The sequence below is a fragment of the Aedes albopictus genome, chromosome 2 (genome assembly GCF_035046485.1).
Source record: "Aedes albopictus strain Foshan chromosome 2, AalbF5, whole genome shotgun sequence".
NCBI lineage: Eukaryota > Metazoa > Arthropoda > Insecta > Diptera > Culicidae > Aedes > Aedes albopictus.
Genome location: NC_085137.1, coordinates 196338356 through 196439447, shown reverse-complemented (window position 1 = coordinate 196439447; position 101092 = coordinate 196338356). Strand labels below are relative to the sequence as shown.

The 101092-nt window shown below is 38.8% G+C and overlaps 2 protein-coding genes across 9 annotated transcripts; one reads left to right on the top strand and one right to left on the bottom strand.

Moving 5' to 3' along the window:
• Nucleotides 1-10801: 10801 nt before the first annotated feature.
• On the bottom strand, nt 10802-97288 carry LOC109425124 (BUB3-interacting and GLEBS motif-containing protein ZNF207). 7 transcript variants are annotated; one of them, XR_009997600.1, is made up of 8 exons: nt 96964-97286; nt 96448-96773; nt 75624-75858; nt 75105-75504; nt 48101-48256; nt 47734-47872; nt 44156-44408; nt 10802-21744 (listed from the first exon to the last, which is right to left on the bottom strand). XR_009997600.1 is itself a non-coding variant. In XM_062850922.1 (7 exons), exons 1-7 carry the CDS (start codon nt 97002-97004, stop codon nt 21650-21652), a joined length of 1392 nt encoding a protein of 463 aa, XP_062706906.1. In that variant the 5' UTR covers nt 97005-97286; the 3' UTR covers nt 10802-21649. The 7 variants fall into 7 exon arrangements, 4 of the variants coding, with proteins under 4 accessions (XP_062706906.1, XP_029729523.1, XP_029729525.1 ...); XR_009997598.1 differs by lacking the exon at nt 44156-44408 and having other exon boundaries at nt 10802-16250; nt 16543-21744; XR_009997599.1 differs by lacking the exon at nt 44156-44408 and having other exon boundaries at nt 10802-19807; nt 20365-21744.
• On the top strand, nt 53358-54969 carry LOC109622709 (uncharacterized). 2 transcript variants are annotated; one of them, XM_062850923.1, is made up of 2 exons: nt 53358-54053; nt 54111-54969. In XM_062850923.1, the coding sequence occupies exon 2, from the start codon at nt 54257-54259 to the stop codon at nt 54761-54763; it is 507 nt and encodes a 168-aa protein (XP_062706907.1). In that variant the 5' UTR covers nt 53358-54053; nt 54111-54256; the 3' UTR covers nt 54764-54969. The 2 variants fall into 2 exon arrangements, with proteins under 2 accessions (XP_062706907.1, XP_062706908.1); XM_062850924.1 differs by having other exon boundaries at nt 53358-54188; nt 54242-54969.
• Nucleotides 97289-101092: the final 3804 nt, after the last annotated feature.

Sequence of the window (101092 nt, the reverse complement as noted above, 5' to 3'; positions counted from 1 at the left end):
TTTGATAAACGCACAAATACCCCTGGCCCACGAAATAAAAGAAATTAATAGTGACCGACTATAAATCACCTCCAGCATGGTTTTAATGAATACACTCGCGTTTACACTTCAGCTACATGAATCATTTCTTATTATGTGACATCTATTCGCACTAAGTATTCAAAAACTTTTGTTGGAATTCCGTTGCAAAATCAACCAGATTTTTTCCCACATGAGCATGAGCATGAGCATAGATGACCGCACAATTCGTAGTTGCTACTCCGTGATTGACCAGAGCAATCGAAATTGCACAAGGAACCAATGAATAGGGCTTGGGACTAGCTTACTATTCTCAATGTACACAGTTCGAGAGCTCTTAACTTTAATAAGGTCAATAACGGCGCCGGCCACGTCCTTACGGTCATCGAGGATGGGAGGAAATATTAGTAAGACAAACGTTGTTATAAAGACCGCGAATCGCTGCATCTCCACGTTTGTCTCAGGAAGGAATTTTTTGCTAATAGGGTAAGGTTCATTGTCAGTCCGGGAGTCACCTATGGTTGGTGATATGATTTGACAATGGATCAATATACACAAACCGCCGTTAACAACCGACCACTTTTCGACGCAGAAACTAGCCAAAAAGAAAATTCTATCGCGCGTCTCCACTCCACTAGGGAGCAGAAACCTTTAGTCTATTCCACACAGAAATACACTGAACGCGACTCACTTGTCGGCGCCCGGATTTTTTCTCGACCTGCGAGCCCGAACTAACATTTTTCACTCTTTTGTGTAAATGCAAAAAATGAAAGAAAATATTTATTATCAACTAAGAGTGTATTGGGAACTAGCGCCGAGGGGAGGCGAAAAATTCGGAACCGACTCGAGCCAAGACGCGTCCACCGCACACTGAATTCCGAAAAAGCGGCCTGTACACTTTGCCTCCAAAAACTCACTAAATCGCCCCGTACGAAGATGAGCAGTCAAATAGACGACGACGACGACGACGACGACGCGCACCTACCAGATTTTTTCCCACATGATACTTGAATTCCACAAAGAAGCTCTTAACCATATTTTGCAGTAATGCTGCTAGAAAACTCAAAGATTCTTAAAGATACCCATCAAAGAATTCCTGGAAATTATCATTTAGATTTAATTTCTCAGCGATTTAAAAAAGAAGATGTACAAAGCATTGCTATTTATATAATTCTGGTTGTATTATATTTCCAAACAAAACTTATTAATTACATAGACCATTTTGAACAATGATCATGTAAAGAGTGACAAGTTGAGATGCAGTTACCAATAAATATTATGCCAAATAAATGTCTGTTATAGATCTATGTTTGTACCACGGCAGTGGTTTTCAGATTTTTTTCTAATTTCCATATATAATGTCAAATTTCTGGGGGGGGGGGGGGGGGCTGGCCCCCTAGGCCCCCCTCTAGTTACGCCAATAGTGCCATTGCTTATCATGCACATCAAACATATATGTTTTGCATGTGTGATAACAGCCCACATCACCATATTTCCAAATATGTAAGATGCAAAAATGCTGCACAATTTTTTAACTGACTGAACCAGTGCTACTTTTTTTGTGCATGTATGCATAATGAACACGTGTGACCCACCGAAACCAGTTGATGTTGAGGCATGCAATGTCTGTTATTGTGGGTTATTCCATTCCATCCATCTGGCCAGTCCGATGATGCGACCGACGGTGATCTGAATAATGTACTCTCCCGCGACCAGTATATGATCACATTTTTCCGCTCTGCATATTCTGCAAAGCACCCCAGGCCCAGATGATTCACTTGAGCGCATCGGATGGCTCTGCTGCTCCCGGGTTACAGGTAGGGGAGAACGTTTCAGAACACATCAAAGAATAATGAACTCTTATCGCCTGGAAGTTTTGTTAAATGCTTTGAACTAATTGGGTTCTTTAGGGGTATCAGGATTATTTCATAATCGGATTCTCCGCCCAAAAATTAGTCGAAATCCAAAATTTCATAATTTTTGGAGTCCGGGAACTATTTTTAAAATTCATTTAAAGTTTGTATGGGGAAATTTTTTTGTTCGGGTCGAACTGTCACTTTATCGATTGAACTGTCATTCTATCCACGAAAATTAAAACTGTTTTGTTGATTTAACCATCAAAACAAAGGTATTGGAATCCAATAAAAACACGTTATACTCAGAAAAATGAGCTCTTTCGATTAGGCTATAGAAAATAGCAATATTTTATTCACTAAACAACCCAATTGCAAAACGTATTCCATATAATTATCGAGCAAACGTAGTCTTTTTTGTTTATTTTTTAATTCCGCACAGTTTTGAACTACCTCATCACGGAAGGAACTCATTCTTTACCCGAAATTAGACCGTTACAAATATTTATTTCATTTATTGTCCCACTGCTCTGCTCGTGATCTCAAATCTCATAAAACTAAACCAGCGAACTGCATTTTCATATTTTGAGCATACAACAAGTGAGAAGAAACGAAATAAAAATTACACTATTGTAGTTGTTTAAATCTTGAGATTTGTGCATAGATATTCTAAGACACTTGTCCGTAAAATTTATTAGGCATCAGTCATGTACGTATTGGACGAGCAACCATGCGCTTCCGTCATTGACATATTTTTTTTCAGATTAACCCGCAAAGCTTCATAATATCTTGCAGGTCACGTATGTAAATAGAACGATTTAACCCTCGTCCTGCATTAGGGTCATTATGACTCCAAAACGTCAGCGAGGTAAGCGTCGGCTAATGCACGACTAAGGTTAAAAAGGATGTCATTGAATTATCTCATCAATCCAATAGAGGAAACGAAAACTAGGAAAGATTTGTCATTTAAGGCATGTTGGCCATCGATCCATTATGAATATCCTCCCCTATTCGGCTATGACGCACCCAGCCAAAGAGAGTGAATGGAATACAGCCCCTCCAGGCAAATGGAGAATGCAAGACGTGATTCACTTTCAAGATCATACAGCCGCCCAAGACGCAATGCAGCCCCTGAATGGTGTAATCTTTGTGGTTGGGTTTTCAGAGGGAAGTTGTGTAGGTACATGGCAATCCATTAAATTGTTCTAAGGAACTATTTTTCGGATTATTAGCCAGCTAATGTGGCCAAGGATGAGTCAAACTGTGTGTATAATCAATCAAAATAAGATCATTTGTCCGTGAACCCGCAAAGATTATGCGGCATTTTTTGTGGTTCCAAATATTTAAGCTTAACAAGCTATTCGACAGGTTTGCTCCGCGATACAAAAGCATCGAAAAGTTGATCACCTTCGTTCGTCTATAGATCCCATGTTATGGGACGCGCCAGGCAACAACCAACAACGGCGTGAAGATTGATTGCTGCATCGATGATGTTTTCGTTCGGAAATAGATTTGTTTCATTCTTGCCATAGGGTTTCGCGAAACTAAAAAATAAGTAGGGAGCCGAGTCAATTGGGCAGTGGCTTCTGTTTTTGGGTTCTTTCCGTTATAACTCAGACAACTTTGATCCGATTGACACAATTTTTGGAATGCGGTAGGATTAGTATCTAGCCGTGTATAAAATTTCAAGTCAATTGGCTTGCAGTTGATTGACAGGGTATCTACTCATAAGACAAAATAAAATTTCCTGAGTTTTCAAGTTTTTTCCACCGTCCCCCCTGGTGGTTGTTTTAAATGTTGATACCGTCAAGTCGCCATTCACCGTGGGCCTTCGAATATTTTTTCATTATTTCCATATTACAATGGAATCGTATGACAATTTCACATTGATTTCACCAATACAACACTAATGAATTGTTACCATGTCAAAACGCGGGTTAGAAACTTTTTACAGTACCATTTTGACACTAAAGTCTGTTTACATGAGGGCTGCAAAACGGTGAGTCGATAAGGAGAGCGTTCAACATAGCTCTGGTCCTACCTCATGCTTCCACAGGTCAAGCGATGACAAAGACCGCCAGCTAAGAGTTGTGTGCTTAGCTGGTAGTGCAGCCTGGGCACTGTTGTCCTTCTGACTTCAGCTAGATTGAGGAGGTACGATTCGAGCGTTTGTTCACCAAGGAGGTGCGGCTCAAACAGCGACTGTTCTGGCACCCAGCGGCTGAGTAAGAAACGCTGCACCACGCCCAGCTAGATCCAAGGTGGTAGCCCCAACAGCGTGGTCGTCCTAGTGTTGGTTGGGACGTTAAACAGAACTGGCACGATGGCCCTTCGGCGAGACAGGAGTGTTGGCGTAGGCCCAATAAGCCACCCGTAAAAATCCCCATTGCGAATAAAATTAGGAGAAAATACGACTCGATACAATTGGCAAAGACCCACGCGACGAAATAAGGACTACATTTGGAAACTTGGAACATGGAATTGCAAGTCTCTTGGTTTTGCAGGATGTGACAGGATAATCTACGACGAACTACATCCCCGCAACTTCGACATCGTGGCGTTGCAGGAACTTTGTTGGACTGGACAGAAAGTGTGGAAAAGCGGGCATCGAGCGACTACCTTTTACCAATGAACTGGGAACAGGATTTATAGTGTTGGGCAAGATGCGACAACGTGTGATCGGGTGGCAGCCGATCAAGCCGATCAAGGATGTGCATGTTGAGAGTTAAGGGCCGTTTCTTCAACTACAGCATCATTAACGTCCACTGCCCACACGAAGGGAGACCCGATGACGAGAAAGAAGCGTTCTACGCGCAGCTAGAGCAACCATACGATGGTTGCTCGCCGCGTGACGTGAAAATCGTTGTCGGCGACATGAACGCGCAAGTAGGAAGGGAAGAAATGTACCAACCGATAATCAGGCGAAACAGCCTGCACGCCGTATCAAAATAACGGCCAGCGATGCGTAAACTTTGCAGCCTCCCGTGGTATGGTAGTCCGAAGCACCTTCTTCCCCCGCAAAGATATCGACAAAGCCACCTGGAGATCACCCGATCATCAAACAGAAAACCAAATCGACCACGTTCTAATCGACGGTAAATTCTTCTCGGTTATAACCAATGTCCGAACATACCGCAGTGCGAATATAGATTCGGATCACTACTTAGTCGCTGTATGCATGCGCTCAAAACTTTCGACAGTTATCATCACGCGTCGAAGTCGAACGCCGCGACTCAACATCAAGCAGCTGCGTAACGTAGAAGTGGCTCAAGACTACGCGCAGCAGCTAGCAGTGGCCCTACCAACGGCAGAGCAACTTGGCGCAGCTACACTTGAAGATGGCTGGAGGGACATCCGATCCGCCATAGGTAGTACTTCGGCTACAGCACTAGGCTTCGCGACTCCGAATAACAGAAACGACAGGTACGACGGCGAATGTGAATAGTTGAAAAACGAGAAAAATGCAGCATGAGCGAGAATCCTGCAACACCGTACGAGAGCGAATGAGGCACGTTACAGACAGGCGCGGGACAGACAGAACTCAGTCTTCCGGATGAAGAAGCGCCAGCAGGAAGAACGAGATCGCGAAGCAATGGAAGAGCTGTACCGCGCTAAGGACACACGAAAGTTCTACGAGAAGCTGAACCGCTCGCGCAGAGGCTTTGTGCCACAAGCCGACATGTGTCGAGATAATCACGGGAATGTTCTCACGAGCGAGCTGTTCTTACGATTGCTCACCTCAATGGCGACGTTACAAGTACCGAAGGTGGCGTGGTAACAGATCTAGGAGTATGTGCACAGGACGAAAGGCTTCCGGCCCCTGACCTCCAAGAGATTGAGGAGAAAGTTGGCCGGTTGAAAAACATCATAGCCGCTGGAGCAGATCAACTACCAAGCGTGCTTCTAAAATATGGTAGAGAAGCACTGGTGAGAGCACTACACTGGGTCATTACCAAGATTTGGGAGGAGGAAGTATTACCGGAGGAATGGATGGAAGGTATCGTGTGCCCCATCTACAAAAAGGGCGACTAGTTGGATTGCGGGAACTACCGCGCGATCACACTACTGAGCGCTGCCTGCTAAGATACTCTCTCAAATGTTATGCCGCCGTCTATCACAGATTGCAAGAGACTTCGTGGGGCAATATCAGGCTGGATTTATGGGTGAACGCGCTACAACGGACCAGATGTTCGCCATCCGCCAGATGTTGCAGAAATGCCGCGAATACAACGTGCCCACACATCACTTGTTCATCGATTTCAAATCGGCGTATGATACAATCGATCGAGAACAGCTATGGCAGATTATGCACGAATACGGATTCCCGGATAAACTGATACGATTGATCAAGGCGACGATGGATCGAGTGATGTGCCGTGTTCGAGTATCAGGGACACTCTCGAGTCCCTTCGAATCTCGCAGAGGGTTACGGCAAGGCGATGGTCTTTCGTGCTTGCTGCTTGATGTTGATTGTCATTGCCTGCAGGTGTTACTAAATACCTTCGAATCGAAACTGTTTGACGTTGAGTGTAGAGAAGTGCCACGTTACATAAGTGACCCGATTTTGTCAGCCCCTTTCCGGAACACATTTTTTGCTCTCTTCAAAAACTTCAACAGTTTTCCAAACTTTTTATGCCTCTATGTTCGGCATCTCAGCTGTAGTTTGATGATAAATAATAATAAATTGCTGAAATGAGACCGTAAGATAATGAGAGCAAAAAGTTTGTCGCAAAATGGGGCTGACAAAATCGGGTCCTTACTGATTGTTCAGTAGGAAGCGACATCCAAATCGTTTCCCATATACACTGTGCGGAGCCACACTAGAACGAATGCAATGTGTCCGTGATCTGGGTGTTCTGTTAGACGAAGAGCCGACATTCAACTTGCATTATAACGACATCGTCTCGAGAGCAAACAAGCATCTTGGTTTTGTTCTTAAGATGAGCCAAGGATTCAGAGACCCACTGTGCTTGAAGTCATTGTACTGTGCTCTGGTACGTTCCATTCTGGAATTTGCTGCTGTGGTATGGTGTCCATTTCACATAAGCTGGATAACTCGAATTGAATCCGTGCAGAAGAAATTCGTGCGATATGCCCTGAGAAATCTTCCCTGGCGTGATCCGGAAAACCTGCCTCCATATGCGGAACGCTGTCGTTTATTGGGGATCGATACTCTGGAGGACCGGCGTTATGCGTCGCAAGCCACTTTTGTTGCAAAATTGCACGAAGGTGAAATCGATTTGCATAACATTTTGGCAAACATCGATATCTACGCCCCTGAGCGACCCCTGCGTAACAGGAGTTTCGTTAGTCTCGGTAGCTCAAATACTTTATACGGGCAACATGATCCGACTAGACACATGACAATGAAATTCAGCCAAGTTTTTCCTATCTTCGACTTCAATATACAAACTTCGACGCTGCGTAACCGTTTTATAGAATATTTTAGACGTAATTAACTTTGTGCTGTGTATGTTTTTAAGTTTATATTCATTAAGACAATTTTTATGTCAGATGGATCAAATCAAATATAAATAAATAAATAAATAAACATTGCTTTAGAGGGTGTAATTAAGAGAGCGGGGATAAACTCGAGTGGGACGATTTTTACGAAGTCCGTTCAGCTGCTTGGTTTCGCTGATGATACTGATATCACTAGTTTACAGCATTTTTGAACTCGGTAAGCTGATGATCGTTTTTGGTGTAGAATCATGCCCTGAGTTCGAAAACGCGAAGGAAAAAAAAATACAGTAGAGTGGAAATTTTTTCGACTTTCCATACAAGATTGATGATTTGAAATCGATTTTTGTTCTATTTTTAAGCAAAGTCGCTCACTTCACACATCTCATTCTCCGTAATCAATACTCCGATTGAGCTGATTTTTTTTACTGTAACTCGCCTACATATGATGTGTCAAATATACATTGAGAAAGAATTTTTAAATTGTTTTTTTCTTATTGAAAAAATATATTTCTTCATATATTTTTGGAAAATTTGCTAAAATTTAAGGAGATCGTCCCTAAAACTCGCCAATATCTTGAATCTCATCAATCTGACACAAAACCTGCATTCAGATGATCGAATGGTATTATATTTAGCTTTAAATTTATGGAAAAAGATTTAAAATTGGTTGAACAAAACGCAAGATATTTGAATTTTAGTTAATTTAATATTTTAAAAAGTTGTAAACCTCAATATTGAGCTAAAACTCAAAAACTGTTCTACTTTAAATTTTTGAAGCACGGTTTCGAAATCAGCGCTCAATTATGCTTCAAAAATTTTGGTCGTTGACCGAAGTTCACGACTTCCGTTTTATTTTGTAAACTAGTGTATTATAGCTCGCAAATTTGAGACGATGGCGGAAACGTACATCCGACTAAAGAGTGAAGCCAAGCGGATTGGATTAGTCATCAATGTGTCGAAGACAAAGTACATGATGGCAAAGGGCTCCAGGGAGGAATCACCGCGCCCGCCACCCCGAATTTATATCGACGGTGATGAAATCGAGGCGGTTGAAGAATTCGTGTACTTGGGCTCACTGGTGACCGCCGACAAAGACACCAGCAGAGAAATTCAGAGGCGCATTGTGGCAGGAAATCGTTCTTACTTTGGACTCCGCAGAACTCTACGATCGAATAAAGTTCGCCGTAACACGAAGTTAACCATCTACAAAACGCTGATTAGACCGGTTGTCCTCTATGGGTACGAAACATGGACCCTACGTGCAGAGGACCAACGCGCCCTTGGAGTTTTCGAACGGAAGGTGTTGCGTACCATCTACGGCGGAGTGCAGATGGAAGACGGGACTTGGAGAAGGCGAATGAACCACGAGCTGCATCAGCTGCTGAGAGAACCAACCATCGTCCATACCGCGAAAATCGGGAGGCTACGGTGGGCGAGTCCCGTCATCAGGATGTCGGATAGCAACCCGACTAAAATGGTTCTCGAGAGTCATCCGACCGGTACAAGAAGACGTGGAGCGCAGCGAGCTAGGTGGGTCGACCAAGTGGAGGACGATCTGCGGACCCTATGCAGAGTGCGGAACTGGAAACAAACAGCCATGGACCGAGATGAATGAAGATGGCTACTATGTACTGCAGAGGCCACCCTGACCTTAGCGTGATCGGTAAGTAAGGTATACCACACGGCTTCTCTTACCATGTTCATACTCCTAACATTTCCTAACTATTGATGTTAACCCAAAATGAAAATGTGATTTTCAAAAATATCCTGAAAACGGTACAACATATGTACCGATATTAAGGAGTCAAATAATGCCACGTACCTCTTCAGCTCATTGTTTAGACTCTAAACAATGAGCTGATAGAACAATTGTTCATCATATTTTCTAATAACGAAATTCTTTACAACGTTACTGAAGACATAAACACGTTATCGTCACTGATGAGATTAAAAAAAATGAATTTCACTCACACTTCTGAGAGAATTACTCTGAAATGAGGTTGCCCGTGTTTGCAAACAATAAATTTTATGAAAATATAATTATTATTCAGTTCTCTGTACTAAAAAAAAGACAATTCAAGTGATTTTTGGGGGTGGAAACACACGATGTCAAAATTTCGATTATTATCGAACATTTTTTTTTTCCTCCCCTGTTGGGGAATTTAAGCCACTGCGTCCAATAAGCTGAACTTTTGTGGCATTATCGAACATTCATGTACCTCGGATTTTTCTTCGAAAATGATTAGTATTTGGGCTATATATTCATAATCGGAAAACTAGAAAATATTTCGTCGGCGAAAATTTTCTCATACATTTTGTATGGGACGTTTTTTGGGCTAAAAAAGTAATTGTCGATTTTTAGTATGGAAAATAGCCAAAAACTCAGCTAACTCAAATTTTCCCCGATAGAATATTTTCAAATTCTGCATTCATACATTATAGCCGAAATTATAACATTCTATGAAGAAAAATCCGAGGTACATGAAAGTTCGATAATAATCGAAATTTTGACACCGTGAAACATACGTTGCTCTTAGCGAGGTTATAGGAAATCATTTCTGACCTTTACGTGGATTAATATGGCTATAACACATTCCACCGTGACGTTACAACGTTTTGAGGCTTTTTTGGTCAGATTTTTCACAATAACTCATAAATAGATAGGGGAAATTGTGAATTTTCGACAGTTTTGTTCTCTTCGTCATGGGGGGTTTTTGAAAGTTGTTGAACTCAGAGTTGGCCTCAAATCCATCCCAACCAAGCTGAGTTATACGACTAAGTTTCAAGAAATTTGGCCTACAAAAACCCCCCATGACGAAGAGAACAAACCTGCCGATAATACCCATCGTCACCCTACTGTGTACCTCAAATATTTTTGCATATTCGGATTCCTTGTAAAATTTGGAGTAAATTGGATCTGTTGAACATTCAGTTTTCACTGGAAAATCTTGTTCAAAATGAGAATTAGTAGCGTGACGTTACAACGTTGTGTGGACCATTTTGGACCGTTGAATGGTCCATTTTGAACATACTTTTGCAATAAAAACTAAATATTTAACAGATCCAATTAACTCTAAATTTTACAAGGATTCCGAATATGCAAAAATATTTAAGGTATACAGTATCTATTTATGAATTATAGTGAAAAATCTAACCAAAAAGGCGTCAAAACGTTGTAACGTCACTGTTGAATGTGTCCTATTTATAATCCAAAATGCATCCTCAATATCAAAATTCACAATTGTATCGCTTGTACCTACATAACAAACCATAAAAAAGTGTTAAAACTTTTTGGCCATGAAATGGACCCTGTTACTCCAGTGTGCGGTGTCCAAGTAATTTTTTTTAGTCAAATATGCTAGAAGAGCTCCAGTCATTGAATTTGCTGATTTTTTTCATGGCTGAAAGCGTATGTATTTGTCTGACCCCGCAAGGATGTCATCATCTCATCAAAATAATCAACTGCGTTTCTTACATTAACACCACATTTCACTGTACTCTTGTTTATTTCACTTCAAGGTTTACTACCGCGAAAGCAGCACTCTTTTCTTCTACACAAATAATGACTGTCCGATCCGATTAGTTTTTTTTCTCGTTTTACGTTTAGTATGAAAAGTTCCAAATTTTCCAAAGGAAACCGAAACAAACACGTTGATAATTGCTTTTAGTCGACTTTTCTTCTTTTTTGCACTCGGTATACCAGTAAACCACAACGCAGTTGTTGTTGTTGTTAGATGGAAGTCAAGTGTTGACGCCCGGTTATTCTTTTGCTTTTACGGTTCACGCAACAACGTTATACAAAGAGTAGTTGAACATACACCGTCTACCAGAGTGTGATTGTGATTTTGTGTTAAATGTTTAATATTCTGTATTTTTTTGTTGCTATGTTGCTTAGTAATTACAACGCTATTAAGTTGCATAAAGAAACGCATGTACGAACGCCTATTGAATAAACTAAAGAATACAAAACCCCATTACCGAAATGATAGATGAATGATGCAGGGAAACTAGCGTGAAAAATGGGGAAATTAGTGTTGGGTGAGTCAGGGAAAACTGAAAATTGTGGGGTTTTCTACGACTTAACTACGGAAGGGACGATGCAGTGGGAGAAGAGAAAGGGGATGCAGAAATAGGGAAATGAGAACGAACTAGAGGATCGGGCATTCGTACTTTGTCTGTGGTGAGGTGAAAAATGCTTGATGTGGGTATTATCTAGAAAATCGATATTCAATTAAGACTAACAATAACAATATTTGGACTGAGTCACTCACTATACAACACACCGAGTTATCTTGTATACGAAACAGGAAAAACAAATTACTGAAATCAATCCGAGTACCCACTTCTCTTGCCATACAATACTTAGGAGAATACCAAATCATAAGAAAGGAAAACTTGCTTGCCCACGGAAAAGGTGAATGGTATTAGTTGATGTAGTGGAACGAAAGGGAAAACTAAAGGTAGCTGATGTTTGATCTGTAGTTAACTAAACTTAAAAAGAAACGATGCTTTTTACTAATTTTACGAACCGTTTGAGAAAACTGCACTAGAAGCCCCTTATTTCCAGGCAGGGGATGAAAAGTCCAACAGCCCATTGGTCTCGGAAAACGCATTATTCCTTCAATATATTACTATGTAATCGTTATACTGTGAGAAAAAAAAACAGCTTACATTGAAAACCTCCAATGACGCAAAACATAACCAATATTAAACCTTCTCCACCACATTTATAGAAAAAAAATCTGATAAAAGTCTGGACCGGGCTGTGAAACTCCAGCAAAGGGAAATTTCACCTGTCGCTGGCGAACCACCGACAAGGGACTTCTCACTCAACAAACTTGATGTGACACAAATGAATCCCCGGGGAAAGCTTTGAAGCACTTTGATTATTTGTTTGTTTCCAAAAAAGATGTCAAATCTACATGACAGCGCTTCAACGCTTCCCCCATACGTCACTGTGTCGCCTGCGGGATGGGCATTTGTTAGCTGGTTTGCAATTTCCAAACTCTGGAAACGTCCGTCAACAAACATCCATCCGCGTGCAAGGGATAAGCGAATATCCAACATCAAGTTTGTGATAACGGACACCCGTCTCGAACTATCACCTGCCTGGGTTGGTTGTACACGTGTAATAAGTTTAGTGTCAATGGTCGCATGTTCTGAGTCCGAAGATACTTTGAACATAGTTTCACCGAACAGTACAAATTCTGCACAGTACGTTGTTGTAACTTCTATACGATCCAACGCGATCCCATACAAGTATCCTCAACTTTTGTGCAACATTTGAGTGCTGTCCAGGTAAGTTTCGCGAACTATCGACAGTATTAATAAATAAAAATGAAGAGAGAAATTAAAAGTAAGAATAATGTGAGGTACTTATCGGTTTCGGTTCGAGCACGTGTCCGACACGCACACACACTTTTGCGCTTCGCGTAATCAAGAGAGTCAGGTTTCAAAAGGGGTCTTAAGTACGCGAACTCTGTGTCTCTCTCTCTCTATCTCTCTGTCTTTCACAGAACATCTTGAAGAGGAAGAAATAAAGTAAAAGAAGAAGTAGTTGAAGTGAGATTTGTTCGATTTTTTTAAATGTTTGCTTTCTGATTTCAAAAGGGTTTGGACTAATTTTTACAGAGGTTGAGGATTAAGTATTGCGAATTCACATATCACTACGGATAGAAGCAAATTGCGGGAGGAGGTTGACATTGATATCATGATGTTCAAAATTGTCGAAATTCTACCAGTAATTGTTCTAGGACTTACGTCAGAAACCCTTCTCTTAAATCAGTCAGAGCTTGCATAGAAAAAATCTTTTCCGAAATTCCGAACAAAACACTCAGAATCCAAAAAAAAATCGGTAGGGTTCTTCTATGGATTTCAACCACAGTCTCTTTCTATAAATTTTTTGTAGTTTTTGACAGAATTTTTCATACGATTTCTCTCAGATTTCTTCCCTGAATCTATCAAAGCCTTTTTTTCTTGGAATTTTATTTTATGGACTTTCTTCCAAGATTTTCCATGTAGAGATTTTTCCACATTCACTTCCAGAGTTTTCTTCAGAGTTTTTTCGGGTATTTTACGGGATTTCTTAGCGTCATTCCTGGGATTTCTACTAGAGTTCCTCCTAGGATTACTGCATTAGTTTTTCATGGGGGTTTCGTTTGAGTACTTCCTTGAATTTCTTCCTGAGATTTTCCCGATATGCTTCCAGAGTTTCTCACTGGAGATCTGTCCAAAAATAATCCAAGTTTCATTCAGGAACTTCGCTTGGTAGATTTCGGAGATGGCATGACAGAAGTATTCCCGGGAATTAGATGTTTTCCGGAGTTTCCCAAATATTTCATCCCGGGATCACCCTCAGGGTTTTCAAGATGGCTTAGTACTTCTCAGGATTTCTTCCGAAGTCACTCTTGAGATTTTTCCAATAGGTCTTCCCGAAGATTCTCGTAATATTGCATCTGGATACACCTTACGATACTTCTATGGGAGTTTCTTCCACATAATTTAAAAAGTTAGATCAGAAAAAAATTTCGAGAAAAACTCCTGGTAAAAATCCTGCAAGATCTCTGGGAGCAACTACACTAGTTTACAGCATTTTTGAACTCGGTAAGCTGATGGTCGTTTTTGGTGTAGAATCATGCCCTGAGTTCGAAAACGCGAAGTAAAAAAATTACAGTAGAGCGGAAATTTTTTCAACTTTCCATACCAGGTTGATGATTTGAAATCAATTTTTGTTCCATTTTTAAGCAAAGCCGCTAATTTCACACATCTCATTCTCCGTAATCAATGCTCCGATTGATCTGAATTTTTTACTGTAACTCGTCTACATATGATATGTCAAATAAACGTTGAGAAAGAATTTTAAAATTGATTTTTTCTCATAAAAAAAAATACATTTCTTCATATATTTTTGGAAAATTTGCTAAAATTTAAGGAGATCGTCCCCAAAACTAGCCAATATCTTGAATTTCATCAGTCTGACGCAAAACTTGCATTCAGATGATCGAATGGTATTATATTCAGCTTTTAATTTATGGAAAAAGATTTAAAATTGGTTGAACAAAACGCAAAATATTTTAATTTTATTAAATTTCATATTTTAAAAAGTTGTAAAACTCGATATTGAGCTAAAACTCAAAAACTGTTCTACTTTAATTTTTTTGAAGCACGGTTTCAAAATCAGCGCTAAATTATGCTTCAAAAATTTTGGTCGTTGACAGAAGTTCACAACTTTCGTTTTATTTTGTAAACTAGTGCTATTAGAGAAGTATTAAAAAGAACATCCAGGATCGCAACAGTTTCCGGTTGGAATTAAGGGAAGAGCTCTGAAAACATCTCCAAAAAAATATCCGTGGTGTTCACTGCAAGAAATCTTGAAATCACTATGAAGACAAGCTTGAAAAAAATTCTCCGAATGAAATCGCTGGAACAGCTCCATGAGAAATATCATCAAAACATCCTGCAGAGCTCCCAAAAAGGAAATTCGGAAGAAACTTGTGGACAGTTCCCGGAAAATATTCAGGATAAATGCAGAAACATCTCTGAGAAATCCCGCTAAAACATTCAAGAAATATCCTAGGGAAACTCCTGTAAAAATCTCGGCGATTCTGTATAAGAAGGTTCTCGGAAATGAAGAATTTCAAGAATAACTCCTGAAGATACACTGGAAGAAATCCACGGCAGAACTTTTGCGGAAATAAAAAAGAATCCCAACATCATTAGAGAGACTCCTGTAGAGATCCATGGATAAATTCTGGGAGAAATCATCCAAAAATGTCTTTAAGTAAAAGGAACTCCCACGAGGCATTCAGACAGCAATATCATGAGCTGGAAAAAAAATCTTCAGGATTCCCATAAGAACTCCAGAAGAAATCGGTCGGAGTTCAGAAAGATTCGCGCATGAATTGATCGAATCGTGGAAAAAATGCCAGAAGGACTCCAAAAGAACGTCCGAGAGGAATTCTTAATTCCCGAGCAGGAACGAATAACTGACACATAACTGCAGCATACCAAAGTCAGGTATCATTACCAAGACAAGGTATTGGTCGGTTACCCAGATATTGAAAATAACTTATTTTGGTGTTTTGTAGGTATTGATAGAACACCTCAACGAGTTATTGATTTGGTGTTGAGGACTGCTTGAGGTATTATTCAATTATGGAAAAATCGCAATTTGTATGGAAAAATAGCCGATTATTATTGAGGTAATGCCATACCTGATGTCATTATTCACGTGTTATGCACAGAATACACACCAGTTATTATTTTGGGTGTTTTACCTCTTATGCAGGGCTTCTTAATAGGCTTCTCAGGTTGTAGGTATTCGATTTTCCAAACCTGAATTCGATATTCTTCAGCTACTTTCTGCTGCTCGGGTTACACGGTTCCACCATTCTCAGGTCACTCTGACAGTTCTGCATGCCCTTTTTTCGCTCAAGCGTTATCTGTCAAAGTGATCTGAGATCTACCAAACATTTTCTTCTTGCAATGAAGAATTCAAGAATGAACACTAGGGAAATGTCATGCAAAATACGGTAGGAATCTTATGAGAAATCCAGGACATTCCAATAGACATCTCCTCAAAAATCTGAGAAGAAACTCTGACGGAATTTGGAAAAAAAAACCCTTGTGGAAAAATTTCTGGATGGGTTCTAACTTCAACATGGAATTTACAGCATCTCATCGTGATTGTCGGCTTCCCGAAATTGTTTGACATTTGGGAATACCTTCTGAATATGTAAATACCTTGGTGCCACCCAACCCGGGAGCAACTTGACAGCTGCCGAACAACGTCAGCGTACCTAAAAATTTTGGTCCGGGTGGTACTGTCAGATTCAAAGCGGCAAGCGCTACTTTTGAAAAGGACGAAATCTAATAATAACAAACCGCACAAAACATATTAATACATTAAACAGGAACCTTAATGTAGGGCCCATATAGCCGAGGCGGTAAACGCACGGGTATTCAGCATGACCATGCTGAGGGTGACGGGTTCGATTCCCGGTCGGTCCAGGATCTTTTCGTAAAGGAAATTTCCTTGACTTCCTTGGGCATAGAGTATCTTCGTGCCTGCCACACGATATACGCATGCAAAATGGTCATTGGCAGAGGAAGCTCTCAGTTAATAACTGTGGAAGTGCTCATAGAACACTAAGCTGAGAAGCAGGCTTTGTCCCAATGAGGACGTTACGCCAAGAAGAAGAAGAGGAACCTTAATGTGTTGTTTCCGTTTTTCTGCCGTAGGAAAATGCAAATAAAGTGCGGCATGATGAATTTGTTTACTAGAAGCGAAAATTATATCAATAAAAACGGGTCAAGTCAAATTAGTCGACTTTCATAAAATTAATCAGAAACTCATGTTTTCTTCTGGTGCGGTTAATATGGACCTGCAAGTAATAAATTTGCTACTTATGCCAACATTTTACAGCTGCATATCTGGTGGCAAAGCGAAAAAAGAAGTTAAAAATAATCATTTGCAATTTTTTTTCGAGTTTTATCCTCGGTTTGATTTTGTATGTACAGTAACAAATTAATATGCACGACCGTTTAAACATGTGCTTTTATTTCATTTATTACAGCAACCAAAAGAAAATTCAAAATGATTTGAATTTAATGAACATTAGTTTTTGCGCTTCTGTAGAATACGTCCTTTTGATATGAAACGGTAGCCTCTCTTTGGCTTCCACTCACCACGCAACAAAAAGATGTTTTCGCGAGGACAAAAATTGTTGCGTCAGGGAAGGATGGACCCGTTGTTTACGTACAGTAGCGACATCTGCGATTTGCAAGTAGGTACGCGATACTGAGCTCATCTGTCAAGTTACGGGTGGGGGGGGGGGGGGTTGGGGGGGGGGGGTGCCACCATTAGTTTCAAATCAAGTTACGCGAAACAGCCTACTGCGCCTGCTGCAATCAGTTTCGAACGAATTTCACCATAGGCCTTTTCATTTGACAGGTTCGTGTATGCTATTGTTTACAACTGCAAACACCGGACTGTCATTTTGATAGAACTGTCAAAGGCCCCAAAAATCCACTGATTTTAAACGTCTTGCGATTAGCCCTATGGAGTAATCCACGGTCTTCTTTTTTCCCCGAGTTGATTCTTCTATTTCTCTGCAAATGCGGGCACTGTTTACAAAAACTAACACATTCATGAACATCCAGCGACCGAAAGTTCACTGGATGTTCACCGGATCTCGCCGAATGCAAGTGGACAAGTTCATTGGCTTTGACGGCAGCAAAAATGAACTCATTCCAATAGGCCTTTTTAGTTAGAGGTTCATGTATGCCACTGTTTAGAACTGCCGAACAAAGGCGCAAACGCTGAATTGTCATTTTTCATAGGAGAACTGTCAAAGGTCCCCAAAACTAGCTGATTTTGAATGTTCTCTGATCCCATTTGAATCCGTCGACGTATGCGTGAAGAAGTATAAAAAACGTGTTTTGACACGTTTTTGCTTATGTTTACCAAAAAAAAGCTATAATCTAATCACTGTGCTAACAACAATTTACCGGATGGTGTAGTGCTACCAACCGTTTCACTTTCAGAACTGCTATCAGTAGCATCTGAACACACACGACAGGAAAATCATACTGGGTGGCGTAGCGCTACCAGCAATTTCACGATTCGGCTGGGCAAATACGAGCAACACGAACCCGAGTAAAATATGACAGACGTTTCGGGATTTTACTTGTTTTTCACATATTCATCTGGGAAAATCTTCAACTTATACAAGGAACCACATGGAACATTCAGAATTCAGTATTAGGGGCAGGGACGCCAGATATTTAAAAAAAAAATCAGTATCCCATACAACAACAAAATAGCTCCTCCAGCTCAAAAATCTGTATTTCATATTTCGTTTTACATAAGCACGGATGCGCAAAAATCTGTTTGTTACAGATAAATCTGTATATATGGCATCCCTGATTATGGGAAAGATATTTGTGTTAATAGTTGTGTACTAGAGACACGAAGTTTTGTACTGATTTGTCTTTCACACACTGTTTTGAAGTTCCGTCAATAATGTAGGGATGTCACCAGAAACCGTACGTTGAGAGAAATCCGCTAAAATTCGCATAACGAATCATCTGAACCATGTTGAAAATCTGGCGAATCAACGACAGATGTCAGTAACTATGATTTCCTGCCAAGTAGACCTTATAATACACTGTTAAATCGCTGATATCAATGTCCAACCACTCTGAACCCGATAACATTCGCTTTTTATTACGATTATTTGCATTCCATAATAATTTAGTGATTACTTGCCTGTAGTGATGTTCGGAAGGTTTATGACAGAAGATTGGAAAATAATAAAAGTAAATAATATATGTGTGTGGGGAAAAAAATAAAAGTAGATGTGTACTTACGCGTTCGGAGAGAGTGATAGGTTAGTAAAATTTGAAAAATAATAATAAACAGACAGGATAGTGATGTTTCTAACCTACGCTTTCAATGGTGTCAACTCTATGTGTTCAATGGAAAGGAAATTAAAAATGATGAAAGCAACCGTCTACTTGCAAATGAAAACGGATCCCACAACCTGCTAGTTGGACCATAACCCTAACATATCATTTTATCGAGACTAAACACACTACATCTTTAAGGAAAAAGCCACTTTCTCTATCGATATATGCAATTTTGCCTGTGTAGGAAAGATTCACATTCTTCCAACAATGTCTATAATGTTCGAACACAGCATAGCATATGAAATTGAAAAATAAAACTAAACGAATAAAACAAAAATTCGTTACAAATCATGGTGTAATACGAACAACTAATGAGAAATACGTTCCTTACGGATGGTGTATGATCCAAGAGAAAAAGTATAATTTTCAAAAAACACACACACGCACAATGAAAGCGCCTTAACCAACCAACAGAAAATGAAAAAAAAACAGCTCTGTATTACACTTGAGGATCTCAACTAGATCTTTTTCAACGGGCAAAATTAGAAGAAATTGAAGCGAAAGCAACGTGTCGTGCAAACCGGCAACTCTTATTATTCCCAGAAATTCATAAACTTTTTCCAAGCTTTTGCAATTGGCACCACTGCTCAATTGACAGCAGTGCTGCCATATCTCCCGAACGATTCCCGTCAGAGTTGCCAGCCTCTCCGACGAGGGGTGCCATCGCAGACAGACGCAAAAAGTTTCACGTCGTGTAGATGTGTGTCCCTCCCAGTCCACGTACCGAACCACTTGTAAACCTGAGTGGTATTATTTGAAATGGGGCGCCTTAACTTATGACAAAGGTGTGTAGACCCTGGGTAATCTCTGATTAGGCGTAATATAGTATAGATTGATAAAATGGTGAACCCCTTACCTTGCGCGCGCCGAGTGAGTCTTTTACAGTCGTGTGTGTACCTACTTTTTTTTTCGTTTTCGAATATCTGTTTCACTCTCACGTTGCCGCAAAGCAGAGGGGGGTCTCTTTCGCGCTACTCGGAAATTCTAAGAGGATAACGCAAATTCTGTTCGAACGAAACATACAGAGTAAATATGTTGGTTATTTGTTTGGGTATTTGGAAAGACGCAGAATTCTATTTTGAGAAACGAAAAGTGACTTATGTCTATGCAAAACTGGTTAGTATTGATTTTTTAACTGGGAAAAATCCTATGATCTGTTGTGAAAATTGATCGTTTTTCTAATGCATGCTTCCCTGAACAATGCACAAGGACTGTTATCTATTGTATTTGAACGATTACTAGATACTGGATTTTGATAGAAAACAAGTTAAAAGTATGAAGATCAAATATCAAATGTGTGTTTCTAATTCTGTTCCGTTGAGCAAAGTTTTACCTATTTTTGTTTTGTTTCTGAAAGCTAACATATTTGTCATGAAAATTCCTGTTTCAAAACTGTGACTGTGCTTAAAATTTGATCCTTAATGCTCCCGCACACAACCTAGTAATCTTGACATCGATTCCTTCCTTATATATCCCATATAGTTTTATGGTATTATTTCTTGATGTTGATTAAGTTTGGTATATACTAAGTGTATAGAAACAAATAATAAAAATGACATACCCCTTTTTTGTGACTTACGCAGAGGAAGGCCATCATGTTTTAGCAGTGTTTCTTATTAACCATGTAGGCGCTAGTTGGAAAATAGTAGTCGAAAGCATTGCTTATCTGTTCGCGGGCTCAGTTTTGTTGGGTTTAGATATCTCAGCGATATGCGCGTGGGAGTGAACCTGTCGAATATACACACATACGTACACTACTATTAAGGATTATTGCGACTTGGGGCGTGCTATTTATATCATTGGTATAACAGTGCTACTGGGTGTTGTTGTTTGTCAGAAAGGAAAAAAAAAGATGAGTTTTGCTTGATGAGCTTTCACTGGACAAGAGTACTATGTTGTCGCATGATCTGATCTGATGTAAAATTTGTTGACCGTGAACAATATTTTGTTTCTAAAGTTAACGCTAGTCAGAATCAGTACAATGCTCTTTACATACTAGAATCGATATATTGGTGACTTTTTGGGGTACATTTTGACATAAATTCAAAGAAAATGTCGAGTCAAATTACGATACTCTGAAAACGACCTTACAGTGTGGGTCAAGATACTTATCTGTCAAAGGATGCAAATTTTTAGTGAAACTAAAAGGAACAGTACTTTCGTTTACATTTGCAAATGTGTACTGATTATAACAAGCTAAGCTTTAAGCTTTAGAAGCTTTAGAATCCTGTCAGATCCGCAATACTCTTCCAGATGAAGCCAAAATGCTCAACTAGGGTATTGAATTAGTTTATGAGTTCATATTAATGATACCCTTTCTGACATCGATTACAGCGATTGGTAGCGCGAATGGCACTTCCAACAATCTATCAGCTTCAAGCTGTATTGATTATACGTAAGGAGTATCCTATAACGTCTAAATTACTATAATCCACTAATATCTTGATATCGTAATACACGGTTACACGATAATCTCTACCTGAACTGCAGAAAGGAAAGAGCAAAAGGAGAATCTTCCGAAACTCGTAACAACCCACGCTTTGAATAAAAGAACTGTGTAAGGCCTTACTATCTTAGTCACTACCCACTAGAGGTGATTAGGATTATACAAAACATTATATAGAAGAAAAATTGCCACTTGCTTGCTATGGAGAAGATCGCTGAAGATCCTGCCGAAGCCGGCGTCCATCCGTTTAGGGGAGTGGTTTGTTGCTACCACCACACACAGCCCTTGCTTGGTTCCCTTGCTCCTCCGGTCTCCTGACTCTTCAAGGGAACACAATCGGCAGGCCAAGGTTCAGCAGAGGCCCGGCGGCAGTCTGCAGCACCACTGGTGCCTGAACTGATCACCGGAAACGGGGCGGCAGCATCGGCAACATCGGCGGCCCCGGAAACACCATGCCCATGCCTGGCACTCCTGGAATCTGCGTGATGAGGCCACCTGTTTTTGTTTAGTTTTTTTTTGGTATGTGGGATAACGTACCCGAGACGCACGCGTAACGTAGACAGAAAGACAGAGAGAAGGGAAGAGAAAGCAATTCGAAACGGGGATTAGTAACGCTCGGAAGTGATCGGACGAATCCGTGGGCGACAAAGCATACAAATGGTGTATATTCTTTTTTTTAATCTGTTCTCAATCAAATCAATACTAAGTATATCATTTCACAATATCAAAAAGAAAAAGGAAAATGAATTGCTTGGCAATTTACCCTGGGATATACTTCAATATATACGAGTTACAGCAAGTACAGTAAGAATACTTAGAGCTAGGAGGCTTATCGAACTAATGATGCAAAAATGTTGACACACAAACGATTTAGAGAGGGTGGAAAAAGGAAGAACTAATACGCTAGAATAAAGTGTTAGTGGAGAACAGGAATCAACTTGAAAGTTAGTAAAACGGTGAACAGGTGACAAAGTTAAACAACACTAGTGTAGATTTTTGGAATTATAAAATACACACGCACGCACACGCATTAGTAGAGAGAAAGTCAAACTCGGACTTAAACGGAACACAGTGAGTGAAAAAAACAAGTTATCAGAGTAGTTGGTGCTAACCTTAATTTGAACCCATGCCTAACGGAAAAGGAACCATGGTTTAGGTCATTTCTCACAGATTCGACGTATTACGATGACTTATGTTCTAGCAATTTGCAGAATCAATGAAAATATATTTCCAAAAAGTGATGAAACAGGAAAAATAACGGAATCAGTTAGCTCGCCTACACTTAGCCAAATAAACTTTAGATATTCATAAGGTATAGCTTATGAAACGGCCTTTAAATAAGCAATGTTCAACTGCAGCCAAATCAGCCTCGAGGTATACGTCGAGGTATACGTCGGCCCATATAGCCGAGGCGGTAAACGCACGGGTATTCAGCATGACCATGCTGAGGGTGACGGGTTCGATTCCCGGTCGGTCCAGGATCTTTTCGTAAAGGAAATTTCCTTGACTTCCTGGGGCATAGAGTATCTTCGTGCCTGCCACACGATATACGCATGCAAAATGGTCATTGGCAGAGGAAGCTCTCAGTTAATAACTGTGGAAGTGCTCATAGAACACTAAGCTGAGATGCAGGCTTTGTCCCAATGAGGACGTTACGCCAAGAAGAGAGAAGAGAGAGAGTATACGTAAACGAACGATGAACTCGATTCATGCTAAGGTGAATGCCATGAAAATCAGGCATTTCAAAAGTTCTCAAAACAGGATGTTGGATCGAAAAAGCAAATACGCAGATCTAAAGAGAATTCGACTAGTCATTGGAGAGCTTTTATTACGTTATAGAAGACAATGATCTGCGTCACGGGCATGGACCGAAATGTTATGCGAAGGTTATCAATGGTGCGCGGCACAAAACTGCGCCAGTACACGCCATATGCAGTGTCCTTCAAACGTTTATTGTAACGTAACTTCAAAGGTGTATCAATGAATAGGATTAGCATAGCTAATGATAGCTGAAATAGAGTAAGAGATCCCAATAAAAGACACGGAAACGTGCCCAGTGAGCTATTCACTCTTTGAAGAAAGTAGGACACCAGACAACGGACTAGCATGCAACGCCCAGTGTCAACGCTGTTCAACAAGATATATTCTAGATTGCTGTAACACGGTGACACTTATTTTGCACCCACTGCTATTTCTCAGTTGTCTGTCAATCAATTAAACTAATTTTCAACATGAAGCTTAGTTCTGTGATGGAACTCCTAGATGAATTTCTGTAGAAATTTCTGAAGAATTTCTAGAAGAAATGTCTGGAGCCTGAGAGTATCACTGTAGAAATGCCTAGAGAAATCCTTGAAGGAGTTCCGGCAGTAATCTCTGACGGTATTCCTGGAAAAAATCCTTATAGGAGTTTCTGGAGAAATCCCTGATGAAGTTCCTAAAGGAATCTTTGACGGCGTTTTTGAAGAAATTTTTGCAGCTCCTGAAATTAGAAATCTCAGGAAAAAATCCTGGAGGGTTCCCCGAACAATATCTGAGACAATTCCTGGAGAAAGCTCTGAAGAAGTTTATGCATAAATTCAGAATGAGTTCCTGAAGAAACCTCTGAAATAGTTTCTGGAAAAATCTTCCCAGTTTCCTAAACAATTCCAGGAAAAAAATCCCAAAAGGATTTCCAGAAGAAATTCTTGGAAGAAATCGCTGGATGAGCTCCTGGAAGAATCCTTTTGAGAAATTCCAGAAAAAAAACCCTCAAGGAACTCCACATTAAATCCCTCATAGAATTCCAAGAGAAATTCCTAAAGGAACTCCTGTAAGGACATCTCCAACGTGTTATTGAAGGAATCCCAGAGGAAGTTTCTAAGGAATCCCTGAAGGTGTTTTTTGCAGAAATCCCTAAAGCAATTTGATTACAAATCTATGAAGGAGTTCCTGGAGGAATCCTTGAAGGAGTTCATGAAGGTATTCCTGAATGAGTTCCTCAAGAAACCTCCAGCAATTCCAGGAAAAAAATTGAGGAGTTCTAGAGGAAATTCCTAGAGAAGTCCTTGAATAATCCATGAAAGAATTACTGAAGGAGTTCTGGAAGGAATTCTTGAAGGAATTACTGCAGAAATTCATGCAAAAGTTTCTGCAGAAATCCCTGAAAAAAAATAGCTAAGCACTTCCTGAATACTTCGAAGAAACTCCTAGAAAAAATACTGATTTGAAAAAATACCCGAAAGGAACTCCATGTGAAATCCCTCAAAGAAAGCCAAGAGATATTCCAGAAGGAATTCCTTTAACTTCTTTCAAGGTATTATTGGAGGAATCCTAGAAGCAGTTGCTGAAGGAATCGCTGAAACAGTTCCTATAGAAATCCATGATGAAGTTCTTGGGAAATCTCTGAAGAAGTTCATGAAGAAAGTTCTGAAGGAATTGGAGAACAAATCTCTGGAGGAATTCCTGGAGAAATCCTAAAAGGAGTTTCCGGGGAAATCTCTCCTACAATTCCTAGAGGATTTCAAGAACAAGTTCCTATTCCTATAGAAATCCCCGATCAAAATTTGGGAGGAGAAATCCTTGAAGAAGTTCTTGCCGAAATCTCTGAAGGACTTCCTAAAGGAATTCCTTTACGAGTTCCTGAATTACAGGAGAATTTCTCCAGTAATTCCAGGAGAAATCTCTTTAAGAATTTCAGGAAAAATCCTTGAATGATTTCAACAAGAAATTCCTGGAGAAATCCCAGAAGAAATTTTTGAAGCATTTTCTGGATGGACTCCCAAAAAGAGTTTCTGAAAAAAAAAAAACTTTTCAAGAATTTTCTAAACAAAATCCCTCAAGTAACTCCAGGTTAAATCCCCGATAGAATTCCAAGAGAAATTCCTGGAGGAATTCCTGTAAAAAACCCCTCAAGGTGTTACTGGAGGAATCCCAGAAGAAGTTCCTGAAGGAGTTTCTGGAGAAATCCCTGAAGTAATTTGAAAACAGATTTTGCTAGAGAAATGCCCGAATATTACATGAAAAAAATCCTGGAGAAATCACTAAAGGAGATCTTGAAGGAATCCTTGAAGGAGTTTTTACAGAAGTCCATGAAATGTTTCCGCAGAAATCGATGAAAAAAATACTGAAGCGGACGAATCCGTAAAAAAATCTTGATTACTGAAAGAGTCCTTTCAAGAAATTTCAGAAAAAAAATCCCTTTGGAGATGGCATTTTCACCTTTCTGGATGCAACCTCGCTAGTCTAGAACACGTTTGTGATGGTTGATTTTCTCGGCTGGGCACATACGACCCGTCCGTCCCCAAAGGGTTAAAGAACTCCAGGTGAAGTTTCTAAATTATACATGAAGAAGTTTCTGCAGTAATCTCTGATTAAATTTTGAAACGTCTCTAAAGAAGTTCCTGGGGAATCCCCAGCGATTTCAGGAAAATCATTGAAGAAATTCCTAGAAAAAATCTACAGGAAATTTCTGGAGAAATCCTTGAATAACCCTGGAAAGAATTCCTGGAGAAATCACAGAAGGAGTTCGTGAAGGAATCCTTGCAGGAGTTCCTGCAGAAAAAACAATGAAAAAGTTTCTGAAAAATTACTGAATCACTTCTTGGATGAATCTTTGAAAAGCCTCTTGATGAAATCCATGAAAGAGTTCCTGGAAGAATCCGTTCAAGAAATTTATGTAGAAATCCCCGAATAATCCTTGAAAGAATTCCTGGAGAAATCACTGAAGGAGTTCGTAAAGGAATCCAATCCTTGAAGGAGTTACTGCAGAAATCTCTGAAAAAAATACTAATGCACTTCCTGGATGAATCCTTGAAGAAACTTCTGCGAAAACCCCTGATAGAGTTCCTGGAAGATCCCAGCAAGAAATTTCAGAAAAAAATCCCCCAAGGAACTACCTCAAACAATTCCATGAGGAATTCCTATAAAAATCCTTCGGGGTGTTATTGATGGAATCGTAAAAAGTTCCTTAAGATATTTCGGAAGCAGTTACTGCAGAAATTCATGAAGGAGTTCCTGGAGAAGTTCATGGAGAAATTCCTGAAGTAATTTGAGAACAAATCTCTGAAGATTTTCCCAGAAAAATCCCCAAATAATCTATGAAATGTGTCTGAAGAAATCACTGAAGGAGTTCTAGAAGGAATCCTTGAAGAAGTTCTTACAGAAATCCATGAAAGATATCTTTGGAAAAAATACTGTAGCGCTTTCTGCATGAATCCGTAAAAAATCTTGGAGAGTTACTGGAAGATCCTTTCAAGAAATTTCAGAAAAATCCTTCAAAGAACTCCAGGTGAAATCCCTCAAAAAATTCAAAAAGAATTTCTCGTAAAACCCTTCAAGGTGTTATTGGAGAAATCTCAGAGGTTTCTGAAGAAATCTCGGAAGCAGTTCCTACGGAAATCAATGAAGGAGTGCGTGGAGAAGTTCATGGTGAAATTCCTGGAGGAATTTGAGAAGTAATCCCTGGAGAAGTTCCTGGAGGAATCCTCGAAGGAGTTCCCGGGGAAATATCTCCAGCACTTCCAGGAAAATCCCTGAAGAAATTTCTTGAGAAATCCCCTAAGAATCATTGAAAGAATTCCTGGAGGAATCACTGTAGAACATTTTGGCTGAAGGAATCCATCTAGGAATTTATGAAGAAACTAGCTGTCCCGGCAAACTTTGTCTTGCCAATCTTGTGGTGGTTTGACAGATTTTAAGCTCATTTAAGCACCGCACTCTAGATTGGTTTTATTTCGATCATGTTGATTTTCTTCCCAGCTCATAAACACCAGTACTTTATCAATTTTCCAACTTTTTGAGTTCATTTTCCTAACTTTTTTTACATATAAACACAGCCACCATGAATACGAATCTAACCATACGCGATTCATTCTGATCGGTTCAGCCGTTCGTGACTTTTGTTGCCTCAAAGCGAACTCAAACTCCTTTTTATATATATAGATTCCTCAAGGAATTGCAGAAAAATCTCACACAGTATTCAAGGAGACATACTTGAAGGAATTCCTGGAGGAATGCCTGAAGAGTACCCTGCACAGTGTTCGAAATCAATGATTTTACGATCAAAATTAAATAACTTTTTTTAGGTTGGTTCTAGAGGTTTGGCGTGTTCTAAAAAGTTTTTCTGCATGTTAAAAGGCGTCTTTTGATAAAATGTAATAAATGATTAATCCCCCTAGAAGTGAGATAAAAAATTTATTTTTTTGAAATATTTTTTAGAGGTTTGACGTCTTCGGCAAAGTTGTAGCCCATAATAAGAGAACAAAAATCGTAGAACATGTCAAAGCTCCATCTCTTACGGTTTTCAAGATATGGAACGTTTTGTGCGAAGTACCCCTAAAACTAGTTTTTTCAGTGTAGCTTCAACAGATAAAATCCTACAGTTTTGTGACCTTATACAAACTTGTTCAGGACGTCAAATTACACAATTCTTCCGAAGATGTCAAGTCATTATATCTTAAAACAAAAAAGTTATAGGTAAATTTATCATATTTTAAGGAGTACTTTCACCTTAAGTAACTATTTCCGGCGCAAAATGGCGCAGATGGCTCAGTCGGTAGTTGAAAGATTAGACTTTTTACTATCACTTGGGGGTGGAAACCCTCGTGGGCAATAGTGGGAAAAATGGTTTAAATACATGACAAAAACTAATTATTTTGCCTGTAATACAAGAAAAATTAATAAAAATTAATCATTTAGGAGCCCACAGTAATTTTTACTGCATTGCGTTATTTCCAGCAATATTTTACAACACTTTTGAGCATGATTTATTTATTTATTTACTTAAATTAGCGACACTTTACACCAAAGTTGCATTCGTGTCGTTTTTGAGCATTGTTTTTACCAAACAGAATATTTTATTCATGATTTTGAATTCATATTGTTTACTATCAGATGGTCAGACAATTTCTGATGAAGTTACTTTAAAATTACCTGTTTGAAGTTTTTTTGGCAATACAAGTTAAGTAGCGCTAGAAATAGGAAGAAGGAAATATTAAACAGTTCAAGATGTGCATCAAAACACATAGCAGATTATGTTGTTATTTTTTCATGTATTTATATTTATATTTGTTGTTTGACTTTTCAACTACGGAATCAGTATCGGAAAACATCAGGAGAATTTTTGATTCGTCCGATAGCAGATTAACAGCTTTTTCGGTAATCCACGAGTTTGACTTACAACTGGGAAGCAATAGAAATATATCAGATGTAAATCAATAAAATACAGGGGGTGCCGAGAAATAACGCGATAGTTTTTTTTTTAATTTCAAACATTATTTTTAATCTCTTGACGTTAACCAATTACATGTTACGTCCCATCGTCTGCATCATGAGTTAATTGAAGTACTTTTCATATTTTTAACAGTACTTTTCACAAAAATCGGGTTGAAAATAAAATTTTATATCAAATTGATCATTTGATATAAAAGATTAACTTTATTTTCACCAGGAAATCTTCAAAATATGTATTGAAGAATGTAAAATTACAACTACCTTTATAAGAACTGCGAAGGTATTTATCAAAACGCATTTGATATTCTAACCACCGTAGCCATTCAGTTTTATGACTATCGAGTAGGTTGTCATTCATTTGGGCACAGATATGTTGTCATTATTTTGAAGAAATTCAATACTTTTATTTTGAACTAGCATTAGTTATAACTCTCGGGAACAATATTTTGTTCTGATGTTTTAATTTTGAGTGATAAAAACTCACTGGTTTTTGCAAAAACGTTGTAAAATATTGCCGGAAGAAACAGTGCACAGTGCAGTAAAAATTACTGTGGGCTTCTTAATTATTTTTTTTTTTATTTATTTTGCTTGTATTACAGGCAAAATAATTAGTTTTTGTCATGTATTTAAACCACCTTTCCCACTATTGCCCACGAGGGTTTCCACCCCCAAGTGATAGTAAAAAGTCTAATCTTTCAACTACCGACTGAGCCATCTGCGCCATTTTGCGCCGGAAATAGTTACTTAAGGTGAAAGTACACCTTAAAATATGATAAATTTACCTATAACTTTTTTGTTTTAAGATATAATGACTTGGCATCTTCGGAAGAAATGTGTAATTCGACGTCCTGAACAAGTTTGTAGAAGGTCACAAAACTGTAGGATTTTATCTGTTGAAGCTACACTGAAAAAACTAGTTTTAGGGGTACTTCGCACAAAACGCTCCATATCTTGAAAACCGTAAGAGATGGAGCTTTGACATGTTCTACGATTTTTGTTCTCTTATTATGGGCTACAACTTTGCCGAAGGCGTCAAACCTCTAAAAAAATATTTCGAAACAATATTTTTTTTATCTCACTTCTAGGGGGATTAATCATTTATTACATTTTATCAAAAGACGCCTTTTAACATGCAGAAAAACTTTGTAGAACACGCCAAACCTCTAGAACCAACCTAAAAAAAGTTATTTAATTTTGATCGTAAAATCATCGATTTCGAACACTGTGCCCTGAGGAAATATTTGGATAAATTCCTGAAGAAAAAAACCAGAAGGAGTTCCTGGATAATTCCTTGGTGGAACACCTGGAGAAATTCTTCAAGGAATTTGAGAAGATATTCCTGATTTTTTTATTATCTTTATTAAAGAGACTTTCCGATTCCTGAAGAAGTACCAAGAGGAATCCTTAAAGGATTTTCTGAAGGGTTTTTTGAAGAAATTCCTAGATTAATCTAATGCTTGAAAGGATTCATGGACGAATTCAAAACGAAGGTGATGGCTACAATTTTGTGGGGTTGCCAAATATATCCAAATAAATATCCAATATCCAAATAAATCCATTGTTCACCAGAAATTAGGTTGTCATTTCCAAACCTATATGGCAACGATTGGTGGGGTTCTAACGTTGTAATGGTAGTTGCCAATTTGGGTTTATTCACGCATTGGGGGATATCGTCTGTGATAATCACATTTGGAACATATATTTTCATTGATCATCGACAGTTTACATAAGTCATAAATCGATATAACCCTGAACCAACACTTAGCTTTGTATGAAATGATAATTACAATCAAAAAAGTGAACAGATAAAACTAACTAAATACGTGGAAACTGAAAACTAAACTAGAAATAATCAAATACGGCACCGACAGAATGATACAAGAAGAAAGAACTAAAACCCCGGAACACAAAAGATAGAATACTAGAGCGTAGTATAATAGTAGTGTAATAATAAAGTGTAAAAGCAACTTACGTTGGACATCGCAAAAATAAGAATAGAAATGATAACTCGAACTAACCTTGATCTGGGCAAATGTGATTCGTGTTGGGGTTTCTGGCATTTTGGCTTTTTTTTTGTTTTGTTGGTTTCAATCAACTTTATCTTAATGAACTTGCAATCGAACTCCAATCGGTAAATGGTTGTTTGTGTGAGAGATAGAAGTGAATTCCGGATGGCACGGAGGGTTATTAGGGAATGTCTTGGATAGGTACACGATCAGGATGGGTGGTGGTCTAACTTCAGGGTCGGCGTAGGTCATGGAGGATCATGAGACAATAAAAGTGAAATCTATATTTAGCTGGTTTTATTGCTTACAGTAAGTACAATGATATCTGAGTTGCAACCAATTGGATAAAGTTAATGCTTTACAGCAGATAATGGGAGGCGTAAGGTTAACTAGCTTCGCTGAAATTATTAATGATTATGATGAAAAACTGCTGCACGGTTCTTACAATAGTGATTAAACAACAACGTTTTTACTTTTTTGTTAAACGGTTAGTAGATCAAGCAGTAGCGATGAGTTCAAACAAAGTGCATATAGTCGTCCAGAAATACGTGGCCTCGAGAGAAGTGGTATGATCAGATCCGTGATCCGTATGATTTTCTTTAGAATCGTACACATTTGAAGACTACGACTACGGAAGTGAAGTAGGCCTAAAAGTCAAAAACTTGAACCACGTAGTACAAGGACGACGGCTACATTATTTACTGCACGATAAAAAAGTTCTCGTGAAATAGTATGCAAACATACAATGTACATAAAAAACACTCACATTTGAACACAAAAAGCGATCATCAAACAAGCTCTACTATAACAGCCCTACTGCTGATTACCCTATTAACATCTCATTAACACTAACGGTTATAAAATGGTAAAACTGTTACAAAAGTAACCTTGTTTATATCACAGTTCTCTTTCAATCAGTCATCGCAATACATGTGATCAAGTAGCAAACACTACAGCACAGCATCGCACGGGGGACAAAGAAAGATAGGAATTAGGTATCAGATGAAAATGCGAACACTAACAAGAACGTTGTTAGACCACTGACCGCCCGCGCCCGACGCTTCGCTGGTTGGATCATTGGATTTGAACGTTCATCGGTTGGTACACGTGAGCCAATTGTTTTTCTGACCTAATGTTTGCGTAGGTACTTCCGTTCGGGTTGTTCGGCGAGAGAGAAAGAGAAAGACATATTGCACAACGGAAATGTTGAACGTAATAAAGCGGAAAAAAAAACAAAATTACAGGGTTTAGAACATGTGCCAAGCAATGATAAAATTCTTTTTTTTATGATACATACAATCAGTAGGTGCAGTCTTATATGCATTAGTAACAAAGCCTACGTGTGTTAGTGGTTGAAATCTAGAGATAAAGCAAGTGAGAACACTGAACATTGACCGTTAAAATAATGTCCAATTACCCGCTGGGTTGCAATGATTAATTTGTTATCCGTATAGTATTGAAAGTGTACTCACCGGATACAACTAAATAAACAATAGTGATAAAAACAATATAAAACGTAAATACATCGTAATGTTTACACTTAAATGAACATCTAGAGATTTTCTTGTAAGTTTATGTCCCCTAGGGCTTAAATCGCCTCTCATTGTGTCAATTTTCAGTTCTATGCCATCAGGCGACGGATGGCTTGGAGGAATAGAAGCGTCCATCTTTCGAATTGGGATTCGTGGGTTCGATACCCAGCGGAGGATGTAGATTTTTTTTCGCTATTTTACTATTTTAATTTGAATTCGTTCGTCGTCCATATGTTTCAGTTCTGTACAAAGATATCAAAGTGGTTGAACATCATAATTGTCACTTGGCTTGGTTAGCCTGAGTAAAAATCAAGAATTTGACATTTGTTGGGTGGTACGAAATTGTGGAAAGATGCAAACCACGTGCTATCGTGGAATCGAGTTCAGTTCTAAGACACCAGGCGAAGGAAATTATCAAGAAGCTCCGTATCTTGGAGAGAAAGAAGCGCCCATCTTGCCATTGGGAGTCATGGGTTTGATTCCCACCAGAGCTGATTTAGCCGAGAACAGCTTATTTTTGTTTACTATTTTCCACTAGTAACTCAGTAGTTCTCTTGAAATGCGACCATAGTGGTTTCGCAGCGCGGTGTCACGAACACTAATGCAAATCTACTGGTTGAAAATATGCCCATTTAATTTTGCTGGGAACAGCTGATCTTTGTTTACTATTTTCAACCAGTAACTCAAGTGGTGTTCGTGTAATGCAGTGTGTACGTACACGCAACACTACTAAAAGCAGAAACCACTATACGTACACGCAAGCAGAATCCACTATAAATCAGTGCACGGACAGAAATGTTGTCTGGTTGATATAACTTTTCCCATAGTTCTACCAAGCTTTAAAGATATTCTTGGTTTAATAGTTTTGAATAGTTGCTTCACAATAATTTGATGTTTGCACAAGGTATATGTATATTAGCGTGGGTCATCGGAATTGTTTTCTCAGATCAAAGCTTTTTTGGTTCCGTTTCGGGTCCTGAGTATCTGTGCAAAATTTGAGCACAATCGGTTGCGTCTACACTTTGCGCATTGCAATTGAAATTTGTATGGGATTTTGTATGGGAAAACATACTTTTTTGCTTTTTTGTCATAAGTTGAAAAAGTTTGTCTGAAACTTTTTAACCGATAATGTAAAATGATAGCCTAGGATGTTCTGAAAAACTTTGTTGAAGACCGCAAAGCGATCCGATGCTTGTGAAAATGGTTATAACCAATGAACCGCATGCATGTGTTTATGTTTTAACATGTAAAGGAATAACAATAGCAACAAAATCATGCTGTTTCGCCAAGCAATGCCGACGCTATAACTTTTTTCATAAGCATCAGATCACTTCGCGATCTTCGACAAAGTTTTTCAGGACACCTTAGGCGATGTTTTCCTTTTATCGGTTACATGTTTTTAGAAAAATTCTAGCTTGTCATGAGAGAAATGCAAAAAAGTGTGTTTTCCCATGTAAAACTCCATACAAACTTCAAACGCGATGCGCAAAACGTAGACATAACCGAACCTGCCCAAATTTTGCACACTTATTTGGGCCCTGAAATGGGATCAAAAAAGCTTTGATCTGATGGGATACCATTGAATTTTTCATTTTTCCATATAAACGATGACCCACTCTAATGTATATTTAGTTTGAATCAACCTCTCTAAAGATCAACCGTCAAGTGCTTAACCAAGAATATATGTATGTCATTACTTGAACACTCTTGGCTGCTGTCTACTCAGTCACAAAGAAGCTCATAAATTTGTTCATCATGGCGGCGGCAGTTGTAAGATGTGACTACAAGGCCAATACGATACAAGTCCAATTCTATCGAATTCTTTCGAAATTTGTGGATATGATTTTATATGTTATACTTCTATGAGCATATTTCAATGAATTTCGTTTTCAGCCAATCGGAATGATAATTCATGACTACAAATTTAGCGTGAAGAACTGCCTTGTCTGCATCACGTCTAGTATACAAAGGCATTGCCATGAATAACGAATTGCCTCGGACTTTGATGAGTATCACATGCAAATAAAGATCTAATATCCGTAATAGGTACTATATAAACGATGTTATCCTCGTTTGAATCTTAAATATAAGGCTTTTAATGATTTAAAAAAAAACAGAATTTGAACGATGCTCAGTGTATGATTAAACCAACCCAAAGGGCCAGACACGTATAATTCTTGACTTAGTACATTATAGTATACTGAAATAAATTAGTGCATCATAGCAAACTCAGCGGCCGATTTTTTCGATAAACAATGTTTGTTTTTTAGTTCATCTGTCAAAGCCTTGATTTCAGCCAGTACGATTACTTTGATGGTAATACATTAATATACAATAATATACATTAATATATTAATATACCGCAAATATACTAATATACTTCGAATACACTCAATATGCTAATACGTGTCTAGCCCCTTGAACCAACCATCCGATATAGTTAGTTCAACCCTCAAGTTAAGGGTCAGTATAACCATAAACATGCTTGAATTCTCCATGAGAATAATTGAGCTGTCAAACCATCAATCATAATTATTGTTGATGTAAGCATAATATGGTTGAATGAATCATATTTCTTGCTCTCATCAATGCTTCAATTCTGGTTAGTTCAAGCTTCCATTATTGTTCGACCTATTATATTATGCGTGATACAATCTCAAAATAGGATTATATAAAAGTCAATGCACAAATATGCTTGTTTGGGACTGTAATGTCAATCATGGCTTTATATTTTTTTTTCCGTGTGCTTGTATTTCGCGTTATATTTTGCAATATTCTTCACATGACTTTTGAAAAGGCCATATGATGAACAACTTTCTTCTTTTAAAATTATAACTCAAAAACGGTTTGTTGGTTTGAAATAATGCCTTCGAAGATATTTCAGGATATTCTAAGGAGTTATTGAAAAAAAAACACTGGAAGATTTATTCATCATGCATTTATGTTAAATGTCATAAAAATCCAATTTTTCAAAAATCTTACGCTTAGTTATTTTTCTATAGAAAATTGGCTTTCAGCCTGAAAATTTGGGCTAGCTTAGAATAGTCAAATGCTGCTAAACATTTATCTTGAATTTTTAGTTTTAAATAATATATTTTAAACAATATATACACATTCATGATGTCTGTGATACCAATTTCATATCAATTCCACGTGATATGTTCTTTGAAAAATTTCTTGATAATTACCAAAAAAAAAAGAATCAGGTACACTGTGGTGCATAATTGACCGGACAAACGCCGATGTTCATACAAAATGGCCAAGTTTAAGATGCTGTAACTATGGTTTGCTTTGGTGGATTGAGCTCAATTTTTGACACGGAACTACAAATCTGGAGCTCGATTTAAATAGGTCGTATGTACTTTCATCGATATAAAATTCGATCATTTGGATTCGCTTCTTATAGCGGAAACTGTTGAAGTTTAACAAAATTAATACATTTAAGCGATTCCTTACAAAACCGGCTTTCGGTTTTCTCATTTAAAGCCATCGAAATATCATCCATATTGGTAACTATTGCTAAAATAAACTGATCGAATTTTATATCGACGAAAGCACATACGACCTATTCAAATCGTTCTCCAGAAATATGCTGAATTTTGTGTATACAAAGTATAAAATGTTTTCGTTAACAGGTCTGGGCGTGGCAAGGCGTTGAAAATATTGCAAAAGTGATCGGACAGCGGTACCCCTTTGATTTACACGCGTGCCGCTGTCCGATCACTTTTGCAATTTTTTCAACGCCTTGCCACGCCCAGACCTGTGAACGAAAACATTTTATACTTTGTATATATAAAATTCAGCATATTTGTAGTTCCGTGTCAAAAATTGAGCTCAATCCATCAAAGCAAACCATAGTTACAGCATCACAAACTTGGCCATTTTGTATGAAAATCGACGTTTGTCCGATCAATTATGCACCACAGTGTAGATAATTACCTAACAACTGAGTTACTTGAAGCAGTTAACCATTCATCGCTCGGAATATCGTAAAGAAAGCAACAAATATTTTAAAGTTTTTTTTTTTAAGTGGAGCGGACTTGGTATGATGGTTAAGCACGTGACTATCACACCGAAGACCTGGGATCGAATCCGACCCCCGAAAAACTTTTCCTTCGAAAGGGAAGTAAAGCGTGTGTCCCGAGTTCAGCCCAGGGCTGAAAATCTCGTTAATACAGATAAAAAAGTTTTTTTAAAGGATTCTTTTCAGAGCTATTTACAATTTTTCTTTAAAAAGATTCATCTGGAATACTACCATGCATTATTTCAAGAACACTTTCAGAGTATTCTCAAAAAAGAAAACAAAATAGAAATGTTGACAGAAATCTACAGAATTTGTTTAAGGAACTCCCCGGCTAGCTCCCCGGAGATCCAATAATTGAAGAAAAATTTTAGTGAATCTCTTTGAGCTGTTTTAAGGCTTTGTAAGGCATCATCAGCATCGGCAGCCATATTTGATATGTGGCTCGAGATTTCAAAGTGGAGTGTTTGCTATGATACTTTTTCAGCTGCTTTGGTTCAGAATATTAAACTTTTTATCACTTCAAAAACGCGAGACAAATATTCATTGAGAATCAAAAAGCCAATTATTCCTTTGAAAGCTCAGTGATGCATCAGGTCACTTTAGGGACAACTAAGAATTTTTGAGAACTCCCTGAGAGTTCCAGGATTTTTTCCAGGTCGATTGAAATTCCATGTTAATTCCAAGTTTTCCAGGTTTTATTACCCTGTGAGAGAAGTCCCGGGAGAAATAACGTGAAAAGTCACTTCGAAACAAATCCCGCAAGGCTTTTGAAAATATCCCAGTCGAAACTCCAGTGGAAATCCAGGGAGAAACACTGGAGAGGAATTCCACGGAGTCATGTCAGTCGATCCTGAGCGACCATTTCAAAAATATCTGAAACTTTGCACAGTTTTTCAATTTCATATAAATCGCCATTTTTTGATATTAAACCTTCATATTCACTCACGACTAACTTTTCAAAAGGGTGTATGCGAAAATAGTTCTAAAATATTCTAAAAGCTGTACAGCAAAAAGGGATTGTTCGATTGTTATAAATTTTTCAGCAAAGTTAGATAACTAAATGATGATTCCTTAGAAAATATGCACTGTAAAAAATTTCTTTTTCTACTTTGAAAAAATATGATATTTGTCACAAAAACTCAAATATCTCAAAACCCTATCTTTTTACCAACTTCAATTTTTTAGGGGAAATAGCCCATTATATCAGCTATCTACCATAAAATTTTGGTGATGGTAAACTGATAAACAAAAAAGTTATGACATTTCAAACATTTCACAATTTTTACATTTAGTAACAAAAAAAAATTTTTTTCTGTGTAAATTATTTCGAGAATTATATTTTGATGCTGATTTTATTGTAAAGGCTACCGCCTGAATTAAACAAGTTGTTTTCATGATACTTTAGTTTGATTATTCGTAATTACTATAGTATCTATTTGAAACTTAGACGCGATCCAGTGTTGTGATCAAAAATATTGAGATTGTCATACTTTTTATTGTACGTGACTGGTGAAAAAATCCCTTGATAGTGTTGAAAAGCTGTTGATTATAAGAAAAATGGAATTGAATTTATTTTTAAGACAAAAGCTGTATAATAAAAGTTTTTTTATACGCGTATACGTCTAGTTTATCCGCAAAAAAAATCCCTCTTACACACTTATCTCTGAATTGCCTGTTCGGTACTTTTTTGACGAGATTATAACAGCAGTACGATCTCGGTAGTTTCGGTAATCGATTTTACTGAGGCTCAGTAAAACAACTGTCAAAATCGTATGGAAAAGGTAAACAATGCATTTTTGCTGAACGAGTTCGGTGCTCAGCAGTTTTAATCTCGTCAAAAAAATTACCGAACTCGGTACACGGCGTGTGTATGGGAAAGGTTTATAACAAAAAATTGGGCATCGCCAAATTTTTCGCTATTCAAAAATAGAGACTTCCAGCTTTCATTTGCACGGTCCCTCAAAAAAATCCACCGAGGGATCTCGAACAACTTTTTCAGAATACTGTTTTTCCCCATACAAAATGAACGGTTCCAAATTAATCCCTATTTCTACTTAACAAACATACCCAATTTTTGTATGAAAAAGTTCCCCCGATGGAATATTTCGATGTTGGGCTTGAATGAAAGCTAGTAGCGTCAACTTTCACGTAACGTAAAAATTAGCGATGCCTATTTTTTTGTAATAAATTTCTTATACCAGACACATTGTGCGGTAATCAAAATTAAGTGTGTAGAGAACAGACTTTATGATCGGAAGAATGCGAGTAACTTCAACAACAACAACAAATGCATAAGAGGTACATACCACAGACAAACAGACGAAACGCCTAGAACAATTTTAGTGAAAATTCATCGCCCAGTTCACACTATCACCACCTGGTGGAAATGTTTCACGAAACACTGCGTTGTGCAATATCGTCATCAGAAGGCGCTAGTGTGAAACGTCAAACGCAAAGAAAAACGATGGGCGCTCTTCTTGTTATGAAAGCCACAACCAAGATTCAAAATGATCGTTGAAGGCGTGGTCAATGAAAATTTCGCCAGTGTTACGTTTGTTTGTCTGTATACATACCTGACAATGCTCACGAAAAAAACAAAAAAATACTACCGCTATGAATATTAAAAATTGTATAGTATTTTTTTTCTTCAGCCACCAACACCAAACAAGTAAGTTAAAATTAATAAGTGATTTTGTTTATTATAATCTAACGAACAAGATGAACAGTCGCTTTCTCAAAGGTCTTCAACTCAACGCTCTCTTGTAGACCGTTTGATGAAAAAAAAATGTTCAAAAGAGTTACGAAATCTCACCGAAAGCACCATAGATAAACTGAAAGAGACTGGTTATGCCCAAATGTCCACATTGTGTACAAAATTACGCATTTGCACGTCCTGCCGTCTAGAATTTGACAAACGAGCCATCTGTATATCATCGGTAAAGCAGGGCGCAGGAAGTTCGAAAACGACAACAACTGAGAAATTGCCATCAGCGACATCTGTTTAAACAATTTAATTACGCCCCTTTTCAAAAATGCCCTGTAATATTCTTCAACATCTATACCCATTTCAATATTTTTAACGTTGCAAAACACGCTTTCAACATTCATCTTGAAGAAGAGGGAAAACACTTGTCCTCAAATGTAACAGCAAATTAATGAATAAACGACTAATGCGCGGAGGGCGTGATAAAATCGGAACATTACGGTACATAGTATATTATATTATATGTATATATAATATATAATAAAAACAACTTGTTTTACTCACGCAAGGCCATTAACAATAAAATCAGCATCAAACTTCAATTTCCGGCCGAAATAATTTACACTAAAAAAAATTATTACTAAATGTGAAAATTGTGAAATGTTTGAATTGTCATAACTTTTTTGTTTATTTTCATGGTAGATTGCTAATACAATGGACCGTTTTCTCTAAAAAATTACGTTGGTAAAAAGATAGGGTTTTGAGATATTTGAGTTTTTGTGACAAAAATGATATTTTTTAATGTTAAAAAAGATTTTTTTCACAGTGTATATTTTCTTAGGAATCGCCATTTAGTTATCTAACTTTGCTGAACAATAAAATCAGCATCAAATCACGATTCCCGGCCGAAATAATTTACACAGAAAAATTGTTTTTACTAAATGTAAAAATTGTGAAATTTTTGAAATGTTATAACTTTTTTGTTTATTAGTTTACCATCACCAAATTTTTATGGTAGATTGCTAATACAATGGACCGTTTTCCCTAAAAAATTCAAGTTGGTAAGAAGATAGGGTTTTGAGATATTTGAGTTTTTGTGACAAAAATGATGTTTTTCAATGATAAAATAGATTTTTTTTCACAGTGTATATTTTCTTAGAAATCACCATTTAGCTATCTAACTTTGCTGAAAAATTCATAACAATCGAACAATCCGTTTTTGCTGTGCATATTTTTGAATATTTTTGAACCATTTTCACATACACCCTTTTGAAAAGTTAGTCGTGGCTCTAAATAAAAATTTGATATCGAAAAATGGCGATTTAGATGGAACTGAAAAACTGTGCAAAGTTTCAGTTCAATAGAAAATCATGAATTAAAATTTTTCCTTAATTTTGATGCTGTTGCTTGGAATCGCTCTGGAAGAAAACTCACGGAAATTTCTTGAAAAAAAAAATACAGGAGAAACATTGGAAGAAATCCCAAGAGGAACTCCTGCAGAAAATTCGTGAAAAACTTCTTAAGAAATCTTTGGAAGAGCAGCTCTACTAGAAATCTTAGGATTAGGGATCTTGTAATAACTCTTCTGCGGGAGCCCCAAGCACACCGGAAGGAATTTCGGAAACTCTTCAAAAGTAATCTCGAGAGAAACTCCAGCAGAAACTCCGCGAAAACATTCGCGATATATGCTTAGAGAAACTTTTGTTTGTTTGTTTTGGAGGAACTCTGGGAGCGATACCGGTAAAACATCTAGAATAAATTCTGGAAAGAAATTACGTAGGATCCCCTTGAATCCTTGAAGAAATTTTCGAAGGAATAGGGTTTCACTAATTCCCGGCACCTCACAGCAAAACAAATCAGTATATCACTTGCCGCATATAATTTTCTTAGGTAATCACTTCCTTAGGTAATCATCTCATGCAACATTTCCGCAACGGGATGCACAGCTACAAGTTCACTCAGAAGCCGCTCAAGTGCTCAAAACAACGAGTGCACTTCGTCAGCACAAAGATGGGTGCCGAAGTGATTTCCCATTTGATTTTGCTGGAAGTTCGGCACTAGTGCCGGGAATTGGGTTCTTTAGGGGTATCCAGATTATTGCATAATCGGAATCTCCGTCCAAAAATTAGTCGAAATCCAAAATTTCATCATTTTTGGTGCCCGGGAACTATTTTTAAAATGCTTTTAAGGTTTATATGGGGAAATTTTTTTGTTCGGGTCGAACTGTCACTTTATCGATTGAACTGTCATTCTATCCACGGAAATTAAAATTGCTTTGTTTATTTAACTATCAAAACAAAGGAATTGAAACGCAATAAAATCACATCATACCCAGAAAAATGAGATCTATCGATTAAGCTCAAGAAAATGGCACTTTTCTTAATTCACTAAACAACCCAATTGGCGCTGGACTAGGTGCAGTAAACTCGTTCAAAATAAACTTTCCGGCAGAAAATCTTCACAACAATCACTGAATGTTAACAACAAGTTCACGCAATAAGGTATCTGATTCAGATGGAAGAAGTGAACGAAAACAATCATTTAGTTGTGAATTTAGATAATGCACAATTTTGATTACCTGTAGTGAAGGGAATGGGGTCAGAAACCCTACCCTGATGGAATTCCCAAAGGAGTGCTTGAAGAATCTTCATAAAGACTTCCTGGAGTTCGTCCAAAAAGAATTTTTCTGGATGAGTTACAAAAAATAATCATGCATGGTAAGTCCTGGAAACAATCTCGACATAATTTCCGGAGAAAAGCCTGGATTTCTGAAAGAACTCCTGCAGGAGTCCTGATTGAATCACTGAATCACTGAATTCTAGAAATAGTCATTGGAGGAATTTGGCAAGCAATCAATGAAAGCAAATCGCTGGTATCGCTGAAAGATTTAGCGATGGAATCACTGGATGAATTTCCGGAGAAATCCTTAGAAGAATCCCAACATTCGCAAAGCAATCGCTGTAGCATAAAATTCAGAAGAAATACTTAGAGCCCGGAGGAATTCTCTGCAGGAATACAGCAATGTTCTGTATTACGAAACGACGCGTTTCCAAATATTTCATAGGGGCAGCTTTATAGAAAAAATGAAACTGAAAAAAACTAACGGTCAGAAAACCGGTTTTTCTAGCACCACCCTAAGCTAATTCAGAAAAATATCTCTAGATCGACCAATTTTAAGGCTACATAAAAACTATCTTCAGCAAACTTGTTCGAAATTAATAGATTCGAACTTCTCTTGGAGCATCTAAGAATTATAAATAATGGCCTTGTTACAATATGGATCACCCTAATTTTTATGTACTGCACTGCCCATAACTGCATAATTGTAACATTTGCATTTTTTGCCAATATTGAGTTAATACCGGGGAACATCTCCCAATGATCAGTACTTTCATCCACCCAAATGAACTTTATAAGTTTGTTCTGCAAAATGTGAAACAAATACCAAGTCGTTTTGTCTCATTAGCTAAAATTAATTAATGTAACCGCATAACAATCACACTGGAAATACACACTGGTGTCAAAGCTTAATATCAATCATATTTTGGTCTGATTATTTTTTTAACTATTCGTCCAGCATACAAGAAGAGCTGTAGAAAATTTCATTGCAAAAGGATGAATTTTATATTATTGACAAATTTTTGAAATTTCGTATCGTATCCATACTAGCGCATGTTGCAAACTTTAAACTCCATTTTCTCCAATGCCTACTTTTGTCGAATGTGACTGTTATGCAGTTATGGGCAGTGCAATCCTGGGGCAAATTGATCATTTCAAAATAAATTTTGCAGATAATATTAGTAGCACCTCAAAAACTGTCGAACGAAGTTTTGCAAAATCGATACTGGGCGGATCTCCATAAAACCACACTGCAGACTGTTGTTCGACTAATTTAAACTTTAGGTTAAATAACTCCAAAAATCAAAAAAATGTCTATGTTTCTTTGGGGTGAAATTGATCATCATACAAATGAACATCAGTAAGAACAGAAAGTTGCCTTCTGCATGTCGAGCTTTTGAAGACGAATAACGCATCAAAACTTCAACAAGTTTGAATTGAAACCTAAACGCCTGAGGTAGGCGAGTTCGACAATGGTCGATAAGTGACCATTTTATTGAACAAATTGAACATCCTAAACAGATTAATATTGAGAATAGCTTCAATACTTCACAATTAACGTTCCACAAAAAAGTACGCACAGAAAACTTATAGGAACTCCAGTGCCAATCGATTGTTTAGTACCAACGATTTCAGCTAAGTAAGAAGCACATTGAAATATGTGCTGGAAATGTTGTTGAATGATACAAAAATCGCAGTGGAATGTATCATAGGCGCTTTTATATGAATTCCAAATATTTAGAATGGGAGAAAAAGCAGCCCGGAGCAGGCCAGAGTTGAATAGAACCAACCCATAAGGGTGAATAAGTACTGAAACATTTAACACATTGGAGATTTAATCATACAAATGATGAATGCTAAAATTACTGGAAATCTATACAACAATATACTACATGCTTCTGTAGATAGTTATTTTTCAAACTTACGTGCATAAGTTCTTACTCAACATCATTAGTAAAAAAAAACAAGCAAGGAACACATCAAAATCCAATTCGACAAATGAAATCTTGATAACAACAAAAAAGCATGAAAATGAATCACATAAAATATCACAAATAGTATTTTCTAAGTCGATTGCAGCGCCTGCAACGAGTAATGCTTACGGATGACGAAAAATAATCATACCTCGGATTTATAATATGAGCAACCTGAGTCAACCAACACGCTCGATTCTTTTGTGTTTCTGTCTTGTAGCGATAAAGTTCTTTTCATAATCTTCATTTACAGTAGGAATATACTTAAGTACGAAACGCCAATGAACGGGAGACAAATGCGGCGAACACCCTTTCAATACATGCAACGAATGCTACGAGAAAATGCATAAAATCGGTACCTTGATTTCACCGAACGTGAGAATATGCCACAGTGATGAAAGGATCTGGCTTTGGTTCGATTTGGCCAGAGGTTACATACTTAACTTACAAAAGTCGCATGTTTCTGTGCTGAACCGGCGACGACGTGTTCTTATCAATTTCCAATGAGTTTAACGCGAATCCATCAAATCGCAGTATGTATCAATTCAAGTGCCCGTATACTTGTACGTGTAGTATCCGTGTTGAGTGAAACTTCTAAAACACTGAAATTCTGACCATCAAACTAATACAACTACGATTTAAAACTAGGCACAATGTTTGACGGTAGGTTCTTTTCCAAAAAAATAACATACGTGTAAAGTAAATAGTTAAAACACTAAGTGATCAAAAAACACACACGCGCACAAACTTAGAAACGATCCAAAAAACGGGTGTTAGGAAAGTGAATTCGATTCAAGCCAAATGTAAAGTTAACAATGGGAAAGGAAAACTTCACTCACATGGCGGTTGTGGCGGCAAATGGAGTGACGAATTGTGAATTTCACGTATACTTTTCTCGGTTGGTTCGGTTGCACGTGTACATAGTTTGCGGTAGAAGTGGGATGATCTCTTGCATTTGTTTTTTGATGTTTTGTATCAAGTTTAGTAATTACTTTTTTTTTCAGTGTGTGCGTTACGGATATGGAAGTGGTGACAATCTTTATCATCGGTTATAGAGGTGTGGAAAATGGGGAACATTTACTCAAATAATTCCTAAAGAATGAAGGCAGTAGGCAAGAAACAAAGAGAAGACAATCATCAGACAAATTGGAAATTCACAATTACATTTGTAATAGAGTAACATCATGACGTAGGAATTTCGATGAGTATAAATATTTAAGCCGAACGCTTTTCATATGTAGGTTTCAAAATCCGATGCATTTTTGTATGTGACGTATGTACATTTTATTTTATGTGACACGTTTCTCAATACAATAATTGACTGCTTTTCGCAACTATTCATTATGCAACTGTGTCGTGAGAACTGAGAAGTTACATAGCCCACTAAACAGGGAATCCTTAATTGATGGTGTGATGCGGCTATATGCTTGCCGTGTCTAGCCACTGCTTCCAATAAGTTGAAATTTTGTGGCAATTAATGATTAGGTGGTCTAATAAAATCCTAACCGCTAAACGAGTGTGCTGCAGCTCAAACATTAACTTGAGAGGTTCCAGTTTGATGGAATACTTAAGAAGTACAGATCTGGGATCACTTAACGCCCAGCCTTCATGATATCAGCCAGAGAGGAAGTATTAGACATAAAGCTTTGCTCTAGCAGAATTAGTCACGAGATGATCAATTGGCTTGTGTCAGATGAGGAAGCTTTATCTGACCATCGCTACGTCTGCTTTTTATCACCTGAATGTTATTCATTAATCTTTACGTTTCAGGAATTCCCGGTCAACCAACTAGGATCTCTTTAGCCTTTACTGATTTGGTTGCGGACGAATTTCATGAATATTTATCTTCTATTGACACTCCAAGTGATTAAGATGATGCCGTTGATACTTCAACGGCATTCATGATGGAAGCTTTTGAAGAAGCTTGCCCTCTGCGGCCGATTCAGACCATAAAAGGAATTTTGTGAACCGCTCAGGATACAATGTAGAAAGAGTTGGTACAGATAACGCTCGGCTGGATCGGAACCTTTCAGGTCGATTCGCAAGGCTTACCAGAAAGCTCTTTGGTCTGCTGAACGATCCGGCTGAAAAAAAAAACTTTGTTCGAATGTTTCCAGTTTGAGTCAATCGATTGAACAAAATAAATGGGAAATTTAGGGTGTTCCGAGTGAACGAACTTCGTTTGCCAAATGGCGCAATCAGTTCCTCTGATGAGGATGTGCTGAAACGTTTATTCGGTACACACTTCCTTGGATATGTAAATACTACATCTTCGGATGAATCTGATGCTTTTTCTTGTAGTTACGATTCTCTGGCTTCGGATTGGAGTATGACAACTTTAGATTGAATTGAGTGGACACTAAATACCTTTGCTCCTTTCAGGCTATATCCTATTTTGTCTGGGAAGGAATTTGATTATTTCAAACATGTTTTGAAAAAAAAAAAAACTACTTGTTTGCAGCTTTGCTACAGGGTGTATTCCAAATCTTAGCGGGATATTATTGTAAAGTTTATTCCGAAAGTGGGTCGTGCGTCGCAATGCGTTTCAGGCCAATCAGTTTAACTTCTTATCTTCCGAAATGCTTAGAATCAGTGATGTTCATTTAGCTAACGTGCCTCTTCATGTGAACCAACCAATCTGGTAAGAACACTGTAACTCTTTTACATAAAGTTGTTTACGAAATCGATAAAGCATTCGCTTGCAATCTTGTTTGTGTGTTACCATAGATATCGAGGATGTGTTTGATAACGTTGCATATTGGAAGCTGCATGGTGTTATGGTATATTTCCAATGATTTCCAATTGGAATCATCAAATGTTCAAAAACCGATATCTTTTTCGACATTGCGTCATGCAGCGATTGGGAAATTAAATGTTTGTGGGTGCTCCCAAGGGGGCGTCTTGTCACCACTTTTGTGGAATCTTGTAGCAAAAACGCCTATGTCCTAACGCCTAATATGGCCTTTCAGTAAATCTGAGTAAACATCTATTGTTCATTTCCCAAAAAGGAGAAATCGCAATGGGGGTCGATATGACAGAACAGGTAAAGTAGGTACGTTGACGTCATTATCGATTACATGCTTTCCTGGATACCTCACATTGAGTTCAGAATCAAGAAAGCTTGTATGGTCTTCAATATGATTTACACAACTGTTGTTCGACCAATATTGGTCTATACATAGGTAGGCATGGAGACCTCGAAATATAGATTTTTTTTGAGTCGTTTTAATATCGAACGTCCATACTAATGTCAGGTTGAGTTCATTGAAACGTAATCGAAACTATCTCTACCAGAATAAAGCGAATGGAGTAAACATGTCTAACTGTCTGATAGAACCTTCGATTGATATAGAAATAGAATGTGATAGATAATCAGCTCCCGTGAGCGCAGGATACAGACGGCCGGATTTCTGGATGCGGGTCATTCGAATGTGTACAAAAGGAAAGAAAAGTCAGCAGATTTGTTCGCTTCAGAGCTATAAACCACCATTCTGTATTCGGTTTATTTTGAGTGATACATTTTTTCAGTTGTTTTTTTTATCATGAATATTAATCGGTACAGATAGAGGCTCGGGATGCTACTTGTTATGCGGGGATTATACTTATATGAGCGTAAAACTATGGTAGAAACGGAAACATCGAAAGGAATCAAGCTAAAAACAAACAAACGCGCTAGGGTGAACTGTTCAAGCAGAGAATCAGAGCGACACTTTTGTTACAAAACAGCTGTCCTAACATCACTATGGCATAATGCAGTTTACACATTGAGTCGGAAGGAGATTTTATCCTTTAGGAAAGAGAGAAATCAAGCGTATCTGTATATGAGGGTTATACTTGGCAGAAATACTGAACTTTGTATGCTAAATGGTGAAAAATTCGAATATGTGCAAGAACGAGTATGATAGGTTGCGTATGAGAGATATTCGTGTGAGAAATCTAGCGGCAATGCGTGTTGTGGAAAATGCGTTTTCTGGGTCAGCTAGCAAACAAACACGGGAGTAAACTCTATCACAAGCGCACGAACAGCTGTTTGTGCTTATTTTCAAACGTAACAAAAAAGAAAACTGAGTGAATTGTTTTAATAGTGCCTACTGATTGAACTTGCTTGTCTGGCGCGTTTATTGGTCTATATTACAAATCCTACTTGTATATGATTATCTTTTCATATCATATGTTTTGTAACGTTACACTTTCGGAGGAAAAAATGCAAAAATAAAAAATAGATGTAAAATTTTTGAAACGGTCTTATACAATCTAAAGAATGTGTAGATTTTCTGTAGATTTAAGGTCGAGCTCCATTCGCGCGTGGGTTTTCTTGTTTCAATGCATATGTATTATCTTTTTTTTTTTGTTTTGTTTTGTTGACGTTTAGGCGGGAAAGTGAGACTTTATCTTCGATAATATTGGTTGTACCTACCTGGACCAAGCCCCATCTGCGGAGGGCCAGGGCGGAGCATATTTCCGCCAATCAAGGCCGCCCCAGGATGACCTATTGCCAGCCCCTGTCGCATCATTGGATTCACCAGCTGCATGGGACCGTTCAACGACATCGGTACCTGGAAAAGAAAATAATTTTATGCATAAGGGTACGAATAAATTCTGATTACTTGTTAGACTAAACTTAAATTTTACATAGTTACAATTCACTTCCGATAGGAAACTCCTTTACTCCCGATTAGTTGCAATTTACTTCAAACCACAGTTAACTACAATCCCACTCGAACATGCACAAACATACAAACACGCACACACCGCAAACACACAAACATATAGGCTAAACTGACCATTCCGATTGGCATTCCGGGTCGAGCTGCGGCAGCCGAAGCGGCCGCTGCATTCGCTGCCTGTAACCGTTGGATCATGGCGGCTCGATTTAGGTCGTCAATATGCTTTTGATGGTTGGCCGCTGCAGCCTGGGCGTGCGCTATCACGGCTGCTTGCTGTTCAAAACAAGGAGAAAGAAAAGTTCCAATTTTGGATAGGTTCTGATACTATTGCTTGGTGGTTGTTGGTTTGGAATAAGTACTGTGTTTATTGTTTGTGAGAAATGATGAAAAAAAACTGAAGTGTAATGTAGTGGTTTAACTGAGGAGAAATTGCATGAAATACAAAGAAAAATCTGTTTGGATAACGAATATATTTTAATGCAACAATTTCGAATACCATTAATGCAAACGGTACCTATAAATAAAACAACTGTTTGGAAAAAGTAAAAAAAAAACATCGAGTTAAATTCCATTTAATGACGGTTTTTCGACGTATTTCGTTCTCAACTGTGAGGTCGCCGGTGCCGTGGCGTAGTGGCTACACGTTTTCTTTATAAGTGGATTGACATGGGTTCGATCCCAGCCCCGGCACTTGCAGTTTTTCGTCAGTTGCATAGAAATGTGCTGGTAGATGGCCGACACTTCTCAGACGTCGTTGATGTTAGAACTTTTAGGGGTCCGCACATCGACTCAGTTCACTACCACGTACTAGTAAGATTCGAGCTCGGTTATCAACCGTGTCGGACTCTAGGAACCGGTGATCGATGCGTTTCAACATCCAGCGGCTTTCAGCAGACGGTAGCTACGGTAGCTGACTATGGCCAGAAGCTGGACGAGTGGGTAAGTGAGATCAACAAGAGCGCTAATTAAGGGTATGCGGTATACCGAAAAATTTCGCCAAACGCACCTCGAAACGAAATTCCGCGGAATTCCATGGAATTCACCCAGGCGAAATTTATGATTTTGAATTTCGTTTCGTTTCGCCAAATTCTAAAAATTTCGTCTCCAAAGAATATATTTTGACGAAATCAAACGAAATTCCGCGGAATGTCAAATAAATTTCGAAAACAAATAAATAGTGTAAATGTCCACATCATCTATCAAACATCTCGAATAGCGAGTGACAAACCACTCCCAGGTTCTATAAAGACAAACAAATTTCGAACCTACTTCTTATTTTGGACCTACCATCAAGATCTTGCACAATAGTTTATTTTTTATTTTTTTATTTCTGTGTATTTTAACTTATGCTAATTCTACACTTTGCTTAGCCTGGTACACGGTTTATATGGGAAAATACAAAAAAAAAATGGAGAAACTCAAGCTCCTGTATACTTTTTGAGTTCCACTTTGGTCCCATATCAACAGTGCAAAATTTCAGATCGATCGGAAAAACTATATTTTAGCGCTCGCCTTTCTTAGTTTTTCATAAGATTTACTATGGGGAAACTTTAATCCTGCAAAGAAAAATCGCTAGGAGTCACCTCTAGAGCCCTAAAAATAAGTCGATGAATGATTTCTGTAGAAAACTTCACTAGGAATCAGACCTCCGAAGACAGCAAACCGATGCGACGTTCGTGAAAAAAAGTTATTAGGCCTCATCCGACCGATAAAATAACGAGATTTTATTATTTATTGTTATTTTTTTACATGTTAAACAGCGTTTGCATGCCATTCGGTTTCCAGTCAATAACTTTTTTCACATGCCTTAGATCGCTTTGCGGCCTTCGGAGGATTGGTTCCACGTAAAATTTCCAACAGAAATCATTCATCGATTTTTTAGGGGTTAAAGGGCAACCTGTGGCGATTTTTCTTTGAAAAGGTGATTTTCCTCATACTAAATCGTATGAAAACCTAAAATGGCTGGCGCTAAAATATAGTTTCTCCAATCGAGCTGAAATTTTGTACAGTTGATATGGGGCCAAAATGGAACTCAAAAATCGGTTTAGATTTCCAACAGGAATTTTTAGCAAAGTAGGGAGAATATTAGGATAGGATGACAGGCCCGTGCACAGAAATAGCATCAAGGGAGGGGCTTTCCTGATTTCAAAAAAAGGCAGAGGGGTGTCTAGTGTATGGAACATCGCTGAAGGGGGGAAGGTTTAACACTCAAAACCCACCTCTTGTGCACGGGCTTGAAGGATGATTTGTGTTGCGACGGAAACTGGCAACTGTTCTATCTAATAGGAATGGGTACTGGAATTGTAAGGAGGTTTAGTGTTAAGTTGTGCGTTGAGTCGAAGAGTTCGTTAGAGATTAAAAAAAATATCATGTAAGTAATTTTAAGTTAAAAACATTGTAAAACTATTAAAATGAATTTCTTTTAATATATCATTGAAGCTGCCGTGAAATACGCTGCTTTCAGTATGTGTTTCCCTAATCCCGAAGAAACTCGCGCCAACAATTTATATAGGGTGTGAGATACACTAGCAAAAGTTCCAAGAAAATGGAAGCTTCTATTTTCGTCTGTTTTCCGCTATAACTCAGTCAAATTTGAACCAATTAACACAATTTTTGGAATGCGGTGAGATAGGTATAGTATCTACCCGTGTACAACATTTCAAGTCAATTGGTACAAAATTGACTGACTTATAGTGGAAAACAGACGAATATAGAAGCCACCGCCCAAGTGGCGCGATACCCTTTGTCTCTAGAAAAAATAGTTAAAATCCCGGCGAAATCGATTACGACAAATTTGGTAGAAAGTTTGGTACATGGAAAAGCGTCTGAAAACCCCTTTTTCCAGGAAATTTCCAGTGGAACTCTTGAAAGAGTTCTACATCAAATCTATATGACAAAGCGTTATACACGGATAAACTCTTATTTCTTTTGCTTATAAGAAATTCCTTAAAATTTCATGTTCGTCTATTTGTTTTTCATTGAACTCTACTAAAATACAAAGTTGGCGATATTTGGATGAATTTAAGAAAATGCTGTAAAACAATATTATGGGAATCCCCAATCATGTTTTTTTCTTAATTGTTAAATTTCTAAAATATGTTCAGATGAAGACATCGATGTAGGAGTGTAGCGGAATTCTTGAAGTATTTCAAGTGGCAAGTATGTGATCGTAGGGATTCATACCGATATTTTTGACGAATTTCTTCAAATACTTTCAGGAGTGAATTGAAAATGTCAAAAGGTTAAATGAGCACGACAAACTCTAACAACGCTCTATGCGCAGCCAACTTTTATACTAAAGTTCGGTAAAAAGGCGTTTGATTTATGTTTCGGGTGACTTTCTCAGTCTTTAAGTCGAGAATAAATTGTTTTCTACTCTCCCAACGATTCGGCCGAAGGGTTTTGGCCTTTCTCAAGGATCATAATGTCTATCATTTCCCGTGAGAAAGATTAAAATCCTTCGGCCAAAACGTCAGAAGAGCAGAAAACAATTCGTTCTCGCCTTAAAGACTGAGAAAGCCACCCGAAGCATCGATAATAGGTGAGATGATGTTTCAGGTTTCTGATAAACAATCGGCATTAGAGCATTTTATAGCATAGTCGCAATGATGTAACGCATTATTGGTGTATTCTTATTAAGTCATTGGAGCAATCTTATTAGATTATTGATGTAATTAAATATTCAAATTTTCAACAGAGGTCGCGAAAAATTTAAACATATATAAATGGAACTGTAGAAAATAAAGCGTCTTTATGAAAGTCTTTATGGAAATGCAATTCACGCCACCTCAAACACGCAGTTTAAATTCGCACAAAATTGATGTAGGGGTGATCGGGGCAATATGGGCCACCTAAGGAAATCGTTCTGAAATGCACAGAAAAACTCAATAAATAATTATTTTAATGTAATTAAACCATTCTTAGGAGTGTTTCCCTTCATATTGCGTCGATAAATTATGAAAAAAAAACTTTTTGTTAATTGTTGGGAAATACTTTTGAAAACCATCTATTTTCATGTGTTTGCCAGCTATACGGGGCAATATGAACCAGGCGGGGCAATATGAGCCATCATTTAAACCTATTTTGTTTTTTGGACAATGTTTCGTAAGGAATGAGAAATAGATAAATATGATTGTTTCACAACAATTCAGTGTATTTTATACAAATTCGATTGTTTTCGTTTCAAAATAATAAAAAAAACAAGTCGTTTTTTCGCATTTTACTATTAAACGCAATTCAACATAGGCACATGTTTCCATCACAGCCATGAACTCAAGAATGGCAACGATGGCATTGGTTCCATCTCTCACCCTCTGAAGATGAACGGGCGAAGGGCGAAGGGAGGCACAGCAAGGGAGCACTTACAAATTACGTAGCATTTTTGGTCAATTTTCTATACTCCCTTTTACCATTTTTTCGTTCCGGTCGTCGCTTGTAACCTCACACCAGTATTGAACCATGGTTCTGCAGATAATGTTCATGTTTTGACAGCAAAATTTTGAGGTTAGGTTACAAAATAAAACCGATCATATTGGTTCGAGCAGGTATGGCCATATTGCCCCGTAGAGACTAGTTTCGGAAAATTCTTGTTTTATTGTAATTTCAGTTTCGAAAAAATGCAGACGTGTTCACAAACTGCTCAGTAATAGTAGGAGTATCAACTGTAATGGAATATTTACCTGGCAGTAGGGAGTTATCTGTTTAAAGCTTATTTTGGAGTTTTAAATCTTATAACATTTTGGCGTTCGAAGCAAAAATTTGCAATTTCCATAATATTTGCATTTCAGAATCGATTTTAGGTACGGTTTTTGCAGTGAGACATGATTGAAGCATCCTATAAAAGATCCTAGGGCTTTGAACAGAACAAAACTTGATAATAAGGCCAAATTCAGGGTGGCTCATATTGCCCCGTATGGTCATATTGCCCCTACTACCCCTACCTAACTGCAAAATTCCGCGGAACTTTTTCAAAAAATTCGTTTCATTTCGAAAAATACCGAGTGAATTCGGATTTCGTATCGATCTCACGAAACATTTTAGAATTTCGTTTCGTTTCGTACCGCATAGTATCAGAAATTTTATATTTCGTTTCGTTTCGTTTCGCCTTGAAAAAATCCCATACCGCATACCCTTAGCGCTAATATCAACACTCTGTGGGAGTCTATCCTCGGAGCGATGAGTGCGACAGGGACGGGAGACGATAGGCAATGCTCAAATACGACTTAGGTGCGGGTGGTTTGACGAGGAGTGTCAGAGAGGAACGGACGAGAAGAATGTTGCCAGAAGCCGGATACTGGTGTCTGGGACCCGGCAGCCGATAAACGAACCCACCGCAGAAAGTAAAAAGACCACGAGGAAAATGTGATTGCTCAGACGCAAGAAAATATGGAGCAGAATGATATGCGGAGGATTTACGAAACTGTCAATGGCGGGCGAAAAAAAAAAACAGCGCCTTCTTCCGTCATGTGCAACGACCGTATGGAAACTTGCTGACAGATAAAACAATGGTGGCTGCCAGATGCAGAGAGCACTTCGTGGGATTGTTGAACGGTGGGAATGTAATGTAACGTTCGCTTGTATTATGTTGAGTTGCACCTTAAGCTTCAGCACCATTCACACCCCACCGCATATTTGTACACACGCCCTTTGCTGAAACGAGTGACGTTTGTCACGACCAGTAGAACCAACTTAAGCAGCGCACCGTTTTCCGCTCTGGAGGTCGAACAAAAAGTGAACCATCGGCAGAAAAAGTTCAATCGTTCGCGGGTGCTGTCGCGTCTTCAGGCCAGGCCAGGTCTCGCGATTGAGGAATCGGCCACGAGTGATCGGAGTGGACAGCGAATCGTCGGTTGCGCGGCCGTTCAAGAGCTAGGCTCGTGAAATCGGATCCCGTCCGCCAAAGGCAATCTCTTCCGAGAAGGAGCGCCGGCATATGCTCCGAGGCCACACGGAACGTGGCTGACTGGAGGATCAATAAATCCAGAAATAAGGAAACGGGGCAGCACGGACGTAGAGGCTGGAGCTGGCCAAAGAAAACCAAAATCCATGTGGAACCAAAAAACGAATTAAGGTAAATAGTGCCGAAAATCAATATTCACATCGAGATTTGACACGTTTCGTTCCTCAGACAACTGAACGACAGTGTCCGCCCAGAGGTGGGGCGTAATTTGGGGATCACACCGAGAAAGAGCGTTCCCAAACCAGGGTGAGTTACAGTAGCTCGGAATTTGTGGGCGTGACACTAATTTGAGCCTTCAGGGCGCTTTTTCTTTTATGCCTTTTGTTTTGCGTATCACTGACCACTGGAACCGGAGTGCCTGCCAGGTCCGAGGAGCCCGCAAGCGAAGCGACAGCATCCAGCACGCCATTCAGCCGATCATTGGCTCGGCGCAGAGGAACTGGCAATCACAGCCGTGCCAGGGAAGGAAGACCGGAAGAGCCCGGGGCCACCGGGACGAAGAAGCATTCCAACCTCGTGCGACGACTGGAGGACCGTTGGCATCCACGCGAGTCTCCACCGTCCATCCCTTCGAGGGCACGAGAAAGGCTCGAAGTCAGGCGTGGCAAGAAACTTTCCGTCATCACGAGGAAAAGCAGCGCGGTCGGTCCGTGCACCGATTCAGCAACAGCACCAGACGGCGGCGAGCCCCAACAAAGGCGGGATCGCGGGGCAAGACGCTCCTCGTGGTAAAACCCAGCGACTGGTGCACGCCAGTCGGCGACAACGGTTCCGGCAGCGAAGATCCCTGTGAGTACGTTCTGAGCATGCGCATGCAATAAAGAGAAGATCGTGATCGTGAGGTAATAGTCAGGAGAAGTTAGAAGGGTTTGGCCAACCAATTAGGTAGATAGGAAGAAAAGTAGAGGAGCCCCAGGGGCGTGTGATGTGGAAGGGGGAAGAAATACAAAATGCTTTCTAGTTGAATTTTGGCTCTTTTCTTTATTTGGTTTGAGGAAACCCAATAGTAAGAGCGACAGACATATTCGAAACGACGACGACGGTATGTGCAGACAGTGGAACCTCCAACGCTAAACGAAGTGAGAACAGCTATTCTGCCCCCATTCGCATAACAGTCCCATGTGAATAAGAAACCCAGCAAACATGGGACTGTTATGCGAATAGGGGCAGTATTAGAGGACTGAAGAACAACAAGACTGCTGGGAAGGACATACTTCCGGCCGAGCTTCTCAAGCACCGGTGTGAGCAGCTATATCAACTTCAACACCGTAGTGTATTGCATATATGAGAAGATAAAGAGCTGCCGGCTAGTTGGTTGGATGGTCTCATTTGCCCTCTATTCAGAAAAGCGCATCGACTGGAGTGCGCGAACAACAAAGGAATAACACTTTTCAATGCAGCGTACACAATTTTGTCCAGAATTTTGTTCTACAGGCTGTTGCCGATTGAAGACTTCTTCGTCGGAGAATGCCAGGCGGGTGTTCGTGAGGGCCGATCAACGACGGATCAGATGTTTTCTTTGCAGCAGATTCTCGATAAATTTCGGTCGTACAACATGCAGACCCTTCATCTCCTGGGCTGAAAGTCTCAACGATCAACGATCAATTCTGACTATACATTAGGTTGTCCCAAAATTGCACATGGTCGAAAAGCTTGGAGGCTCACCCTGCAAATGATAGCTAAGGGTGTTAGAAACAAACTTTTGTATGACGGCAACTTTCAGAAATGACGTTTAGAGGTCGCCCCAGCGAGATTTTTGAAAAATGACCATTTTTCTTAATAAATTTTGTACAAATATTTTTTATTGTACAAAAAATGGCAATACCCACTATTTTTATATTTTTTACAGCTTGATATGAACCCAAACTACTTGGAAAAAATAATTAACGACATGTTTTGCAGGTAACTTTTTGATACTGAATTTTTGAATATACTAAAATTTGTCACTTTTTGATAAACTTTGCATTTTACCCATAATAAAAAGTATTTGAACTTAATGCTAATTTGAAACAATCTCCATAAAAAGATCGGAAATTTTATGAGGAAAAACTTTGCCGAAGACAGCATTGCGTTTTTTCTATCCGTTTTAGAGTTATTCACGATTTACTATTTGGTGAAATTAGGTATTTTAAAAAAAATCACAAAAGAACTGCCCAAAAACACATACAAAGTAAAAAATCACGTATGCTCAACAAGTTTTTGTATTGATTGTGTTTAGGAATTATGGTGGCATCATCCATTGAATTTTTGTTTCCGTTGACGAATCCATTTTCTTTGATACAGAAAGGTACCTACTAGCGAGATACTTTATCATTAGGTACCATTTTGAGATGCCTTAGTAGGCCATAGCATTTTTAACGGTAATGTACTGACAATGGTTTATACGAACGTAATACACAATCAAACGCACGGCACATTTTCCATACCATTTAGAAGGTGATACATTCTAAAATATGCTGATTTTATTGTTCAATGATGTTGTTCTAATCGTTCAAAGACATGAATAAAGCGTTCTAGTAGTCCCTATCATTTTGATCAACATATAGGAAGATAAAAATGACGTCACTTGTTTATGTCCAAAACTGTTGTTTACCAATAATAGCCTACCTTGTCTTATTGTATGCCGTGTATGTGTTATGGTAATCAGATTGTTCTAACCTTGGATAACATTACGTTAACTCACTGGTTCATCTCATCCCACCCGTTTCAATTTGCCTCGGTGTATCTTATTTTCGGTGTTGATAAGATAAGTAGTTCAAATCAGTAGATGTAAAAAAAGACATGCCCTGCTTTTCAGAATGTATAGAATTGGAACTTAGGGGTAGGCGGGGCATAATGAGCAGCTTAAGCATTTTGCCACCAAATGCAGTAAATTAAGTGCAACCAATGTGTAATTTTAACGTTCAATCCTCATTTGAACCTTAACTGACAAAAGCTAATCGTTGAAATTCCGAATAAAGTTATAAATGTTGTAGAATTTTATGTTTAAAAAAACGTATAAAATCGCGAGTTGCGTTTTGGGGGTGGGGCATAATGAGCACCCTAGGTGGGGCAGGATGATCAATATCAGTTTTGTACACAATCAAATGCTAATTGACTATTCTTGTCAATGATAAAGCATACCGGCAACAATCAATGAGAACTTGAAGGGATTACGGGGTTTAATTTGTAGAGAACTGTGGGGTTCCAATGAGTCTTCTATTGAGGAATTTCTAAACGGTGACAATATACAGATACCGAGATTTTAAGGCTTATAAATTGAAAGTTACAGACAAAACCTTACTATATGCATCAAAACAGAGAAAACCAAAATTAAAATTTGTTATGTTGAAGATGTTTACCATTTTCATTATTTTTTCACTAGTTGCTCATTCTGCCCCACCCTACTACCAACTCTTTGAAGCACATTTTTTCAACAAAATAATTATACAAATAGTTAAAAAAATGTTACAAATACATTTCATTGGCCTAGGGAATATCAAGAAAATCGATAGATGCCCACCAAGTTGTGATTTCGATACCCAAAACCTTATTTTAGGTCACCTGATTCTTATAATATTTTCCCAGTACATGACCACTTTACGCATTTTGATTAATTTTTCAAGGTAAACGGATTTTTTGACTAACGTTTTGTCATCAACTCATTGGATTTTAGATAATAAGGCTACAATCAAGCAATTTGTTTTGTTAATTTGAAGATTTACAGTGAAAATACAAGGTGCTCATTATGCCCCACCTGCTCATTATGCCCCGCCTACCCCTAGTGTCTAAAAATTGGTATTCTTCCGTAAGATGTTCGTAATCGCGATTTGAATTTAACATGGATTAATGTATTCGCCTTTATGCACTTTGCCACTGTTTCCTGGGCTGTTTCACTGGTCCAGGACTCATACGTCTTCATGTAGAAAAATAATTGAGAATATCGACAGGAAAGTAAGATAAACGCGAAAATGTGGCTCAACATTTTTTTTTTTTTTTTTTTTTTTTTTGAAAGGTTCCTCGCGGCACGCCGACGGACGTAGAAACCTCTCCCATCACTGTGCACACAAGCGTCTCGCGTTTGCGCGGACAACGACAGTTCACTAGGCCTTTGGATAGGATAGAGAACGTAATCCTTCAGAAGCAGTTCACCAGCCGTGCACGGAACATGTCGTCCAGTAAGACACTGTTGCGTACTGACTCCGAAGGTTACGGTAGAAGGTGTGAAAGTTTCGGTTTTGTCATATCGTCGATTTTGTATTTGTTTTTTTTTTTATCATGTCAAGGTTCAAAGAATGATATTGTTCATATTTATGCTATGCCCTATTATTCAGTAATCTTTGGTGTGCCTATGATCTGTTAGATAGTCGATGTGTTTGTTATGTCCATTTTCGTTGATCCTCATTCTAGTATTGTTTTTATTATCTTTGAAAGTTGCCTTTGGTCCACATCCCTAGCACTATCAGCATCGGTCCAAATAAGTCCATATTAAAGAAAACCTTTCATACACTCAGTCGAAAAATGTAAAACATATCTAATTTGTCATAAATAGTCTACGTTAGTCAAAGTCGAAGTAGTCAGTTTTTGTCGATTTCGTCTTGATCACACGTTAGCTTCGAATCTATAAGCAAGCACCGTTAAATGCTGCACTTCCCACTATTAGTTTCTTAGTTATTTTAAATTGATATTGAAAATTATAGAGAAAATTAAATCACGAAAGCACATCAAATGATGAGAACTATGTATTAGTAAATTGAATACGCGAGATACTACTAATTATTTCATATTTGAATTAAATTTGTATTTGTATAGTGTATTTGTTAAAATTAACCGAATAGTGGGAAGCCCAGGAAACAGTTCAAAGCCTGCTGACTCAAAGAAGATTCCGAGACTCGTCACAAAACACAAAAGTTTGCATTATGATTCACAACGACTCTCGAAACCTTCCCAGACTCAATCGACCGGAACTGTTTTCTGGGTATAGAAACTACTAGGCCCCAGCAGGTCCCTCCTGTTTATCGAGCATTTCTGATAAATCAGCCATACTCCATCTGTAGCAGCCGGTTCGCAATGAACCGTTGGAGGCGCATTAAAGTGTTAAAGGTGATATTTTCATTACAAGAATTACAATTAACATCCTTCACTTTAATACCGTCGAACCCTGTGATCTTGGCCAGGGAAAATGTGGCTCAACATTTTATGGAGAATATCTTTAAAAAATCAATAGGCTGTACGAAGCTTGTCAAGAGAGCTAGCTTTTTAAGAAATCTTTGCTGGTTAATTTCTATATGAAGGGATTGAATAACAAAAAATATAAATTAAATAATGATGTCACCATAATTCCATAACACAATCAGGACAAAAACTTGTTGAGCATACGTGATTTTTTACTTTGTATGTGTTTTTGTTAAGTTCTTATGTGACATTTTTAGAAAAATACCTAAAAATTCAAATTTCACCAAATAGCAAATCGTGAATAACTCTAAAACGGATAGAAAAAACGCCATGCTGTCTTCGGCAAAGTTTTTCCTCATAAAATGTCCAATCTTTTTATGGAGATTGTTTCAAATTAGCATAAGGTTCAGATACGTTTTATGATGGGTAAAAGGCACAGTATATCAAAAAATGACAAATTTGAGAAAATTCAAAAATTCAGTATCAAAAAGTTACCTGCAAAACATATCGTTAATTATTTTTCCCAAGTATTTTGGGTCCATATCAAGCTGCAAAAAATATAAAAATAGTGGGTATTGCCAATTTTTGTACGGTAAAAAATATTTGTATGAAATTTATTATGAAAAATGGCCATTTTTCAAAAATCTCGCCGGGGCGACCTCTAAACGTCATTTCTGAAAGTTGCCGTCATACAAAAGTTTGTTTCTAACACCCTTAGCTATCATTTGCAGGGTGAGCCCCCAAGCTTTTTGACCATGTGCAATTTTTGGGACAACCTACTATACATGTCAATGGTTGCTCCTCCGTGATTGATCTGAACTGGTACCAGTTGCACTGTGATCCAACTGAATAAGGGGCTGGGACATTCCACTTATTCTCAAAGTGCAATTTTAGCAGCTCATGCATATTTGATCAATAACGGCGCCGCCCGGATAAAAACTAACCATAGGGTATTTGGTGAAAACCATTCCTGTACCATACAGTGTACCAGCTACAATATAGTGTATTGTAATGGAATGGTTCGCTAAAAGCTTTGCACATTGGTAGCTATTATACATTTACATCCGATCTTTATGTAACAATATATTATACTGTTTTTCTTACGTTTGAACCATTCACTATTCCGAAACAATCTTTTTCCGTGCATTTTTAATTTTTTATTCAGTTTATGATTTTTTCCCTGCTTTATTTTGTTGATGACCGTGACATTTTTGTTGCAAAGGAAATGAAAGAGAAACAAGTGAATAAGTTGAAACATCTATTTAAAGTCAATAAAATGCTTAAATGAAGTGGTAAACCAGGTGTCCTAAGGACTGTATATCCAAGAGATATGGTGGGCTAGGTATGTAGAGTGCGATGAGAGGAATACGAATGTAGGTCAACCCGGAAAGACGCAGGCCAGATTACCGTAAATCAGTGGATGAGTTCAACACTATTCTTTCTCTTCTTCTCTCATGTGAAATTGCCTTGTACAACATCCGAATTAAATGCGATTTATCTTTGACATTTTTAACATAAGGACTGGACTGGACACTGAAACGACTTCTGAAATAAGTTCGTCTTCGCTTTTTAACCTTATAGTTGAATCGAACTTGACAGTTTTCTCATGAGTTGTTATGTACACATTTCATAGTTCAGTCAAATTGGAGCCTTAATATTGCAATAATGGTTAAGCACGCTGTAATGATACTTATGTACCTCGTCACCCACTTCATGCAACTACATTAGTGGTCTAATAACACTTAGCGCGCTAGGCATAGTTCCATCATGTCGCTCAAAGTGTTGCCACAAATAATGCTTAGTTTGCAAAACCCGGTTATCTGGCTGGTGGGACATGGGAGCTTAAGCTGCAACTGTTAATGCAATCAGAGGCTATTCAGACTTAGACGAGTTTAGGTTAGTTTGGCTAGAACTGCCATTATCGAAGGAACATGACGAGATATTATAACATTATATGGTTTATCTAATGTAAAACAATACAACATAACAAAAGAGAACCATTCCAAAACCATGATTAAATTTATAACCAGTAGTGAAATTACAATTAAAAACAATATATTTACGGTACATTTTATTGTTTGAAACCATACGTGTACCATACAATGTACGGTATATTAAAGCCCACGTATCAGTATTTCGAACAATTCATTTACAATAAAATGTATGGTTTTGTAAAAAAATATATACGGAGAAAAATATTTTTTTATATTGTTACGATACTTAACAACCCGTATAGTATATTGTAAAAATCTCATTTACAATTCACTGTATGGTGTCTAACATTACATCTTATTGTTTTTGTATTTTTTATTTTTACAGTGGTGCTTATTGTAACAATATGGTTCTAAATAGTACTGTTACAATACAACATTCGGTTTTTCTACTGTATTTTTTATTCGGGCGGCCAAGTCCTTATAGTCAGCTGGGAAGGGGAAGGAATGTTAGAGTGTACTGGTTGTTGCTACTAGAGACCGAGAGCACTCTGCGTCCCACAACCCGCACGGACTGGGGTATTTGTTAGACGGAAAGGATGGGAGATCTGGGAGTCACCGTTGGGTCGGTGATGCGATCCATGGATAGGGTTATTTATAGAGTTCGTGATAGATTGTGTGGTGAATAAAGTGAAAAATGGTCAAGCGGCACAGCACGCACTGAAAGCAGCCTTGTCGTGGAAATTACTACAACAGGGGTTACAATTAACAGACTCGCACCAACGTTTTTCAACCGAAGTGACTTTGTGTTTATCATGAGAAGACATATAGTATTTATTACTATTATTCTGAATTGCTGCTAAGGTTGTTGTCTTCACTATTGAGTAAACTATTCGTCAGTTAAATATACAACACAAGGTTGTTACTTTGACTGTTTCCGATTTACTGCACTGTGGTAGTGGTTTTGTAGTATTTCAGCGTAGTTTTAAATCACAATGTTATTTCTTTGAAGCTATTTAATTTTATTACACTAGATTAAAACATTCAAAAATATAATCTTATCGCCACCATGATTGACCGATACCGGCATCTGCTTGAAACCTGAGGGAAGTTTGGAGCAGTCCAGTTTGCAGCTCGGTTTGCAGCAGTCTCCGTTTACTTTCTCCAGGTTGTAAGCAATGGAATCCCCCCGTATGTATCCACCGAGAATTTCTAGGAACTATTTAGTTTCACCATTTAACAAGCCTGAAAATAACACGACCCCTAATGAGAAACTGGAGCCAACTTGTTTTATAGATTAATATAAACTTACCGTAAGAAATTTTTAATCTTCTAAATCAGATCGGACGATCATCAAACGGAAAAATGACTTTTGGCACCGTCGTAGTTCTGGATCTTTCCACATCTGCATCGAAAATGCACAGCAGCAAGCGAGTATAACATAATAATGATATTTATCTGAAATTTTGGCTTACCTTTAATAACCTTTTGATTTCACTTGAACATGTTGATCATTTAATCGACTCCACTGCAATTAATCTCGGTTTTAACATACTGAACAACTAATTGAAAAAAATAGATCCGAAAAATGTTTTGTATTCTTTTTGCAGAGCTCACTGCGTAAACAAAGCAACAATTTGCATGTAAACGTAAATTTGACTACACGATCAGTATAATCAACTATAAAATAACTTCTGTTACAATACATTTAACTCTACTGTAAACATGGTAGAATTGAAAGTGTTGCTTCACTATTTTTGTTACTTTTACGACCAAGATAGTAATATTTACAATCAAATGTGCTCGTGCTAAGTGAGGATTTTAAAAACACTGAGTTGTTAATTTTGCTGTCAAATCACTATGGAAAACGCGATCAACCCAACTATTTTTTAGTGAATTTCACGGATTTCTTGGTATATTTAACAAAACGTTATGCTTTTAAATTCAACAACGCGTTTGTCGTTCAGAATACTATGAAATTGATTTCAGTGCGCTTTGGTTGCATAACTTATAGGCGTTATATATACACTGTGCTGTGAGTGGAAGTTGGAAGGGAGGGAAACGACTTTTTACCCTTCTTACACCCATAAGAAGGGTATAAATACCGCTCGAAAAACCGACTTTCGATCCGAGGCCCGGAGGGCCGAGTCTCATATACCAATGAACTCAGCTCGACGAACTGAGCAAATGTCTGTATGTGTGTGTGTGTGTGTGTGTGTGTGTGTGTGTGTGTGTATGTGCGTTACAAAAAAAAGTCACGCACGTTTCTCAGCCGTCTGTCAACCGATTTGAGTTCTCTTGGAAGCAAATGAAAGCTACTACATCCTAGTAGAACGAATTTTTTTCGATTGGACGTTTGGTTACCGAGATATCTCTCGAAGAGTACTTATGAGTCATACTTCTAAACTTTTTAAGATTTTTGACCAAGTGTATCATAATAAATATTTCGGCTGTTTGTCAATCGATTTAAGTTCTCTTGGCACCAAATGAAAGCTACAGCATCCTAGTAGATTGCCCAAAAATTTTATTTTGATTGGACATTTGGTAACAGAGATATCTTTCGAAGAGTACTTAGGATTTATACAACTAAACTTTTTGAGATTTTTGACCAATTGTATAATAATAAATATCTTAGCCGTCTGTCAACCGATTTCGGTTACCCTGGCACCCAATGAAAGCTACAACATTCTAGTAGAACCCTATACAATTTCATTAGGATTGAACATTTGATTACCGAGATATCTTTCAAAGAGTACTTGGGAGTAATACAGGTTAACTTTTTGAAAGATTTTGGACCAAGGGTACCATAATAAATATCTCAGCCATCTGTCAACCGATTTGGGTTCTCTAAGCACCAAATGAAAGCTACAATAGCCTTGTATAAGGCCCTGAAATTTTATTTCGATTCGACATTTGATTACTGAGATATCTTACGAAGAGTATTTCAATAAATTCTTTCAATAAATTCTTTTTTTTTATTATATTCACTTGTTATCTTGCATTAGTTTTTCACCAGTCTATGGGAAATTATTTTTCAATAAATAATGCTGATCTCATACAAAGTGTATTCTAGCAGGTTATTGTTTTCAACAAAATTATAATTAACAAATTACAAATACACAGGAATTTTATGAAAACTAACAATATGTTTGTGGAGCGGACCTGGTGTGGTGGTTAGAACACTTGACTATCACGCCGAGGACCTGGGATCGAATCCCACTCCCGACATACTCACAAAAAGTGGGTTCTTCCTTCGGAAGGGAAGTAAAACGTGGGTCCCGAGAAGAACTAGCCTAGGATTAAAAATCTCGTTAATACAGACAAAAAAAAAACAATATGTTTAATGAAAGCTTTGAATTTATATATTGTGGGAAAAATGCAAGAACCGGACAGCCAAAATAACTAGTTAATGCCAAAACTGATTAACTTAGTAGATATGTCATTTTTGTCCTTTTTACACTATAACCATGAATACCAAGTACTTCGAAGCTAATTTATTCGACTGATTCAAGAGATATTAGACAAAGTGCATCTCGCTGATTTTCTTATCCATTTGTTAATCAATTCAAGATTATTTGGCAGTTAACAAAAGATACAATATTCCAGAATATGAAAGCTATTTTTTTTAACATTCCATATAAGATTCTAGGAGGTGTCTGGCATTTCTGGTAAGTCCATGGTCTGATGCTATTTTGGGAACCAATTCACTAGATGTCAAATCCACAATATTTTCTAGAACTTTTGGTCAATCACACAAAATAAATGTGCTTAAAACGCATAATAGGGTATGTGTGCCATCATTAATCTCACGTTCCCATATTCATCCTATTTGAAAACAAGCGATTACGGCACCGATTGATTCCGTTCTTTTTGTTTTCATGGGTGCTCACTTCTAACAAAAAATACAAAAATAAGAAACAAAACAAACAATGCTTCAATCCTTTGTTTTTCGTAGGATAAAAATGGGAGCCACACGCTTAATAAGGGAACCAATACCCTACAACAATATTTTTAATAAGTGTAAGAAGGGTTCTGTTCACCATAGGTGGATTAAATCGGGTTTTTCAATTCGTTTCTGGTTCTAGCGATGGCTATGAACATATGAATATACATGAGTTGTATATGTAAACAAGAGAGAGCGAGAGAAAGTGGATAGAAAGATACAAAGTAGGATGAAAAGGACGGGCCAGGGATTGAACCCATGACCTTCTGCATACGAATCAGAAGCGGAAGCCACTAGACCACCAAGCCCGTCTATCATCTCCTGGGCTGAAAGTCTCTTCAATAAAGACAAATCAATCAACCCTTAATCTGTTTCAGGGTTCCAGATTTCCACTTTTTATCTTCTTCCCCATTCGAAGACAGTCAGCAGCGAACGGTTGTCGCTTTAGTTTGTGTGTTTGCTTCTCAGCGACGACAGCAAACTCCAGCGAATGGTGGGAAGCCAGATTTGGAAAATACTCATTCATCCACATTCGCATCGCAAGCGATCGAGCGGTTATGCGATTCGTGAGTGATACGAGCGATAAATATTGTGCATGTACGATTTTTTGATGTTTTCAAAAAATATTTAATATTTTGTTTGCTAATCTAGCATTTTAACAGCAATGCACTAAAAATGTATGCATTACATGCATAATACCCGCTTCGATCGCTCACCAGCATTCTTCACCATTCGCTTGCGTGTTTGATCACGACAATCCGTTTGCTGCATCTTTCTCGATTTGCTTCAGCAAAGAGGAGTGAATATAGAGGTGATCGGGGCAATATGGGCCACCTAAGGAAATCGTTCCGAAATGCACAGAAAAACTCAATAAATAATTATTTTAATGTAATTGAACCATGCTTTGGAGTGTTTCCCTTCATATTGCGTCGATAAGTTATGAAAACAACTTTTTGTTAATTGTTGGGAAATACTTTTGAAAACCATTGATTTTGATGTGTTTTCCAGCTATGGGGCTGTCCATAAACCACGTGGTCATGAGGGAGGGGGGGAGGCTTGAAAAGTCCCTAATAAATGACCACGTGGTTTATGGACAGCCCCTATACGGGGCAATATGAGCCATCAGACGGGGCAATATGAGCCACCATTTAAAACTTGTTTGTTTTTTTGGACAATGTTTCGTAAGGAGTGAGAAATAGAAAAATATGATTACAGGTATTCTTCGATATAACGTACCCTCGATATAGCGTACCCTCGATATAGCGAATTCGATATAACGTACATTATGCTTCGATATAACGTACAACATTGAAAATTTTAATTTTTCCCAGGAATAACCCTCAGGTAAGCTACGAAACCACTCAAATCAATGTTTTCTTGCAGTATTAACCTTGTTACCTAGAACTAGCGCAAATTTGGGAAAAATTTAGTGTACCTTATATCGAAGCAAAATGTACGTTATATCGAAGCACAAAAAAACGAAATTACTTTTTCGAGAAAACTCATGTTTTTCATTATTGATTTTGTGAATTTCACCGAAATCATTATTTGGGGTTAATTTCACGTCGAATTCATCAATATCAGCATAAAAAATATTAAATTTTTCTCTGCTTCGATATAACGTACAAAGAGAAAACTTTTTTGTACGTTATATCGAAAGTACCTGTATTTAATAACAATTCAGTGTATTTTATACAAATTCGATTGTTTTCGTTCAAAAAAAACCATAGGCAGATTTCATCGCATTTTACTATTAAACGCAATATTTCATTCAACATAGGCACATGTTTCCATCACAGCCATGAATCCAAGAATGGCAACGATGGTATTCATAGGCGCCAACTTAGGGGGGGGGCAAGCATGGTTTTGACCCCCCCCCCCCCAATATTTGAAGATTTTTCGATTTTCCCATACAAAAAATCAGAAAAACCAGGCTTTGTCCCCCCCCCCCAATAATTTGATCAAGTTGGCGCGTCTGATGGTATTGGTTCCATCTCTCACACTCTGAGGATTAACGGACGAGGGGAGACACAGTAAGGGAGCACTTACAAATTACGTAGCATTTTTGGCCAATTTTCTATACTCCCTCCCTTGCTCCCTCCCCATCCGTAATTTGTTTTCCCATACCTAATACATGGCTCGTAGTAATATCAAGAACTCCCCCCTTCTCCTCCAATGCTACGTCATTTATGTACGATTCCTAAAACAACCTTCCTTGGCCGTTGCCAAAGAGGATATCGTTCCAAGCGAAGACCGCAAATATCCGCTTTCATAGAACTTTTCAGATTGGGATGTAGGCGCCTGTGTCTTGGCGGTGTTTAGGCTGCTATGTGATCATTTTTTTCGTTCCGATCGCCGCTTGTAACCTCACACCAGTAATGAACCATGTTTTTTTTTTGCTAGGTTTCTAGCTGCACTCTGAATAGAGTTGAAACCTCTACACTAGACCCGAAGATAGAAAAGAATACGTAATCTTTCAGAAGCAGTTTGCCAGCCGTACGCGGAAAATGATATCCATTAAAACACTGTTGCCTACTGACTCAGAAAGTTACGGTAGAAGGTTGGAAATTTTTCAATTGCTCAGTCAGTCAGGATTTGCCTATGTAGTGTTATGTTCACTCGGTTTGTGTTTGCCTTCTTGTTTGGTTTTGTGGTATGGCTCCGTTCAATATGTATTACTCCTCGTTAAGTCAGTTGTCGTATGTTTGTTTTTTTTTTATCGAATCAATCAAACGTATGTTAAAATATAGTCAATCCTGGGTCAAATTGTTTTCTTGATTTCGCTAATCGTTTTCTCTGTGTTCATCTCTTGTGTCCTTAAATTATCATCGGTCCAAAACCCACAGAAACATGTAACTGAACTTCTGATATTTTTCTGTTTGTGTCATAATACCATTTAAGAGATAAACAAAAATACGCCAAGTTGGTCAGTTGATTGCAATAAAATTTTGAAATAATAAAGATTGCTTGTCTATTATGTATGCATCTCACTACAAATATTCAGTTTGCGATCAGTCTTCGTATCGGTTGGACGTTTTTTCAATTGCGTGGAGCTTCTCCGTCAGTGTGGTGTGATGGCTCTCAATTCGCGAGAGAGCACGTTCAAAGTCGATCTAACGAATTTTTCACGAAGGCCAAGTTATGAACAAATCCACGGATTTGTTAATCAAACACTTGGTCTACAACCCAATCAAGTGAAGCGGTTGCAGATCAACCATGCTTCGAAATGCGTGCATGTAAAATGTGTGAACCAAGCGATTGCTGATAGAGTAGTGGTAGATCACAACGGGCGACACGAGTTGGAAGTGGAAGGCCGTAAACTTCGTATACGGTTGGCGATCGACAGTGGCTGTACTGAGGTCAAGGTTCATGACCTCTCTGAAAGTGTGAGCAATGATGATATAGCTGCTTTCCTCCGTCATTTCGGTGATGTACATGAAGTGAAGGAATTGAGTTGGGGTCCCTCATTCCCTTACCAGCATATTTCATCTGGGGTACGCGTCGCAGTTATGACACTTACTAGTCACATCCGTTCGTTTGTCACGGTACAAGGTCAAGAAACATTGATCACCTACCGTAATCAACCAGTCACATGTCGACATTGTACTCAGCTACTACACCCCGGTAGTACATGTGTGCAGAACAAACAAGCAATCAAAGTCAAGCCATCCAACCAGACAGCATCCAACGAACCAGCTGATGATAATAATCCGATACCCTATCAAGTGACTGAGTTGAACGAGCCAAACATTCGTTACTCCGATGCAGTGGATAAGGCGCCAAAGAACAAATCATCGATCGACGACCAAGCAACCGGCGGCGGGAAAAAGAAGAGAAAGCAGAAGGAGCAGCAGCATCAGCAGTACGTACAGCAGCCAGCATGTGTGCAAATGAACAAACCAGCAACAGAGTCGCCACCGAGAAAGAAGAAAGATCGCAACGACAATTTTTTTCGCAGAGTAGAACAATTGCAGGGAGAGCGCACGCCGCCAGATTTGGAAATGAGCAGCAGTGAATTGAATGATGACGACTCCGAGCCCGAGCCCGATCGCAATGACACAGATGCATGGCTTGCCTGGATACAAAGAAGTATCGAAAAAGGAAAACGTAAACGAAACTGAGCGATTCCAAGCAACAGCATCAAAATTAAGGAAATTTTTTAATTCATGATTTTCTATTGAACTGAAACTTTGCACAGTTTTTCAGTTCCATCTAAATCGCCATTTTTCGATATCAAATTTTTATTTTGAATCACGACTAACTTTTCGAAAGGGTGTATGTGAAAATGGTTCAATAATATTCAAAAATCTGTACAGCCAAAATGGTTCGTTCGATTGCTATGAATTTTTCAGCAAAGTTAGATAACTAAATGGTGATTCCTATGAAAATATACACTGTGAAAAAAACATCTTTTTTAACATTAAAAATATCATTTTTGTCACAAAAACTCAAATATCTCAAAACCCTATCTTTTAACCAACGCAATTTTTTTAGGGAAGACGGTCCATTGTATTAGCAATCTACCATACAAATTTGGTGATGGTAAACTAATAAACAAAAAAGTTATAACATTTCAAACATTTCACAATTTTCACATTTGGTAAATATTTTTTTCTGTGTAAATTATTTCGGTCAGAAATCGCAGTTTGATGCTGATTTTATTGTTCAGCAAAGTTAGATAACTAAATGGTGATTCCTAAGAAAATATACACTGTGAAAAAAATCTTTTTTAACATTAAAAAATATCATTTTTGTCACAAAAACTCAAATATTTCAAAACCCTATCTTTTTACCAACGCAATTTTTTTAGGGAAAACGGTCCATTGTATTAGCAATCTACCATAAAAATTTGGTGATGATAAACTAATAAACAAAAAAGTTATGACAATTCAAACATTTCACAATTTTCACATTTAGTAATAATTTTTTTTTAGTGTAAATTAGGCTAATACAAATTTCGATTTTCTCTTATGTCACCGCCCCCTCGGAAAATTTTGGTCGGAATTCAACATTTTGAGGGGGGCACAAATAAAATGTTCAAGAAAATCAACAAATTTAAGGTGTAATTCGAGTTCCACAGAAACTTTCTTAATAAATCCGATGAGTTTATCTATGTTGCCTAATTGTTTGGATATTTTTCCATCGAATACATTTATTATTTATCATCCTCCCCCTTAACGAGTCAACGAGCGCTGTGACAAAAGAAGAAAATGAGATTTGTTCCTGCCTTTATTTCGGCCGGAAATCGCAGCTTGATGCTGATTTTATTGTTAATGGCCTTGCGTGAGTAAAACAAGCTGTTTTTATTATGTATTATGTATATTATATGTACAGTAATGTTCCGATTTTATCACGCCCTCCGCGCATTAGTCGTTTATTCATTATTTGCTGTTACATTTGAGGACAAGTGTTTTCCCTCTTCTTCAAAATGAATGTTGAAAGCGTGTTTTGCAACGTTAAAAATATTGAAATGGGTATAGATGTTGAAGTATATATCAAAGCATTTTTGAAAAGGGGCGTGATTAATTGTTTAAACTGATGTCGCTGATGGTACGGTGACATGACTCTCTGCACTTAGCACTTCTGGCAATTTCTCAGTTGTTGTCGTTTTCGAACTTCCTACGCCCTGCTTTACCGATGATATACAGATGGCTCGTTTGTCAAAGTCTAGACGGCAGGACGTGCAAATGCGTAAATTTGGATTCAATTTGGGCATAACCAGTCTCTTTCAGATTATCTATGGTGCTTTCGGTGAGATTTCGTAACTCCTTTGATCATTTTTTTTTCATCAAACGGTCTACAAGAGAGAGTTGAGTTGAAGACCTTTGAGAAAGCGACTGTTCATGTTGTTCGTTAGATTATAATAAACAAAATCACTTATTAGTTTTAACTGACTAGTTTGGTGTTGTTTGCTTGGCTGAAGAAAAAATTTACTATTTAATATCCATAGCGGTAGTATTTTTTTTTTGCTTTTTCGTGAGCATTGTCATGGTATGTATACAGACAAACAAACGTAACACTGACGAAATTTTCATTGACCACGCCTTTAACGATCATTTTGAATTTTGGTTGTGGCTTTCATAACCAGAAGAGTGCCCATCATTTTTCTTTGCGTTTGACGTTTCACACTAGCGCCTTCTGATGACGATATTGCACATCGCAGTATTTCGTGAAACATTTCCACCAGGTGGGGGTAGTGTGAACTGGGCGATGGATTTTCACGTGGTAGGTAACTCTCATGCATTTGTTGTTGTTGAAGTTACTCGCATTCTTCCGATCATAAAGTCTGTTCTCTAAGAGGTATTTTTTTTTGAAGATAAACTAGACGTATACGCGTATATAAAACTTTTATTATACAGCTTTTGTCTTAAAAATAAGTTTAATTCCATTTTTCTTATAATCAACAGCTTTTCAACACTATCAAGGGATTTTTTCACCAGTCACGTACAATAAAAAGTATGACACTCTCAATATTTTTGATCAAAACACTGGATCGCGTCTAAGTTTCAAATAGATACTATAGAAATTATGAATAATCAAACAAAAGTATCATGAAAACAACTTGTTTAATTCAGGCGGTAGCCTTTACAATAAAATCAGCATCAAAAAATAATTCTCAAAATAATTTACACAGAAAAAAAATTTTTTTTGTTACTAAATGTAAAAATTGTGAAATGTTTGAAATGTCATAACTTTTTTGTTTATCAGTTTACCATCACCAAAATTTTATGGTAGATAGCTGATATAAAGGGCCATTTCCCCTAAAAAATTAACGTTGGTAAAAAGATAGGGTTTTGAGATATTTGAGTTTTTGTGACAAAAATCATATTTTTTTTAAGTAAAAAAATAAATTTTTTACAGTGTATATTTTCTAAGGAATCATCATTTAGTTATCTAACTTTGCTGAAAAATTCATAACAATCGAAAAATCCGTTTTTGCTGTACAGCTTTTAGAATATTTTTGAGCTGTTTTAGCATACACCCTTCTGAAAAGTTAGTCGTGAGTGAATATGAAGGTTTGATATCGAAAAATGACGATTTAGATGAAATTGAAAAACTGTGCAAAGTTTCAGATATTTTTGAAATGGTCGCTCAGGATCGACTGACATGACTCCGTGGAATTCCTCAACTCCGATATTGATTAAAAAATGTGAATTGTATTAGAATAAGTTTTCATGTATTGAATTCGAAACCCGACCCGAATGATCACAACTGATTAAAGGGTCGTTAATAAAACAAACAACAACAACAACTACAAATACTATGAAAAATATTCAAATTCGTTCAATTGTCCTATAGGTCCTGCTAGATAAACCATGTCATTTTCTCAAGTGTAGCCTAGAAATGTCAACCTAGTCCAGTGGTCCTCAGGTGTACTGTCTACGCGGGCCACAATTGAATTTCACAAGAAGACTGCGGGCCGCAAGGCAATTAAAAATTTATTTTGATCAAATTTTAATAGAGGATTTAACTTTGACGTACAAGTCATCCTTTGTATTCAACAGAATAATGTTTTAGAGTCGAAATATTTACCTTTTTGTATTTTTGGGCATAATTGGCTTCTTCAACGGTGTTGAGATAATTCGATATTCTGAATCTGCATGTCAAACTGAGCCGAAATCCAAATTTTCATAAATTTTGGAGCCCGGGAACCTATTTAATAATCATTTTGAACTTTGTATGAGAGCGATTTGTCGGATCACCCCTCGTCGCAGTTTGTACTGGGCGGAGCTGTCAAACGGTTGCCCAGCTGTCAAAAGGTGATTTCAAAAAATTTCTTTGAAATTGATTTTAGGTACCAAAATAAGGTTCTAAAAATCTGAAAAAAATCATAGTGGCTCAGAAAAAGGTGCTCTTTCGTATAAAATAAAAAAAAAAAAAACAATTATTTTGCAGATAAAAATGATTTTTAAAGTCAACTATACTGATTTAAAATAGCTTTTTGTATATTTTTATCTTTTGCTTGGGAATTAATTCTTTACTTCTTAGAAGGGCTTTGATAAAAGTGTCTGCTTTTAGTTTTTGAAATCTTTCTAACATATTCGAAAATCAGATCGTGGGCCGCACTAAACCTTCTCGAGGGCCGCATGCGGCCCGCGGGCCGCAGTTTGGTGACCACTGACCTAGTCATACACAAGTAACGTTGTTCAGTTAATAAAAGCAGTCAGTTTTTGTCCAAAATGTCACGTCGAACGCATTGACGTCAACAATGCGTTCAAGTGTTCGCACGTTAGCTTCGAATCTATCAGCACAATTAAGTGCTGCAAATCTCCTTCTCACTATTAGTTCTTCGGTCAATTTCAATTGCTTTATTTAAAGAAAATATGATCAACTAACATTGTAAAAATTCGAAAAAGCAACTATGACATCAATAAATTACTAATCAAAATCAACCGAGAAACGTGGGAAATAGAGCCCAAACAACATTTTGAAGTCAGCTGGCTGTAAAAGGTTCCAAACCCTATCACAAATCCTATAATACTTTTATTAGGATTTGTAACGATCATCAAAATCTTCTCAAATCCAACTGACTTGGAACTATTGCTTGGGAATAGACTCTAATGAGCCCTGGCGGATCCTCCATGTTTATCGAGCATGTCTGATGCATATGATCAGCCATACTCCATCTGCAGCAGCCGGTTCGTGATGAACCGTTGGAAGCGCATTAAAGTGTTAAAAAGGTGATATGTTTCACTAAAGAACACTACATTACAATATTCAAAATGAAACTCCTTCACTTTAATACCGTCAACCCCTGCGAACTTGGCCAGGGAGTAATGAACCATGTTTTTGCAGATAATATTCATGTTTTGACAGCAAAATTTTGAGGTTAGGTTACAAAATAAAACCGATCATGTTGGTCCGAGCAGGTATGACCATATTGCCCCGTAGAGACTAGTTTCGGGAAATTCTTGTTTTGTTGTAATTTCAGTTTCGAAAAAATGCAGACTTGTCCACAAACTGCTCAGGAATAGTAGCAGTATCAACTGTAATGGAATATTTACCTGGGCAGTAGGGAGTTATCTGTTAAAAGCTTATTTTGGAGTTTTAAATCTTATAACATTTTTGCGTTCGTAGCAAAAAAATAAATTTTCATTAATATTTGCATTTCAGAATCGAATTTTGGTACGGTTTTTACAGTGAGATATGATTGAAGCATTCTATAAAAGATCCTTAGGCTTTGAACAGAACGAAACTTGATAATAAGGCCAAATTCAAGGTGGCTCATATTGCCCCGTATGGTCATATTGCCCCTACTACCCCTAAATGGTGTGAAGCGAATACATATACCGATCCTTGATCTATTTATTGTTTTCAAGGCGGCGTACGAATCAGTGAAGAGAAACGAGCTATGGCATAAAATTATTTCGTTGTAATCAAGTTTGTCAAGTTCTATTTCAGTAAATCTATTAAAAAAGATAACACTTTTATTTTTGTGTTACAATATGAAAACACATTCAATAACTTTTACAAATTTATGATCGAACTTGGTCAGTTTCCCTATATAAATCACAAAACAAACACATGGGAAAAAATACACCAGAATGCTAGAAGAGTATTACAATCGAAAAGCATTAAAACAAACCTTATTACGCGTCCCAAACCCATGCACAAACGTAGTGGGTAATACGATGTCTAACTTTTAAACGTTTACAGAGAGATGCCCAAATCTACCGTTATTAGAAAGTGTGTTCAACAAAAATTCTGCGCTGACTAGAAGGAGTACTTTGAAATCGGAAGATGTGGTTAACAACTGTTGGCGAATACTTGAATGTTTGGATTAAAATTTGTTTCGTTCGATCAACATGAGTGCGACATATTTCGATTTTTAATTGAAATTATAGAATTTGAATCAAGAAAAGAACAAACTTCTTGTCATACGAAAGTTCAAAAATAAGCCGCACTCTAATGAACACTTGCTCGTTCTCGACGAAGACAATCAAACAGATATTGAAGAACAAAAAACGGAAGAATGTTACAAAAACAATAATGCAAACTACTGAATAATTGATGATTGAACAAAAAAATGTAATGAAAATGTCAAGTAAACAAAAAAGCAAAAAATGTGAGGAAAATGTACGTACGGTTGACGAGTGTCTTGTGTTGTGTAGCAAATGCAGAGAAAACACTTACCTCATGGGGCGACAGAAGCCGGCTGTCTTTGCCAGGGTGACTCGTCACGATGGTGTTGGTCCCACTGGCCGCGGCCGCCGAAGAGAGCGCTTTGAGATGGGCTTGGACCTGCTGTTGCTGCTGCTGGGCGGCTGCTGTGGCCGCCGCTACGGCCGCTGCCGCATGTTTCTCCTGCTGTTTCTGCTGCAGAAGCTGCTGCGTGGCCATACTTATCTTTTTGTGGTACTGGGGCTTTCGGGCGCGAATCTCCTCCAGGCTGAGGTCCTCGGGCGGGTGCACTATTTTGGAAGTCGTTCCGGTGGCGGGTATCACAGTCGAAGATTTGGCCGCATCGCCCGTAGCTGCTGCGCTTGCCGCGTTGGCCGAATTGGTCGTAGGCGGGGCACTGATCGTCGCACTACTGCAAAGAACCGGTGCTTTGGATGAGAGATCTTATTACCTAGAGCGACATTTGAAATAGGAGGAAGCCTTTTTCAAAAGTCGTTCCTGAAATTGAAGACAGACAGATTGCCTACAGACCTGTAGGCAGGGAATGTTGCCTTGTTGAGAGCGGGATTGGCGGAGATTGTAGTGGATGAGGCGGCTGCCGGGAACAGTGGCCTCGGGTGGCCACCCATCATCGGTGGCATCATCTGCATTCCCGGGGGCACCATGTAGGGCATGTGACCCATCGTTGCCATCATCGGATTCATTCCGTACGGCTGTAGATGCGGTGCCATCATATTTGGCATGACCATACCCTGCGAAACCGGTGCTGCAGAAGAAAAATAAAACAATGATGGTAAGTAAATATACATTAATCCATTACTGGCCATTTTTTTATTTTAAAGAAACATTTTCAAAATAAATAAGGATAATGCGTATGATTTATTCTGTTGCTGATTTCCGTTACAATGGGTTTTTACGGCTGGCTCGTAGGGCCTGACACCAACCCCCTACTTTCCGGAGGACCATAGTGCACAGTTGAGCTTAGAGTCCTTCCCTGGCACTCGGACGTAGATCAGCCGCCCCTAACATGGGGATCAGACGCTGTTGTGAGCCGCTCCTCCTGGAGAACAGACGCTCAGGTTTGCCGAAGCAAACCCCCCCTTCCCTGTCAGCCTACGACCAAAGGTCCCACCGGGGTTGGTTACCCGATCTTCCCTAAGGTGGCTCATAGTTTCCGGCCGGTACCGCGTGGAGGTAGGGATAGGAGTTGCTGGGCAGAGGCTAGTGGATCACAATGGGATCTGAATTGCGCAGCATACCCAGCCTTCACCGTGCAGAGAGCACGATGGGCGGACCAGGTGGAGCGTGACTTGGCGAGCATTGGGCGTGACCGAGGATGGAGAGCGGCAGCCACAAACCGAGTATTGTGGCGTACTATTGTTGATTATGTCTTGTCTTAATGATGTGGAACAAATAAATGTATGTATGATGCGTATGATTTATTATTCAAGAATTTTCAACAAATCGCTGATTTTTTTCAAGAACTTTTTTGTAAAACTCCTTCGAAACTAAAACAAAAGACGGTTAATAAATATTCATATATGTTTCCCAGAGTTCTTTCAGATCGACTGCAAGAGGTTGTGTTCTGGCACCACTGCTGCAGCCGAGATAGCCCTCGATCAGGGCTGGTAGCGATCAGGTGGCAAAATAATAGTGACTTTAGTGACCAAAATTAGCCAAAAAGTGACCAAATAGTGACTGAATAGTGACCTTAAAGTTATTAGAAAATTGAGTTTCTATGTTGAACTTTCGATCAATTAACGAATTCCCAAGAAAAGCAATGCCTAACTTTAAACTTCCAGAGTTTATGCTCATGAATACTTTATTGTTTAATCTTTTTTTGTTTTGGAAAGTGTTCATTTAGGGAAGCCTTAACTATATTTTTGCTATTTTCGAAAGTTTTGATAACTGATTGTTGGTGACAATAAAAATATCAACTTATCGTACTTCATCACGCAAGAAAATATGGTTTTAATTTGTTTGCACATTTGCAGACATTGGGAACTCTTTAAGTTCAATACTGTTTCTTGTTTTGATGGTGTATACTACTATTATTATTATTATTACTATATATTTAAAACACTTTACCACTTAAGTGGCATTCGTGTCTGATGTATACTACTGATTAATATAATATGCAAAGATGTTTTCGATCATCTGGCAATCATTTAACTCATTTGTCTATATCTCAGTTCAGAAGCCTAATATTGAAATGAGGTGTTCGGTAAACTTGTAGATAAGTGATTTTCCTTCAATTATCACCAAGGATATCCTTACTCTTATATTTACGGTGTAAAAGTTTTAGTATGAGTAGGTGTTACTAGCGCTCTCACGCCGTGTATATGAGAGTTAGGCCTTGGTGATAATTGTAGGAAAAACACTTATCTACAAGTTTGCCGAACACCTCATTTCAATATTAGGCTTCTGATAAATGAGTCAAATGATTGCCAGGTGATCGAAAATATCCTTGGATGAATACTAGCCGAGCGACCGAAACTTCGAAACCCCTGTTATTTTCAAGGAATTTTATTTTACATCGAAATATCATGAAATTGGCATAATTTAAAGCGCACACCTGGGTGAATCTGTTGTTAATTGTATTTTACTGTGGACGAATTCTAACGCACACGCTCTTACAATAAATATTGTGCCATTGCCTACCAGTACGAAAATTTCATTTTCTTCGAAGAACAAATACAAAAAATATAGATTCCCGAGACAAATATACGACCAAAACTTTGACCAAATCAAATGAAACTTTCATACAATATTCCTACATACATAGATAATACAGGTATTCTTCGATATAACGTACCCTCGATATAGCGTACCCTCGATATAGCGAATTCAATATAACGTACATTTTGCTTCGATATAACGTACACCATTGGAAAATTTCAAATTTTCCAGTAATAACCACCAGATAACCTACGATATCACTCAAATCAATGCTGTGTTGCAGCATTAGCCTTGTTACCCAAAATTAGCGCAATTTCGGGAAAAAAATTGTGTACGTTATATCGAAGCACAAAAAACGAAATGAGTTTTTCGAGAAAACTCATGTTTTTCATTATTGTTTTTGCGAATTTCACCGAAATCATTATTTGGGGTTAATTTCACGTCGAATACATCAATACTAGCATAAAAAATATAAAAAATGTCTGCTTCGATATAACGTACAAAAGGAAAATTTTATTGTACGTTATATCGAAGAGTACTTGTATTACAAAAATGTTTCATTGCAATCTGTTTAGTATTTCTGTTTTTAAGAAATATATGTTTTCATAATTCTTTGTTTGTACAAGATTCCCAAAATCTAATTCTTTCCACATCTGGAAAACTTTCCCAGAAACTGGATTTCTGAAAAAAAAAAAACTGTTTAATCGATTTCTCGAAGACGCAATTGAAAAACTGATCTATATTTTATGAAAATAATTACAGAAGTTGAGCAAATTTTGCGAAAGAAACTTTGGCAGATTTCTTGTTGAATCTCACCATCGCATATTAGATGACATTTTGATGAAATTAGATTTCAAGAAAAGCTCCAGAGATGAATGAAAAATTCATGAAAAAAATATTTGAAGAATTATGAATATTTTCATCAGAAGTAAATAAACTTCATTATAAACTTTTCCGGATTTCAGTAAAACAAATGATGATCAAATGATGTCACTACTACCTCCAATAGTTTCATCAGAAATTTATCTCGCATTTGTAAATATAAATAGTTTTGCAATCTACTGAAAAAAGGATCTTTTCTTTAACCACTATAAAAGTTCTTGAGCTGTAAATTTCCGATTTATCCAAGATTAACTGATACAGGGGAATAAAATGCACTGCCCAATCAACACACGATCGCATATGATGTTGAATAGGATAATTGAATAGGAAAGCTGGGTATGAGTTATCGTATTCCGATCCACTGAACTCCAAACATCTAATTCGTGACAGTTTGAAATAATGCGAAGATATAGGGTGATACACTCAGTAGCAAAAAAAGCCGAGCTGATATTTTCTCCTAAAACCCGTCATGTTCAATCTGCTGCAACTTTGGCAATTATCAATATTTTTGGCTGAAAATTTTACCACTTCATAATCAATGTATTGACAATGTACGGTCAAAATTTCAATTGATAGAAATGATAAATTTTGAGTTATAACAACTTATATGAAAACATCCATTTTTGGACATACATTTTTGAAAAATCCGTATTTCAGTGAAAAATTTAAGTAGCCTCATAAAAATTTCACTGCAGCGTCAGTAAATATAGGAAATATTGTGGTCAAAATTTGAAATGTTTTCATCCAGCGGTTTGGGCCACAGAAATCGTCAAAGTTGAAGTACCAGTGTGGGTGCCTACAGTTTTCACTCCATATTGACCATGTTGAAACAGCGGTGCAGAAAAGAGCCGAGGTCAATTCGTTCCATTAATGTTTAGATCTATGTTTTATAATAAACAATCCATATTGTATGCGTATTCTTTTATAATTTTTTGTGTGTTATGCTAGTTATTTATGACATTCTACACGTAACACATAGTGCGTTACGTGTTATACGTAATGCGTTACAAACATACATATGTTAGTGAATATAAAGTAGTTTGTATAATTTACAAATTTTAGCTAAGGTAAACTGAAATTTTAAATGAAAATACATAAGGAATATTGCAATGTTATTATTGAAAAAGTATAATATTTCAGAAATTCATCTATGATCATAGCCACACATTCATTTTTACATCTTCGGAATACGAGAAAACTGTAGCAATAGTTCGCATTAACCCTCCTTTAGGTATTTTTTGATCCAAACCGTATACTACATCAGCGAGCTGCTTCCAACGTGAAGAAGGTTAGTAAAGACAAGAACAATAATAGTGTTATAAGCGGCGCAGCCGAAAATTTTTTTAAGGATAAGGTTTCTGAGGAAAATTTGTTCATTAATTTTGACAATAAATGTTTTTCAATGTAGTCAGATTAACGAAAATAGTGACTTTAGTGACCAATTTACTGAAAAAAGTGACTTTAGTGACTTTTTCATGCAAATAGTGACTTTTTAGTGACCGACTCAAAAATAGTGACCAAATCACTAAAAAGTGACTCGCTACCAGGCCTGCCCTCGATGACAAACCTTCTTTGACATGCGAAAAACGTCAACCATTACACGTCAGCGAGAAGCGAGAAGACAAAAATAATGCGAAAGCGTGAAACGTGTTTGATGCTATATTTCGATCAATTTATTTTCCCTCAAACTAATTTGGATTATTAGAGTAGTTACCCTTAGGGTTTGAATTCGATAAAATCTGATACTAAAGTTCATTAATTCCGCGGGTATCACTGTTATGGTATTCGCCAACATTGCTGGATTACCCAAATCAGAGGAATAAGGAGCCCCCCAAATCACTTTAGGCTAACTATAAGTGTTTAGCAGCGGAATTTCAGCAGCATCATAGGTTTGTTACCATCGTGAATTATAGATATTGTTTCGGATACAAGCATAAAAGGGAAGACTGAATCTTTGAGCTGCACTCCAAAAGATAAAGCTGCTCCAAGGAACTTCTACGTGTCCGAACAAATCTCAAAGATTCACCCAAGATGTCGCTGGAGCGTGAAGGATACGACTGCAAGAAGTGCGATCAACCGAACACAGTTGACGATATGGTGATGTGCGACGCATTCCTGGATTGGTACCATCTGGGTTGCGCAGGCGTCTCGCCTGGTGTGGAGAAAAGACCGTGGCGCTGTGAATCATGCCTTCCACCGCCTTCTACATCTGCACCAAATATCCAGAAAGTGGAGAAGAGTAAGAAGGGGAATCCTGTGGCTGGTATCACAGTTCCAATAATTTCGGAAACGTCGTCTATTGCCAACTCCAAGAAGGGTGGAAAAGCTCGGAAAACGAAAGCATCGGCACCAAACGACGATGCGGCGAAAGCTGTCTTACCAACTAGTATGCCGTCCGCCAACGATAAGACTCCGAAGAAGCACCCGGAAATTCCTAAAAGAGCCGACACAGTTAAAGGGTCCGCGCGATCCAGTACACATAGCTCCCGTGCCTTAGCGCAGCTGTCGCTGCAGCGATTAGAGGAGAAGCAGAAACTACAAGAGGAAAAGCTGGAAATCCAGCGACGAGAGCTACAGAGAGAAAGAGAACGTTTGCGAAAGGAAAAGGAACTAGAGGAGCAGGAAAATGCGATAACCAGGAAGCAGTTACAAATTCGCGAACAGTACTTAGCGGAGAAACATGATCTACAAGAACAATTGGTGGAGGATGAAGCGTTTTCCCAGTGCACGTCGCGCAGTACAAAATCCAGGACACGAAAATGGCTTGAAGACCAACTGATACGCAATGAGGACGAGTTGAAAAGACCGCCTGCAGCAAATGCACCATCGGTATCGAATGAAGCTTCTGCTGAAGAATCCAATGACGAAGAAGAGGAAGAAGTGGCATGTGCTGCCGCGTTTAAAGTGATGAAAAGCAAACTAGATGTTCCGACGAGAAAGGTTACGAGCGGGATAGAGAAACTGCCTGCAGAAGGCGGATTTGCTTCCGGAGCGGGATCGAAAGTGGACGATCAATCATCGCGATCAACAGAGCCGTCTGCTAACCAGATCGCTGCTAGACAACTTTGGCCGAAACATCTGCCGGCGTTCTCGGGTGATCCCGAGGAGTGGCCGATATTCTACAGCAGCTACCTCGACTCGAATGCTGCTTGCGGATACTCGTCGGTCGAGTACATTATTCGATTGAGAGAGTGCCTAAAGGGACCAGCACGTGAAGCGGTTCTGAAGAAACTGATGTTCCCACACGCGGTGCCATCAATAATGGAGACTCTTCGAAGATTGTACGGACGGCCAGAGCTGCTTGTGAAGAACTTGCTGGGAAAAGTACGTCGCTTGGATGCTCCGAAGCCTGAGCGTCTCGATAGCCTGATAAACTTCGGCATGGCAGTTCAGCAGCTTTGCGACCATCTCGAGGCCGCAAATCTACGAAACCACATGACGAACCCAACGTTGTTGGAAGAACTCGTGGAGAAATTGCCGGCGACTATTAAACTAGATTGGGTTAGGCACAAGCGAGCCTTCGCTGATCCTTCGCTGAAGGAATTTGGCGAATTTATGGATAGACTAGTAGTAGATGCTAGCGAGGTTACTACTGTGATTCAAATAAAAAACGGTGGTGGCAATGCTGACAGAATGAAGCAGGGTCAGAGAGCTCATATTCATACCCACAATGAGCGCACCGATACTACACAAACTGAATCCCAGAGAAAACCATGTCCGATTTGTTCGAAGCTTGATCACCGTGTACGGAACTGCGATGAGTTCAGGCAAATGTGTCTTGAGGCGCGTTTGGAAGCGGTACACAGGAACAGACTTTGTGAGGCGTGTCTTTTCAACCATGGCAACTGGGCGTGTAAATCAAGATATAACTGTAACGTTGGGAATTGCCGTGCGCGGCATCATCCTCTGCTACATCGTGAGGAAACAGCGGCGGTAGTACAAGCTGACTGCAAAGCACACCGTGTCACTCCATCTGCCGTGCTATTTCGCGTGGTGGCAGTTACTCTATTCAATGGCAAGCAAAGTATCGACACATTCGCCTTTTTAGACGAAGGATCCTCGCATTCCTTGGTAGATGCTAGTATCTCGCGCAGTCTTGGAATTACTGGAACCCCAGAGCCATTAGAGTTAACGTGGACCTCGAGTGTGGTCCGTAAAGAAAGCTCGTCGGAGCGCGTCGATCTGACAATTTCAGCTAGAGGAGGAAAACAGCGATTCAAACTACCATCGGTGCATACAGTAAAAGCTTTGAATCTACCGAAACAAGACTTGCCGCTAGAGGAGATGACCGAGCAATTCAAGCACCTCAAAGACATTCCAATATCTTCGTTCCAAAACGCGGAACCAAAAATACTCCTAGGGTTGCAGCATCTGGAGCTGTTCACCCCCATCGAGAGTCGTGTGGGTGAACCAGGCGAGCCTATTGCGGTTAGGTGTGCGCTTGGTTGGACAATTTACGGACCATACCGGAACAAGCATAGTTCGCATCCATTTCTGGGACTTCACCGGCACAGGGTCGATCAGGAGTTGAATGAGATGATCCGGCAACAATTCGTGTTAGAAGATACTGGAATCAATCCAGTCCATCTTCTGGAATCGAAAGAAGATGCACGCGCCCGTAAGCTGTTGGAGACAACGACGGTTCGCGAGAATGGAAGGTTTACTACCGGTCTTCTGTGGAAAAGTGACGAGATTTCTTTTCCGGATAGTCTACCCATGGCGACAAAAAGGCTGAAAGCCCTAGAAACGAAATTGGCAAGAGATCCAGAACTGCGCCGTAGCGTGAACCAGCAAATTCTTGATTACATCGAGAATAACTATGCTCACAAAGCGACGCCAGAAGAATTAAGAATGGCAAATTCCAGCAGAGTGTGGTACTTACCACTCAACGTAGTCGTCCACCCAAGGAAACCAAGCAAAATGCGACTTGTTTGGGACGCAGCTGCAACCGTGAATGGAGTCTCTCTGAACTCGCAACTTTTAAAAGGTCCGGATCTGTTGGTGTTACTCCCCGGCGTAATCTGCAAGTTCCGCGAAAGGCGTATCTCTTTTGGAGGGGACATAGAGAAAATGTTTCATCAAATTCGAATTAGACCAGAGGACACTCATTCTCAACGATTTCTATTTCGATTTGACGTTAACCAGCCACCAGATGTCTACATAATGGACGTCGCCACCTTCGGTGCCACTTGTTCGCCATGCTCGGCGCAGCATATCATGCATCGAAATGCAGACGAAAGTGCGAAAGAATATCCGGAAGCATCAGTTGCAATAAAGCAGAAAACATACATTGACGATTACTTCGATAGCGCCGATACACCAGAGGAGGCATCCGAACGTGCGCTACAAGTGAAACTGATCCACTCAAGAGGCGGTTTCAATATGCGCAATTGGGTGAGCAATAACATCGACGTACTGCGACGTTTAGGAGAAGCCTCCGAACAAAGGCTGCTATCCATCGATTGCAGCCAGGAAGAAAAGCGACAACGAGTGCTCGGAATAGCGTGGGATTCGGAAAAGGACATATTTGTATTCTCCACAAGCTGGCACAGTGATCTCGTTCCGTACGTGTTGGGCGAATTGCGACCTTCCAAGCGAATTGTGTTGCGAATCATCATGAGTCTCTTTGACCCACTGGGGTTGCTGGCACCGTTCTTGATTCATGGCCGTATGTTGATTCAAGATCTTTGGCGTCTTGGCCAAGACTGGGATACCAAGATCAGCGATAAGGAGTACGATAAGTGGCGGCGATGGATAGCTTTGCTTCCTGGAATTAGCAGTCTGGAAATACCACGATGTTACTTTGGAGACGCCCACCCCAGTACGTACACATCATTGCAGTTGCATATCTTCACAGATGCCAGTGAGCTGGGTTACGGATGCGCAGCGTACTTTAGAATTGTGTCCAACGGGGAAGTGAGGTGTTCGTTGGTAATGGCGCGCAGCAAAGTGGCCCCGCTCAAGTATCAGTCCATCCCGCGAATGGAACTGCAGGCTGCCGTATTGGGGGCAAGAATGTTGCACACCGTGAGTGAGAACCATATGCTGCCAATCAAGGAAAAGTATATCCATACTGACGCAGAAGTTGTCCTAGCTTGGATTCGCTCGCAACATAGAAACTACAAGCAGTTTGTGGCGCATAGAGTTGGGGAAATTTTGACGCTTACGCATCCTGAGGACTGGAGATACGTACCGTCTAAGGAAAACTTGGCTGATTACTTGACAAAGTGGGGCAAGGATACGGAACCCGACTCGAATGGAAGATGGTTTGATGGAAGGAATTCATTTCTTTATTCCGAAATGAAATGGTGGCCGAAGCAGAAGCAGATAGCGGAAACCAGCGAGGAACTGAGGGCTCATCTTTTGTTGCACCACATTACAGTCCCCGAAGGTCTGATAGACGTTGGACGATTCTCGAAATGGAGTGTATTGCTTCGCACTGTGGCACTAGTGAAGCGTTTTATTTCCAACTGTCGAAGGAAGCTACAAGGGTTGCCCATCGAGGTCTGTAAAGCCACTACAGCTCAAGAAAAGATACTCCTGCGATCAAATTTGGCGGTTACAACTCCTTTGCGGCAGGACGAGTTCTCTAAAGCAGAACAATATCTTTGGCAAGTGGCACAAAACGCTTGCTACCCTGATGAAACTAGAATCCTGAAGAACAACCGAGATGAACCGCTTCCAGAAAAATGGGTAAGCCTTGAAAAATCAAGCCAGTTGTATAGATTGTCTCCTTTTGCTGACCAATTTGGAGTCCTCAGAGTTGAAGGTAGGACGGCCAATGCCAGCTGTGCAACGTTCGATGCTCGTTTTCCAGTTATATTACCGAAAGACCATCAAATTACCACTTTGTTGTTAAATAGCTACCACTGTCGGTATGGACACGCTAACCGTGAGACGATAGTGAACGAGGTTCGACAACGTTTTCACATATTCAACTTACGATCAACGGTGAACAGAGTGATGAAAAGTTGTCAGCACTGCAAGGTAACGAAGTGCCGACCACTAAATCCTCGGATGGCACCGCTTCCCGAAGAACGATTAACACCGTTCATTAAACCGTTCAGTTACGTGGGCGTAGACTATCTTGGCCCCCTGGAAACCTCTGTCGGACGTAGGAAAGAGAAGCGTTATGTGGCCGTTTTTACGTGTCTCGTTACCCGAGCGGTTCATCTGGAAATGACCTACAACCTTTCTACTGACTCTTGCATCATGGCCGTGAGAAGATTCGTACGTAGACGAGGACCACCGGTGGAGATTTTTTCAGACAACGGCACCAACTTTGTTGGTGCTAGCAACCTGCTGAAAGAACAAATTAGAGGTATCAACATCGACTGCGCTGATACCTTTACAGATGCGCGCACCAAGTGGACATTCAATCCGCCCTCTGCACCACATATGGGTGGTGTATGGGAACGGATGGTAAGGAGTGTAAAGGAAGCAATTCGTGCGCTTGATGATGGACGTAAGCTCAACGACGAGATATTGACAACAGTATTGGCAGAGGCGGAGAGCTTCATCAATTCCAGACCTCTAACCTATATGCCTCAAGGATCGGCGGACTTCGAGGCGATCACACCCAATCATTTTCTGCTGGGGAATTCATCTGGAGCCCAGGACCCACTCAGGATGCCGGTGGACATAGCCGCTGCACTGAGAAGCAGTTACCAGCGATCGCAGTTTTTGTCAGACGCAGTATGGAATCGCTGGCTGAAGGAATATTTTCCAACATTGAATAAGCGGTCCAAATGGTTTGCAGAGAGCAAGCCGGTGCAGGTGGGTGACTTGGTCTATGTGGCAGAAGGGGCTCGGCGAACATGGATACGAGGCATCGTTCAACAGGTGATCATTGGAAGAGACGGCAGAATACGTCAAGCAGTAGTTCGAACATCTGGAGGACAGGAACTCAAACGACCAATTGTGAAGCTGGCAGTCATGGAAGTAGCTGGTGGTGAATCCTGCAAGAACCCAGTCGGTTCTCACCATGATCCACGGGGCGGGGGATGTTCTGGCACCACTGCTGCAGCCGAGATAGCCCTCGATGACAAACCTTCTTTGACATGCGAAAAACGTCAACCATTACACGTCAGCGAGAAGCGAGAAGACAAAAATAATGCGAAAGCGTGAAACGTGTTTGATGCTATATTTCGATCAATTTATTTTCCCTCAAACTAATTTGGATTATTAGAGTAGTTACCCTTAGGGTTTGAATTCGATAAAATCTGATACTAAAGTTCATTAATTCCGCGGGTATCACTGTTATGGTATTCGCCAACATTGCTGGATTACCCAAATCAGAGGAATAAGGAGCCCCCCAAATCACTTTAGGCTAACTATAAGTGTTTAGCAGGGGAATTTCAGCAGCATCATAGGTTTGTTACCATCGTGAATTATAGATATTGTTTCGGATACAAGCATAAAAGGGAAGACTGAATCTTTGAGCTGCACTCCAAAAGATAAAGCTGCTCCAAGGAACTTCTACGTGTCCGAACAGGTTGCTTAAGGACAAACGTCTTAAAATACCGCTTCAACAGTGCATCAGAATCTCAAGAAGCAAGCTTCGAACAACAGTGCATTTTATTATTCCGTTCTTGCTCACTTGTAATAGGCCTAAAATAAGAAGAACAGGTGCGCTGGTTTTGTTTACGAAGAGATTTGTGCGTTCGAAACCGTGAGTGCCAAAGACGGCCATTGTGGCGGCCATTTTGGGATTCTAACAAGTCTGTCCTTAAACATATCCACTGATTTTTGTAATGACATCCAAACATTCTACAAAAATCAGGGAAAAAAACATTTAAAAGTCAAAACAGTAATTCCATAGATGCATGGTCATATGCAGTGAATTCATTACACAGCTGTGATACTAAACTTGGATGTCTGTGCTCTGATCTGGAGGTGTGATAATGTTGAGATTTCAAAATTATATTCATGATTCTTTCTTGAAGTTCTTCCGGGATTCCTCCTTAGATTTCTATTTCTACCGAAATTTCTCCTTTACATGTTTTCTTAGTTCCTCTCAGAATTCTTTTCGCGAGTTTTTGCTTTATTAATCTATCAGTTTTTTTTTCGAAGGTTTACCGGATGTTAGCCCTGGCAACACGGCCGATCATTCGACGATGTGTGCGGAACCCAGTGACGACCGAGATCATCCGTAGATCGTAGATGCGTGTGTAGGTAGGTTAAGGCTCAAATAACCATCATTCAGTCATCAACAATCATTAATTTTTTAAAAGCAGTTTTCTTCATCAAAGTCACAAAACCGTCATTGAAAATTATTTTACTGTTATCCAGATGGTGGTCAGAGTGCAGTGATAAATTTTTATTAACATTGGTTGAGATTTCAACGAGAAAACTGCTTTTGAGTTTTTGCAAAACGATGATTATTTTGGCCGATCGGTTTGTGTGCGCGTCGTCGTTTCCCGTAGGTATGAATTCTGAGCCGTTTGTGTGATTCGCGGTAGCCACGCGAGCCACGAAGTCGATGGCTGGATCCAACCAGTTCGCGTCGTCTTTTCCCCGAGGGAGTCGTTGATTGCTTGTGAGGGGATCAAGAGTAACTTTATCGCGCAAATTCGTACGATGTGTGTTACGTCCGACGACGGGAGACTTAGCTGATGTGAACTAGTATTTTGTTCGTGATGAGTAAACAATGAACTAAGCAAAGTTTTCGAATTGGCTGTTACGGAACTCTCATTTGCAAGACACTTTGAGGAGCTGATGTGATAGCGGTGGTTGCAGCACGTATGGATTCCGCAACGCATGAAAATCAAGGCTCGCATCAAGGTAGGAATTGTATCGTCCGGAACATTTCAACAACACTTGCTGAGGCCGAACAGGATCATTAGAAGTGCAGCTTCAAGCAAAAAGGATTCGCTATTATTGGATTGCGGAAAATAAGCAGAGCCAAAAAGAAACTGGTGAGATTGTTTCGATTACATTATTCAATGTTTGAATCCTATCAATGATTCCATCAGTTTACATCCATCTATATACATCTCATGTGATATCAGATTTGCTGTATTATCAATTAATAATAACCATTTTGCTTTACAGGATTAATTCAGGTAATTTTTCATTATTAATATTGATGTACTCAAATATTTCTCAACTCTATAAACCTACACAAATCGGAGCGTTTGGTACGGTATGTCCACGCATCCTTCCACCCCTGTAGATACTAGATTTGTTTCGATTTTAAAGATTGTTTACTAAAATCTAGACAGATCTAGCATCATCTTTGCGGTAAACACAACGTAGTAGGCCTGGCCGCTTTGATACTTGTATCATATTTTTGATATGCTGCAAGCATCAATACTGACAAGAAAAATATTTGGGCGTAATCTAACCCAAATATTTTCCAGGATGCTTTCTCGTACTGGCTACGTTTGTGTTAGATTAGATTAGATTAGATTAGATTTGAGTTTTTGCAAAACGATGATGGTTTGTTTCCTCTTAACGGAAAATCATTGAAGTAAACGTTAGATGTGGTTCGATAATTTCGAGGAAATAATTTCTAATTATTGTGTAATTTGATTCCTAATGTAAGTACGAAGAAAATTGAATTATTTCGTAATAATTTCTAAGCCATAATTTGTTCCTATAGCTAACTAAGAGTACAGAAAAGGAAAGTTATAGTACGGAGGAAATAACGTTTTTACTCTCCTCTGGATTATCATATAGTGAATTCGAAGTGGTAATCATAAGTGGAAGTCGAGAAGGGACAAACACATAAATCGTCAACGAAACTGTAAGTCGAATTGTACCCGAAATTTGTTGATCTATTGATAACTTACAATAATTTCTAGCTTAAAAGCAACATCGATAGGAATAAAACTGCTCGCTGAAGGGATCTTGACTAGTTTTCCTTTCCGGCGGCCACACCGGAGTTTTTTTTCGGCTTTTTTAGTTCTATCAAGTTTCCAGCCAGATGTTTTGTACGTATATGCCCCCTAATTTTTTTTTTTTTTTGCTAGGTTTCTAGCTGCACTCTGAATAGAGTTGAAACCTCTACACTAGACCCGAAGATAGACAAGAGTACGTAATCTTTCAGAAGCAGTTTTCCAGCCGTACGCGGAAAATGATATCCATTAAGACACTGTTGCAACTGACTCAGAAAGATACGGTAGAAGATTGGAAAGTTTTCGATTGGTCAGTCAGTCAGGATTTGCCTATGTAGTGTTATGGTCACACGGTTTGTGTTTGTCTCCTTGTTAGATTTTGTGGTATTGGTTTTTCTGCTCGTTAAGTCAGTTGTCGCATGTTTGTTTTTTTTTCATCGAATCAATCGAACCCTGTATATTAAAATATAGTCGATCCTGTGTCAAATTGTTTTCTTGATTTCGCTAATCGTTTTCTACTTGTGTTCATCTCTTGTGTCCTTAAATTGTCATAAGTCCAAAATCCACAGAAACATGTAACTGAACTTCTGAACATCTAAGAGATAATCAAAAATACGCCAAGTTGGTCAGTTGATAGCAATAAAATTTTAAAATAATAAAGATTTCATGTCAAATTTCATCCCGCTACAAATACTATTAAAAATATTCAAATTCGTTCAATTGTCCTATCGGTCCTACCTAGATGAACCATGTCATTTTATCAAGCGTAGCCTAGAAATGTCAACCTAGTCATACGCAAGTAACGTTGTTCAGTTAATATAAAGCAGTCAGTTTTTGTCCAAAATGTCACGTCGAACGCATTGACGTCAACAATGCGTTTAAGTGTTCGCACGTTAGCTTTGAATCTATCAGCACAATTAAGTGCTACAAATCTCCTTCCCACTATTGATTCTTCGGTCGATTTTAATTGCTTTATTTAAAGAAAATATGACCAACTAACATATTAAAAATTCGAAAAAGCGTCTATGACATTAATAAATTACTATGTAATAAAAAACAACCGAGAAACGTGGGAAATAGAGCCCAAACAACATTTTGAAGTCAGATGGCTGGTTCCAAAACCTGTCACAAATCCTATAATACTTTTATTAGGATTTGTAACGATCATAAAAACCTTCTCAAATCCAACCAACTTGGAACTATTGCTTGGGAATAGACTCTACTGAGCCCCGGCGGTTCCTCCTGTTTATCGAGCATGTCTGATGCATAAGATCAGCCATACTCCATCTGCAGCAGCCGGTTCGTGATGAACCGTTGGAGGCGCATTAAAGTGTTAAAAAGGTGATATTTTCACTAAAGAACACTACATTACAATAATCAAAATGAAACTCCTTCACTTTAATACCGTCAACCCCTGCGAACTTGGCCAGGGAACAATTATGGTGTAAGTAAATATACATTAATCCATTACTAGCTCAATTTTTATTATTTTAAAGAAACATTTTCAAAACAAAAAAATAAGGTTAATGCGTATGACTTATTATTCAAGAATTTTCAACTAATCGTTGAATTCTTTCAAGAACTTTTTTGCAAAACTCCTTCGAAACTAAAACAAAAAACGGTTAACAAATATTCATATATGTTTCCCAGAGTTCAGAGTTTCACATCTACTGCAAGAGGTTGCTTAAACACTGTTTTTTTTAATGACATCCAAACATTCTAAAAAATCAGGAAAACACATTCAAGAGTCAAATCAGTAATTCTATAGATAATTTGGCCCTTGAGTTCCTAACACAGCTATGCTACTGAACTTGGCTCTAAGCTGGAGGTGTAGTAATGTTGAGATTTCGAAATTATATCCATGATTCTTCCTTCTATTTTTACCGCAATCTCTCCTTTATACATTTTTCTCAGTTCCTCACAGAATTCTTTGCGCAAGTTCTTCCTTTAATCTATCAACTTTTTTTCCCGAAGGTTTACCGGAGTTTTTTTCTGGCTTTCTTCAGTTCTCTCAAGTATCCAACCAGATGTTGTTTACGTGTATGCTCCCATAAATAGTACCTTGCGAGATTTTTTCGGGATTTCTGAGAGTTCCTAGGATTTCCACCAGATCCCCTCCCAGAATTTCTGCAGGAGTTTTTTCCACGGGGTCTTTGCTGAAGTACCTCCCGAAATTTCTTCTAAAGGTTTCCCGATGTGGAGCCTTGATACGATTGTTGCTTCACGGTGAAAACCAAACAACGACATTGTTTTTAAGAATGGTGAAAATGATTCCCATTTGATTAATCCGCAATTTGTTCACCGTCAATTTTCACTGTGTCGCCGCGATCTGTTTTCACCTTGTAGAGACACGCATAAAAAGAGCCATGATGCCAGAGTTTCTCGCTGGATTCTTCTCGGAGATCCTTCCAGATTTTATTATACATTCCTTCAGGAATTTCCGTGGTTTTCTGGAATCGCTTTCTGAAAGTTTCTCTCGGAATTTTTGCGAAATTTTTGCAGAAGTTCTTTCAGGAATTTCTTCCAGAATTGACCGATATTTCTCTTGAATTTTCTCACGATATTTCGCTCGTTAGGGGCTGTTCATAAACCACGTAGATTAAAGTTTGGCCATCTCCGAACCCCTCTTTTGTCCATACAAAAATTTTGAAATTTGTATGGAACGTAGACTTTAGCCAGACCCCTTTGGCCAGAACGGCCCCTTATCCTTCTTGGGAATTCCCTTACGGGGTTTCTAGATATCCTCCTTGAATTTCCAATTTCCTCCCTTTTCTTCGCAGGATTCCATCTGGATTCCTTCTGATATTTCTCTCAGATGTGTTTGAACACGTTCTGTTCATGTTCCACTGTGCTCATGTCAACCTCATGTTCATACTTTTCAAGTGCCTGATCACAGTGCTCTTCGTAGCTAGTTTAGCACCCTTTTCGACCTGATGCAAAACGCTCTTCAGGTAGTTGAGGGTTGGTGTCACCAATATAGCCTTTCGGTAAATCCGAGTAAAACATCTATTGTTATTTTCACGGAAAAGCGAAACCGTAATGGTGTTCGACCTATGCGTCTCTTTGATTCTGAAATCGATGTGACTGAACAGGTAAAGTACATTAGAGTCATTTTTGATTCCAAGCTTTCCTGGACACCTCATGTTGAGTTCAGAATCAAGAAGGCATGTATGGCCTTCGGGCAATGCCGGCGAACCTTTGGTACAACTTGGGGTCTAAAACCCAAGTATATCAAATGGATTTACACAACTGTGGTTCGGCCAATATTGGCCTATGGATGTCTTGTGTGGTGAAATGAGAACGGTCTAATCAAGTTAGGCCATCGCCAAAGGATGTGCCTAATGGCGATGTCTGAAGCGTTCTCTTTAACTCCTACAGCAGCGCTCGAAGCTCTCTTTGACGTTTCTCCACTACACATTCATCTCAAACAAGAAGCACTTTCTTGCACTTACCGTCTACGGATACTCGGTCTACTGGAGGAAACTCCTGTGAACCGTACATCAACACACACCTCGTTGTTTCCACTTTTGGTGAATTGGGACAAACTTGTCCTTGCTCCACGTGATCTTACAATTGCTTGTAATTTTCCATATAGGATAAATATTTTCCACGAAATTCCCTTCCCGGGATGAGTGGACATCTGGCTATCTGGAAAGAAGTATTTCAGACGGCAGCGTATGTTACACTGATGGCTCCCTTCTCGAAAGTCGAGCAGGTACTGGTGTTTATTCTCGTGAGCTAAGGCTGCATCAGTCTTAATCACTTGGTAGATACTGCACCGTTGTTCAGGCCGAAATCTTTGTTCTTATGTGCGGAGTGCAATCAGCACTTCAGCAGCACGTAATGGGCAAAGTAATATACTTCTGTTCAGATAGCCAGGCTGGTATTAAAGCACTTGCTTCGGCCAACTCCAGGTCGAAGATAGTTATCGCTTGTCGAACTCAAATCGAGGATCTGAATTCATCAAACGCTGTTCATCTTGTATGGGTACCTGGCCATTCTTCCATCGCTGGAAATGAGTTGGCTGATGAGTTAGCTCGCATTGGAGCATCACATGACTTCATTGGCCCTGAGCCAGCTATTCCGATATCGAAGTGTTGGGTAAAGCTTCAGATTCACACCTGGGCTGCCACTCAATACAGACAATACTGGAATAGTGTGGAGTCATGTCGTCAAACCAAATTGTATTGTACTGAGCCATCTCCAAGGGTGGCGAAGTATCTTACAAATCTGTCAAAGCAGAATTGCAGCATTTTGGTCAAAGCATTGACTGGCCACTGCCGACTCAGCTCTCACATGGCGAATATTCAGCAAGCTGATTCATTTGCATGTGATAGCTGTGAAACCGATTATGTAACTGTCCAGTTTTTGCGCAACTGCGTTTCCAAGTATTCGGTAAACACTTATTAAGTAAAACTGACTTCAGAGACCTGAATATTCAGGATATTCTGTTGTTCTTAACCCGCTGGCTGTGGTAAAGAGCTATAGGCTCTCTTTCGCTTTATGCGTTATTACAGTGCCCTTTTTCAGGGCGGTGTTTGAACCCATTGTGGTACGCTTATGAGTTAGTATCCTCATCCAGGGTACTTTTCCTATTTCTCTACCTGTCCTGATCCTCATCCTTATCCTTATTTCCTTCCTTTCCCTCAGGTAGATGATGAAATAAGGCTATTATTTTGGCGTAGGCACAAATGTCCCAAATGGAGGATAACGTGCCTCTGTAGCCGGCCTTCTGATACCTGACTGCTTCATGAAAGGAAATGAACAAAAGAGCTCTTCGCACTACACCCGGCCAGCCCGAATATCTATTTCTGTTCATGGTATAGTTGGAATGGAATCGATGAGCTCACTCCGGGTTGGTGTAAAGAGAATGACATACCTAACCTAAGGGCTCAGAATGATCTTGTTATCTCGTCGATAGAAAACTCCTACTTTCAAATTCAAACGCATCTGAACTGTTAAAGTTGAACACCGCTCCGTATTTGGTTTAGTAATTGTGTTCAAAATTTTGGACATGCTCTTGAGAGCTTTAAGGGAAAAAAATTGGTAGCTCACAGATCATGGGCCTTAAAAAGGCGCCTATATTTCTTTGGGAGTTTGTTACAAGGAATTTCGTAAGTTATCAAAGGAGACATTCCGAGAAAAACACCTTGTAAAATCTCTGCAAGAACTCTGAAAGCAACTAACAATAAAATCCTAAAAAAAAACATTCAGAATCTTTGGGACAATTTCTGGTAAGGGTTCCGGGAAAAGCCTGCAAATAATCGAGACCGAAAAAATCTGTAAAAAATCAGGAGGATCTCTTCTCTACAAGAAATCCGGTTAACACCTACGAGGAAAAGCCTGGAAAATGCTCTGAAAGAAATCACTGGAAGAACTCCATGAGAAACATCAGCAATAGCTCTTGCAGAAGTTCCAATCTTAGAAAGCCGAGGGTAATTTCAGAAAAAAAATCTGATAGACATCCCACGACCAAAACCGGAAGGAATCTTCGGAGAGAGATCTTCGATAAAATATCTCAACTGAAACACTTGTAGAAAACCAGGGAGAAACTCTAGAAGAAATCTCACAGAAATTTCATGAAGAAATTACAGGACAACTTCGGCGAAAAAAATCCGGGACGAATTCCTACAGGAAATTCGCGAAATTTATGGGGGAGCTCAGGGAGAAATCCCGAGAAGATCTCCCGGGGAAGACCCTAGAGGAACACCAGAAGGATTCGCAGAAAATCTTCTAGAGGAATCCCGATACAACATCTGTGATATATCCTGAGAGAAACTCTTGTGGAGTCTCGGGAGGGATAAATGCTGATAGAAATCCCACGACTCTAGAAGTCCAAGAATTCTGGAATTCATAGGTACCAAGAAAACATTTGAAGAAGTTCTGAAGAGGAGCTTTGTAGGATCCCCGAGAGAAACTCCATAAGAACTCGACCAGATTTCAAGGATTCTGGAAGATTCTCGTGGAAGAAACCCGGAAGGAAATGAAATCGAATCTAGGAAAATATGCTGGTAGGAATCCGGTAGAATCTCCGGGAAAAGAGAAATACCAAAATGGATGACGTTAAAAATTACAGAAGGAATTTTGTTGGAAATCCTGAAAGGCTTTCCAAGAGATATTTCAAAAGAAGTTCCAAGATGGATTTTAATTTCCAGATTCATCCGCGTCCACATCCATATCCAGATCTAGGAACTTTTCTCTTGCTTCTCTATACTTCTAGATTTAATTTGCTTTTCAAATAATCATCCGAAGGAATTGTCAATGTCAACCACAAGCTTCCAGTAAGACAACTTTAAGCATTACAGGGAAACATTTGTTTAGACAGTTCTTTTCTTACTACGAACATGTGCCTAGTAGAATCTCATGTTCAAACACTGCATACCTATGTTCGTTTTTTTTTATCAATAGGTACCAACAATGTAGTAAACTCTTGGGAGTATACCAGGTGTTTGCAGGTAGTAGACATCCTTTAAATCAAATTCAAAGAAAATCAACGTAATAGAAAAATATATTCTATATAAGTGAGTTAAATTCGCTAAACAAAGAGATAAATACGACATTACTATAAATTGGAACTAATTGAGGAAGTTAGAAGCAAAGGCGTGTAAGTGACTAAAACACACTTTCGAGTAAATGAGGTTTAAAGTTTTTCACCAATTTTTCATCCCATACAAATGTGTGGAGTTTCAAAATCGACCCAATTTTCTACAATTTATTGTATTTTTTCTAATCATCTTAAAAATAATTTTGAAAAAGTTCCTGAAAGCTTGAAATCTGAAGATATTTCTGATATGCTCAGCTCAAAATCGTAACTTACACCCCTTTGCATCTGGGCCCCTCAATTAACATAGGTGCTTTAGTGAAACAGGCGTGAGCTCAAAGTTTTCTCCTTAAAGTACCTCGCCATCAGTCCTGCAAGCTAAACATTTCGAGTGATGTTGCCCTCCTTTGCTTACCTTCCGGTTTCGGTTTCTTGTGTGCCGGTTCGTCCTCCTCCGAGTCGGACCGATTGCCGCCGCCACCGCCTCCGTTCTTCTGCTTCTCGTGCTCCCGAATGTCCTCCGGCGGGATACCCTCCATTCCGTAGATTTCTATCTCGATGTTGGACCGATTCGGCAACGAGTTTGGCACTTTGTCGATCGATTCCTTGTGCACCTGCATACAGTGGATGGACAGTCCCGGCCCGGTGTAAAGCTTCTTGTGGCAGATGTGACACTTGAAATGTTTCGCCTTCTGATGCTGCACCAGAATCTTTTCATCGTCGAACTCACGATTGCAGTACCTGTGTGGGAAGGGAAGAGCGAAAAGTCGCGCGCACGAGGGCGGAACGCTAAGCTAAGTTCTGCTTTTGTTTTGTCGTTTATTTGGCACAGTTTCACCCAGCAATAGTTATGTAACCCAAACACCCATCGAACTCGTATCAAAAACACTGTGCACTGATAAATAATTGATTTTTAGCTAAAAAAGGTTACCAGCACCACGGCTTCGACGCCTTCTTCTTTTTGCGACCCATTATTGGATTTTTCTACTCCGCTGAGCTGCTTGCTGCTAGGTGCTAATGAACGAGGCCCCAACAAGGCCGAATATTCTTTTGCTTTTTTCACGTCCTAACACCACCGGATTTTTCCTTTTAACTAGCAAATTTTGTTTATCACAGCACTAACTTCACTTCGACACTACGATCCGATGAAAATACGGCAATTTATGCGCGACAAAATCGAGAAATTACAGCGCAAATTTTTCACCTTCCGAACCGAGCACGAAGAAAAATGGAGACGGAGACGAAATTTTGACGAGTCGCGAACGGGGTGAAGTTGGCTGCGGGTCGGGTTGCCATTTGGATTGTTTCGTCCGGATTTGACGTTTATCGCTGTCATCCTGGCGGTCGAGCGAGGGGTAATGCAGCGAGAGAGAATGTTTCGCCTCTGGTGGTGAATAGCAAAAGCGAAAGAGAATGCATACATTTCGGCGTTTTTTAACAGAAACCAAATTACTCACATTCTGGGGTTTGTGAGGAAAGCGAACAGGTGGGGTAAAATGGACAGGGCGCAATTTCATGGCTTTTATTGGTTTTCAACATGTTTTCAGTAACAAATTTTGAAAACGACGTATAATCAATGGTGTAGCATTGATTATACGATTAGAATAACTAGCCACAGAAGTCCAATGTCGCGGCTGTTCGTGTGACTAACATCTAGTTTGCCACGCCCTTACAGCGTCGTTAGCGGTCTCAGGTTAGCGGTACTAGAAGTGTCAAATAAAGTTTGTTTACCAAAACAAAAGATCCTTTACAAGATGAATACTTAAAAACAATGATTTATTACAATTAGAGCTATTTATTTATTTAAATAGGAAAAATGACAACAGCGCCATTGGAGTTCTAGTGTATTTCTATTATTATACGTCGTTTTCAAAATTTGTTACTGTTTTAAACCACAACGACATTAATATTTTCATTAACATATTTCCTTAAACTGATTGAGAATATTTTCTGTATTTCTAAGACTATAACCCAGATGACCAAGAGTTTCTGAGAATCTTAACGGATTTTAAGAAATCATTTATATATGTTTCGTGAAGTTTCTGATTCCTAAAAATGATAGAGAATATTTTCGATATTTCCAAGAATATAACCCAGATGGCAGGGTTTTTCTGAAAATCTTAACGGAATTTCAGAAATAATTTATAGTTATTTATGCAACGAGTTGCAAAAAGTTGATTTTTTTAGCACGAGTCGTACATTTATCCAACGAGGCTTGCCGAGTTGGATAAATATGAAGAGTGCTGAAAAAATCGAGTTTTGCGACGAGTTCCATACAAAATTTTATGCAATGATTTTTTCATAATGCAACCCATTTGAGTTGCATAATGTTCATAATGCAACTCAAATGAGTAGCATTATGAACATTATACAACTATTTTTCATTATGCAACTCATTTCAGTTGCATAATGAACCAGTTCGGAAAAATTGGCCATTATGATACCAAAATGAGTTATATAAAATATAAATTATGATACTGAATTGCATAAAATAGTTTTCGTCAAGCTTCTGATTTTTCAAACTGATAAAGAAGATTTTATATATTTCTAAGACTTTAAACCAGATGGCTGGGAATTTCTAAGAATCTTAACGAAATTTCAGAAATAATTCTGATATTTTTTGTGAAGCTTCTGATTTCTAAAACTTATGAATAATTTCTTCAAGAAGTCCTTCAACAATTATGCATTAACCTCTCGAGTTCCGAGTTCCACGAAAATTCCTCCAGAAGCTCATCGAGAAATGCTTCAGGAGTTATTGTAAAAATCCTCCAGGAGTATCTAAGGAATTCCTTCAGGTCTTTTTCGGAAATTCCTTGAAGAGTTTCTCAAGAATTCCTACAGGAGATTCCTAAGGAATTTCTCCAAGAGATTTTCGGAAATTTTCCCAAGAATTCGTTGAGAATTCCCCCAGAAGTTCGTCAGGAATTGTTCCAGGAGTTTTTCGGAAATTCCTCCAGAATTTTCTCGGGGATTTCTTATGGATTTCTTCGGGAATTCCTCGGCAACTCTTCTAAAATTTCTCGATAATCTTTACAGGAGTTCCTCGGAAATTCCTCCAGGAATTCTTCAAGAATATCTCATGGAGTTTTGAAGGAGTTCGCTTTGGAGTTTTTCGGGAATCCTACTGAAGTTCCTCGGGAATTCCTCCAGGAATGGAATTTCTTGAGTAGTGCTCCAGGAGTTCCTGAAAAAAATCATCCAGGAGAATCTAAGGAATTCCTCCAGGACTTTTTCAGAAGTTCAATTCCTTCAAGAGATTTTCGGAAATTCTTCCAGGAGTTCGCGGAGAATTCTCCCACAAGTTCGTCGGGAGTTCCTCCAGGAATTTTTCGTAAATTGCTTCAGGAATTCCTCCAGGAGTTCTTCAGGAATTCCTCTTGAACTCTTCGAGGAGTTTGTCGGACATTCTTCTAGGAGTTCCTCGGAAAATCCTCCGGAAGTTCCTTGGGAATTCCTCCAGGAGGTTCTCCTAGAGTTCCTCGAGAATTCCTCCAGTAGTTGCTCGAATTTCAGAAGTTCCTCTAAAATTCCTCCAGAATTTTCTAAGAAAACCCTCCAGGAGTTTTTCAGAAATTTCTCCGGGAGTTCTTCAGAAATACCTCTATGATTATTGTGACACTCTACTGGCCATGATCTTCGGGAACTTCCGCGTCTTCCGGATAACCCGCAACCAACTTCCGACTCGTTTATCCGTCTTACTCGTTCTCCTGTTGTACCGCTATTTACCACACCTAGTCTGACAGGTTAAACACTCTGAAGTCTAAATTACCCATTTGGAGTAAATATTAACCTAATCTCCAAGGTGTATAGATGTGTTCATTACAGGTCACCACAATTATAATTCTGGGAAAAAGGGAGTTCATCGGGAATTCCTCAAAGAGTTCCTCAAAAACTCCTTCAGGAATATTCTCAGAAATTACAAAAGGATTCCATCAGAAGGTCCTCGACACTCCTTATGGAATTCCTCGGGCATTCCTCTAGGAGTTCCATAGCAATTTCTCCAGGAGTTTATTGGGAATATCTTCAGAAATTGCACGGTTATTTTGTCGGAAGTTCCTCAGTACTCCTCGAGGAGTTCCTCGGATATTTTCTCCAGGAGGTGCTCGGAAATTCCATCACGAGTTCCTGAGGAATTCATACATACTTTCCTCGTGAATATCTCCAAGAGCTCCTCGGAAATTCCCCCAGTAGTTGTTCGGACACTCAACCAGGAGCTCCAAAGCAATTAATTCACATGTTCCCCGAGAATATGTCCAGGATTTCCTCGGAAATTTCTAAAATAATTCAGTGGAAGTTTCTCCAGAGTGCATGGGGAATTCTTCTAGGAATTCTCCGGAAATTCCTCCAGGGTTTCCTCAAGAATACCTTCAGGAGTTTTTCGGGAATTCCTCCAGGAGCCCCTCAGGAATATTCCACAGCAATTATAAGGAATTTATCCAAACGATCACAGCAAATATCTCAATGAGTTTCTCAGACATTCCTTCAGGAGTTCCTCGGGGATTTCTCCAGGAGTTCCTCGGGAATTCCTATAGGATTTTGCGGAAATTCCTCCAGGAGTTCATCGACAATTTCTTAAAAAGTTCCTTAGGAACTGTTTTAGGAGTTTATCGAAAATTTCTCCAGTGGTTCCTCGGAAAATTCTGTTCCTTGGGAATCCCTCCAGGAGTTCTTCGGGAGATCCTCCACAAGTTCTTCCAGAAGTATCACGAGAATTCCTCCAGGAGTTCCTCGGGAAATCCTGCTGGACTTCCTCGGGATTTTTCTAGGAATGCATGGATATTCCTCCAGTAGTTCCCGTCAAATTCGTCCAGGAGTTCCACGGGAATATTTACAGGAGTTCCTCGGGAATTCCTTAAGGAGCTTCTCAAAAATACCCACAATATTTCCTCGGAAATTACTTCAGCAGTTTCTCGGAAATTCCTTCAGGAATTTCACGCAAAACCCTTGACAAGGACACAAATATTGCCTTGACAAGGACACAAATATTGCCTTTTTCTTTAGCCTAATCGAAAGAGCTCTTTTTTCTGAGTATAAGGTGATTTTATTGCGTTCCGATTTGC

What these genes read in the sequence shown, in the direction of transcription:
- LOC109622709 (XM_062850923.1), top strand. Translation starts at nt 54,257, where the DNA reads ATGCCTTTTGTTTTGCGTATCACTGACCACTGGAACCGGAGTGCCTGC.
- LOC109425124 (XM_062850922.1), bottom strand. Translation starts at nt 97,004, where the DNA reads ATGGGTCGCAAAAAGAAGAAGGCGTCGAAGCCGTGGTGCTG. An exon ending in GCGTCGAAGCCGTGGTGCTG is followed by an intron (nt 96,774 to 96,963) that starts GTAACCTTTTTT and finishes CTTCCCACACAG; the next exon opens with GTACTGCAATCGTGAGTTCG. An exon ending in GGCTTCTGTCGCCCCATGAG is followed by an intron (nt 48,257 to 75,104) that starts GTAAGTGTTTTC and finishes TGTTTTGAACAG; the next exon opens with CAAGCAGCCGTGATAGCGCA.